The sequence below is a fragment of the Dryobates pubescens genome, chromosome 5 (genome assembly GCF_014839835.1).
Source record: "Dryobates pubescens isolate bDryPub1 chromosome 5, bDryPub1.pri, whole genome shotgun sequence".
NCBI lineage: Eukaryota > Metazoa > Chordata > Aves > Piciformes > Picidae > Dryobates > Dryobates pubescens.
In genome coordinates this window covers 28,862,734-29,006,912 of record NC_071616.1, presented here as the reverse complement: position 1 = coordinate 29,006,912, position 144,179 = coordinate 28,862,734, and the positions used below count along the sequence as shown (strand labels likewise).

Below are 144,179 nucleotides of genomic sequence, written 5' to 3'. Positions count from 1 at the left end.
TCCTCAGTACCTCTGCTCATAAGAATGATGTGATGCTTTATTCATGTTTTTATAGGGACTTTTGTGAAATAATTGCTGATGATAGTCTCCATACATGCACATTTTTTATCTCCAAATTGAAGAGTGTTAGCAGGAAAAATTGATTATGTGCCACCACTTATTAAAAATAAAACCAACCCAAATGTTTGTTGCAGTTCATTTACCCTTCATTTACGCTAGGAAGCTCAGGATTTGAAATGCCTTCTGGACACATCAGAGTGTATTCAAGAGAAAATACTCTTGGGGGGGGCAGGGATGGGGAATCACTTACATTGATTATTTTTTTGTCCATGATTCATTTCTTAGACTTTTGAATGTTCCATTTGCTTTCCACTCCAAATGTGTACTGTTTATTGTTACAAATTGGGTATTTGTATTGCCGTGTTGTGTGGAGGGCCTAATAAAAACTGAGGTCCCACTGTGCTGGAAGGTATGCCAAGCTCAGACTGCAGTACATGCTCTGGAAAATTTACAAGTTAACTGGAAGCTGCAATCATGCAAGGTACAGAAAGCTTCCTGCAAACTACTGAGAAAACTCAAACTACTTAATTTTTGGTGAGAGTGGGGAACCACACCACATGTTGCTGAAAGTACCTCTGAGTGCCTACTACAGAAATACATCAGCTGTTTTACTTGGAGAATGTGGTTCTGTTTTGTAGTAAGCAACATGTTTTTATTCCATGACCATTTTAAGTGTCACTTTCTAGCATTACAGATCAGATTCTGAAAGTCCAGTTTTTCCTGACTTCTTTTTGGTTTATTACTATGTGTATTTCAGTTCAATTTCATGGTGCTCAGGGCAGTAAATCATAGCTACAGAAAAGTGTAAAATAGTTCAAGTATTATCTGGTTATTGTTAACTAATCCACAACAGCTGAATCCTTAATGTCCGGAAAATACATTGGAGACTGATGTTTGTTATGCTAAAGAGGCATCATTTTTTATCAGTGATAATGATGAGAGTCTGCAAATATATAGATCTGGGCTATTATTAGCTCTTTGATTTTATTCTCTCTCTGATGTCTCTCTTACTATCTGAGCCTTTCTTGCTACCTAAACTTGCTTTAAAATTTAGGAGGAGAAGGTTATTTGCCATACTCATATACTCATTGCTCATTATATGTCATCTGACAGCACCTCAAAGAATAGTCTGAAGCTGTTTACTGGGTCCTGAAGAAGATTCTGTTATGTGTACAGTTTGTTTGTTGTTACTGATGGTAGTGATGTCACTGACACTTTTGATGAGGGTATAACCACCTGCCCTGTGGCTGCATTCCTTTCTAAGTGCTCTTTTTAATTTGCTGATGTAGAGAAATATGCCCAAACCCCACGATGATGATGATGTCAATTGTGTGCTTTGGCTGTAGATACCTGTACTGCTGGTCTTCTCCTACCGCTTAGAACTTTATCGAACAATGCCTTTTTTTAACCCCACGACCCATTTCTATGAACAATGGGGACAATGTAAGACGATTGCTGAATGAGCAATATACTGATCTCTTCTCACAGTGTGGTATGCCACTATTTCTACTTTGCTGTGAGTTTCAATCTCTCCTTTAAATGCAGAGTTATTCCTAATGCCCTCTCTGTAGCATCTGAATGCTTCGCAAACACTAATGAGTTTTCCAAAAAATCAGGTTTTATATCCACTCTGTAGATTACGTGAGGCACAGAATTATCCAGGTAGAGAATCTGCTTGTTGTGGAGGCTCAATTAAGGTACACAGGATTTTACAGGTACTTATCAGCACAGTAGCACTTGGTGCGTTCAGTGCACGTTTCCCATTCAGTTCAGTTGCAACTGTGAGTCTGCCCTCTTGCAAATTTGGCACCAAAATTTCAAGCCAAGCAGTCAGAACATGAAGGGCAAACATCTAACCACAACTTAGGAGAAGTTTAAGTGATCAGCTGATTATAACACTAATTTTTTTTTTTTTTTTTTGCAGAGGCAAGGTTGGATTCTCAGGGTAGCACTTAGCTATGTGATAGTCCTTTCTCTTCCTGGAATTTCTTGCCTCATGCCATCTGCAGCTTCCAAATTCTGCAGTATGCTGAGCAAAGGTAAACATAGGGAGTTTTTTGGTGTTTTTTGGTTGGTTTGGTCTTTTTTGGGGGGAGGGGTGTGTGTGTGTGTTGTGTTTTGTTTAAATGTATATCTCTGATTTATACCCAGAATGGGTCCTTTCTATGAGTTTCCTATTTCGTTAGACCCAGTTTGATCTGGATGTCATGAAGTGCAGTTTTCTGTCAGAACCTATATACAGCATTTGAAGTTACATAGCATCAACTGAATTAATAGCACTGACTGGAATTTGTCTATGTGCTTAATGTATATGGATAAACTGATTATTAAGTTCATGTTAGAAAGATGATGGTGGATGATCCATGGGAGAATACATTACACGAGAACAAATGACGTGCATTTAAAGCCTGTTCCTTATATTTGAGTTGCTGAACTGGCAATGTTCCTGTGATGTTGCTTGGTCAAAGGTTGATACATCTTGCAAAGTTTTTACTGCTACTTGCTCCACTGCCTTAATAAAGAAACCTGGATGATGAAGCTGTTGTCAAGCTGAGTAATGTCCAGACAAGACTGAGTGAGTTTGGTTTCTGAAAGGGTAGAATTAGAAATAATTTGAAGCAATCATTCATTGCCAGTGAAAGATCAATGCTAACAGCACCTTCAGATGCTGGAAGTTTTTGGAATGCCAAGTGAGAGCAATAGGGAGAGTAGCCAGTGTTCAGAGGGAGAGACAACCTGGAAGGGAACAGTCACCATGATGGAGATCTCCTAACTGCTTGAAAGAGAACCGAGCATTGTGAAGGATCGCTCTCAATCAGCAACATTTTCCTAGTGTCAAATCTGAATCTCCCTTACTGCAATATAAGTCCACTCCTTTTTGCTCTGTCATCAGCAGACACAGGGAATAGATTATTCTTAGTTTTTGCAACTACTTTCATAGGACAAGTCTGGACCTTCTCCTTCACTTCTCTGGTTAAACAATTCAAATTTCTTCAGTTTCCCTGTGGATGTGTTTTGTAGTTCTTGCTCATTCTCCTCATACTTATTTATTTTCTTTGTAGCTAGTTCACATCTTTCTTGCAGTACAGGTCCCAAACTGGAAGCCAAATTGCAGCACAGGTTTTACCAGTAGCATGTGTTGTGAGGGCCTCCTTCAAATGCTTCACAGATGATGCTGCTTTTGTACATCTCCCTTTTTCCACAGCAGTGTAATGCTGACCCAGGTTTACTTTGTCACTTAACAGATCTCTGACATTATCTTCCACAAGATATTTAAGCAATTTTTTTGTTATTTTGTGCTGTTATTCTGTGCACAGAACATTCTGCCCTGTGTTATTTGTCTGCACTTCTCCACTTTGGGTTACCTTGCAGCTGTGCCATTCATGTTTTTCTATGAAAGTTCTGATTTCCTAAGACTGCTTTTCCCCTTGGGCATATTTTCCTTAGCATCTGTGAGTTTGTTGAATTTCATAGAAAGCAGAGTTCATGGTCTTTATTTTACTGTTCTTCCTCACTCCTTTCATGAAAACAAAGAACAATGTTACTTCATTGTCTGAGGTACCTATCCTCTCTGTATCCTCAACCAGGTCTTCTCTACTGCTTGCAATCAAATGGAAGGCGAGCTCACTTCTGCTTTCAATCAAATGGAAGGTGAGCTCGCTTCTAAAACACCTTCCAAGAATTTGCTGGACAATCTGTTCTGTATAATTTTTTGCCTAATATATGTGCAGATGGCAAAATCACCATTACTTCCAATCCTGAGCTTTGGCTACACCTGCTAGCTGCTCTCAAGAAGTCTTGTCTGCATGATCTGCCCTATTTAATGTTGCTGTGACACCACTGTTGTGCATTTCCTTCTTTACCATTATCCATATGTTAATATTATGGCAACATGGATTATTCCACTCTTATGCTAATTCAGTTGTAACTGGGTCATTGTATTTAAGATTCCCAGCATTTCTTATTTCCTGTACTTCTTGCATGAATATACAGATACCTGAGATGTCCAGGGAGCTGGCTTGCTGTCCTTCATGAACTTCTAATGACCCTTATGCATACAAAGTAAATATACCATCCCCCCTTCTTGGCCAGGTGGACCGAATATCTACCCAGTAATTTGTACAACAGTGTTTCAGAGAACCCAGGCCTATCTGCTACTACCATTTCCATGCTCATTTACATGATGTGTCTCTCACTTTCTTGCACTTAATTCATAACTAGAAGAAGAAAAAAAAGAGTGCAAGCTAAATCCTCTGCTGCCTTGCCCTTGCTCTTTGCACCTTGCAGTTGCTTCTGATCTCTTCAGGCTCTCTCTCAGCAGTATTCTTTCCACTGACATGGATAGATGAACATTAAGAAATAATCAGCAAAGTGGCAGGGCTTCCTCATCTCTTTCCACTAGTCTGAATGCACCTTTCTTGGAAAGGGTGGGAGAGAGTATTGTATGGGTCTGGCCAGTTGAGGAGAAATTGACACTTTGTTTCCTCCATGGAGACTCTGTGTCTTAGGGTCTTTTGGGGAATGTGCCTTTCCTTCACCTTCAATAATAAATGCTTGTTTGCTGCCTGTCTCTTTGACTTCCAAAGCAGCCGATTTCTTGGAAGAGCACCTTTTTCACCTCCAGCTGGTAATGCTTCTGTAGTCTACTACAGCTGGCCAGATTTCCTTCTTTGCCTACTGACCTTAATAATGGGTTTGAGAATAAATAAATGAGAAGCCCCCGTCCTGAGGTATTCTCAGACTATGCATGAAGACTCAAGTCCTCTAAAGGAAAAAGCTATGAAGCATTGACTGAGGATTTTTTTTGCCTTAAAAGACCTCTGAAAGGTGCATGAGAGATCAGCATTGACTGCAGCATAGCTGGGACTGACCCATACTTTGCTGTGTGACAGTGGTGGTGCTGGTTTTTCCAGGGAGACCTGCAATTCCACATCAAGCCACATAGCATTTCAGGATAAATGAAGTGTTATTTACATGTTTCAGTTGATAAGTAATAGTTAATGAAAACCTATTACTCCTACTTTGAGAGCCAAGATGATGTTAAAGAGTGTTAGCAAAGTTTCATCCTGGGAGAGAAAAAGGAGGAAAAATGGATGTAAAATCACACAATCTACACGTGGAGTCTGATGAGTCATTCAAATGTAAACATGAGATCCGAGGAGGTCATGTATGAGTTTTTATGTACTGTAGTGGGGTCCTCTCATTTCCATGGGATAACTGCTGGGGATGAGGGACTGTACCCCCAAGTCATTACAACTGAGGATTAGAATTTGTTGCACTGGCTTCCATATATATAGAATGTGTAGTATGCATATATCCCATGCAAAGTATTCAAGGTAACAGAAGGTGTGAATAGCAATTACCTGAATCAGATGGCTGTCTTAAAAGCCCATTTTAAATGGGATTAGGTTTAGCTATGTCATATGTAGTCCTACATTGAGTGACAATTCAAGGGTCTTAGGATGCAGAGTACAGGTGCAGGTCTTAACCGATAAAGTCAACTTGGAATGCAATAAACTGTATTGGATATAATACCACAATGATTTAAATGAATTAATTTGTTGAAAGTCTGTTTTTAAGCTTTTGACTCTGACTTCTTTTTTTGCCTTGAAGTTAACATTCGTTCTACTCTGATCTTCATTTTCTCCTAAGCACTTTCATCTTGTGCCTCAGGCTATTCCATGTATGTGGGAGAAGATCTGTGCAAAATACTTTTTTGAAATTCCTCCTTAAAATTAACTTCTGCTATTAATATTATGACCAATGCTATGCTGCTACCACTTGCTGTGCTGTCTTTGGTGTTCACCTTATTATTCCTTGCTTTTCCCACTACATGTACAGTTATTTTTTGGCTCAAGTTCTGCCCATAAAAAATGAAGGAGCCTGATGTAACAGAAGGTCTTACCTTAGTATGATCATGTTTGCTTCTGCAGACTTTTGTAGCTGCCTGAGGGTGTGAAAGCAGAAGCTGCTTGTCAAAGTGGTGCCTCAGAGTCAAGATAGGCCTCTGAGACTTTGCTGGAACAGCGACTCCACCAATTCCTTTTATTATATTGGAGAAAAAAAGAAGGAAGTGGACCTAATGGAGTGGGTCCAAAGGAGGGTCATGAAGATGACTGGGGGGGCTGAAACACCTCTCCTATGAGGATAGGCTGAAGCAGCTGGGGTTGTTCAGCCTGGAGAAAACAAGGCTCTGGGGAGACCTAATAGCAGCCTTCCAGTTCCTGAAGGGAGCCTACAAGAAGGTTTGAGAGGGACTGTTTCCAAAGGCTTTTCCCACTACATGTAGACAGAATAAGTGGCAATGGTTTGAAATTAGAGAAGAGTAGATTTAGATTGGATGTTGGCAACAAATTCTTCCCCATGAGGGTGATGGTACACTGAAACAGGTTCTGGAGATATTCAAGGTCAGGCTCGACAAGACTCTAAGCAACCTGATCTAGTGGAGAATGTCCTTGCTGACTGCAGGGGGGTTGGACTAGATGACCTTGGGAAGTCCTTTGCAACCCAAACCATTCTGTGATTCTATGAACAAAAATGAATTGATGTCAGATCCTGATAATTTCCCTGGCTTGGTGCCTGATTCTCTCTGTACTTCCCAAAGAGTTGTTTTATTTGGCCCATTTAGTGTAGCCCATGCAGTAGTTTGTATATAGATATAAGGATAGTATACAGTCTTATGGCATAATATCCATTGGCAGTTCATACCCTGGTGAATTAAACTTTGTTCTGAAGCAGTGAGTCCAGGATTAGGCACAGTGAGTTAGTCTTTTCTGAGAGCAATGAAGCTAGTGCAGCCAAGCTGTTACATCCACACATCACTGCTTGGGGTTATTAACCTGACTCCAAGAGCAGTGCAGATATTTAGCAAGGTGTTGGACATTTCTTTGCTGTGCACCTTAGATTCCTACACACAGAATTCACTTTCAGTATGCAATTGTCTGTAAACAGACTTTGGACATAAAAATGATCATTGCAGGCAGGAGACAAGGATGTCAGAGGTCACCCACCGAAATGAATGACCTGGCTGTGGACTGGGCCCCAGCATTCTATCATTCACTAGAATTGAGCATGGCAATTACTTTGTGATGCCTACCCACAAGAGAAGGAAAAGCCTAAAGGTTATGCATTCTTGGGACCTGATGAAAAAAGAAACAGTAAGTGCAGCGATTTCAAAAGTAGGTATTTATCCAGCTTGCATGGATCAAGCTTGCTTTTGCAAGAATGCCTCCAGCTAATGACTGCCAGCCACTGAGATCAATTTTATGTCTTGTCCAAAATACAGTGTGTTGGACAATCATACCATGAACTGTCTCCTCCCTCTGTCTGGCTTGGCCCAGTGCCACTATCTTCAGTTGTACAGTGCCAGCTCATACCAGCTGGGACTCTAGACTATCATTTGCTATTCATCAGATTCCAAGAGAAAAATATAAATACTACTTAGCTCTCTTACTGCTCCCTACAAAAAAACAGAACAGAACAAAACAAAACAGAAACACCCCCCTCAACAACAATAACAACCAACCAAAAAAACTCACAATAACCAGCAACCCTAACCCCCCAAAACCCTAAAATAAACAACCCCCCAAACCCAACAACAACAGAATCAAACCCAAAACAACACCCCCACCCTCACCCCCCCCAGGAAAAAAACAAACCAAACCAAACAAAAATAAACCAAGACTGAGGATTCTCATTTTCATTTAAACAGAAAGGAACAGTCAGCTGCTCTTAATGTTAAAGTTTTGAAATGTTGGTGTCTCATGTAAAAGGGTGAAAAGGTAATGTTGTCTCATTTAATTCATAGGAATATTATCAGTGAATGGTGGATGTAGGATGAATCCCCCAAATTGAAATATAGGCTCTTTATGAAGGTAGAATAGTTCTCAGAGGAATTCATCCTTTCATTGCTTCTATCAGTGTTGGCAATATATCAATTATTTTTGTGATTGTAAACAAAGGCAGCAGCCAGTTTAGGTCTTTACCATATACAGAAATACCTGTTGAGAGAACTTGCAAAATGCTCAGCCTTTCTCACAACCAGTTGCTTTGCACTGGAACAGCTGTGGCCAGAAACAAAGCAGTGCCTTCTGCTATTACTCCTGCACTACCCAGGAAAATCCACATTCAGTCTCTGGTTGGTTAGACTGTCTGCCAGGTTCCCAGCATGTCCAAGAGCAGTCTTACAGGACCGTGCTGTTCAGAGGCTCAGACTATGAGGCAGGACTTTGCTGGCATTTAGCTGTGCCAGGATAGCTGGAGGAATCCTAGGTTAGAGTCACATCAAATAGTCTCTCTTTTCCATCTCTTCCACCAGCTGACTGTATCATTTGAACTTATGGAACCAAAATGTTGTGTATTGTGTACATCAGTCAAAACATAACAAAATTACTTTTGTCCCATGTTGCAAGCAAGATTAACATTGTTTTCCATGCTTGTTAGGTGGATAAAAATTTTGTCCATCATGAGAACAAAACCAGTGCAAGGTCACTGTACACCCAACCAGATGTAGGTAAGAGTCTCTGTGTTGTGCAATGATTTAGTGCCATCTACAGTGAGAAATGAGTCTTGAAGACCAAAAGCTATCAGAGGTTTAAATTGCATGAAAAGTAAAAGAGCATGCACATGAAATTACCTTATGAATTTGAAACAAATAAAGACATATTAAAAAGCCTTAAAAATAATTAAATTAGAAACATAGTATGCATTAAAATAGCAACAGAAGATTTAATGTTTAGTAAGGTTTGTGCTTTTGAATGTTTGATTCCACCAAAGATAAATGTATTCATATATGATGGGATATTTTTTCCCCCTCAGTTTGCTTATTTTTGCTGTTGTTGATCAAGTTGAGCTTGAATTAAATGACAAATTAAAATGTGGTGCCCTTAATAAGGTTTAAGCAACAGCATACCAAACCTTCTCTGGGTTCTCTGGCATCATTGGTACAACTTAACCTAGACTTCAGGAAGAGAGAATCAGGCCTGTTTAGTAAACTCCATTTTGTGGAGTTTTCCCTGTTAGTGCAGTCATTCAAAACCTAGGAGAATGTCACTGTTTAAGTGCTGTGCTCTTGACCACAACACTGAATTACAGAATCAAAGAATGTTGGGGGTTAGAAGGGACCTTCAGAGATAGAGTCCAACCCCACTGCCAAAGCACATTATTGTTATTATTAATCCCTTCAGCTTGTCCACCTGGGAAGTTCTCTCCATTTTTTCTTATGTGTTCTGCTAGGACAATGAATCAGAATGGTCCTTTTTTTTTTCCTACATGATGATGAACTGAATCATTCACTTCTTTCTTTATACAGTCTTGCAGCAAGAGGGCTGAACCTAGTTGCTCTTCAGCTTTTATGCATCATAAATACAATTTAGGATGGAGAATGAGAGTTTCTGACAATTGGACATGAACTCAGCCTAAAATCTTATACAGCTTGGCAGTCAGGCTCTGAATCATTGCAACAGCAGCTTCCCAGTTTCTGCATTACCTAAGTGCCCAGCTGTAACCTCCAACTGTGGAGTCTGAGAGACACTGATAGAGAATGACTTCTCCATTTCCATTAATGATATTTCTAAAATTAAATGGAATTGAGAATAAGAACTTAAACAGCAGGCTCTAACTCTCATTGCTCTCCTCTCCTTTTGTCTTTGTCTTCATCCTCAGTATTTGTAAGTATTTGCAATTAGATCCATCGTTTCTTATGTCAGTGATATTATAGTCACTGTTCTTAGGGCAATACACTGACAACATCAAGAACATATTTTCTTCTTCTGTATACATAACATGTGGTGTAGGCTTATTAAATGTTGAAGCAATACTTGCAGTAATTATAATGGACCAGCCTTTCTTTCTGGTAAATTCACAAATGATTGGAAATACCAGTTTTCCTGTATTGGCAGGGACATTGCTAGGTCCATGCAGAGAGCATACACCAGTCATGACAGCCTTGCTGATTTTTTGAGCCTGGCAGCAGCAAGACATGGATTAATTCCGTCAAGCATCAGTACTTAACCAAGACATCTTTGTTAAAACAGTCAGACTCTTAAAATCAGTACAGGAAGAAAGGCGTCTGTGTGGTAGGTTCACATCTTTGGTGCACATTGCTAGAAGGGAAGATCTATCACAGAAGTTCTTCACAGAAAGAGAGATTGGCCATTGGAATGGGCTGCCCAGGGGGGTGGTGGAGTCATCATCACTGGAAGTGTTTAAAAAGAGACTGGATGAGGCACTTAGTACCTTAGTTTAGTTGATTAGATAGTGTTGGATGATAAGTTGGACTTGATGATTTAAAAGGTCTTTTCCAACCTGGTTAACTCTGTATTTCTGTATGAAGGATGTATAATCACTTGTCACAATGTCCCTTTCCCAGGGATTCTACATTCTAAACAGCTTCTGCTCCACTGCCACCATTTTTGCACCCATCCCACAGCTGAGGGGCAAGACCCTCACCAGCCAAGATACCACACAGAGGAGCTCAGCCCCAGTAAGGAAGCCCAGCCAGCACCCATGGATGATATTATAATAGCAATCTATCTTGTTCCTAACAACTGGGGGGCCACCAGGCCCCCCGGCCTTTGTTGTCACCACCACCATCACCCAGTGTGCACCATGAGGACTCACCAGTGATGAGAGGAGGATCCCTCAGCCCAGATGGGCTCAGCTTAGGGCTTCTGCCTTTCCTGGGGGGGGATTAAAAAGGGGAGTGGGTGAGGAGGACCAAGTGGCCACACCTGGGATGGGAGGAGACTCAAACAGAGCCCAGGTGTTCTGGCATTTGAGGGGAAAAAGGGGAAGATGTGCCAGGTGAGGGACTTCTAGGGTGTCAGGTAATGATAGGACTAGGAGGAATGGAACAAAAAATAGAAATGTGTGGATTCAGGTTGGATATTAGGAAGAAATTCGTCACTATGAGAGTGGTGAGACACTGGAACTGGTTGCCCAGGGAGGTTGTAGAAGCCCCATTCCTGGGATTTTTTAAGGCCAGGCTGGATGTGGCTCTGGGCAACCTGATCTAGTGAGAGGTGTCCCTGCCCATGGCAGCGGGGTTGGAACTGGATGATCCTTGAGGTCCCTTCCAACCCTGACAATTCTATGATTCTAAGACAATGTTGCAGTTTAGGCTGTTTACAGGAAAAAACCCCAACTTGTCTCTTCCTCCATAAAACTGAGCAAGCAAATTTACTGAGATAACAAAACTGCAGAATTGGCAACCCAGAAGCCAGACAGGTCTGTTTATTCACCGATTCACGATTGGTTGTTTGTGTAGGCTACTAACTCTTTGCTCTTCACACCTTCCTAACATATTCTGCATGTTGTCAGGAAACCTCAGACTGAGGCTCTCACCACCACAACAGTGTTTCAGACTGTCTTGGAAATGAGCTTGGAGGATACACTCTGATGAGAAGTGTAGAGAAAGTTGCCATAGCTGTCTGCTTCAGGCTTTTCAGGAGAAAGCAGAGAAATTAATAAAATGACTGCAGATGTCTTATTGCTGTTGGTGAAAGCTGACTAGGAATAACCCAGCCTCAGTATGCAAATTTGAGTTGTCAAGTTAGCATGGTCCTGGGCTAGCAGTTCCGAAGCTTGTGCTTATTGCCACAGCACTGTAACACTCCATCATCCATCTAGCTGCGTGTGGAGGAGTGGACACCTCTCTCTCTGCATCTGCCCAGCAACTGCTGTTCTTAAATAATCTTCTGCCAGTGATGCTGATAACATTTCCCTGCCTTTGTTACCTTGTCACATATTCTGCTTTGATGCTGGGCCCAAGCAGGTGGCTTGACCTTACCTGATCCTGTGTCCCTGCTGTGGATGGCTGCTTTGCTAGCAGGCTGCTTCACAGCTTCTTTGTACACTCCAATTATCAGCACTTTGAGAAGAATGTTGAGGAAGGAGATGTTCTTGGGGGAGGTGGGGTGGGGTGGAAGCAGGGACAGGGAATTATTTTATTTGAGGTACTGGTTATTTACTGGTCAAATCATTTTGTGGATGAAAGTGGTAATTGAACTACAAGCATGGGCAAGTGGGAATTTCAGAGAATGTGTAATTAGGGGTGCAAATAATCTGTGTGGAGGACACGTTTATATTAATATAGGGAAAAACAAGACTGTTAAGGCTCTAGTGGATAGGAGGACAGTTTTCTCCATTTTGCCTCACAGCATCATCAGAGACAGACTCCTCCCATCTGCTGGGCTCAGGAGCATCACTCAGTGATCCCATGGGAGGTGGCTTCATCATCCCAAGGTGCTTCTTTCCCAGAGAGCTTGGATATACACATACTTCTGTTGGTGTTCACCCAAGGACAACACCTACCCAGAGTCTTTAGGTTGGTGTCAGTGCTTCTTGCACCCAACCAAAAAATGAAGGGATTTGACTGTCAAGGACTTCCTGTCTTTGCTGAAAAGAATTTAACATCCTACAGACTCTGAGCAGTAAAAAGAGCAAGAGACTGGGAAACTCCAGGCATCAGGAGTTACTGGCTGGTCAGGATATCCAAGTCATGGGCTCCCTTCACTGGGATAAAATGCTGGGCCCTGTAATGCACCATGGATCCCGACTCTTCCGCTTCAGGTGTGCTGGTTGGAATAGTTGCTGCATCCACAGCTCCCCACCTGAGCAAAAAGTAGGACTGGTGGTGAGTTGTATCTTTGTGCTCTCATTTTAACTCTCCTCACCCACAGCTTGGATGTAGCACCCAGTCTTTTCAAGACGAGCTTCCTCTTGTTATTCTTTCCCATATAGGCAATACAGGTTTTCTTTACCCTAGCTAGAACCCAGCTCTCTCCAGGAAACTGCCCTGCTTCTCCCACATGTTCTTCTCCTCCTTCCTTCTAGATGCAAAATTTGTTCTCCAAAGGAAGGGAATGCTCTCACAGCATCCTACAGAGACATTTGTCATAAATTTCCATTTTTGTGCAATGCCCTTTTAATGAGCTTTGATTATACTCCCCAGCATAACTAGTTTAATATGTCATTATAGAAGACACAGAACTAATTCTTTCAGCAGCAACTCTCTCTCCTATTATATCAACTCCCGGTGTCAGATACCCAAAGTTCTTGTGTATGATTAGTGGTGAGCTGCATTGCTGTAACTATTATGCAAATAATACTGCTTCTGTAAAGACTGTAATCATAAAAGCTCAAGAACTAGGCACAAAATGTACTGGCTATGTAGGAAAATAAGGAATTTACCATCTCCTTTAATGTGTCTGTCATGCTTTTAAATGTGTCTATGCATGGCATGGAGTAAAATAATGTTATTTTTCCAACTGCTGTGGACTATTAGTGTTTCTGGTCCAAACATGTAAAATAATATGCTGTGGATTATTTTCCCCTTCAAATCTGTTACATTTCTGGGATTGTAGCTGCAGAAGTTTAATAGTATCATGTAATTCAGTTGGCAATAGACTGCTTTCCTTGGGAGCATTCCAATTTGTTTAGTTTTATTTAACTTTATTTCCTTTAATTTAGGAGACAATCATTGGATTCTCAGCATTTTCACTGGCAGTTCTTGGACCGGCTGGATGGTTCCTGTGCCACCTTCCAGGCTATAAAAAGAAATAGAAAACATCCCTTCAAAACTGCGATCTGGAGGCTGCAATAACCTGCAATACTCCTAACTTGAACTCTCTTGAAAGGGAGAACACAGGGGCTTGAGGGCTAGTTATTAGAAAAAACCACAAACAAACAAAGAAAAAGACTGAAACATGCTTCTGCTTGGGGGAAAAAAAAAGTCTTAATAGAGACTTTTGACTAACTAAAGTCCCAGTTCACAACTAAAGTCCCAGTTCACACACTAGTACTGGTCCTGTAGCACAGGTCACAGGTCAGAAAGCTTTTGCAGATGTTGTAGAATTGAATCCAGATATAACATGGTTCAGTGATGCAAAATAGCAGTAGGTCTACTCTTCTGTCTTCTGTGGCTGTTGGACCAGTGTGCATGGATCAGTCATCAGGTACCATCAAAACCTTAAACTAAACAAATGGGAGAAAACACAGAGAAATTATTTAGTATCTCATTTATGCTAATCTCAGACAACAACTCTGAGAGCTTAAGATGGTTTTCTTAAAAGTTGAACCTTTAGGTATGTTCTTTTGGTGTGTTCCCCCAACCCCTCTACTTTTCCACCAGAAAAATGTTTTCTGCAGGTTGTGTGGTCAGATATTTAACTTTATTTTCAATTTTTAGATTAAAATTTGTGACATTTGAGAGCTTTTCCCACATTTGATATTTATGAGGAATGCTGTGGTAAATACTTTGAAGTCTAGAATATATCTAAAGTAAGTGCAATGAGTAATAATCGTTATGCCATGTTGTATGTTATAACGGAATGTCTTCTAATGGTTTCATGTTTGTCTTAAAAAACACACAGAATATTAACCTTTTATGATGCTTCAGTACTGGCAGAATATGATTTATAATTCCATTAAGTCGTTTATAGTATCTAATATAAAACCAGCTTCTGAAAGTAGAGCTATGAATGTGTCAAAGTGTATGTTTTTGCTGTACTCCTAAAGTATAATTTGCAAATAAATTTTCTCAGTTCCCTTCAGTCTGTTAATGCCAACTGGAGGTCTCAGAGTGAGAAGGGAGGAACCCTGAATACTTAAAGAAAGCAGCAGTGGTTTACTTAAAAAAAACCCAACCTTATAGCTTTGTCACTGAATTGAGTAGCCTGATCTGAGGCCCAGTTGTGTATATGGAATGCTTCCCACAGATTTTGAAAAGTTTTGGGTAGGTGCTTGTATTCCTGGTATCCAGAGAAAAACTCATGCCAGTAACTGAAATATGGCTGGGAGAATACTCTGTGATCAGGAGCATATCCACTGAAATCAGTAAGGCTGTTTTGGCAGCATGTTTTGTGAAAAAATATTTTAAACATCTCAGTGTGCCTACTTGTCCTGCATCTGATTTTGTCACCCATCTCTCACCTAGCTGTAACTAAATCAGAAAGAGATGCTGTTTCAGTCACTGTAGTTGTCCTTTTAAATTACAGTCACAAATAATGAGATTGCTTAGTTACGATGCAAACTCAGAGTATGTGATCTTAGCACTGAGAACTGCACTAGGTGAAAGGCAGTGAAAAAGTAATCCCGTGTTTATTATATAGCAATATAAATACATAGCAATATACATATCATTGTAGCAGTATCAGTCAGGGTTGGAAGGGACCACAAGGATCATCTAGTTCCAGCCCCCCTGCCATGGGCAGGAACACCTCACACTAGATCAGGCTGGCCAGAGCCTTATCCAGCCTGGTCTTAAACACCTCCAGGGATGGGGCCTCAACCACCTCCCTGGACAACCCATTCCAGGGCTTCACCACTCTCATGGTGAAGAACTTCCTCACATCCAGCCTGAATCTCCCCACCTCCAGCTTCATTCCATTCCCCCTAGTCCTATCACTACCTGACATCTTGAGAAGTCCCTCCCCAGCCTTCTTGTAGGCCCCCTTCAGATACTGGAAGGCCACAATTAGGTCACCTCGGAGCCTTCTCTTCTCCAGACTGAACAGCCCCAACTCCTTCAGTCTGTCTTCATAGGAGAGGTGCTCCAGCCCTCTGATCATCCTCGTGGCCCTTCTCTGGACACACTCCAGCACGTCCATATCCCTCTTGTAATAGGGGCTCCAGAACTGGAGGCAGTACTCCAGGTGGGGTCTCAGCAGAGCTGAGCAGAGGGGGAGAATCACCTCCCTTGACCTGCTGGCCACACTTCTCTTGATGCAGCCCAGGATCTGATTGGCTTTGATATAGGGATGTTTATACTGAAGCAAGGATAATTTTTAGAAACTATTTACTTAAAGGACTATTTAAAATGTAAGTTTTTGTGGCTTTCTGGTTGGGTTTGGGGGTTTTGTTTGCTTTGCTGTTGTGGTGTTCCCTCTCTCTTTTTCTTTTTTTAATTCCAGATTTGCAGTTCACTTCAAGCATATCTTCCTAAAAGTAAGAATTATTACATTTTATAGGTGTTTTAAAATACCACTGTTTCCATGTAGCCCTCTTTACTGATGGATTTCAAGTGGATCTTTAACCCTAAGACTGAAAGCTCCAGTGAATGTGGTGCATAGAAAACCAAGATGAGAATGCAGGAAGCCTGTTTATTGCAGGCACTTTTATTGCTGTTAGCATGGTATGAGTGAGCTAAATAAGCTTTACCAGCTGCACCAGGGGAGGTTCAGGCTAGATGTTAGGAAAAAGTTCTATACAGAAAGAGTGATTTCCCATTGGAATGGGTTGCCTGGGGAGGTGGTGGAGTCGCCATCATTGGAGGTTTTCAGGAGAAGACTTGATGGGGTGCTTGGTGCCGTGGGTTAGATGTTTGGGTGGTGTTGGATTGGTTGATGGGTTGGACGCGATGATCTTGAAGGTCTCTTCCAACCTGGTTTATTCTATGTATTCTATAAAAAGTTTTTATTCCCTGGCCTAAACCATCTAGAGTTTATCCAAGCTGAGATGATAAATGTATGCTGGTGGTGCCTGGGTCAAAACAGTCAGGGAGTTTTACATTTCAGTAGCAATGACCCTACCTGCAGCCTTCTAGGTACCACCATGCCAGAGCTCCCTGCTAATTCAGGGATCTCTGAGTGTTGCGGTGTTTTGCATACAAACATCAATGGAGTGCTTTGCAAAGAGAAACAGGAGCCATACCTTCCTGTAATTCTACAGGTGGAGAGGTCCAAACATGAAGTGTCTGCCCAAGAACAGGCAGCGGGTTAGGAGGAGGTGGAAACAGAATGTTGGAGGAAGGTTCTCTGATGTGTTTCATTGTACATCTGCATTAATGGTTTGCATCTCTTGCAGATGTGGCAAAGCTGGCTGTAAGCTGGCCACAGATGGTATAGCACAGATAGCTCATATGCCTAAGAACAACTGGCTGAAGTGTCCTTCCACAGGAACATAAGTAACAGCCATTTCAGTTCAACAGGTCTTGTGTTGAATTAAACTTGGGAATATTTACATGGCTTGTAATTATAGTTATGCGCTGCAGTACATATTCATATTAAAATACTCATTCCAGCTTTGAGTAAGTAGAAAGAAAAGTGTCCATGATGCCTTTCAGTCACTATATTTCCTCTTCTCAAGAATAGATAGACTTTATACTTTAAATTAAGAGATCCAGTAGTATTCAGCTTATTGTGCATACACACGCCAGGTCTGCAGACAGTAACTGGGGAATACTAAGCAATTGTCAGTAGGCTTAAATTTACTATAGATAAGGCAACATATCTCCTTGACAATCTGTAAGGATGTGCAGATGAGAAAAATATCCATGTTCCTGTGTAAATTGCAGAAGCCTTCCCACAGGCTGCACTAAGATTGCCCCAGTTGTCTGTCAATTTAGTTTACTTTGTGTTTAACACCAAGGCTTTAGTCTCTGATAACCCACATATCTCCTGGACAAAACAATTTGGAGGAAAGACTAGCTAGTTTACTGGATAGTAGGAAGGTAGAATTCAAACACATGAGTAAGGTCAGTCAGTTTTCGTTGTTACTGACTCAGTCTGCGCACCCTGGCATGGGTCACAAACATGGTATACATGCAGTAAAATGCTAAGGATGTTATCAGTGTTGAGTGTCACATGCTTTCTCCTCACTTCCTTCATGGAAGTGTCACTTCCTTCATGTTGAGTGTCACATGCTTTCTTCTCACTTCCTTCATGGAAGTGTCACTTCCTTCATGTTGAGTGTCACATGCTTTCTTCTCACTTCCTTCATGGAAATTCTCATGCCTTCTTTTGCTCTCTGTCCCTTTTTTTTTTCCCAGAAGAGGCCTTTCCCAAACATGTTTACTTCAGTGTATAAATACTAAAGCAAAATGAATGTTCTGCTCTGGGATTCTTGTCTTGCATGTTCATGACTTAGCCTTTAAGCCATGATTCTGAGACAGGTTTAAGAAAGCAGTTTTTTGACACCGGTAATTCTAATTCCTAAAACATTATTAATACAATGTGCTTTTACTGACCATGTAGGTAGGTGGTATAGTAAATTCTGCACAAGCCTGAGGCTAAAAATAAGAAAAAAATTCAGTTTATTCAAGGAAGACCTGATTCATTCAGGGTCACACTGGCTTTCACAAACATGTCATGGTAGCTGTCACAAACACTGTGCTTCTTAGAGCTAATAAAGCCAATCTCTGATTTTATAACTGTCCTAGTACATGCTTATCAGGTTTGTGCTAGTTCTTTATGCAGGTCACCATTTATTTCTCAAAACTCCACTGCTATGGCAACAAATTAAGTGTTCTGTTCACTTAGAGCCTAATGAGATTACACTAGAAGAGAAATTGAGGGCATTTATCAGAGGTTTTTTTTTTACAGTGACAGATACTGACAAATGTAATAATAAAGCTGACATCCACAGCATTAGTCAAAGTAATTTCCAGAATAAGAAGAAAATTACAGTTTGTAAATACAGCCAAATAGCCATTGTACTTCCTAATGATGTGTGTTTTGTTTTTCTGTTCCTGAAGTCTGATTATTCTAAATTGGGGAGAGAAAGAACAAGCATTAACACCACAAGCTGGCTACTCTGTTGGGAATCACAGTAATGAGACTCAGAGCTCTTTACTGCTTAGTCTCTCACTTTAAATTAACCCAAGATAGTGATGACTGAAATGCATTTTGTCATGTGCCACGTGGCATAAGTGATATGGGTTTGTAGCTTCAGCCAAACTTCTGATCACATCACAATCACTTCTGCCATGGCTGACAACTTAGAATCATAGAATAAAAGAAACATTAAGGTTGGAAAAGACCTTTAAGATCACTGAGTCCAACTGTAATCCAACTACCATGACCACAAAACTATTTCCTGAAGCGCCACATCTACAGGCTTCTTGAACACCTCCAGGGATGGTTAATCCACCACCTCCCTGGGCAGCCTGTTCCAACAACTCACCACTCTTTCAGCAAAGAAATCCTTCTGCTGTTCTGTTCTGTTCTGCTCTATTCTATTCTATTCTATTCTATTCTATTCTATTCTATTCTATTCTATTCTATTCTATTCTATTCTATTCTATTCCTATCCTATCCTATTTATTCCTATCCTCTATCCTACTATATTCTCACTTTCCTGCTCAGAATAGTTAAATGCCTGTCCCCCCACAGCAGGAGTTCTGTTTGATTTTTTTTCTGTTCTTACTGCTGTGTGGTAGTAACACCAAGGACAAGATGGGAAGTTTTCCCTGGATTTTTAAGTCTCAGCACAGAGAGTCTGAGTGGATAGCTCATCAGAAGCTTTATTTCCTTGCACAAGACTATAGCAGCTGTCAGTAATGTTGCATTATTTTTGTGCATATACATGATTTCCTGTGAGCAAAAAGAGGTGCCTTTCTTGACTCATGCCAGTTAACCCAGGTGCCTGAGCCCTGAGGAACAGCTCCAGAAATCATCCTGTGTGAACCAGAATACATGCTGTAGCCTATCTGAGTTGAGCCTAATGGTTCCATTTAATCCCACATAATATTTTTCCTCAAGCGATTATCTATTTCACCATCATTCTTGAGGATTAATGCTTACAGAGAGCAAACATTTAGGGACAAATTAAATTTAGTGGGGCCTAACTATTGCTGTCAAGTGAACATGTCTGAGCCTCAGGGAATCCATCTGCTGTTTGAATCTGACAGGATGGAGGTCAGTCCCTATACAGCAGCTGTTCAGAGGCTCCAGTCCTGTACCAGGCACCTTGAATCTGGGTTATTAGCCTGGTAAATACTCAGAGAGAACCATGTGGTCTGAAAAGTCTTGAGTGCCAGAGAAGCTTACCCTCTCCTGCTCCAGTTGATTTGTTATGTCTGGCTTTTTTTATTGGCATTACCACTGGCTCATCAGGCAGACTCTGCCCTCCCTTGCTTCTTTTGTTTCATGACAGAGCCATATAGGTCTGTAGTGATTAGAGTGAGAATTTGAGGTGTTCCAAATATTTCCCCACCTCTTCTGCAAGTTTTAATATCTGCATCACAATGCAAATTAATAATAACCTCCTGACAGATAATAAGTTTCAAAAAATGGAGACATTGGCTTAAAAAACCACCTGAAATTTGTCTTTGTATTGTGTGGTTTGATAAAACAAAGCATTTATGTCTTTGCCTCTCATTTAGGCATTGAAATCCCTATTTGTTTCATACACTCTTTATTTTGCATTCCCATCTCTGAATGTGTCAGGCAAGAACTGACTTCTATTTAAAATTCAAATACAGGTTTATGTAGTTACCTGACTCTGGAAGCTGAGCCTTTAAGGACACCACAAGAATATATCAAGAGCTGGTAACAGTGAACGTTTCTGTATGCAGATGCATACGTATATACCTGTAAATGGATACACAGACAGGGGTTTTTTTTATATACATGCATGTCTCTTCTCCCAGGCAGCCAGTACCAGAACAAGAGGACACAGTCTCAGGCTGCACTAGGGGAGGTTTAGGTTGGATGTTAGGAAGAAGTTCTATACAGAGAGAGTGATTGCCCATTGGAATGGGCTGCCCAGGGAGGTGGTGGAGTCACCATCATTGGGGATGTTCAGGAGGAGACTTGATGGGGTCCTTGGTGCCATGGGTTAGTTGTTTAGGTGGTGTTGGATTGGTTGATGGGTGGGACGCGATGATCTTGAAGGTCTCTTCCAACCTGGTTGTTGTTATTATTATTATTATTATTATTATTATTATTATTATTATTATTATTATTATTATTATTATTATTATATACTCACTTTAATTTATGAACAATTTAAGAACTTTTCTGTACATGATTCAAGGTAGGAGAGCTTAGGATTTAGTATTTTTCAGAAAGGATTACCTTTCTAAAAGTAGATTTGTTTATGCTTGGAGATTAAGACCAAATGAACAATAGTAGATTTTGTGCCTGCTCAGAGCTGACTACTTGAAAATGTAATTCAAAGTGACAACTGTTATATAAAAGGTGGGTTCAACTCTGGACAACTTCTTCTTATAGTACATTTCATAAATTTATTCTTGAATTATGTTGTAACTGCAATGCACACAGCAGAAAAAGTTTAGTTAAAAACCAGCAGAAGGCTCACAGTGTGCTTTCTACCAAACTTTATTTGCCTTACCCTGCAAAAGCCACAGGAAGGAAATACGATAATTGTCTCTTCAGACTATGGTTTATAATTAATTCCTCTGTAAGAGGGAGGTACATTTTATCTCTCTCTTGAGTATAGTTTTTCACCTTAATATCCAGACATTCAGATGACTGATTTTCAAGGATCACCTCCTTCAAGCTGCAGAATGGTCTCTCCCAATACGGAGGAAGCTAAGCACAGGTCACAGAAGGCTTGCATGGATGAACAAGGTGCCCCTGACAAACGTCAAAGATAAAAATGAAGCATACAAGAGGTGAAAACAGGAGCAGGTTACCTATGAAAAACACAGAAACACAGTCTGAGTGTGCAGGGATGGGGTTAAGAAAAGTAAGGCTCACCAGGAGTTGAATCTGTTGAGGGAACATGTAAAACATTGAGAAGGACTTTTATGGAAACAGCAGGGGCAAAAGGAAGGCTAAGGAAAATGTGGGTCCATTGCTGAATGGGGCAGGGGACCTGCTGATGAATGAAATCGTAAAAAGATGATTACTCAATATCTTCTTTACTTTGGGCTTTTTCTGTTAGGACCTGCTTTCAGGAATCCAAGGCCTCTAAGGCTACTGGGACATTCTGAAACAAGGAAGATGTAACTGTCAGTAGAGGATGATTGAGTAAGGGAACATTCAAGAAAACCAGACATACTGAAGTCAATGCAACGTGATAGGATGCACACATGTACTGAGGGAGCTGGCCGCTATCATTGTAAGGCTGGTTTTGATTCTTTAAAAGACCAAGGCAAGGAGAGAGCCCTGAGAAACAGAAGAGAGCAAATGTTGCTCCTATTTTTAATAAGGAAAAATAGGAGGGATGCAGGAAACTATTGGCCTTGCTCCCTGGGAAGGTTATGGAGTAAATAATCCTGGAAACCCAAATTAAAAAAAAAAACAAAAGGACAAGGAGATGATTTGGAGTAGTCAGCATAGTTTTACAAAGGGAAAATCATGCCTGACCAATCTAATAGACTTCTACACCAAAATGACTAGTTCAGTGGTGAGAGCAGAGCAGTGGATGTTTACTTTTACTTTAGCAAGACATTCAGTGTCTTCCAAAACACTGATGCTGACAAACAGATGGAGTAAGTTGACAATGAGGTGAATTAAAAGTGGCCAAACTGCCAGACTTCCACAAGTACACTCATTTTACACAGTCCAGTGTTTTGAGGAGAGTATGTTGCAACTGGCTTTTTATCTATAAACATTATGGCTCCCATGCATCAGCTGATGACATACTACTTTTTCCCCATACCTTTCTCAGAAATGTGAGGATCTGAAAAACTTTTTTTGGAAGGTTTGAAAGAAGCAGCCAATGATAAGGCCAAGTCAGGACATCTGGGAAGCTGCCAGGACACGCAGTGGTGCAATAATTTCTCTTACAGCAAACAAATTATATTGCTATTACTGTACTCCCACAACTGGTCTTTCCATCCCACATTAGTTGTGCCCTGATGGCACCTGAGGCAGTAACCATAGCTGGGAACTGGTGATGGGGAAGACACAGTCGGGACTAAGCTCAACACGAGTCCTGAGATACTTGGTGCACTATGGAAACAAGCAGGGAAACTCGGGCAGAGGCACCTGAGTACGTGCCAACTGGAGCCCAGCTGGTCGAGGGGAGTTGCAAGTAAAGCCTAAAACGGGAGAACGCAGACACAGCCTCATGAACAGCCAGAAACAGTAATGCTGCTGTCCTTGGCCTAGCTCAGTACTCCTTCTCTCTCAGCTGCTCTCAGAACAGGGCATGGGGCCGGGAGGTGCGCACCACCAGCCCCCGCAGCAATCCCAAACACCCTCGAAGCCCCGGGGGGCACTGCTGAGGGTTCACCAACATCTGCCGGCGCGGCAGCTCCCAGCCTAGCGCTGCCGCAGGCTCGGCGCTTCGGCAGGGTAACGTCCCCACCTGGGGCGGGTGCTTCAGGGATACCCTGGCGAAGACCGGACTCCTCCCGCCCCATCCCTTGCGAGGCTTCCCTTGCGAAGCTGGCCTCGCTTCGCAGCCGCCCCAGGCCCGGGCTGCTATCCGCGTTTCCCCTTTAAGAGCGCGTCCCCGCCCAGCCTCGCTCGCCTGCCGCTCCCTGGCCCGCAACCCTGCGGCAGCACCAGCGCCACCGGCACCGCTGCTAAGGCGAAGCGGTTGTCGCTGTTTTCGCCGGTGTCGGGGCAGACGCTCCTCGGCGGCTGAGGAGCAGCGCAGGCTGGCAGCATGTCCACTAAGGCGGAGCAGTGTGAGTGGCGGGGCCGGGCGTCGCGGGCCGGGACCTGTCCGAGGGGAGCAGGGGGCGGACGGCGCGGGGCAGCTGATGGCTCTGCCTTGCTGCCGGCTGTCACCCGCTCTGGAGAGGCAGCGCTGCCCGGCCTCCTCCCGCGTTGTGTAGCATCCGCATAGCAGCTAGTGCAAGGGGAGGGGGGGGCTGCCTTCATTCTGGCTCTTTCTGTCTCAGCCGCCGCGGAGTGCATGGTGGCAGTGGCCTTCAGAGCATCTCGTCTCCTTCTCCCCGCGCCTGGGTGGCGAGGTGGCCCTTCTGGGGAGGCGAGGTGTTTGTGCAAATGCAGCACTGGGAACCTGTGGGGAAGAAATGAGGCATCCTGGAATGAATGTTAAGATTGAGACCACCGGCTTGGCCCTGGGCCCCACGGTGGGAAGCGTTCAGCCTGCCTAGCGTGCCAGTGCTGTACGTGCCCTGTCCCAAAGGACGCAGCCACCTGAGAGGCTGGAGATCCAACTGTAGAGGCGGGAAGTGACCCATGCATTGCCATCTTGAAGGTGGTATTGCTTTGAAATAGAGTGAGAAAGGAGGTACGCTGTCATTTTTGTCTGTGCTGTTAACCTTCTGGGTGATACAGTCCTGCCTATGTGTAGGCTCCTGTAGCCCCCAAAGATGTCTGACAGAATCACACCAGCTGATGCCACCCCCTGCCCAGGGACTAGCATGCTTCCTTGCAGCATCAGGTGTTTTAACCACCATGTTGGCTAGATCCAATCTGAGCAAGATCAAGTGACATGCTGGTTGGGATGTTAGCAGATGGGCTATACAAGTGTTCCTCACTGTTATTAGTGCCGATAACAACTGGCGTGTCTGCGAGAGCTCAGATGGAGGCTTAAAGAAAAATACTAGGGTACCTGTGCTTGGTGCCCTAATCAAAGCTACTATTTCTCTTGATGCAGTTTCATGGTTGGTGTTGGGCAGTCTGTGTCTGCTAGGCTGGACTCACGTTGATCATGATGACATAATGTGATCTGACACCTCACATGCTGAGATTTGTTGTCCCCTTCCTCCAGGTCACTGGGAAAGGAACCTTATGTTTATATATGCCTGTGCTGAACTGATCTAAGGAAAAGAATACTTGTATTTTTTTAATTCCCCCCCTTTAGGGTTTATTGCTTATTTACAGTGATGATGATGTTGCTATTAAAATATGTCATGGATGATAATTTAGGGCACTTTTGGCTTCATAGAGACACAATGTCCTGACTGTGTAGCAGCCCCAAAGTGTGCAGAATCACAGAATCAAGCAGGCTGGAAAAGACCTCAGAGATCGTCAAGTCCAACCTATTACAGTGTTTGGATTTGTATCATTTTGTACTTTCTGCTTTCCCTGCCCCCCCATCTGAGTTCTGTATTTTTTTTCTTCTTTATTTTTATGTATAGATTATACTTGTTTAACACTAATGTGGAAGAATTTCTGCCACCTTTTGTCCCTTGGCAATGCCTTTGGCATTTTCTTCCTTTTTTATTCTGCCTTCTCTGTTCCTCCAGTTCTAATGCTTTTGGTTTGCTCTGTATGAACTTCTTTCATATTTTATCCTTGGCTGTTCTTGTTTTTCTTTTCATCCCCTTGTATTGGTCAAGACACTGCATCTTGGCTTGCCATGTCCCTGTTGCTCTTTAAGATTCACTTGGAGTCCAGGTTTCCAGATTTTTCCACCTCCTGATGTTCTTTTTCATGATACTCCAGGTAGAGTATTTGGTTAATGGACAGATCCTGTGCATTCTAACCTACAGAATGTATTTTGTTTACTAATGCTTCTCCCTTGACTAGTTCTTCTGCCATTACCAAATGTCTTTGTCTCTACGTAACTTCAAGATTTCCTCACCTGCCATTTTTAACAAATGATTGATGAACTCCAACAAAGATTGCACTGATGTCCGTACATCACTGCCAGGTGAACCTTCAAACCCCAGCTGTTGCTTCTACCCTCACTGACTTACAGGCAGGAGCCAGAATATCGTGGGAAGGAGTCAAGTCACACGTCATAATGAATCTCAGTTTACCAAGAGCAGCAGCAAAACACTACAAATGAGGAATCAGATTTACTGGAACAGAAGAGGTGCTGGTGTAAATACGTACCTGTGACTACCTCACAGGTCGTTGGCAAGTTGTGTGAACAATGGGCAAAATGGTAGCAATATGGGAAATCATCTTGAGAAGACTACCTTTCTTGTGACCGCATGCATCTTGTATCTTATACCAGTGGTATTGACAATGACTTTCATCATTTGAGTCATCATGGCATGCTTGAGATGTTCTGTTTTATTCAAAGAAAATTGGCTCCTATTCACCTTGAATAGCAGTAACTGGTGTTTAGTTGTGGTAAGTAATGTCCTGGGAATGCCTGATGCCCACACTGTTCTTCTCCAGGACAGTGCAGCAACCAGTACCATCTTTAATGACTCCTAATAGTCTTCCTATTGATTGAGTTAATTCTTACAAGGAGGCTGGAGAGTTTAGTTAGGCCTCTGCAGATCCTAGAGAGATACCCAACAAAGTATCCTGGAATAACTAACTTTTTTTTTCCCCCCCCTGTTAAGATTTTGTTTTGTGTAATAACCCTATGACAGTTACTAAGTACTTCCACAAGGTGACATCCCTTTTTAAAGAATATCTCTGAATACTCAGAAATTCAGAACACTGGGTTGTTCACACCCTTCTGTATCTTAGAAGCTGGCAGTTTTGTTCTGGAGCTGTCAGAATGTTGTGTTCTGGGAGGCCATGCTGAAATTGTCAGTATTCTCAGAAACAGAAGTGAGAGGTGAGGCTAAAACCTTTATCTTAAAGCTAATGTTAATATTTGGGCTTTATAAATAAGTTTTCTGTATTGTTATTTTGCCTGATACAATTGCCTGACAATACTGATTAACAGAAATAAAAAATATTTCCTTTATTTAAAAAGAGAGAAGTGATTTTTAGATACCCTATACACTATTGAAAGTAAGTAGCTGTAGAGAGCCAGACAGTTCTCCAAAATATATCTAGACCTGAATTCTGACATGATCTTTGGTGGTTTTTTTTATTAAATTCACTTCCAGTTCACAGCAAACCATGGCAGCCCCAGTAAACTGTGCATCTGCTGGGAGTTGTTCTTTGTTGGGTACTGTGAAATGTGGTCTGTTTTCTTTGCAAATATGGCTAGCTTCATACCTTTTTTTCCCTGGCAAGAGAAAATACATATATGAAGTAATTAATTTCTTAGTCTAACCTAATCTAGATTAGTTTTTGTAGGGGCCTTCATGACAGTTAAAAAAAAGAAAAGAAGTGTATGCATTTAAATACTCTGGTAAACTGATTTGCAAACCTGGGACTATGAGGGAGAAAGAATGAGGTACAGAACAAGGAAAGGAAAGCTGCTAAAATAAACTTCTGTAATCTGAACTGAAACATATAACGACCAAATCTTACTACCCCAGTGGTTTTGGGGGTGTGTAGGAAGCTCGCTATGACTGGTCTTGCAGAGATAAGGATAACCTCTTGCAAAGCACATTTCATGTGCCACAGGCTTCTGTGGTGGCCTGAAAGGCTCTGATCTTGCTCTTAGCTGTACTGAGGCAATCTGAGTCCCTGTGAAAAGTCTTCAGTTGTTTGGGGGACAGGAAAAATACTGATTGATTTTAATCATCCATTACTGTCCCCTTAAAATAAATTTGTGAAGTAAAGCACTTAAAATTGAGGAAATAAAAAGTCGTTGTCCTGGTTTTGCATCCTTAGTTTATTACTTTTGCATCCTTAATTTATTCCTTTTGCATATGCTTTATGACAGTGTTCCTAGCTGCATTTTCACTTGATGTTTTCCCATTTTCCCATAGACTCCAGCCCTATTTAGTCACCATGAGCTTTCTCTCTGATGAAGCAGAGTAATATTGTGAAGGAGACTTTTGTCTGTAGGAGCTTCACTTGCTGCAGAAAATGGGAGGTCCTGGTCAGTACAGCAGGAAATGGGAGAAAGGATGACGATGAAGGCAATTGGGTGCTGAAGACCGGTTATCATAATGAAATTAAAATAAATACTATTATTCATTTGATTATTTCAGTGTTCCTCATTCAACTGACAGGTGACTTGAAATTGTCAAACCTCATTGGTAATGCAGCTGTGATAGCCCAGTACATACTGCTATCTCTACTGGCAAAATGACTTGCAGTATCTCAAAGTGAGCCTCCAGCAGCAGTTCCAGGCTATTTGCTCTTGGTGTCTGTCCTTCACTCTTTCTATAATATGGATACAGTGTCATCCCTTCTCATTCAGATTGCTTTTCAGGGGTACAGGAAAAAGTCAGAATGCTCATGAAATGTTTAGATAGCACAGCAGCAACAGGCATAGCAACGCCTCTCAGGAAGTTAGCATCCTGCTGCTCAGCAGAGGAGTTAAATGGCATTTATTAAAAAATGAATACCACTGACAATGAGAATAAAACAAAGTATTGACTGATTGCTTATTTACAAAGTACAATTTGTCTTCCACACTGAGGGAGTCCTGTGGAGGAACAAGGTACAAATTAAGTAGTGAAACTACCATAATCCATATGCTCAAGGGCTGAAGTAATTCAGAAGCATCTCCCTTTTTAACTCACTATTACACACAGTCTTGAGGCATTTTAACCCAATAAAAAAAAAAGCTTTGCTTTCATTGAAGCTATGTCTGCGCTGAGTGGTGCTATGACAACTGCTGACTGGTCTAGCTGAAAGCACAGCTGAGCTGGTGCAGTCCTCTGCTACAGCCAGTGCACCCTGTTTCTCAGCAGAGTTGATGCATTTGTGCTTAGGTGTCTCTGCATGAGACTGTTGAGTGCCAAATAGGCAACATAAGTCAATACAGCTGTGGTGGGTGACCCCTTCTTTCAATACTGATCAAGGATCTCTGTTAAAAAATAACCCCACTATTGCTTCCAAAACAACAACAAAAAAATGGTTTTAGTAAAGGTGTAGAGCACCTACTGCCATTTGATCCCCCTCACCTTCTGAAGACTTGAATAATGTATAAAGTAAATGTATGGCCTACAGTAAATAATAAAGCTCTCTGCTGTCTTAGCTTATGTCTCTGCTGTGGCTGTAAAAAGTATTTATCTGTCTCACATGAACTTCCTGTGATCCGATGACTCATTTGTTATAAATGAATCTTGAGATGCTTAGAGACATAGAGGAAGTGCAAGGGTGGCTTTTTTGTTGTTTTACTGTTTTGTTGTTTAAATTTGTTAGCACTAATTTGGTCTAAGACAGATACAGGTATTCACTTCTGTGCTTTCCCCTTGGCACTCTTGCACTGGTATATTCCATTCAGTCAAAATAATAGTTTAGTTATTAAATGAATGAAAAAAATCAGGAATGGTAGGAACAGACATGATGCTATTAAAGTCTGCAAAAAATACCAACCACCAACTAAATGAAAGTTTCTTTGTTTGCTTTTTGTCTTTGATGTAGTTGCTTCCAAAATTCGTTATCTTCAGGAGTACCACAACCGGGTTCTCCACAATATTTACCCTGTGCCCTCTGGAACTGATATTGCAAACACTCTGAAATACTTTTCTCAGACCTTATTGAGGTAAGTTTTAACTAATGGTCTTGAAGAAAAAAAGAGCTAACTAATTGTAGGGGATGTTGATTGAATTTGAATTGGATGCAAGATTTAATAGGTCAATGCTCAGCCAAAAAGAGTCAGAGCATAATGTAAGAAAAGAATGGTATGAATTAATCTTTTCTGTGGCTGTTGCCCAATTTGCCCAGTTGAGCTGCTAGTGAGTGGCTGATTCTAAAATAAACTTGGTTGATTACGCATTTGCTTGGCCCGCCCAAGACTTAGGTGAATGCACAAACATGCTAAACTTGTGAAGAAAGGAGTTTGTGACCTATAGACTTTTAGATATGTATACTCATGACCTCCTTGACAGTCCTGGTGCCTTGGGATCCTAGTCCCATGAGCCAGATGAATAGAACTAGGTTCTTAACGTGCCATAGTTCTTCTGGCTGTTGCATTTGGGTTCTGGTTCAGTCCCTTGTAAAAATATGAGTAGTGACAAATTTTGTATATGGATCTGGATTTGGATGGCAACCACAGGTCAGGATTGTTCTGACCTGGAGTTTTGATGTAGTCTGATATTTAGTAATAATACATAGTACTAAATAGAATAGAATAGACTAGAATAGACTAGACTAGACTAGAATAGAATAGAACAATCATAAATACCATGCAATTACAGAATACATTTTTAATAGGAGATGCTGCCTGCTGTCTTGATAAAAAGATATGAAAATTATTGAGGTTTAATTAGAAATGACATACATTCCATGGTGCTACCTGGTGGATTCACATTTTAAAATAGTTTTAAAAATGGCTTTTGACAGTGAAAAGGTTATTTTTCTATGCCCAGGATTTGGCTGACACTAGTTTTCACAGCCAGAAAAATGCAGTTAAAGCTGCATTTCTATGTACAGCTTCCTGACTTATGCTTGGAACGACTGTCCCTGCTGCCAGAAGCTACTCTGGAAATACAGCTGTTTGCCTTATTTGATGAGGAAACACTAACAAAATACAATTAACTTGTACATTCGTACAGATACCCTGAAATCCATACAAGCTGAGAAACAAGAATTTGAACTTGAAAGAACAGCAGCATTTCATTCTAACATTCATTTAAAGTGCATGGAACATATCAAAATTCTCAACCCTGTTTATAAGAAGGAAAGATAGAAATATTATCAGTGGAAAACTTGCTCACTGTAACTTAAAAATCACTGTGAAATTTGTTTGCCTTATTATTTAGAGTGTTGATGAAACTTTTGTCAACCAGTAGTGCTTTTTAAAAGATTAATTAAATATTGTCTCATTTTATTGCAGCATTGGGAAAAGATGTTCAAAAAGTCACTAAAGATACCTCTGAAATGTATCTTTGTTCTCACATCAGGCTGTTTTAATAGATTATTTACACAACACACACTTAAATCATACATGTGTAAGATTCTGTATGACAAACCAGCCTCTGCTTAAATGATGTTGAAACTAGAAAGTTGGCCCTGATTCTGACCATTTTCTCTCTTAGCTGTAACTGCCAAGTGCTATAATGAGACTCGTTTCTTTTGGGGTACAAGTTCACTGGACAGGATAGAGGTATTCTGCTGCTTATAGAAAGAAAGTGTCTTTATAGTACTCTGTTCTCTTAATCTGTCTAAGCAGTATAGCTGACATCCTTTGTCACAAATTCTCCATGCTCAATGAACAGTGCTGTTTCTGGGCTTACTGAAAAAGATTTATACTTAGCAGCTATGAAAGCAGATCAAAAATCAGGACAGCAATTGCACAACTGAGCAACTCCATTTTTTTATTTCATGTTCAGAATGGGACTGAACCAAAATCTTGATGCTGATAATGCTGAACCCCATGAGGCAGAAGTGGTACTTGTACCTGATACGCAGGTCTACACAAATGGCTTTATCCTTGATGATCTGGGACTTGATCAGCCTCAGCTAAAAGGGCGCCAGAAATTGAAGCCAGGACTTGGGTCTGAGTTTACGTTGACTGAATTCAGATATTCAGGAAGGTCAAATCCATGTTCTAAATCCATGTAACTGGGGAATATAAACTATGGGACAAAGTCTGAGTGCTCTGGTTGAACCAGTATAAGTACATACATTTGCTGGTACTAAGAAAGAAGCTGGCTAAAAACCAAAACACACCCTGTATTTAGTGTGGCAGATGGAAAGAAGGAAAATCCCACCCACTGTGTGCAGATCTCCGCAAGATTTACCCTAAAACTAAACAGACAGGCTAAGAACCTTTCTGATGAGTGTGTTCAGAAATTTCTTTGAATATTTCACATGCTGAGACTTCTTTCTGCCTCCTACACTGAGACTCCATTGTGCGAGGATTAAACATCAGTGATGGAAGTACATGGTGGAAAATAATCTTTCTAGCTTGAGACAGAACATACGCAATGAATTTGGGCTGCTAAGAGAATGCTGATCAAACAGTAGCAAAAATGCCTGTTGATTTCTGGAGATTTTGAATCTGGTCTTCAGAATAGGATGCTTGTGATCATCTCCTATTTTAAAATAACTCTAAAAAAAAACCAAAATCCTGTTTTGATGTGTACTCTCTTTGCAGCTGGATTTTTTAGGACAAACAATTTTTGATGAACACATGTTGTCATAGGAATAATAGAGGAATAGCGATTAGTCAAAGAAATTCCATATGATGATTGGTGATTAATATACTTTTTACCCTTCCATGTTATGGACATGTTGACTGTTCTTTTCAGTGAGCTATGCCCACTGTTTTGGATCACATTCATACCTGGTATCATTCTGCTAGCTATAGTTGGATCTGACAAAGGATTAATTTGCTCCTTTGCTCTGCACATAGCTTCCATAAATTACACGTGCAGGGGTGGGGGGAACAGATGTGGAATGGCTGAAAAAAAAATCAGTTCCATATTTCTATGAACAAACATCACATAAAATCACCATACACAATGCATAGCACATTGATTCATTTAGTTCTTTAATTTTCTCTTTGGGCAAAAGCATTTCTTTACATTACAGCATGAATTTGTTTCATGCCCTGCTCATTTTCAGTGTTTTCTCCCTCATTTGAGGAACGATCAAAAGCTTAATAAGCATCTCACAGAATATCTTGTTCTTTCACATTTTCTTGGAGAAAATTCTCCATATGTATTTCTAAGTAAAATGTTTTACACAAAGAATAGTTGTAAATGTCTGGTACCTAATTAATGGCCAGGCTTGTTCTGGTGACATGCAATTACTTTGCAGGCATTTTAGGAAAACTTTCTGGAAGGCAGTAATTTTGGGACAGATTTGTGGCAAAGACGTAGAAATCTTGAAACAAGACCTGGTAGCTTTGTTGCTTTTTACAGAGCAAAGTTCAGTATGGAGTTAAAATCTGCTGATACTCCCAAGTATTTGAACAGAAATGAGAGCAAACTGCAATCGTTGTGTCTTGGTTCCAGATTTTCAGTTATGACTCTTTTGTTTATTGCTTTTAAAAGATGTGGATCTGGCAAAAGCCTGAGTTCTGCCCTCCCCGCTCCACCCCCTCACCCCCCACCCCTAATTTGGCATTGCTGTTCCTGAAGTGGAACAGAAGGATGCCCTGATCAAGACACAAGATGGTATGTTTTGGCCTCTAATCCATAGATGGGCCAGAGCTCCATATTAAGACAAGAAGATGCCTACAGAATTAGTTCTCCATCACTGACTCACACCTTCCAAAGCAAGGATTAATTAATACAGTAATGTCTTTTCTGGAAATAAGTGTGCTTGAAGTGGTATGTTGGCAAGTAAAGGGATGGTAGACAGGGAAGGAATATAATTTAGTAACTTCATGTGTCTAAACATGAGTTACAAAGTATGGCAAATGAACATCAAGCAAATTAAAAAAAAGAATCAGCACTCTGATAATTTGTATTTAAATTCATACTAGGTCTTAGGTGATTTTCTGATACAATTTTGTAACACTATCATGGCAGTCACTATGTTTCTTGTACTGGACATTGGGTAACAGAAACCAAAATAATCTGCCAAATATGTAAGGCACAATAAAAAAAAAAAGTAGGAAAAAAAGTATGTGGCTTCTTAAAACAGACAATGTCTGTCATCTCTGACTGCAAGTGTGATGTGAAATCACTTGGCATAGAACTGTTCTTGTAAAAATGTTTAATATGGCAAATGAATGATACCTCTTAGAAGCACCTTAGCAAGAGTTTAAGTGACTTGTGTAAATAATTGTTGAATTGACTCGTGAGGTAGGACCTATCTTTGCTAAGGTGAATATATGATGGGATTTCTATACTGCTAAAGAGGACAGAGGTTTCCAGAAGCACTCCCTCTTGATGTTAACTCTGCTTTGCATTATTTGGTGGAAATTTTAATGCCACCGACTCGTCTTTTTTAAGTTTTACCATGGACTCTGGGAACAGAGCTAAACCAACTGCTTTTGGAAATCCCTACCACTGAGGAGTGCAAAATGTGCTTCGAACAACCCAAAGCATTGCGTGTGGTTTGATGTATTTAAAAGTTGTATTATATTTCATAGGCACATATGGAGGTTACAAACAAACCCTATAACTGCCTGCTAACTAAAACATAACGCTGCTTAAGTGCCAGTTTATTTCTATTTGAAATAGTGGGCTTTGTTTTGATTTTTTTTTCTTTTTGGTTGGAAAAACTATGTTAGATGAACATGTTTACAACCATATGGACAACGTTTTTGAAACGACATAAGCTGGTGGACGTGTAGCCTCTATTTTGATTCCCACTAAATCTTTTTTTTTTTGTTGTTTGTTTTATTTTTTTAAATTATCTCTCCTTTAGTTTGTAGTGAGTTTTGTTGAATAATAACGTAAGTAATAGCAGGAATGTATGGCAACAGACTGTCTGATCTGCAGTTACGTAATTGGTCTTGCTTGCTTAGCCCTTAGATTTTTGAAGGTAACTATTTACCCAAGGAGTGTTTGTATTCATAAAGTAAAACGTTTCCTCCCTAAACATGGGCAAAATTAAAAGCACACATAAACAACCATTATCATTAGCTCACAAACATATGCTAAAGACCATCTACTATATATTATTTTACGACTTTTCCAAATGTAGTTTAGTTAACATTTTAGAAATATATTATTTCTAAATCCATGTGCCTGTTTAAACTTCATTATCTCAAATGATACTGAGTGAGTGGTCATGAAACAGTATCATAAAATACATACAGACATTATTTTAATGCAATAAACATGTGATTTTTAAGACTATCTTAACAAACACACATGTTTATTCTTTGCTAAAACATGTTTCTGCAAGTGCCACACCTATATTTTGCATGTTTTCAGTTGGTTCAAAATATTATAGGAGGGAAAATGTAACAGATACTTCAAAATCCTCAAAATCTCAGAGCAAGATACCAACCTGTTTTGACACAGCTATTTTTCCATAGCAAGCACTTTTAATTCTTAGAATTTTTCTTGACTGTGAAACATGGGTAGGGCACTGAAACATGCATTTTTATATTTTTGCTCCTTTTGAACCAGATAACACATGAGATGCAATGAAATTTTCCTACGTATCAATTTTTAATTCTCTGACCTTGACACGTGAAAGTTACTGTTTGCTAGATTTGTAGACGCGCTGGTTTTGGTAGTGATTGCATCTTATGTGGGATGTATCTGGTCTTTTATTATTTGTTTTATAGTGTCATTTCAATGTAATGTGCTGTTCTTTGTGTCTTTGTTGTCTCTTTTTTTTCTTTGTCCCCCCAACAGCATTTTATCCCGCACAGGGAAGAAGGAGAATCAAGATGCCTCCAATTTGACAGTGCCCATGACCATGTGTCTTTTTCCTGTGCCATTCCCACTCACCCCATCTCTAAGACCACAGGTCAGTTCCATCAACCCTACTGTTACTCGCTCCCTCCTTTACAGCGTCCTGCGAGATGCACCATCTGAACGTGGCCAGCAAAGTCGCGATGCTCAGTTATCAGACTACCCATCTTTGGACTATCAAGGACTTTACGTGACACTGGTGACACTGCTGGATCTAGTTCCCTTGCTACAACATGGTCAACATGGTAAGCAGGCCCTTGAACCCCTTCCAGTGTGCTGAACTTCAGTGCTGTGAATGGTGCATGAATGCAATAGAAGAGATGGGCCTAAACCAACCTGGATCTGGAATTCAAATCTTCTGCAATGTGTTTATATCAAAGTGTTTGGTTTGACTTTCTTAAATAAAAGATTTTTTTCTGCTAACTCTGGATTTGGGTTTTAATTCTGAGGTTGTCTGGTTTTTATTGATAAGCTTGTGGCATGTGACTAAAATACAATGGTATGTAACAATAATACAGATGGGTCTCGAAAACAAAAAGAGAATTTGAAGCTACTGGGATATCATCAGACCAGTTTTATTGGAGTGGATGTCTAAAAAAGGCACAGATTGCTTGCAAATGTATATCTGGTCTAAAAAGAATATGCAGATAGAGGGTTTTGGTGAAGGTCCATCTCTAAAGACAGCATAGTATACATTTAATTGAAGAAAAGACATGCTAAAGGTGTTTTGAGATGGCTTAAAAAAAATTCCTAGGTAAAGAGGTAGCCATATATCTCTCCAACTTACAGAAAAGTCATATTATGTTTTGAGTTAGGATTTTTTGTGACTGTATTGTATTTGTATTGTTTTCCTTCAAATTCTGTATGTGCCTGGATTGTTAGTCTGTTGCTTTCTATACTGGGATTTATGAGCCCAGTATTCTCCCTGTGTTACATAGAGAGGCAAACATTCATTTTCACCATGGTATCAGGCTGTACTATATACATAGTTCAGTATAGGAGATTCTTGTGATACACTGCTGAGATTCTCTATGGGAAAATTTGTTTCTATTAGATGCTGAATTCCTTTTGATTTGGCAGCAGTGTGTATTGAATCAAAGACTATGGCACTAGGAAATGGTATGATCTGGTGAAAGAGGGGCTCCTAGCAAATTATAGCAAGTTACCTTCAATTTCTAGAAACAGTAGAATTAATTTTGAAAACTATTTTTTCCTTAAATAGATAACACTGTGATAATTAACAACTGGTGGAGACCTGTAAAAAATAAATAACAGTAGCAAGCAAATGTAATTTATTTTTGTGACAGCACGATGGCTCTTCTGGCAGGGTTTTCCTGGCCTTAGTCAGGCTTTTGTTGCTGTGTCACTTGACATCCTAATAAACAATGTGGGACATCCGTCGCCCACTACAGTGAGGAAAACACTCCAGTGGTTCTTGTCAGCTGGAAGGGTATGCCAAGTGGGAATTTTACCAGAGTCTGTGCTGGGTGTAGTCTTAATAATTTATTTATTTTTTCCAAATGTGACTGATAGAAATGAGAGAGCATTTTGGTTTGCAGAGGTTATCAGATGGCAAGTACCATGTTCATTGTGTGAAAGATATCCAATTAAAAATAATTTTGGCAAATTACATTCTGCTTTGAAATGAGAGGAGAAACACAAAATACTTGTTTAAGCAGGGGAAATCAAAGACAGAGATAAAATGGGGGAAGTAATAGCCTGGGAACTGTACTGCAAGAGATCTGGATATTGCAATAGCTCAGAGGCAGACTCTAAGTCACTAATAAGTTAATAGCATTTTAGCAATACATGAAGAGGGGGTTTGTGTATGAGACACCCAGAGAATTGTGTTGATCATTCTAAGAGCCCTAGCCAAAGCCTCAGCTGGAGTAAAACTTTCAGATTTGTCCATTTATCTTTAAGAAAGACATGGAGCATTTGGAAGGATTCCAGGAAAAAGAAACAAAAGAATGATTTGAGGTCTAGAAAATGTGAACAATGAGGAATAACCAGAAAGAACTTGGTTTGTCTAGCAGAATGGAGGCATGATTATCATATACAAATATGTAAAAGTTGCTGTGGGGAGAAATAAACTAAACCAGATTACATGTGGTTACAGTTGATCAGGAATAAGAAGTTATAGCCTTAAACTTCAGCAATGGATGTATTTATTTATTTGTTTGAAAGCCTTTTTTATGATAATGATGATTAACATTAGGATGAGAGAGTGAACTGTCTTGCCAACTTCTAAGAATGGTTTACATAAATATCTTGCAGGAATAAATTGGTTGAGGCATGCCTGGGGCAAGAGGAGGTCACTTGCTAATTTTTATGGTTCTGTGTACAGAGAATTAAATGTTGCAACACAACTTGTTGGTTTGTTTCTCCCTCAGCTTAGCATCTAACTAAAATAAATGTGTGGTTTTTTCATCAAAACAGTCAGTGTTATTTGGGTAAGTACAACTGGTGCATTAGGTGGTCCTGAGCTCTGATCCAATCAGGTCTTGCAGAGTTCAGTGCTTAGTTGGTAAATAAGTATTGCAAGAGAGAAGCACTCTCTGGCATCGAGAGTTTGGTTAGATTTGCCAGAACAACTGAAACAGAATGCCAATTTTAATTCTTACTATGACTCATGATATTTACAGCTACAGATCTTTGAGAGCTTTAGAGAGGCAGTTGCACATATGAGACTGAAGGCCTGTGTAACGCACCTAAGGTTACAGAGTGAGTAACAAAAGGAATACCTTTAATGCAGGGGAAAGGCCTTCTGATGTTTTGGGATTATCACATAGGTTCATACTTTGGGTTCACTGAGTGCAGTAAGCTTTCTGGAGAGTTATTTGCCTCAGCTGATTTCCTCATTTGTAAGAAGGTATAAAGATTTCACAGTACCCAGATATACAATAATTTATCCCTTCTCTTTGGATCTTGAAATGTGTATTTCTTAAAGATCCTCTCCCAGGACTTACAATATAATTAGAATAAGTATGGAAAGTCTTGGTGATATTCCTTTCCTTTTAAGGCTTGCCCATTTTCTATCTCAATGGCTTCCCAGGACAAAAAGATCTGTAGTATTATCCCGTGTTATTTGAAAAGTACAGTGATGCTTCCTGTAGTCTTGATGTGGAGAGTACTTTGCAATTTTCTTGAGGGTAATTAAGATCAAAATCTTATTCTCTGGCTGAAAAAGAATAGAGTACTTTTTGCAATAGTGCCTTTGAGCACCAAAGCTCATACTGAATTCTGATTCTAATAACTTCTCTGCTTGGGTGCAGGCCATTTTATGTTAAATCACTGTATCAAATCACTGTATCTTAACATATTTTAATAAATTATTTTACTAGCTGTAGTATTCCTATTCCTTTCAAACTCATCCCTCTTTTTTAGGAGGGGTTTAAAAATGATGAGTGAATTCTCTTGTGGTGGTAGTGGTAACTCAGATTATTTTGAGGGGAAAAGGTGAATTTAAACACAATTTTTAGAAATAGTTCTGTAAATGAAAAAGTATATATATGTAATTATTTTTCCATGGTAATGATTCTGTATTTATTTCATTTTATTCAACAGATCTTGGGCAGTCAATTTTTTACACTACTACGTGCTTACTTCCTTTTCTCAATGATGATATTTTGAGTACTTTACCCTATACAATGATTTCAACACTAGCTACCTTTCCTCCATTTCTGCACAAGGATATTATAGAGTATCTCAGCACATCTTTTCTGCCTATGGCTATATGTAAGTAGAATTCATTCTAATATTGTTATGTCTCAGTAAACACAGTGAGTGCAGGAGTCAACATTTGATCTGTCATAGAATTGTAATGGGACATCAATCTACTGTATGTGTATATGTAAAATAGTGCCATAGGATTATTTTTCAAAGGAAAATAATTCTGTAATTTTTATTCATTTATTGTGTGAATTCTTCCTTCATTTAAAGGATGAAGTTTAACTTTTAAAGAAATACACTGTTTTCAGAGTTACAGAATTTTCAGTGCCAGCAGCAGGATTTTTGAATACAGAATCAGTGAGGAACGTGTTATTTTTGCATCTAAGCTATATCTGGATGCTCAATGTAATGATGTTGTGATGAATTTATTTGGTTTTTTGTTTGTTTGTTTGTTTGTGCTTTTTTTTCCTCTAGTTTCTTTGGGTTTTTTGGTTTTCTTTCCTTTCCTCTCAGCCTTATCTATAAGTTCTGTGCTTAACTGTGCCTGTAATGTTGCCTATCCATGAATATTAAGGCTGAATTTGACAGTGCCAACCTTTTTTTCTTTATGTATTTTTTATTTCCTCTCCTCGGGGGGTTTCACATGATTGCATAATTTTTGTAATCCATGCACAATGTGAATCCTGAAGTGTGTTCTGAATGTTTATCTGTGCACCTGATAAAAAGCTTGATGAGATTTCAGTAGTAGTGAGAAATGTAACCATGTTCTGCAGAGAGAATCGTTAGGGTCAATGTTAAAAGCCAGTTTTAATCAACAAGCCTTTTACTGTGTAGGTGATCAAACACTGGAAAAATTAGCAGGTGCTCAGGTACCAGCTCTACTTCACCCCTCTTTGAGCAAAGGGCTTGGACAAGATGGTCTTCAACGGTCCCTTATAACATCAACTATCCCATGATTCAGTGAGAATGACTCCTCCATATCTGTATTCCAGACCTTTATGGAAAACATGAACAACTTTTGTACAGAGATCAACGTTGATGTCATTTAAGCATGTAGAAGATGTAGAACATGGAAAGGAGCATGTTCCAGTATTTTGAGATTTTATGGAAATTTATTTCTGGCTCTGCTACTCAGAGATCTTGGAATCAAGGCCTTAAGTCTTCTGTACCTCAGTTTCCCCAAGTAAAACAGCCTCTTGTCATTTGCAATCATTACAATGCAATCATTTGCATCATTGAAATGATGTTTTCTATGTTACTTTTGACACGTGATAATGGTATACAAATGTGCAATAGGTTTTCTTTGGGTTAAGAACAGAATGTGGCATTAAACTCCTTTTTCTTCCATTATTGTTAACCTGTTAAAGAACAGCTGATGTAGGTGTCTTATCCTGTCCTGTCTGTCTACAGGTATGTAAATCTGTTCCCCAAAACAACTGGCTGATCCTAGTCCTTGGTTTACTTAAATAGATACTGTTCCCCAACTGCTCTTGGCAGAGGTTGCATCCATGTGGAGCATGGGAACAACCTTTGTCATGCTGTCTTTTACCTCAGACAGGTTAGATCTCTGTGTGAAACTAGTCTGCTGCTCTTTAAATTTGGCTTCTACTACTGTCCTAATTTTCTGTTGATGGCCACTTTTTAATTGCCAGTCACTGAGTATTTTGCAATTTAAATCCATATAAATAGACCTTGCTGTAATAATTTGGGAGCTCTTGCACATGTGGGTGAGATTCAGAGAAGAATGAATGAAGTGCAGTGCAGAGCAATGTAGTAATGTTGGTTCATGTGAAAAAGAACCAGGCAGAAGAAAGAATTTATCCATTTTCCTTTCTTCTTTTCTAGTTGAGTGCTCTTTTAATTTGTGTTCTTCTTTGTTTTTGTTTTTGTTTTGGTTTTTTTTTTTCCCACTGGAAGCTATATGCCCCTTTACAAGTCATTTGCAGAACATTTCATTCCCCTGGTGTTCAGCTCTGAATCAAATTGAAAGGGAGGATACAAGAGATTGTGTAAGAAGCTGGAAAACCAGATGGGAGGGATGAAAGCAACTGATAGCTACAGTTCTGTGCTTCTATCCCAAATGCTTGGTATTTGGGTCTTGTCAGTCAGGCTTGGGAAAATGCTGTGAATGAGGATGGGAAGATACTCTCCACATGTCTATGTAGGAAGTTACTTTCAAAGCCACATTGCCATATTATAGCTCAGCAAATATCTAGACTCTGCAGACTTTTCCCAAGTATACTGTTTAATAGTAACTACTTTATACACAGAGTCCAGAAGGAACTCTAACCACACTGTGTGTGAGAGGTCTACACTTCAGTACTACAGTTTGTCATTATATTAGCACCTCACATAACAAGGTGTGCTAGTTTAACACTGTCTTTCCCCTACAACACAGAAGTGAGGGAGAGTAACACACACAGAGAAAAACTGCATATTGAGATAAAGAGTTTAGAGTATAATATAAATGAGATAATATAATGCACAATTACCTTAGCCTAGTTGCAGAAAAAGCACAGCAGAAAGCCAGCAAACTAAAAACCCAAGCCAGGGAGCTACTCCTCCATCCCTCCCCGTCTGGCTGCCATTCCAGTGGAAGAGAACCCACACCCCACATGTGAAACCCAAAAGCAGCTGGAATGGTAATCTTCTCATGTTACAATCTGATCTTCAAGCCCCATAATACTTTGCTCCAGCCAGCACTTTCATTTTGAAGCTGGCATGAAGCACAATGGTTTTGAATAACAGCAGCAGATTTAGATGTAACCCATGGCACAAAGGGAACTAATTTTTCTGGTATGTAGCTGTAACTTGAACTCATATCATGTTCTCCCTGAGGAGTAGTCTGTGCTATACACTGACATCTTTCAGCTACTACCAGCCCCAACCTTTTATTATTACACCTCAACTTCAGGCCTTACTTTTTTTTTGTTGTTTCTTTACCCTCCACTTCTTCCTTACCTTTCCTACAATCCAAGCCCTAGGTGTGCTTGACTATACCAGTAACATAATTTTGGTGAGTCTGTGGGTTCTGGAGAGAGCCTGAGAAGATCACTGTCTGTGGTTAATGCAGCTTTGAGAATGCAGTCTTACTGATCTGGAAAATCAGATGTGTGCTCTGTGAAGCATTACCATATTCTTAGTAGTTTTCCTCTTCCAGTAGAAATGGAATTTCACCCTCTCCAATATAGAATGTTTCTAGTTTTGTATTTTTTTTAACAACATGATACCATAGTAATTCTATTGTTTCAATTGGAATCAGTTACATGCTGTTCTTGTTTAATTTTCCTTGTTGAACAATAGATTGTATTTTTTTTTTCTTTTTTCCCCCCTTTCTTTTAAGTGGGATCCTCAAAAAGAGAAGGTGTTCCAGCACATGTCAATCTGTCTGCATCGTCAATGCTAATGATTGCAATGCAGTACACATCAAACCCGGGTATGTGTAAATGTGCAGTATAGTATCAATCTCTCTAACACTATAAATTGTGAAGTACTGTCAAATGCAACCAGAAAAGCTCAATGATGGAAAAAATCTGTCTCACACAACACAGAATGAAAAATAAGTCATTTTAGTTAAAAGTGGAATCTCTGCTTGAAGCGGTCCTTATGTAGATAAGAGATCTCATTGTGATGAAGAAATGGGGTTTGGCCCAGTGTTGGAGACTGATTGCTTGACAGAAAATAGTGTTGATATGTAACATCAGTGTTGGAGCAAAATCACCACTAACATTGTCTGTAGAAATTCATAATAACCGTGTGTCTTATACTAGGATTCATATCCCACTAAGTTCACTTCTGATACTGTCTTTTAAAGAAGGCAGGGAATGCTGACTTGCAGGCTCAGCAGAACTATGATGAATTTCAATGTGAGTATCTAAACACAGGCCATTCTCTCTCACAAAGGTACAGAGTCCCAGTTAAATCAGTTGGATTTCTCAACCAAATGGATGCAAAATTTAACGTGAGGGAGTTGCTACATTGCATAATAGTCAACTATCTTCTAGTTTATGTAGATAGGTAGATGGGGTGTGTGTAGAGGAACCCCATGCTGCAGTGTGCACATGAGAAATACCACTTTGTGCTATTTTTGAAAGCCATTTTTTTCCCCCATGAAATGTTCTGTTTTCTTTATGAATTCCATTTTCCAGCCATTTGAGGAAAATGTTGCCCAGTGGATTTTGGGAAGTCAAACATGAAGTAGTTCATTTGGCTCTCATGTTTGTTTGATGCAGAGTGGCTCCTATAGCTTTTGATATACATGGAAATAATGTATAGTTACATGTGACTTCCATTGCTACCTCAAGATGAATGACAATATACTCATCAACAGCTTTACACTGTGCCAAGTGGGACAAAGTTTAAGTGAATTAGCAGGTACTCTAAAACTAGATGTGTTTGAAAAAGATCTCCATTCCTGTGTGAAAAGCTGTGCACTCTTAATACTAATTATCTTCCTGCATTGCTCAACAGAAACACCTTACTAGTATTTAATTTCTAATATTTTGTGATGACTCTCGAGACTTTTCAGCAAACCCTTGGAAATAAAAAGTAATTAAATGAGGTACAGAGTTTAGGTCAGACAAAGCCAAGACAATCAGCTAATTATGTCACTTCTGTAATTTGAGTTTCCATTTCAGTATAGTGTCTATAATGTCTTTTCTTTCTTAGTGTATCACTGCCAATTATTGGAATGCCTCATGAAATACAAGCAAGAAGTATGGAAAGTAAGTTTCTGATCATACATACTTTGTGGAAATGACTGTATTTGGATAGTAATGAATACCAGATGGCTTGAGAATTGAACTGTCTACCAAAAAGTTATAAATGGACTTTATATCCAATTCTTCTTCTGGATTCTGGAGAGGAAGGCCCTTCTGATTTTTAGTTTACAGAGACAGCTCTATATTTTGTAGACTAGAGCTCATTTTCCTAAATAGTATGTGGTCATGGCTCCAGTTAGGAGAATATTAAAAATGACTAATCTTCTCAGTTCATGTGGGACTGAAGTTTTGCACAGACTATTTCTGAGTACTGTCTTAGCCTGAATCTGATCTGGATCCAGTTATTCATCTACACCATGCCTCTTTACTTTGAGGCTTCATTTGCTATATTGGTCCTCTATGCAGAGTAGGTGGAAGCTTTTGTGCTGATCAAACTGAGAAGCCAGTTAGTCATCTAATCTATTTGTAAGAGCATACAAAGGATGTTTTAGTGGGGTATGGAATGTATATATTTTGTGTGTTCAGGTATCTTTGAACTCAAGTAATATGTATTGCATTGTGTTTTGTTACCCTGCAAAATAAACACTTTGTCTATGTCTTTCCTTAGGATTTGCTATATGTGATAGCCTATGGACCATCCCAAGTTAAACCTCCAGCGGTACAAATGCTATTTCACTACTGGCCAAATTTAAAGCCCCCTGGGGCAATCAGTGAGTACAGAGGACTACAGTACACAGGTCAGTGTAGCCGATTTTTGTATCTGCCAAAATCAATATGAAAGAAAATACCAGAAATGCATGAGTGTCGCATGAGTACAGTTCTACAATGTAATTTTGTTCAGTAAGGTGGGACTTTCATGAGTGTGTACAATATCCATTTCTCTGTATTTTCAAAAGATGCTATGAAAACTGTGATTGTGTCTAGTTAAGTATGTTGTGTTATTCCTGATACTTACTAAACCAGAACAGGAGAAGAAATAAATACAACGTTTCAAATTATCTGTGAAACTGCCTTCTTGGCCTCACATGAGTTCTGGCTTATGTTCCTTTCAATTATTGCTTTGGTTGCTTTTGTTGTGCCAGCTGCTATCACTGCTGCTGTTGCTAAGATGTTATCTGGTTGTTACTGTCAAAAAAAAAGTCAGGTGATGTCAGGTGCAGTCAATGCAATGGATAAGTTCTCAAGGTTGCCTGTAGGGTGGAATTGAGAGACAAAGTCATCAGTGCAGGTGGAACTGGGTAAGCAGATGGCAGAGTCCCCTGTCCACTAAACTCCCCAATAATACTGATGGGATTGTTCTTCTATGGTGGGGACTGTCCAGCAGAAATTAATGACTTGCCTTTTCTGCCTGCCTCCTTGAAATAATCTCTGTCATATAGGAAATATTTTGTCCAATTCTAAAATTTCTGCACCAGGATGCAAAATTTTACATAATAAAATGTGTGGGAAGAGACCTTGGAAGACCCCAGACCAATTGAAATACATTCTGAGTGCTACTTATACATGTTTGATCTGTTCTAAGGCCTTCCTTTAGAAGGCAAGACTGTAAACTAAGCATGATATTCTGACTAAACTATTATAGTCTTGGGTAGACTGGAATGATTTTTTAATATATGAATTTTCTGTAATTTGTACCCCAGAATGGGAATGAGTACTATCTTCAGTTGCATGGCATTTTGACCTGAGGGCATCCTGTATAGCATCTAAATGATGCCACTTGAACATACCTTTGTTATTTACCTCTTGTCATTCCATAGCTAAGTCTCCTTCTGTAGATGGAGTAGTTTTCCTTCATCATAGATGTGTTTTCATTTTGCCTGGAAATGTTACTGAATTCACTCAGCCAGTCCTACTGTCCCGCTCCTGGAGTGGAAGAATTAGTTGATTCAAATTGTTGGTGAGGTCAGGAATGATCTCCAACAGGGATGACAGCATCTTAATTTTTCCATTTCTTCACTGAGTTTATGGTTCATTTCATAATTATGTCCCAAAGAAGTCAGTAGCCATGTGTTTCCTAGGTTTTCTATTGTAATCATTAGGGGGCTCGAGGAATGGCTAGGTCTTCTATCATATTTGTATAGTACTTACTACAAACAAAAGGCTCTTTTTCTCAATTGATACCACTAGATACAAAGACTGTAAATATGTTTTCTTCCTTTATTAATCAGCTGTATTTTGGTTTTGCAGCCTGGAATCCTATTCATTGCCAGCACATTGAATGCCATAATGCAATTAACAAGCCAGCTGTGAAGGTACTGCTATTTCTTCAGAGGTCAAACTGAGCTATCTGGTGGATGGGAGGTTGCAATTTGATCCCTGCCATATGCTGTGGTTGTATGCAGGTGATCAAGAGCAAGAGCTAAAGGAACAGCAAAGCCTGTTGAGACCAAGGGGGCCAGAGCTTTGTGAATGTGTTCTTTGGCTGCCTAAACCAAGATGGGATGTTTTCTCCAACTGCTTTGGGCAAAGTCTTGGTATTAAACATGAGGATAGTTGCAGAGCACTTTATAAAATTCTAAGATGGCTCTTGGCTCATACATGTAAATATTTTCCTGAACACACACAGAGACACACACATATACATGTGCACAAATACAGTTATGTACAGCAAACCTTATGTCAATGACATAGGTTTATAGAATCATTAAGTTTGGAAAAAACCTCCAAGGTCATTGAGTTCAACTGTTAAGCTAACACTGCCAAGTTCACCATTAAACCATTTCCCTAAGGACTGCATCTACACTTCTTTTTTAACACTTCACTGGGCAGCCTGTTTTGATGCTTAACCATTCTTTCAGTGAGGAAATTTTTCCAGCTAAACTTCCCATGGTGCAATTTGAGGATGTTTCCTCTCATCCTATTGCTTGTTACCTGGGAGAGAAGACTGGCCTCCACCTAACATCTAACTTATTTCAGGTAGTTGTGGGGAGAGATAAAGTTCCCCCGAGCTTCCTCCTCTTCACCTTGGTATCTTAGTTGAGTTCATACAATACATTCTGACTGTGATCCTTTGCTTCAAATGTATCTTAAAGCAAATAGTAACAAAGCTTTACTTACCTCCTCTACAGCCCTCTTTGAGGGATGTAAATGGTGTCTTTCCTGTTTACAGGCAGAGTAACAAAGTAAAGCAGTTTGACCAGGGTCATAGAAAAAATTGATGGCAGTAGCAAGAGGAGCATCCCAATTCCAGAGCATACTACAGTTAGGTGTACTAGTTAATTATATTTATATTTAGCAAAATATGTATATACAACCAATTTTCTTGACATCAATTCATATACTAACATAGTTACAATAGCCAGACAGCTCTTCAGTGAGCCTTTCCCACAGACATGATACTAATATGGCATAATGGTGACACCTGTCTCACAGTGTGACCACTTTCCTGCCTGCTCCAATCATTTTCCTTTTCATGGGAAAAAAACATCTGGGTGGTGTTGCTTCATGTTGTAGTGATTTCTATATTCAGACTAATCACTGAGTAGAGGAAAATATCAATGAAATGTACAATTCTAAGCTTTATAGGTGAAATACCTGAATATTTTTGAATGATCTCTTAGCTTAACTTGACAGAACAAGTCTTGAGCAGCCATCACTCAGAAAAATGCATCCTGTTGTATCTTGGAAAGATGAATGTAAAAACCATAAAAAACACTGAAGGAGGCATTTGTGTTTATAAATAAGGTCTTGCACTTGAAGGGAGTAAGAAATGTTTTGATTTAAGCAGTTGAAATAGAATCATAGAATTGTTAGGGTTGGAAGGGACCTCAAGGATCATCTAGTTCCAGCCCCCCTGCCATGGGCAGGGACACCTCACACTAGATTAGGTTGCTCAGAGCCACATCCAGCCTGGCCTTAAAAACCTTCTGGGATGGGCCTTCTACCACCTCCATGGGCAACCTGTTCCAGTGTCTCACCACCCTCATGATGAAGAACTTCTTCCTAATATCCAATCTGAATCTACCCATTTCTATTTTTGTTCCATCCCTCCTAGTCATATCATTACCTGACATCCTAAAAAGTCCCTCTCCAGCCTTCTTGTAGGCCCCCTTAAGATACCAGAAGGCCACAATAAGGTCTCCCTAACAGCCTTCTCTTCTCCAGACTGAACAGTCCCAATTCCCTCAGTCTGTCCTCATAAGAGAGGTGCTCCAGCCCTCTGATCATCCTCGTGGCCCTTCTCTGGACACACTCCAGCACACCCAGATCCTTCCTGTAGTAGGGACTCCAGAACTGGATGCCATACTCCAGGTGGGGTCTCACCAGAGGGAGAGAATTGCTTCCCTCAACCTGCTGGCTATGCATGGTACTGTACATGCATGGTACTGTTCAGCTTTTCTTAAACAGTACAAACTAAAGAAATACCTAAAGAAATAGGTATGTAACTGGCTGCTAACTGTACTATTTTCTGTAACTGGCTAATGTGGATAGATAAAAGCTAATGCAAGACAGAATTTAGACCTATGTTGCCAAGGTAACTGTAAGTCCACAATCTTCATTCTCTCCCTGGAATTGTACTGTACAGTTAACAACTGTGATAAGTGAAAATTAGATGTTGCTGGAAGAGGTGTTAGTGAGAGAGAAAAATCTAGACATTTATACTACCTTTTCCTCAGCAATGGATCCTCTAAGTGACCATCTCTTTGGAAGGAAGAAATACAAAGGTCATAACTATGCAATGTAAATGTGTAACACAAAATTAACTTGCCTTTCAGAGAGTGACAATACTGGTATTGAAATATGTCCTGTTCTCTTCCCATAGGATCTTATTTTCAGAAATCCCTCTTTGTTAGAAATAATTTGAGGTCCTTTACTGCCAGAGGCCAAGTACAATCATTCATGTGTCAAAGCTATGCTATATTGTATGTCCTAGCATTAATGTGTTGAACTTTTTCAGGGAGTTTCAATGAACAGATGTGTTAATATTTTTTTTCTTCACTGTATTTCAGATGTGCATTGACCCATCCTTGTCTGTGGCTTTGGGTGATAAGCCACCTCCACTATATCTTTGTGAAGAATGCAGCCAGAGAATTGCAGGGTAGGTAAAATAAGAGCTGGAAAATGATTAGTGATAGTCAGATGCCAGTGTTCAGAACTCTCAAGTTATGCTTTATTTTAGTATGATTAGCATTTAATTTATATAGATAACCCTATTGAAATATATGGAGCACACTGTATGAATAAGCATTACAGAAATATGCCCCAAAAGATCATCATTTGGTTTAACTTAAACAGTAGTGAGTTTTAAGGGTAAGATCTCCAAATGGATAGATACTGTGGGATGCATTGACTGTGACAGAGGAACCTTGTAAACGTGCAAGCTTTTGCTTGTGAAATGTTTTTGTCCTCATCCTTTAGCTGTTATTAAAAACAGGGAATTACAATGAAAGCACTTGAGACTTCATTACTTTTCTGTAACATGTATTTCAGATTATTTTCTAGGCTATGTTGTGAAGCAGCAGAGTAAAAAATTGAAATAGGTCCAGGCTTCTCCAGTGCCTGGAACAAATATAGCTTGAGATAAATTAACCTCACATATTTAATTTTAATTTTTATTTTAAACTTTTCTAAGTTTATAATTTGGTCTGCATTACTTTACAAGATCTACAAATACTTGCTTATTGGGAGTTTCAATCATTAGTTCAAATGGACAGGTAGTTCGGAAGCTACTTATTCTTTTGTTTTGTTTTGTTTTGTTTTTGTCCCCAGTTTTACACTTTTATATCACACCAATTGTAGAAAAAGCAATTACACTTCACCTTAGATTTTTAAGTCATCCTTGATATAAAGCTGCAGGAAAAAGTAATTTAATTTGGAAGAAGCACAGCCTCTAAGGACACTCACAGAAAATGGTACTGATACATTTGGGCTTTTTTCCAATGTTCATCTGTTATTCTTCACTGTCACTTTTCAGCCATCAGACTTTCAGAGCACACACTATTTTAATTTGATAAATTTGTGCCTTAAAAGTAATATTTTGAAAGCCTTGACCAACATCAGCAAAGTGGTAATTTTCAATAAGACAGCTACAACAAAGGGGTGCTGTAAAGCAGCCTGCAATTTGTAAAACTGCATTTGTCAAGCAGCTTTGCAATCATATCAGTCCTACCACATTAATTGAGATAAATTTCCTCTGCACAAAAATAAATGCATATATAAATATAAACCAGAAAGCTAATTAGATATACAATTTTTATAGGGATCACAGTGAATGGTTGATTGATGTTCTTCTACCACAAGGTAAGAGGTATTTTAAGGGTAGGTACAAACTAATCATAATCGTACAACCCCATGCTTCCTGACATTTCTGCATATTATATTAACTGAAATGTTGCATTCTGTTCTAAAAGATTTTAAAAGAATGTGCTTAATACTGCTTAGTGTCCTTAAAATACTATGAGAAATTGACTAATCCTCTATTTGATATGGTATGCAACTCTTTATATGTGAGGAAACAGAGACAACTGAGCTTTCACATCTTGAAGAATCCTCATCTGGGGCCGAGTGTTTAAAATCTATCTGTGTCCCACACTGGTTGTCCAAAAAAGGAGAGAGTTCTTCTCGGTAACCTGAGTCTCATTTGAAAGCTCTTAAATCTTCTGAAAAATCTATTCTATGAGCAGAAGACTGTAAAGAATATCAGAAAATGATATAAAATATTTTTCTGTGGTCTAGTCATTGATTCAATCAGTGTCCTTTGGCCAGTGAGACAGCCTGGTGTTTTACTATCTACCAGAAAGCAGACAAAGCTTGTTGACAGATTAATCAGAATTTCTTGGGGTTTCAAGGCCCGTTACAGAGTCTCTAGAATAACCCTTTTTATGCCAGAACAAAGATACTCTTTCTATCTTTGTTCTGCAAATTGAAAATTCTCCTTTAGTTGAAATATAATCCAGATTAAGAATGTTTTATTCACTTCTTTTCACTCAGACACCTATATTTACTGAACTGGATATTGCCAGGGCAACCAACTGAATTAGCTGTTGCTTATAGGTTGAATCAGCAAACATTTTGTTAGGGAGTTATGGCCACAAACATAGCGTCTGCTTCTACATTTTTCATCCATTTTCACTAATCTTTCAACCTGTGGACTTTCACAGGTAGTGTGTACACATGGGTGTACTTTTACAGGTGTGTGCATGAGGCAGAAGCATGGGCAGAAGGTGAATAGGATGCAGAGCACACCACATTTAATGCACCGAGGCTGTTATTTCATTTCAGCGTAGAAATAGCCAATAGGAATAAGTATACACTGTCCTACCTCATGCAGTCCAACAAGCTTAGAGATTTCAGTAATACTTGGAAACACAAATTTAGCCTCAGAGACGTCCTTGCAGCAAGCCCATTTTCCCATGGCTGCCATATTAAAACAGAAGGATCATCATTCTGTGTTGATGTTGTGTATGCCTTCCCCTTACAGCTGAAATTTCTGCTATATGTCAGAAGAAGGTAAGATTCAGTCATTTGTGTGATGAGGCATGATTTGATGTTGTGTGTAGTGTCATTCCATTACTATGTGGTGCCTTCTTTTTTGTACCATTCCAAATTTTCACAGTTTCTCCATGAATGCATTTAATGGTGGATGGGAATGATTCAGCAGCAAGGTTTCTTTTTGTTAAAACTGCTTATGTTTGATTTCAGTTCTAGTTTTTTGTTGAATTAGTCAAGAAATTCAGTTATGCAGTTGAGCTCAGTTTTTATTGTATAACTCTGCTTATGAGGTGGATAAAGCAGTAGATAAATTTTAAATCAGAATGTTCATATCTTCTCATCTCCTTGAAGTCCTGAATTAATCTTAAATTGGACAAAATTCCTACTCTAAACTCCATATTTTTGAAACTATATGGACTGAAAGTCTTCAGTGCTTGACTGAAAAAATTGCTGACAAAAAGAATCTGCTTGCAAGACATACCAGTTAGTGTGTTCTAATAACATTTCAATAATGAGAATTACAGTGTATAACATATTCTAGATTGATTGTGGCATAGAAAGCTTTTATGTTGAGCCAGATTACCAGGTGGCAGAAATAAAGATAGCTGTATCTTGGAGGCTTGGATGTTTATCTGTGGTGTAGCAGATCCTTACACAGTGTAAACTGCTGTGACTCTTAACACGCTTAAGGATCACTACCTGTTGCTTGAAGCATAAGCAGGGGTTAGGAGAACTACTGTAAATTGTAGAGAGTGCTCTAGGCCAGAAAGTTGAGGCTGATGACTTAAGTGTTGGTTTGGTTTTCTCTAGGCCCAGCATTTAGGCCTGAGCTCATCTTTCTGGAAGTTCAGTGACACTTGGCATCAGGTGTTTGCAGGGAGTTGCACTTGGCTGTAGTGACTTTGGAAATGACCAATATTTAAGCCTGTTTGCTTGTGCTGGTTCTCATCCCTGTTTTTGGTTCCGCTTCCTGATACAAGTGGCCTGATACAATTTCTTTTGTTTTCCAGAACTGTAGTTCCCATGTCAGAAGAGCTGTTGTCACGTGCTTCTCGGCAGGCTGCTGTGGTCGCCACGGCAACAGGCCAGTGCGCTATTGCAAAAGATGCCATTCAAATCATCATAGCAGTGAAGTTGGGGCAGCTGCAGAAACCCACCTCTATCAGACCTCGCCACCCCCTATCAATACCCGGGAGTGTGGGGCAGAGGAACTTGTGTGTACTGTGGAAGCTGTGATCAGGTAATACAGCAGTTTGAGGCATCCGTATGTGAACTGGGATCAAGCTTTCATGGAAATCCTGCCTGCAAATCTCGTGCAAGTTGATTTTAGTTTCACCAGCATAAGTTCAGAGAAGAGGCGTTGAACTTCTGCTGCTTTAGGAGAGTACTATCAGCTGTGTTCTTGTTGAAGAAGTCAACCTTGAATCACAGAATTTGGTGTTATTTTATTACTGTTCTCAGGAAAAGTATGACATCAGAGGCCTTAACTTGTAGTTATTCTTGATCTGTATCACTGACCAAAAGCTTGTTTTATAGCTTGCTGAAGGAAGCAGAGTATCATGCTGAGCAGAGGGAGTACGAACTCAACCGCAGGAGACAGATGGGCCTCTCCTCATCCCATCACTCCCTGGACAACACAGACTTTGATAATAAAGATGATGACAAGCATGACCAGCGCCTCCTGAGCCAGTTTGGAATTTGGTTCTTGGTGAGAAATTCTTGCTCGTTTCTCTCACTCCTCTCAGTTGCCTCTCCTTTTCTTTCTGAAGCCAGTTTTGTCTCTTTTTTCCACTTCTTGGCTTCAGTTGGATACTGTTACTTATTAGCAAAAAGGAGTTCTGTGAAGCTGTCAGACACAAAGATTTCAGACCTAGTTTGAATGAAGCTGCTGACTACCTCCGAGTGTATGGAGTGAATAACAGGATTATTCACTCTCATTTTTTAAACTGGCTTTCTATGTGCTGCTCACAAGTGCCCCTTACTTACTACCAGTATTTTAACATTAAAAGATCAATCTTACACCTTCCATTTTTCAACATCACTCTAGAAGCTCAGCTTTCTCACCTTGGAAAAGGTTGGAGGAGTTGTAGCGGGCTGCTTTTCCTTTCTGCCTTCAGATTAGTCTGGCTGAATCAGTCCTAGTCATTGTACTCCAGCTAACTGACCCAGTGTGGGCTGACAGAATGAAGCCCTGCTGGTTCTCACCCTCACAGCAGCTAGCAGAGATTATTCCCAAATAGAAGGGCTGCTGCTGTTTAGTTCATGCAAGCTAGCCTAGAGCCTGATAGGTTCTCAGAAGCTGGATTCTGCAGTTTTTCTTAAGGAGAATTCTTTAGGCGCTTTCTGTTTCTTTTTCCAGTCTTCTTTCCTCTCCTAAACCTGCCAGTGGGAAGTGGGGAATAGTAGGACCCTTCATCCATCATCTGAACAGAGATAAAGATAGCTGTGTGGCAGGCTTAGAATCTGATAATGTTAATAAAGCTGCTCTGCTGTTGCAAGTGATTGCATGAGTAAACTTTATATTTTGGTATCTTGTGAGTTTGGTTGTTTAACATTGTTTTAGACTTAAAGCCCCCTTTTTTTTTAAACAAGAAAATAGTTAATTGTGCCACGTTAATCTATTCTGTTTCTGATATTTTGTAAAGACTGAAGGCCTATGTTTCTGAAGTTAGAATTGAGAATAGATAAGGTTTTGCTGCAGTGTACATGCCTCATCCATGACATTGAAAGCCTACCTTCTATGGTAGGGAGGAGGAACCCACTGACATAATTCTGTTCTTACAAAATCTTTTGATCTCTCTGTAGTGAGTATTGGCAGAGAGGACAGCACAGATTCTAAGAAATAGTGGGTTGCTATTTTCTTAAAATGAGTACTTTTCATGTAGAAACTGGACAGAGCTCAAGAGTTCCTGTTAAAATGCCTGCCAGCTGATAGTGCCTTTGAGTTAACAATTGACTGAGGCAAGCAACGGGAAGCAAACATCTTAACTTCAACCTGCAATGGAGTAAAACAATGAAGACTATGCTTTGAATTGGCAAGGGTGTTGTGAGCTGCCTCATCCCAAGAAAAAAGATAGAGGAAAAGCACTTGTAAGATGGGTGCTGTGCTTCTCTGGGAATCAGTGCTGTCAGCTGTTTGTCCAGTAATAATGTGAATGTTTCTCCTGTCTTTCTCCATTGCAAGGCAGCAGTCACTGGTTTCAGGTTGCCAGATGCTGAGAGTACAGTTTTCACTAGGAAGTAGCAATAGACATCTGATAGGTGGTTAAAGGAGCTTCCTAAGTCTCCATTCTTTGGACTCAGTGCAGAAACTTTACTTGAAACTTTGTGTCCTGTTCCCAGAAGATACCTACAACTTAAATAGAGAGTAATTAAGGGCTTAGCAGTGTGTGGTACAGACTTGGTCTCAGATTTGGGACAGTTTTCCAGTACAGTTTTAGAAAGAGAGACTTTAGAAAAGGAGAGAAGAATATGAATTATTATGTGGAAATACTTGAGAACTTAAAACTCATATTCCTACCCCAAATAAGGACAAACAAATCACTTAATATAAATAAGTAGCCATCTTCTTTCAGACATTTTTAATCTTTTCATTTGGTTTGTCTTTTTATCTTGCAACTTTACATACATGTGTGCATGTGTATCATGTATTTACCAGACATGACGTTACCTTTTTAAATAAAACCCAAAATGTTTCAGTTTGTTAAAGTTTCTGTATTGATATTTTCACTGTTGAAACTAGGAAACAAAACATTCAGTGCTTAGTTGTGGGGGTTTTTTTGTTTCACCAACTGTCCTGTGGCAAACTCTGCTTAAAACTTATCATCTCATTTGCCTTCTATGTAATCTGCATCCATGTATCATTGACAATACACAAAATAAAGTAGACAAACATTTTGCCACCTTTAATTCTAGAAATGAAGCTTGGTTTGTGTTTTTGTCTTCCAGGTTAGCCTTTGCACTCCCAGTGAGAATACTCCTACAGAGAGTTTAGCAAGGCTGGTTAGCATGGTATTCCAATGGTTCCACTCTACAGCTTACATGATGGATGATGAAGTTGGTAGCCTGGTTGAGAAGCTCAAACCCCAGTTTGTTACTAAATGGTTGAAGACTGTTTGTGATGTCCGGTTTGATGTCATGGTTATGTGCCTCCTTCCTAAACCAATGGAGTTTGCTAGGGTAAGAGTAATTTATCTGAAAGTTCCTTTATTTGTGAGAGAGAGTAAAGTCTTAAGTTTTTGCCTTGTCTAAGCAAAAGAAATCTCAGTGGTTGAAGGAGCAGTGAACTTAGCATTTTTAGTTTCGCTGAATTAGAGAGCAGAGTCTTTCTTTCTGTCCATTAATAGTGAAGCAGCACTTGCCACTTAACCTGGGTAGTGAAGACAGGCAACAGTCAGACATGTGAATATTCCTCTATAGAAAATGAGACATCAGAGTGAAAATAGGAACTTTATATTTGTGAAGGTATTTGAGACTTTTTCCTCTTTAGTCACTGCTAACTATACCAAATGCTTTCATTTTGCAACCCTTTTGTGTAAGATGTCCAGAGGATGTGTTTGTTTTGTTTCCTAAAGTTAAGTGGCTTAGATTAGGAAGGGCCATAAAGACTTGATGTATTACATCATCAGGGATGGATTTTTCATGACCTGTTATATAGAATCTGCTGTAATGTGCAGACCAGCATGTATATGTGTCTTTCACTGAACCATTGGTCTGAAGATAAACCTGGTTGTGGGAGGACTGGAAGGCAGCAGAGGAAATTTGAGAGGTGGATGGAATCACTGAATGTTAGAACTAAAGAAGATATTTGGGTTTTGATGCTAAAGGGGAAAGGAAGGACTGAACTGCATGCTATAATCTGTTATGGATAGTTTCCTTGTCTTGGATCCAATCCCTTTTTTGAGTATTATTACTGCCACTGCAGTACTTTAGATGGACAGCTTGCCAGATTTACAAGAGTTCACTCGAAACATGAAGGCAAACAGCTATGAAATTAGTGGTGATGAATGAAGAAAAAACAGTGTGTTGGCTGAGATTGTCAGTAGTTGCTGCCAAAACAGCAGGCATCCTTAGAGCCATTAGTCAGGGACAGCAGATGTGAGTTGAGTTCAGTTAGAATAATTAATCTCTGTAGGTCAGTTACTTAATTATTTCAAAGTGTATTTTTTTTTGCTTCCTTTGCTTAGAACCTTCTCTCAAAAAAACCCAAACCAAACAATCAAAAAAGAGCACCTGGTGCTTGCTGAGTGTTTAAAAATAAAGACCCAGCACTGTAACAAGTTGCCGAGAACAAATAATTGAAGTTACAACTTTGACCAAACAAATTTGTCTCTTGTTAAGGACTGTAAACAATGAGAGTTACTCTGCATCATGGCCTGGAAGTGAGCAAGCTTCACCTAAGCCTTGGTTAGTTATTTTTGTGTAATATGAATTAAATGAGAGAAGAAAAAAACAGTGCAAACTCAATAGCTGAATGCTAAATTTAGGCTGGAAAGCAGTGATGATCACTTCCCACAATTTTCTGACTGCAGCACACTGAGCAGATTTATGATGCTGGGGATGAGAAGTATTGTTCATCAGTATGATTGCTGGAAATACCCACAGGTTGGTGGATACTGGGACAAATCGTGTAGTGCTGTGACCCAGTTAAAAGAAGGGCTGAATCGAATCCTTTGTTTGATTCCGTACAATGTGATAAACCAGTCGGTGTGGGAGTGTATCATGCCAGAGTGGTTGGAAGCTATACGGACAGAAGTGCCTGAAAATCAACTGAAAGAGTTCCGGGAAGTGTTGAGGTATGTAGACATATGTGGGAACCATTCTGTTGTTGCATATGTTGATTGTTGAGGGGTTTAGCACAATAAGATGGTGAGTACAAATAAAAACCACTGTATGCAACAGTGAGCGAATGCTCCTGAGTTTTTTATAACTTAGATTTAGACTAAAGCGCTCAAGTGTTGGGAAAGTTTCCTTTTATGGCTCCTGATACCCTTGCATATGTGCCAGGACTCTACTACCTGCATTGCGACAGGTTGGACTCGATGATCCTCGAGGTCTCTTCCAGCCTTAGTTATACTGTGATACTGTGTGCTTTGCTGTGAACAAGGCACACCTTTTCCATGACTGCCAGGAACATGGTGAAAGTGGCATCTCTGGTGAGCTGTTAATGAGAAATGGTGGGGATTAGTAGAGCTGGCACTGAAAGAGTGATGATTTGTATTGATTTAGCTAATACGTTTCCCTGTTGACCAAAGAGAACACCAGAATAAGAATGGTGACTGTCTGAGTTGTATTTTTATGGATGGTGTATGCCTTTGGCAATAAAACTTCACGTTGCCTTTTAATCGATGAAGAGGCTCTGAAATTGACTGTAAGCTTATATTTGTTAGTATTAATGTAAACTCCTTAAGTAGATACATGTAATATTGAACAGGTGGTGAGATAAGATTTTTTCCAGTTTTTACAGTGGATGATGGAAAAGATTATTGCTATCAAATTAAACTGGGCATGGTGGGAGATGTGATAAAAATTCTTAAAGTGCATCACCAAATTCAGAGATGACCTTGTGCTGTCAGCACAGGTGATATCAGCAACCTGTGAAGGATGAGAATGCAGGTATGATGACAGAAGCATCATCAGTGCTGGCAGTGAGATTGCCCTTCTACCAGTTTTCTCTTATATCTCACACAGCGTATGCCATGGTTATTCAGTGATGATATATTCTTGTTCTAATTTTCAGCAAGATGTTTGACACTGAACTTTGCCCTCTCCCTTTCTCCATGGAGGAGATGTTTGGCTTCATTAGCTGTCGATTCACAGGGTATCCATCCTCTGTTCAAGAGCAAGCGTTGCTTTGGCTGCATGTAAGTGTCCTCTTTTGACAACTAGTGCTGAAGCAGCTTATGATTCTTGAAAAGAAAAAAAAAGAGGCATTAAAAATAGTGCCACTTTTTCAAGGATTGTATAACCTTTCTGCTCTTTGCTTAGCCTTAGTGCACAGATGGTTGGTAGGCAAACCTTGGGAAGCTTTATGTTACTAGCCCATTACGGACAATATAGTGAAAGCCTGGAAATTCCTATTATCTTTGAATGTCAGTTGTGTTTCCAGGGTCGTTCAGCTGTCTGACCTTTTGTCAGCAGTCGTTTTCAGTCTCCACAGAATTTGGTGTGTAGATTCCAATCTTAATTCCAGACTCCAGAAGCAGCTGTAGTTCTTGCATATGAAGAATTGGATTAGATGAGCTCTGTACTTATCAAGTTTTCTGCTGCTCTGTCCTTTTTGTTCTATATGTGTCCACAAAGCAGTCATTTGCCCAGTGTTCATAGTCAAAACCTACAGGGACAATCCTGTCAGCTGGGGACAGTGAATTCAAAAAGGTATAAAATCTTCCACAGCACCTCAGGATAATACCTGTATTCAGGGTAATACCTGTATTCTTTGTTACATGTTCCTTTTCTGCTGAGGGTTATTTTTTGGTTAAACATCTGCAAAGACCAATTTACCTGGTGATTCTAGCAATTTTCAGGTATTCAGAGTTTTCAAGTAAAATGTGATTTTAACTCTTTTATTTCCCTTGACCTAATACCAGTTAATGACAGATGCAAATGACCTTGTATTTGTCTGATTGTTGGTGACAAAACAGATGATGACTATTCCCTTAATTATTTGCAGATAATGATCCTGCCACTATTTGGACATTGGTAGGCTGCCATTCAACTGGATTCTTAGAATAACTCCAGGAATTCAGTTTTAAGTAACAATAAATACAACAAATAGTTATTAATCCAAGTATTGGTAATATTTCTGGTTTAGAGAAGTAGTTCTGTGGAACAGCCTCACATCCCTGTCTGTGCATAAAACTGATCTCAAGGAACATCAAGCAGATGGCAACAAGTATTTTGAATGTACCCTTTTTTGGTCAGTTCTGTTTTGCCCTGGTTATAACAGAAGTTGAAGTTTGCAGCTCACCTCCCTGAATCCCAGAATTAAAAGCATGGAACTTGCTGAACTGAGTATCATATGATTAAAGGTGCTTATAAAGTAAATGGCATTTTTGATCAAATTTGACATTCATGCTTTTTTATTTGTTGTCTTTCCTCAGGTTTTATCTGAACTAGATATTGTTGTTCCTCTTCAGTTACTCATCAGCATGTTTTCTGATGGAGTTAATTCTGTAAAAGAGTTAGCAAATCAAAGAAAATCAAGAGCCAGCGAACTAGCGGGAAATCTTGTGTCTCGGAGGGTAACTTATTTATGCTGCTTATTTATTACTGGTTTTTTTTTTTAATTAGGACAGTTTTCCTATTATAATGCATGAGAGGAATTAAAAAGTGATCTTTCAATATGGCAGCATTTGGTTGGAAACACTAATGACTATGAGAATAGAAGAAAATTGGCATGACTTCAATTAGTACCACTCTAACATATGATTAATGTAAAGCTAGTGCAGATAGGAACTGCAGAAAATCTGCAGGTTTTCCTTAATGAACTGATTTGTTTGGAACACTAGTAGAATCTTCTTAATATCTTTTCCAACCATTTTCATCCTCTGCACCTTCTATTAATAACCCTCAACAACAAGTTGTTATGGACAGTTGGTCACCCTGTGTGAGCTTTTGTATTCTAGTACAAATTTGCTGGGGCTAGGTATTTTTTGAAAGGGAGAAAAAGCAGACTTTATTTGTTTCTCTGAATTTTTTTCCCCATCCAAGAGATTAAAAAATTGATCTAAAGTTATCCATCAGTCTTATGGTCTGGAAGTAAACACGTACCAATCTGTAGGCACTACACATACTTGGACTTATGCAACTAACTTCCCAGTAGTCTTGGACAAAGTACTCCAAGGGCAGCAGAGCAAGAGGTCTTGAAAGGTGAGATCTTTAGATTTAAGGAACTACACTATCTAGGCCGCTGATGACTTCTTACATGTGGTCAGGCTGTCTTCTGATGTGGCTCTGCAGAGAGCACTCTCCCAGCTAGCCCATAATCACTTCTAAACTAAGCAGAAGAAACAGGCAAAACTACTGTTTGGGCTTTCAGACCTTAGCTGTCTTAAAAGTAGATCTCACTTGTCATCTGTCTATCTATCTCCCTGTAACACTTAGAGATTCTCAGGGTGTTTTAAGTGGCCTGCTCTGTTGTGGACATAAATCAATGCAGACATGCACATCTTTTTACTGTTCTGTCTAGTTAATTTCCAGCTACTTGTGTCCTTGGTGCAGCCTTAGTTACATGGTTCTCTTGAGGTAGCTTTGTTTACTAGCCTCCTCCTATTGAAGTTTGTGTTCCTGAATTATCAGCAGGTCATAGTAACCTGATGGCCAGTTCACTGCCTGCACTAATTTTCTGTTTGGTTGATGTTAAAATTCCTTGTTAGTAGGAATAACATAATGGATGTCAGCCACTTGCCTGAAGAGAATGTACACATCCCTGCAGAATATGATTCCTGTACATATATCATATTTTATCATTTAATGGCATTAAGAGACCTGCAGATTTTGCCAAAAAAGCTACAGAAGGAACAGTAAGGCTGTCATTGTTCTTGATGTTTTCTGCAGTTTCATACAGAATGAGGTTGCTCACATGCATAACAGTCATTTGGACATGTTGATTCTTTGTCTTCAGGTAAGCGTCGCTTCTGACCCTGGGCGCAGAGCTCAACATGGCATGCTGAGTCCTTTCCCAAGCCCCTTCCAGAGCCCATTTCGGAGTCCAATACGTAGTCCTTTTCACAGCCCTTTCAAGAACTTTGGACACCCCAGTGGAAAGACAATTGATTTTGACTGTGAAGATGATGAAATGAATCTTAATTGTTTCATTTTGATGTTTGATCTCATTTTGAAACAGGTACTTGCTGAATTAAAACAGCTACAGTGAGGGGACACTGAAGTTCTGTAGTCACTTTTGCCTCACCTTTAGTCCTGTGCTGAATTCCTTTCTGCTAAGGGACTGACACAAAGTGTAACTTTTAAATTCTTCTAAAGTGCTCATCTGCTTGTACACATACAGGAGTTATAGGTTCATGGTCAATGAAGAGAAGTTAAATACCTCTACATTCATCTTAGATGGCTCATACAAGTCAAAGAAACTGCTCCTTGTAGATTTGCTTATTTCTACAGTCTAGAAGCAGAGGTTTGTTTTTAAGCTTAGATTAGATGTGTAATACTTGGATAGCTAAATTTGTGTATTGTGAATCCAAGGCCAAGTGTTTTGGCTGTCTGCAGGTAAAATTCATGGGTACTGTGCTTGAAATTGTCTGTTTAGCTGTTTGAGCTTAGGCCTCAACACCAGTGGCAATTAAGAACTGAATTCCAGTTTGTTGAGATATTCTTCCTGGTGCTGTCATAAAACACTAGCAGAGATATAGGAAGAGACAGAATAGTTAGTGCTATGGCTTTTACAAAGATAATAAAACCTTACTCTTCTAATTCTTTTTCAGATGGAACTCCAGGATGATGGTGTCACTTTGGGCTTAGAGAACAGCATTTCAAAAGATATAATATCCATCATAAACAATGTTTTCCAGGCACCCTGGGGTGGGTCTCACACCTGTCAGAAAGATGAAAAAGTAGTTGAATGTGGTCTGTGTCAGTCTAGCATTCTGTGTTACCAGCTGGGTTTTGAGCTGCTGGAACAGCTTGCTCCAAAAGAAGAAATCAGGCTTGTGGTAAGTAGAACAGAAAAGGGTCTATATTACTGGTGTGCCGAAACTCCTCTTATTCATTAGCCTCATTACATTGTGCTGACCTTTGGCATGGAGGATTTGGGAGGTTAAAGCAAAATGCTGTTGAACTGTAAAATTTCTAAGTTTGAACTGATTCAAAGAACCCAGGGAAGATGACAATATTCATCCAGTATGAACTTTTCCCCATGAACATGGAAGTGCTGTTTCATTTTGGAAGGCATGCTCTTATGATACTGTGTCTTAAATAAAATATGAAGTGTTAATACTTTTCATCTTTTAAAAGCTAAGAGTGGCTATTTTGAAATTATCCAACACATACATGTACTCTTCAATCACTAGTCATCATTAAAGCCCTATATAGCTTTGTAGAACTGAAGCTGTGGTGGATTTATTTTAAGTTGTATGTCTGTTGTTCGTAACTATTCCATATGATAGTTCAGAAGACAGCATCACTCCCATTATTCTGAGTGCTCATTTTCTGTGCCATGGCAGTGACAGGGTCTTCATTAATTATAATTATTTTTTTTTTGTGTGTGGTGGGTGCAGTGATGCCTTTGAATTAGTAAAAGCTTCAGAATTCCATTTGGATGTATATCCTGATTGTAGGTGTTGTGCATGTGGTGTTCAGTAGCTTGTCCAAGAGGAGTGATCTCATGCCATTTCAGTTCAGATTGTCACCTCAAGCAAAAGTAGCAAGTGGTGCAGTCTTTTGAGTGCTGGGTCTTGGTGCCATTTCTAGGACCATTAATAATGCAATGGTCACAATGGGAATCTGTGATCCTGGTCATGGGCAGAAGTAACTGCAGTCTGCTGCTTCTTTTCAGTGTAAAAGTGATTGAGATAGGTCCTGCCTCTAAGCCTGCACCTCTACAGCAGTGTAGCAAACATGCCCTGCTCCTATCTTTCACTCCTTTGAGGGAAGGATGACAAGTTTGGTGAAATCACAGCTCTGTGATTGCGTCTACTTCAGCTCCAATATGGATGTGCTGTTTTTGTTAAGTAATATCACTTAAATCTGTTTTTGAAATGTAGTCTTCTTGTCTGTCTGCATTTGCTGATGCAGACTTTTAGATATGCAGGTGATTTGAGTGCACGAGTGCCTGTGGAAGTAGATGTGCAGCTTATTGCACCAAATATAACTTAAAGAGTAGGATATAACCTCATGTGTTTGGATAACATCAAGAAATGAATGTAACTTATTATATTCTTGAAGGAGCCCACAGATAACCTCGAGGATAGTCTCCTCTATACTAGACCTGAGTTTATTATAGGAACTGAAGGAGAAGAGGAAGACAAATTGGCACCAAAACATGGAGAAAACCCAGGAAATCACACAGAGACCACAGAAAATGCTGGTAGGTGGAGGATGACAGGGTTGAGTATTTCAGTAAGGCTTTAGACAAAATGCTTCTATTCATGCATAATACAAAGTTCTGAAGCAGTCAGAATGTCCAGCAATGCCCAGTCACTTTTTACTCATGCATTTAGTTCTTTAAACATATTAGTTAAATAGGAAGGGCTGTATTTATGTTAATAGTAAGTATGATTGTCTCTCTCTCAAAAAAAAAAAACAAAAGGTAGATGAGATCTTGGCTTTTTGAACACACAAAGTAATAAAAACATTACATACCAAATTCCTTGCTGTTGTATCTATACTGACTGCAGAATTACTGTAGATAGAATTATGTACCAGGGGAGATTTAGGCTGGATGTTTAGGAAGAAGTTCTTCATAGAAAGAGTGATTGGCCATTGGAATGGGCTGCCTAGGGAGGTGGTGGGGCCACCATCACTGGAGGTGTTTAGGAAGAGACTTGATGGGGTACTTGGTGCCATGGTTTAGTTGATTAGATGGTGTTGGATGATAGGTTGGACTCGATGATCTCAAAGGTCTCTTCCAACCTGGTTTATTCTATTCTATTCTATTCTATTCTATTCTATTCTATTCTATTCTATTCTATTCTATTCTATTCTCTGTCTTGTCTTTTTGACATTATTTAGTTTTGTTTTGAATCCACAAATGAGACAATTTTAACTTTTTATGTAACTTACATTTTTAACAGCAGTAAAGAATGACACAGAAAGAAAATTTTGTTATCAGCAACTTCCAGTTACCTTGAAGCTCATCTACACTATACTGCAGGTAACATTGATTGTTTGTTTAGTTTGAACTTTTGGTTAAGTGTTGTCATTGTGTTGAGAGGAGTATGTCTGCTTACACAGGAAATGTCAAGGTTTGAAGAACCAGACATTCTTTTTAACATGCTGAACTGTCTGAAGATCCTGTGTCTTCATGGGGAATGCCTGTACATAGCAAGAAAGGACCATCCACAATTTCTTGCTTATATTCAAGATCATATGCTGATTGCAAGGTAGGTTGTTAGAGCAGATTTTTGATTCATACTTTGCTGGTTCTTCAATGTTACATTTGTTGTTGGCATCAAAGAATTTGCAGGTGTAGTAGGAAAATTAACAAAGGGTGATAGAGAGGCATGGAAAGGTTAAGTAAATGTATAAAGGCACATTGCACAGGCTAACTAAGAAGTTGCAAATGAAACCAAAGTACCCTGCATTGTCTGTCATGGCTACTCTGTTGTGTGCCACTTGTTTTGCAGTGAGTCAGAGTTTCTTGTATTGAATTATAGCATTGTCATAGTGAATTGGATTGAAATCTGCATCTAACTTTACCAAGTCTGGTGCTAAACCATGTCCCTTAGCACCATATCTATGCATCTTGTAAACACCTCCAGAATGGGGATTCAGCCACTTCTCTGGAGTGCCTGTTCCAGTGTTTGATAACCCTTTCAGTGAAAAAAAAAATTCTAATATCTCAGTTAAACCTCCTTTGGTGCAACTTGAGGCCATTTCTTCTTGTCCTATCACTTGTTACTAAGGAGAAGAGACTAACCCTCACCTCCTTCCAGGTAGCTGTAGAGAGCAATAAAGTCTCCCCTCAGTCTGCTCTCTTCCAGACTAAACAACCCGGGTTCTATCAGCTGTTCCTTGTAAGACTTGTTCTCGAAACCCCTCACAAGCATTTCTCTGGACCTGTTCCAAGACATAAATGTCTTTCTTGTAGTGAGGGGTTCAAAACTGAAGACAGTATTCAAGGTATGGCCTCACTAGTGCTGAGTACAGGGAGAGACTCCTGATACATTAAGGTTTTAGCAGACTAGAGAATCTGACTTGAATCTAAATATGATCAAATTATGAACACCCAACATCCTAGCAGTTTGTTAATGGACACGTTTTGTGATGCCAAGACAGTTCATGTGGCTTATGTACTGAAGCTGGTCATGCTGGAACTACTCATTCATAGTGTAGATTATGTTTTGTGGCAGTTGTGCCTTGTATTAGGCAAATTCTGGTCAAATCTGAAGTGTTTAAATGTAAGGAGTATTTGAGCCTGGTTTTTTTCCTAGAAAAACTGCTGTAGTTACAGTTTTTCAAGTAGCTCTGTCCTGCTACCAGCAACTCTACTATTCACATACATGCCTGGGATGGCTCATAGAGCTTTCATGAAAAGTATATTCCTGCCAACAACACACTGTAGATACATAGAAGAAAGGATGTCAAGGGGATGTTTTTATAAGCAGACTTCATTTTTTTAAATCTTTCCAGCTTATGGGGAGTTGTGAAGTCTGAATTTTCTCAGCTTTCTTCCCTGGCAGTCCCGCTTCTTCTTCATGCACTTTCACTTCCCCATGGAGCTGACATTTTCTGGACAATAATAAACAGCAATTTCAACAGCAAAGATTGGAAGATGAGATTTGAAGCAGGTAGGCCTGAGAAATATACACTATTTTCTCTTCATTGCTTCACTGAAGAGGTAGAGCTTTTTTGGCTATAACTGAAGAGATCTTTAATAGTTGATTATTGTTTTGCTGCTTTGGGGAGTTCTGGTGCAAAACTATGGCACAACAATACAGTAAAATAGAGAACATGAGACATTTTGGATAAAGTAAGTCAAAATTAGGACACTTGCCACTTATTTTTGTTCTCAGTTTCTCAGATGTGCATATTTCTAAGAGAGGTATATTAATCAGGACATAAAGAAGCTATTGCCTAAATTAATATGCATATTTTCTCTTTCTGGGGGCATGGATGCTACAGTGGAGAAAGTGGCTGTGATGTGCAGATTTTTGGATATTCACTCTGTGACAAAAAACCACCTACTGAAGTACTCTTTGGCTCATGCATTCTGCTGTTTCCTGACTGCTGTGGAAGATGTTAACCCAGCAGTAGCGACAAGAGCTGGGCTATTACTTGACACCATTAAGAGGCCAGCTTTGCAGGTAAGTTCATTGTATGGGGGAAAAAAAGCCCAGCAACTTTAAAACAAGAATCTGGGTTTTCACCTGAAGTTCAGAGCTGTTCAGGCATACAGGATCATGGTCACTGCTAATACCTCTTTAGGCAAGGCTTATGGGTCTTGGTACTTGCCATATTCACAAAATAGCCAAGGGATGTGATCCTGCTCTAGCCTCAAGTTAGACTCATAAAATCATTTAGGATGGAATGTACTCCCAAGATCATCAAGTCCAACCATAAAAACTTGCTGAATGCAAGAGATTACTATTGCATTTGAGCTGCTGTTGGGGGAAGCTGTAAATGTTTTTAGTATTATTTTAAAATGTATTGACATTTTTCAATTTTAAAAAAGCCCAAGATTTGTGAATCTTATGACTCTGCTGAGCTGACACTGAGAAAATGTATTCAAGCAAAACCAAACATAGCCTTGTCTTTTCAAGATTTATTTAGGCATTTAATTGTAAGCATGTGGGAGACCCTGCCAGTCACAACTCTCGTGATTAAAACTATGAGGATAGGAAAGTGGATCAGAGCCTACATACACAAGCAAGGGGAAAAAAATTAGAAATCTCATAGTACACTATTCAGCTCTAGTTCCCTGAGCAGAAGATATATTTTTAAAAGTTCAATGCTACTGCCTATAAAAAGCTGTTAATTCTTGCCAGTTTTATTCCATACAGTGCTCTTTCAAAATAATTTCTGGAGAATTTGAATTCACTGAGTTCTCTGAGACTATTAGTAGTAGCCTGCACTTTCAAATTTAGCATGTGAGGTTTCTTCTCAAACATAAATGCCCACACTACCCCCAAAACTCTAGTACAGATAAAATACAGATGTATTTTGAGGCAAAGTGCTTCTGATACATTTCATCACATAATCTCTCTTTCTCTGTTTGGGCTTGGTGATCAATTCATTTTGCAATTAAGCACTTGATTCAGTTGACTAAAAACAAGCTTTTTCTCAGACAGGGGTGTGTGAAGAGAGTACTCTGAACCTGTATACCAAATGTACAAAAGGACAGAACTTAGCCTAGACCATTGTATTCCTCAAAATCTTAGCAAATTTTGCATTCTAAATATGATGTTAATTTCTTTCCTTATCTTACTTTTTCATTTATATCAGTAGCATTAGTTCTGATTTAAAGGGCTTGGTAGAGAAAAAGGAGCTGTACCTTTATCCTGTACTAATTAACAGGAAAAGTTGTAGAGGCTTCAGCCTGCCTTTAAAAAGTGCTTGAAGTTTTCACATCTCAGTTCTGTGTTTTGTTTGTTTGTTTTGTGCCTGTTTTTCCTCTGTAGGGTCTCTGCCTCTGCCTTGATTTCCAGTTTGACACGGTTGTTAAGGACAGGCCGACAATTCTTAGTAAGCTTTTGCTGCTTCATTTTCTAAAAGCGGATATTCCAGCTTTGAGCTGGGAGTTCTTTGTGAATCGCTTTGAGACCCTGTCTCTGGAAGCACAGCTTCATCTGGACTGCAACAAAGAATTCCCATTCCCAACAAGTAAGCAGAGTCCAAATCGATCTCATCACTTTTTGTCAGCTTCTGGAATTGGAGGTGCTTGCAAAGTCCTGAGAGCAGCAACAGTCTGAAAGATGTAGGTCTCACCTGTATAGATTCTCTGAAATTGGGTAATCTTTTGCACCAAGCGAATATTCAAAGTGAACAATTTTTGACTGCCCAGATAGAGATTAGGCTATATTCTGTTGCACCTTTGGGTGTTGTGTTTTACTCTCACTATGATGTGCTTGACAGCCTTGGTTGAAATGCAGTCTGGTTCTATGATCAGCTACAACCTGCATTAACCCACCTGTTCTTTTGTACATGTCCTTATGCTGTCAGCATTGCTGTTCTCAAAGGCCTAGGTCATGCCTGACCTTATGCAGTGGTCTGTATGAAGATAGCCCTAGGAGCTGTATGATCCTTGACAGACAAATGTAGAAGTCACAGCACAGAAGGTGCACAGACACTTAAAGCAGGCACTTAGTTAACTATTCCTGCAGTGACAAATATTTGTCTGTCCTGTTCATACCTGGTTTCTTGGTGAGATACCATGTCTCCTTCCATTCACACTTGTGTGTAATTGTTTAACATGCTGACTAATTGACAACTGCCTTACCTGAGTGGTGGCCCATGAGGCAGACCTATTTCCATCTGATTTCTTGAAAGAGGTGAGGATACAGCTGTTTGGATAGTGTGTGCTCCTTCAGTAGCCTAACACCTTCTCCTACACTTCTGTGGAGCCCAGTGCTGCATCTGTATAGAAAGTAGTTGGAACTACAAACATACTTTCTCTATATGTGAGTAGCAAGACCCAAAGCTAGGAACTGCTGCTGTGGCCTGAGCAGGGAATCTTGTCACCAGTTTCTTGCACCTCTGGCTGCAAATGTAAGGTCGTATCTTTAAACATGAGTGTTTTGAGTAATGTAAAAATTAAAATATGCAGAAGATATTTTTCAGGTTTCTTTTTAGCCTTCCTCTTTGCCTTTTCAAAGAAAATGAGCTAACCAGCTCTAATTGCTTAGATAATTAAACTCAAAGGGTTTGAATGCACCTATAGTGCATGGACATAGAAAACTATTGGTGCCCCCATTAAGACTTGCAATGATACTGCTGGTAACACAACTGTAAACGCTCACGGGTTGTTGGAGACACTGTCCAAATCCAGGATAATAGGTGTAGGCAGGACAGGAAGTTGGTGGGGCAAAAGTAGACCACATTTGGATATGAGTGCACTAAATGTGATCCATGTGTGTAAAATTTTTGCTATATTCCCTTAGGCTGAAATTCAGATTTTGGTCTCAAGGACCTGTTTTTGTCCACTGTCTAAAGGAAGAAGTAACAGCATGTGTTTTTTTAAACACAGTGCGCTGTTTGGGGGTGTATGGATTTCAGAGTGAGAGCATGCAAATAAGTGCCTTGCAGATGGACCCCTTGAGCCCATATGAAGCTTTCTTGACTTGAGTGGGACCTGGGGCCCAATTGCATTTGGCACTTGACAGCACTAGGGCTTTGCTGTGCTGCGGAAAGAATCCTAACTTGGTCAATTGCATTTGCAAAGCTATCACTGCTGTCCGGACGAATGTCGCCAACCTCAGTGATGCAGCAATGTGGAAGATCAAGAGGGCTCGTTTCGCACGGAATCGTCAGAAGAGTGTGCGCTCCCTGAGGGACAGTGTGAAGGGACCAGTGGAGTCAAAGAGAGCTCTTTCCCTTCCAGAAACCTTAACCACCAAAATTCGTTGAGTATCTATTTATATTTTCGTAACATGCTTGCATCTTCTCCCTTAGGATTGTGTCCTATTGATGGGTACACATTGGAATAATCAGTAATCAGCTGTGGTAGCAAGTTTAGGTTTCTGACTGGTTAGTGCATTATTCAGATAGTCTGTGCTGCATTTGTTTAAAATGCCAGAATGAAATGCTCCAAGACTAGTTTGTGGATAGATCTTAAATTTTATTTGTGGCTAATACACAGTAATTTTATCTGAAATAGATACAGTGTTTACAGAAAAATGTCTCTGTTACTAATTTATTTATTAAGTTATTAATTATAAATCAGCATATGCTAGACATCTTAAAAAGATCTGTTAATGTCTTAATTGAGCTTTGGGCTATCTTTAGAATTCCTTTGTTAAGAAAACAAGGTTCACGCAGCATATCCTTCCTGCCAGCTTGTATAAAAGACCTGAGGTGCTGGAAAACCATAGGCCTATATGAAGTGCTGTACAGATATCTTTCCCAGAAGGAATAAAGCTTATCCATTCTCATTTAGAGAATTTTACAAACATTTAAGTCGTTATATTCTAATTGGACCTCTTATGTTGCTCCTACCCATATAATAGGAACTGATAAAATGTTCATACCTGGATACTAGTGAACTGTTAAGTTAGAAGGTAATTTCTCCAAAACAAACACAGCCACATTTTGGGATGCTTCTTGGCCAATTTCTGATCTTGCGTAGGAGCCCCTGTGTGATGACTCTTGTACCAGCAAATCTGAATGATGGAGAAAACTAGAGGTATAGAATGTGGTTCGCTAAATCTGTAGTGCACCAAAGTGGCATGTTTCAAATGGTTACACTCACTGCCTGAGAACCATGCATGAGTAAATGAACGTAAATATGCTAGCACTGAATATATGCTTAAGTATAAGATGTCAGTATTGCCTTTTTAAACAGAGTTGCTTGTATTTTGTTTTGTTTTGTTTTGTTTTGTTTTGTTTTGTTTTCAAGCTGTGAGCTTGACTAGACATGAGCAGTCTGCTCCAGCACTTGGAGGGACACCAGAGCAAACACCAGGTGGGTTTGACAAGTGGGCTGTTTTTATGGAACTGGAGAAGGAAGGCACTGGCACTCATGAGATAGCTTACACAAGGTGGAAGTTATCCAAAAGGCACAGTGAATCACTTCTCAGCATGGTTCCAAAAGGTGTAAATTGATGTTTTGCTCTTGATCTGTACTTCAAGGCTGGGAGAGGGTTATTCAGAGGCAGTCAGCTATGCCGGAAGTGCCCAAACCTCCTGTGGCCCTCAGGAACAGGTTGGGTCTATGGGTCACCCATGTTCAGCTTGATTTTTGACTTTCAGGTTTTAGAGAAAAAAGAATGCTTTGTATTTTTGGTACTGTAAATTATGCTTGTTTTCTCTAAGTCCCTTATTTTATATTTATTGACATTTTGTGAAGGTGTCACTCTTCTCTCAGGCATTTGCACAATAGCTTCCTCAGCAGAGTCCTAGTTATCCCTAAGTAATTGTGACAACTGACAGTTCTTGCTCTGAGTCCTCTGTAGACTGACTATCTGGAAGTGAAAAAACTCCAGTTTGATTCTTTTCACATTCTTTCTTCAAGACTTGCAACATTTCCTGCAAACAAAAATTCATATTCTGAACAGGCAAGCTTACTTGGTGGTCAGCTGAAAGGAAAATAAATATCTTGCCTTGTGGGCAGTGACTAAGCTGTGAAATGGACTAGGAGACCTCTGAATTAGCAGCCCTGTCATACTAGCCCAGTGAAAGCTGGATATCCACCAGTTCTTTACAGAATATATGTGCAGGTTGTCAAAGGTTGCAGAAGGCACAAGGGAAATAGTGGTGCCATGAACAGATGTGTCAGCGAATGATTATTCTTATTTAACGACACCACTCATCTGCTGTGTCCTGGGGTTTTCTGGCTTGGGTAATTAATCACCTAAGGTTCAGATTAAGTTTCCACTTTATATATACACACACACACACACACACACACACATATATATATATATATATAAAGTTGTACCTAGTAACCACTGATATGAAGAAAAGTCTGATAATATGATTCAAAGTTACCACAGATACTTTGGAAGCTAGGAGACAAATAATCGTCCCTCTCTTTCTGCCCAGTATTTATTGTTTCTTTCCAACATTTCTTTTTTGAAGGTTTGATTCACAATTTTTTAATCTTTTCATTGACAGTCCTAAGCATACCTGATTTGTTCACATATCTGAAGTTGTTTTCTATAATGCATTTTTAATGTGGTTCTGGGAATGATACTTGCTGTGTTTTCTGATTCTCATTATTTCATAATTTAGAGTTTTCATTTTGTATCTGCAAATCTTGTTCCAGCAAAATTTTGGACAGAGAATTTCAATTTTAAAGGATGGTTTCTGTAAATTAAAAAAAATAAAATAATTGCATTGAAAACTATTTGGAGCAAACCCCCCTCATATAATAGGAAGTTAATGATTTCTTTGTACCAAAATGAGACTAATAAAGGAAAGTTAATCTCAATAGAAGTGACTCCTATTAGAAGTGGTTCTGAAAATTCCCCTCCATAGTTTCATTTTCACCTGTCATAGAATTAGCAAGGCTGTAATGTTTGCTGAGGAAAGATTGAAAACTATGCCAGATGAGAATTTGGTGGAAGTGGAATTTGATTCTCATTTAGTGCATAGATGTGAAGGAATAATGACTCTCATTTTGGCAGAAATGCACTGGGATGGGATGATAAGCAGCTCCATTAAACATGGGTGATGGAGTTCAGCATAGACAGCAGGTTTTTACTGTGCTATTGATCCTGAGGCAACAGAGGAGCAATGCCCTCAGAAATGTGTGCCTATCTCCTGTGAATTCCCCATAAGTAATTGAGTGGAGATGGAACAATGAACTCTGGAATAAAATTGATGTATTCTATATACTGGTTAAAGTCCTATCCAGTGTTTTATACCAACATCTCTCTTGTGTCAATAGGACAACCCTCCCCAGAGAATGATAATACAATAAAAGACCTACTGCCAGAGGATGCTGGGATTGATCACCAGACTGTCCACCAGCTCATTACTGTGCTAATGAAGTTCATGGCAAAGGATGAGAGTAGTGCTGAGTCGGACATCAGCAGTGCTAAAGCTTTCAACACAGTCAAGCGCCATCTGTATGTCCTGCTTGGTTATGATCAGCAGGAAGGATGCTTTATGATTGCACCACAAAAAATGCGTGTTTCAACCTGCTTTAATGCCTTTATTGCTGGAATAGCACAAGTAGGTGAAGGCATTTACTACTTTTTTTCATTGATTTCTCATTACTTGTTGTTGAAGTGGTGGTAGCACAGCCTTCTGTGTAGCAAACTAAGTGGCTGAGTGTGATAATCCTACTTCAAACTGCTTAACACCTCCTCACTTGGTGAAAGAATTTAGGAACAAGGATGGCTGCTTGTTCTTTACTATCAAAGGCTCTGCGTAGCCTAATCAAGTGCTTTCTGTAGGTTTTTGTCCTGCAGTTAAAAAGTTATATAGAAGTATGCTAATTTATAACCTCCTACTAGTATTCTAAACATGCTGCATCACTGGCAAAGAGATAAGGTTCTGTGTGCATGGAGGCGTGCAAATACTACTACTATATGAAAAACTAAAGACTGCTCCAACCCCCTTTGCCTTCTTTCCCTAGTCTTTGAATGCCTTACTTTCCTTATGTGATATTTATTCCTTTCCCCTTCAGGAACACCTGGGACTCATACACTTTGGCTTGTTTCTTTATGTGAATGGTCTGTAAAATCTTTGACATTCTTCATTTTGTGGAAGACTCCTTCTTCTTCTTCCTTAGAAGAAGGACTTTCTATTCACCCTTTCCTAGGGATTGGTGCCACCATGAACTTCTGTCTGTATTGCTATGATAAATGACTGAGCACATCCTTGCCTCATGCCTTCTTTCTTCATCTTGTAAGGAGGACTGTAATTTTCTACTTAACAAAGCTCTTCTAAGGCTCAAGTAATTCTTGGAGCAGCTGCTGATGCTGGGCTGAAAAACATTTCACAATTGCAGAGTACTCTTAATTGCCTTGAAACCTCATCACCATTTCCTCACTTTTTCCTCATCACAGTCTCTCATGAGGGATTACTTTAGGACAGAGAAAGGTCTGTAATTTCAGCTCTCCTCCTGCCCCAGCTTTTAAAATGCTCACTGTAACCTTCAGACGTTGCTCAAAGCTGTCTCAGCCACTTTCCTCTCTGCAGTACTTATCAGGATTCTCTGTTTTACACACTGGAACTCATGATTTTTGGAACTCAGTTGTAATGTAGATACATGGATAAACTTTGACCATTGTGGAGAAGTCAGGTATCTGTGTTTTAGTAGACCAAAAAATTAAAGGTGTTAATGCAAACTGGGTAGCTGCTCATGTATCCCAAGTCCATTGCCTTGGAACACCATTGCTGTATGTTGTTAATCATCTTTTTTTTTTTCTATCTGTGTTCCAAATTTGGGTTCCCAATTTTTGGAAATCAAAACTGACCCAAATTTTTGGAAGTACTACTTACTGCAACTCTAAATACCAACCCCTGCCTTTCCTCTTCATCCTTATGATAGCCTAATTTGCCATCTCTGTTTGAAAAGCTTTGTAGTTAAATCCTGACTCCCCTGATGTTAAATTAAATTTGAGAACTTAAGCAGGCCAGGATTTTTCTACATTTAACAGACAACAAAACAAATTTATTTGGGGGTGGGGGAATTTCTTTTTCTTAGTTGTAGGGCTGCTTCTGATTGGGAATCACCTCTGCTGCAAGGGAAATGCTGTTTTTAACCCAAAGATGCGTTTGCAGAGTGAAAACTCCGTATGGAGCTCCTAAGAGATCCTTTTAATTTACACTCCTTTCTTTAGTCATAAGCATTTGCTTTCCCCAGTCAGCTCCACAGAGGTTGGCATTGGGCTGACTTGCTGTGTCATTGATTCCAGGCTTGGTTAGAATGGTCAGTTTAAGGAAAACAAAGGAAAATCAAATGTCTCTTAGTATTGGGCATCATAAAATCTGGGTATTTGAAATTCGTGAAAGCATGAAATGCCTTCTTGGGCTGCCTAGCAGCAGAAGTGACCAGGTTCCAATGTTTGCAGTCACTGCGGTACTGCCCCACATGGTGGCAATGTTGTACAAGCTAGCCGATGTGAAGAAACAGCAGGGTTGGGCTCTGCTCAGCAACTCCAGCATCATTTATTCTGTGACAACTTGAAAAACAGGTCTCCTCAGCTTAAGACATGTCTGCGTTACAGTATGTGCTGTGTTAAGGCAAGGCTCCGTCTTCCTTCTACGGATGTTTTTCCTCAGCATGCTGTGCAACTGCATCACACTTGGAGGGACAGGACATTGAAGGCTAAAATCTTATTTGGTGATGACATATCATCTCTTCAGCAGGCAAACCCTTCATGGATAGGTGTGGGATTCATCTATTTAGCTCTATGCATGCAGCACAAAAGTTTTAGACAGCTGCACATCAAACTAGAGAATTTTACAGGAGAAAAGATTCTAATCACACAGAGAATCACACACACAGAATCAATCAGGTTGGAAAAGACCTCAGAGATCATCAAGTCCAACCTATTACCTAATACCTAACACCTCATGACAACTAAACCATGGCTTCACGTGCCACATCCAATCCTTTTTTTGAACACGTCCAGGGAGCTAATGTTGCCAGACTGATAAGATAATGAAAACCAGCCATGCAATTTCACTTGAAAACATGATTGTATTAGGGTAGTGGGAATATATGGCCACAGTGCACCTACCTGCCAGGATTCAATTGCATTCAGTTGCATCCTGTTTGTTAAACGTGGGATACACCTAATACGCTTTTGTCTGTTGAAGCATGGTCAACCTGTGCTATAATATGTCATAATACGTTTTATGAACTTGCCATGTGTCTTAAAATTTAGACTGTGCGGGATGAAAGGCTTTCAGAACATGTCTTCTTTTGTCTCATTTCACCTATCCAGCCAAAATGAGAATGTGGCAAGCTGACAGAAGGTTTCTAACGGATAATGAGACTTCCTTTAAAAATTTGTTTCTTTTCACTTAACTGTATTAGTAATGTTGCTTTTCAGCAACAGTGGATTTGATTTTTGGTGAGCTAACTCCTGTGCTAATACTCTTTTTAGGTGATGGACTATAATATCAACCTGGGAAAACACCTTCTTCCCTTGGTGGTGCAGGTACTGAAATATTGCAGCTGTCCTCAGCTAAGGCATTACTTTCAGCAACCTCCTCGCTGCTCGCTGTGGTCCCTCAAACCCCACATTCGGCAGATGTGGTTAAAGGCTTTACTTGTCATTCTTTACAAGGTGAGCAGTCTAAAAAAGATGCTGTCCACATTAAAATTTACTCTTCAATTTGAAATGTATTATAAGGAACACCGAACTGTACTGCAACTGAAAAAAACTCTAAAGAATATTTCTTTCTGGTTTCCTTACTGCATTTAATTTCAGCAGGTTGGATGAGGCTTGGATAAAGTCTTGGGCAATCTGGTCTGAGTGGAGGGTGTCCTTGCTCATGGCAAGGGGGTGGGAACTAGATAATCTTTAAGGTCCCTTCCAAGCCAAACCATTCTATGAATCTGTAAGTGGTCAGGCTTTCATCTGTGCTACTGACCTGTTAGTTCTGCAGTATATATAGCATTTCACATTGTTACCTGAGAAAGGAAAAGATGGATTTAAAAACAGGAAAATGCTGTATAAAGTTATAATGAGGAACACTTCTGATAGAATTATTATTTTTTTTAATAACAACTTTAACTGGGAGAGTGTCCAGTTAACAGCTTGTGTTCTTTAGAAAGTGTGATGTTTCTTAGAAAGCGTGGTTAAAATGTATTGTGCTTATACACTAATATGGAACTGTGAATACGTCTGATATACTTCACAAATTTCTTTCAGGTCCATAGGGCATAGGAGAGAGCGCAGACACTAGAAATGAATGATAACATGCTAACATTTGGAGATCAGTTCTGATGAGAGACCTTTGATGTTATTATAAGTAGATGGTTTTGCCATACCAAAATCAAGAAAATAATACATTAAATGTTACTAACTTGGATTTCTTTATGTATTTTGAATAATTCTGTGTGCAAAGCTGAAAACAGTCCTGCTTCTCATGATGTGTTTAAAAATGTACGATCAAAGGGAAGCAAAGGGCATCCAGCTCATAATTTTCTTATCATTTTTCCACCTAAGTGTTTCTCCCAGGAGAAAAGTTAGTTTCTAATCTGAAGTTCTTCTCTTTCACTGTGCAGTACCCCTACAGAGACTGTGAAATCAGCAAGATTGTACTTCACCTAATCCACATTACGGTCAATACCCTCAATGCTCAGTATCACAGCTGCAAGCCCCATGCAACTGCTGGTCCTTTGTATAGTGACAACAGTAACATAAGCCGATACAGTGAAAAGGAAAAAGGTACTTTTAACACTCTCACTTATTAGAGAATCATTCATTTAACTCTTTCAGTCTTGCAGATGTTTTAGAAATGGGTAAATATGGTCTGAATTTCAGAATATAATACTCAGAACTAAATCCAAGGTGTGACTTATTTGACCAGCTGTGGTCCTTTATAGTAAAATTCACAATTTCTCTGTAGGCTAAGCATAACACAGCAGTCTAGCATCTCTTGCAGGGAGTGTACCCTGGACTAAGTAGTTCAGTCACTATGCCTGGATAGTCCTTTGGCTTTTCTATGACAATCTTGACTGACCATGCCCCCACATAAGGTATGCAACCAGCCTGGCACCGCATTCTGATTTACTTCATAATAACATGGCAGAGTAGCAAATATTTGATGTTGAAAAGAGAAAATGGTTAATTCAATAGTTTGCTTTTCTCTGTAAAAGGAGCTGAAGTTGGCCACTTTACATACAGATGCATATGATGTGTATATCTAAAAGCAGGAGAGAATTAATCAACCCTTACTGTCCCCATCCAGTTGTTAAATCTGTATGTGCTTGCTAGCTGTGGCAAAAGTCCTGTGATGGTGTGAACTGGTTTAAGATTGGGGCTTGAAATAACATGATGCCAATGAGTGCAATTCCTTAAAACTGTGAAAATCTTCTGAAGAAGAATACAAGAAGCACTCTTTTTATGCATGTCAGTACCTTTTCCTCTTTTGCTGCTTGTTGCTTGTGAAAAGATACCTAATAGAACAAGGATGCATAATTTTGTTTGTACCAGAGCATCCTGTTACTCAGCTCTAGCAAATTAAAGCAACCTTAAAGTGGATGTAAATTATGTATTGCATATTCTCACTCACTTGGACATTTCGCATTGCTAGCAGAGAGCTAAGAAGGTTCAGATAACTGTAGACTTCGAACTTGTTTTTATTTTGAGTTGAGTTAATGACTTAATTCATAATGACTTAATGCTGAGGGTAGTCATAATAAATTTATAAAATGCACTCAATTTCTGGATTGATTCTGAGATATTTCTAAGACAAAGCAAGGTGCCTAAGTACCCATTTTGCTGTTCACAGAAAATGTCCAGTTAGATTTAGAAAACTCAGTGTTCCAATCTCATGACCAACATTGATTCCCTGGGTGGCTTGTGTCTCAATTCATCATTGTTTTCCTAAGTTTAAAGTAAGGAGAAAAATATTTACATGTTTTCCAAAGCTGGGCTTATCAGAGATAAAGTACCATAAGCGGGCACGTTTTGTTCTGTAAATGCTGAGTTAACTGTAGCGCTGATTCTCTTCCTTTGCTGAAGTGCTGCAGAAAAAGAGGTGGTAAATTTTTAAATTTTTTTAATTAATTTTTTTTTACACCTGCAAGAAGCAGCCAGTATAATTCCATAGGGACTTGGAAGTTGAAGTCTTTCAAAGGAAGACTTTTCTAAGGAAGCTTGTTTAGTATCTGGTCAGGTAATGTGTGTGGTGCTGTCATCATCAAAGGTAATTTTTAGATGACCACCAGACGAGGGTTTCATTTTGAGCAGCAAAAATACCTGTGCTAAAGATGGATCTTCTCACCTTTTCCATGTTTTTACTGTCTAAGTTTGTTGTGAGGATCATGACAAGTGTAGTGGCCTTTGCAGAAGTGATGTTAAATCTTGTGAAGAGAAGCGTTTTTTGCCAAGGGGAAGAAAGCTTTAGATACATAGGACATGACGTTAGAAGTGATATCCTAACTTACTGAGTCCTTGTAGAAATTCTTACTATGAGCTCTGAATTCATGGTATTAATAGGGTATCTTATTCCTGCTGCTTTTAGGCTGCAGTTCCACACATTCACACATTGTAGAAACTTTCCAGCAATTTCAAAGCTAAAAATATTAATGTCCAGTTTAAGTCATTGTGTTTTGACCATTCTAAGTCTCTGTCTTGCCTCTTCACTTCTAGACACCAAATGCATTTCCTTTACATGTTTGCTTACTAGAATAAACAAGGAACATTCTTTGGTCTTATTCTATTACTACTTCAAATTTCCCCAGATTATTCATTTCTTGCTTTTTCATTTTCTGATTTTCTATTTCATTTTTCCTATTTTGTTACTGACTTTTCAGGTTTTGTACTAATTTTGCATTTCTTCAATTTACTTCAACTTGCTCAAGTCGATGTTAAAATCTATTGAATTTCTTCCGTCTAAAGAATTTATCTTAGTAGTAGTAGAGAAGATCAGCTTAGAATGGTAAAAGCATGGTATACTTTTGTTGCATTGTAACTAATTTCTGATTTATCTTTGTCCTTTCTAACCTTTCTGACCAAAAATGGCAACGTTATACCTGAGATATAAATTTTCTTGCATCTGATGATTCTTCACTTTCCAATTCAAGTTTAATTGAAACTAGCTGAGGTTTTATACATAGAGAGCTTTTCATTCAAGGAATTGCACTCTCTGAAGACTAATAAAGCTTTTTCTTTCTCCAGCAGAGGAAGACAGTGTTTTTGATGAATCTGATATTCATGATACACCAACTGGACCTTGCAATAAAGAATCTCAAACTTTCTTTGCAAGACTGAAAAGAATTGGTGGCAGCAAAATGGTGAAATATCAACCAGTTGAGATGAATGCTCAGAGAAGTATGATTTATTTTGTCAATATAAACTCATAGAAATAGAATCTCCTACTCTTAGTTTCAAGCTACCACCTTTCTTTGTAACATTTATTACACTACCTCATTTGAATAGATCCACTCTGTCTGACTTTTGCGAGCAGGTACTTCTCATTTCCCTGAATTAATTCTCTTGCAGGAATCTCCAAGTAGGCATTCCAAAATAAAAAATACCTGAATTTTTAAGCTCTTTTGCATACAAAAATGTTTAAGAGGACTTGTTGCAATTTTGTTCTGATGAAGATTTTTAATCAATTTTATTTTTTTTTTCCCAGAAACTGGGTTTGTTTTTTTTTTTTTTATGAAATGGGCCTTCAGGGTGAGCAAATATGCAGTTACTGCTGAACTGTTATGGTTTTCCATTGGTAAAATGGGTAATTTGGTGGTTGTGAAAAATAGGAAGTATTTTGTTTGCAAATTTAAGTTTCTGAAATGAATACCCTAAAAAAGAAAAAGTGAAGAGATTTCCACCACCATCCCACCTACCCCTTTTTTCTTTCAGGTGTTCACACAGGGAGGGGAGTGATTTTGACTAGAGGAAACATCTATCCTAATTTAGCTCCCTGTGGTATTTTGCATCATGATTCATATGTGTAATATTTTGAAATATGGGGATAATAATGATCAGTAATGCCTGGTTTATGTGAAAATATGTCATTCACAATAACAACAGGGATAATTTCTTAAAATGTTCTCAATTGATGTGTTCATACAGCAAAACACCAATGTACTGGTAGTTGCAGCAAGTGTAATTGTGCTCTTTACTCCTCCCTATGACAATGAGGTATGGCTAGGTGGTGTGATAGTAGCTAGACTCTACTGGGTCACTGGGGAGAAAATTCTCTGAACATGTCTGATCTCAGGCCTGTGCAGTCACATCCTCATTGCTGTTGCTACCCTTGCTTCTTGAATTAAAATCACCCATTTTAAGCCCACTTTCTTGCAGTAAATAACATGTAGGTGTACTCTAATATACAGTGATGTCCAAATGATGTTCATAATGCTGTAGTCCAAAATTATTTTAAGACCTGTTCAGAATGGTCTGTGTAGTTTATCTCTTCTTTCATCTGTCACGCCTAATGCAGCCACCTCAAATATCTGTGGAAATTACTTGACTTTGCCATCTTCTTTTTAATGCATAAGGTTAAACAGTCTATCTTCAGGGTACATCTTCCAGGAAGAATACAATTTGGATAGAGTTTAGATGAACCCTATTTTCCAAATAGCAGGGGATTTTGTTGTTTTTTGTTGTGAAAATCTGTGTAATGTGGCTGTGGGGTTAAAACAAAATCTGGGCAATTCTGACTAATCCTGGGGTTGTGTTTGAAATGCCAGTCATGTTGAATTCTGAGATAATGAAGATATTTGCCAGAAGTCTCCAACTGAGGTAGTATTAGCTCTTTCTGTTTTAATCAGGTGAAATAGAGCTGGCTGAATATAGAGAGACGGGGGCCTTACAAGACAGCATTCTACGCTGTGTGAGAGAAGAAAGCATTCAGAAAAAAAAACTGCGCTCTCTAAAACAAAAATCTCTTGATATAGGGAACGCAGACTCCCTGTTGTTTTCATTAGATGAACATCGCAGGAAGTCCTGCATAGACCGGTGTGACTTAGAAAAACCACCTGCCCCTGCTGCTTATGCCATACACAGGCAGAGTGATTATGGAAGATCTCGGCAGAATTCTTCGACTAAAGCTGAAAATATAGAAACGCAAGAAAACCTTCCTCGTACAGAGAGTTTCCAGGAAACGAGAAGACCTGTCATACCAGAAGTTAGGCTAAACTGCATGGAAACATATGAAGTGAAAGTGGACTCTCCAGTTAAACCTGCTGGTCCCAGGGAAGATCTAGATCTCATAGATTTGTCGTCTGACTCAACATCAGGTCCTGAGAAGCATTCAGTACTCTCCACTTCAGACAGTGACTCTTTAGTCTTTGAACCACTTCCTCCCCTTAGAATAGTGGAGAGCGATGAAGAAGAAACAACAAACCAGGTGAATGATGAGGTCTCTGGCAAAACTACTGTGTCATCTCCCTCAACTCCTGTCAATGTCTCTGCACTCAGCCTCAGCACAACTCCGCTGGTCCAGTTCAGCATCGAAGATTGCTCCAAAGACTTTAGTTCTAAGGATACAAGCAACAATGCTTCAGCAGGAATAGATGAGATCCTTTCCACCTCTCCCAAAGATCAAAAGGACTCTCCAGAGTTAGTTAAGCCAGAAGAAGTTCAGGATATGTCCTGTGGGAATCCTCTAACATTGAAACAAAAAAGGGACCTGCTGCAGAAGTCATTTGCCCTTCCAGAAATGTCCCTTGATGATAACTCTGAGCTCATCATGGAGGAAACTAGGCCTAGTGGAGCAGTTCCGAGCCCAAATGTAAAAATGGTCCTAATTAAAGTCCCTGAAGATTCTGAAAACCAAACAGAAAATGATAAACTGGATACCAACGCAGAGTCTGACACTGAACAAAACATGGAGCACAAGCAAGAAGAAGAGACTGAGGAGTCAGAATTTAAGATTCAGATTGTTCCTCGCCAGAGGAAGCAGAGGAAGATTGCTGTCAGTGCTATTCAGAGAGAATACCTGGACATTTCCTTTAACATCCTTGACAAACTGGGAGAGCAGAAGGAGGCAGGTGAGCTCAATCATTGACCCAGTCAGCAGTCTTATTACTGTATGAAGGTTTTAGTAACAGAGCAGGATAAGGAGAGATGTGTGTATGTATAGAGAACTCGGTATATACAGCATCTGATGTGGTCGGAGCTAGCTGAATCCTTTCAGGTAGGTGTTTCTCACAAGGAATGTACTAACCATACAGATACTGTGCATGTGTGAGGGCCCATATGAAAAGGAAATAAATGGGTCTCATTGACAAAAACTTAGTAATTAAAAAAGGAAAGGATCTTTCAGGCCTCAGGGTCGGTGGGGTTTTTTTGTTCGTTGGTTTGGTGGTTTTTTTGGCCAGTGAAGTTAAAGAAAATATTTATGCATTTCTGAGCTCACTTCTTCTTCCTAAATTGCTTCAGAGGGAGCCATAATAAAATTTCGTATTACAACATTCCACTTTTACAAGGAGAAATTGTTCAGCATGACCATTGTTATGCTGTTCATTTTATGTTTCAGGTTTATCATCCTATTTATGATTCCAGTAAGCTGGAGAACCTCAGGAGTTTGTAAAAGCAAGAGTTGAGTGCTTTTGAATCTTTCACCTAGGTTCTTAGAGAAGAATAGTCATGAAAGAGTTATGCAATTAGACTTAAATGCTCTTTTTCACCAGTAGTAATGGCCAGTTTTCATATAGTAACTAACACTATCATTCTTGAAATAGCTTGGAAGGGCTGTTGGAGTTCTGAACCCCCATGTGGAATCTAGGATTATAGCATATATGGCAGTCATTTTGCTACATGCTTCCAAGTATGTCATCCAAGGAGAGCATAAAACATGCACAATAACTCATTAATTACTTGCATTACAGGTTGATACAGGCAGTTGTGGTAACTAGGTAGTCTGGTGACTTGAGTGGTTTAATGTATTTCTTCTGTTTTGCTTTGTTTAGCCTTATTGATTAGTTTATTTGAGAACATGTGTGTTGTTCGTCATTTAAGTAGAGTTAATATCATCATCATCATCATCATCATGGGCTAATTATAATTTCAAAGTCTTATTCAAGGTGTTTCAGTCTCAGGCTGCGCCAGGAGAGGTTTAGGCTGGATGAGAGAGTTATTGCCCATTGGAATGGGCTGCCTGGGGAGGTGGTGGAGTCACCATCATTGGAGGTGTTCAGGAGGAGACTTGATAGGGTGCTTGGTGCCATGGTTTAGTTGTTTAGGTGGGTTGGATTGGTTGATGGGTTGGACGTGATGACCTTGAAGGTCTCTTCCAACCTGGTCTGGTCTATTCTATTCTATTCTATTCTATTCTATTCTATTCTATTCTATTCTATTCTATTCTATTCTATTCTATTCCATGTATTTCTATTCTATTCTGTCCTATTCACTTCCATATGTATGATATAACTGATCTCTGAATTAAGTATCCAAATGGGTTGGTTCTTCAAGTGCACAATGCTGGGCTACAGAGTTTCCTCCCTGAGACTTTTACACAGATACATATTTGTCTTTATAAGCTGTGCTGAAACCAGCCATCAACACTTGAAAATGTCTTTGCTTTATTCTTCCCATAATGACAGTATCAGTTACTATAAGATAAAAACGTTAATTTTAATGGCTTCTTTGAAATGATAGCATCTTACTCTCTGAATCTTCAGGATCAACTGTTAGATCAGTGGCTTTTTAAATAAAAGTCTGTAACACGTTGGAGATGAGGCTTCTAAAAGATGCTAAGCTGGCACTTAAAATAGCTTTACATCAGTGGTTCTTCCTTCTTTTCCATGTTGGTGGTTCTGATAATCAGTCAGTGAGTGGGATTTATTAGTTCCAAGCTCTAAAAAGCATAAGTAGAAATTGGCTTTAAAAATTATCTTACGCAGTAGATCTCTGCGCTTCTATAAATTGCAGCTATAAATTACAACACACACGCTGAATCGTTTTGTAACTGCTGGGACTGCCAAATGGTGAATGGATGGCTGAAAAGATGTAGAAAAGGCATGCAGGGAGAAAGTAGATGGAAAATATGTATTGATTCTGAATAGTGAGAGTTTAAGCACAATTTTCACATGCAGATTCTGCTGCCAAAGGACTTTCAACATTGGAAATGCCAAGAGAGTCATCGTCTGCACCGACCCTTGAAGCAGGTGTCCCAGAGACAAGTGGTCATTCTTCTGTAACAAGTAAGTTTACCTTTGGTTTCAGTTTTAAATCTAAATTGGTGTATTTTTGTGTCAGATGGATATCATGTATAGTAAATACCTTTCCCCAAGTTTCATTGATTCTTGGAAGTACAGCTGTGTTGGATATCATTAAATTTTTTAAATCCCTGTTGATCAGGGATTTCAGCAGTTAGTGACTGCAAGACTTTCTTCTTGTAACATGGCAAATGTGATTTTCTTGAATTAGAGTAGGTAGGAGCAGTTTTTCACTAAAGCTAAATGTTTGTTGTCCAGTAAGAGAAAGCATTGTCAGCTGTCAGTGCACTGAAGCAGAGCATCAGAGTTCCATGTGGCTGTTACTGTGGTCTTCAGCACATTTCTTGCTGTACCTTAGGAAAAAAATCTGTTAGAATTTTGGTAAAATATCACTTCCCCAGCTGCGCACTGAAATGCAGTAACTATTTACCTGAGACTCCCATACCCATTTAAAAGCAAAGTGAACTAGGTTTGTTTGATTAGACATTGACATATGGCTCCACAGAGCAGACACGGATGATTTTGGAAGGCGGGGCGTGTCTTAGAATACTAAAAAAAAAAATCTATGGCAATATGTCCATCTAGGTAATATTAAGTAATACATTTGAAGGTTGACAAGGCAGAACTCTTGACTAGTGGAAAAGGGGGAGGAAATGATGACCTGCTTTGATACCAGTGAACTGCTAGATCAGCTCAACCGTCTTGCTAAACTGCAGTTTCTGAAATTCCTCCTCTGCTGATTTGATTGGAGGGGTTGTCTGGGCTGTTAAAGGAAAATGTTATTTTAGACATGCTAGATGAGTAGTCTAAATTAGAGGTTTCCTCTCCAGTTTTACTACAAGTGTCTCATGTCTTCTGCATCTTGTAGTCAGAGTACATTTTTTTTTGCCTCCTAATGATACAGATGTCACATACTAAGGGAGCTAAAGAAGTGCTTGTTAGGTCCTATCTCTTCCTGGTTTTGCTGAGTGCTAGGTGTTCCTGTAAATTACAATATATGAAATCAGGAATAGTATACATATACTGAGTCTACATTCCCTTGTAAATATTCCTTTCCACTTTGTGGTACCTCAGTTTCCAACTGCAAGAAGGGACATGTATTGTATCCCTTGTCCTTTTAGTCTGAAAGTTTTTTGACCTTCTACTACATGTCTTTGCAGTGGTTTGCATAATAAGCCCTGATCAGGACTGTGAGCACAAGGCATTTATGTAAGACAAATAGACAGTATTACTTGTACACCCAATGCCTAGCTATAGAAGTCATACATCACTAACTGTGACAGGAATATTTTGCTTTGGGATTGCTTAAGTAGAGAATTCCACAGCAACAGAGGGATGATTGACTGGATCACTAGCTAACATATGAAAGATTCATCAGCTACTATATGAAGGTTACTGATCTTCTTATGATTGTTAGGTTTCTTCTAGTCAGTCATAGACATGAAGTCATGTGCTGGTTGACAGAAATCAGCCTGGCTCCAACAGTGTTGAAAGGCTGACAGCTCTCAGGGTTTTCTGGCTTTTTAGAATTTTTTTTTCTTAACTTACCAATTTTTTGAGTCATGGCTGTCCTTGGGATATCAGGTAAATAACCCTGGAATTCCACACCAGCAATAGCCTGATTATGTGAAATGTGCATGAAATTTTTGTAATTACAATTGCAAAAGCTATTAAGAAAATTCAAAGAGATCATTTTCTGTATTTTGACAGCATCTGCATTCCAAGCAGTCTTGTCAGTTCCAATGTTAATTGCTGTTCTTTCATCAGAAAATTTTATGCTTGATAAAGTGATAGAGCATCTATTTAAAATCCTTGCCCTGGAAATGATGGAAATTCTATTTTTCTCCTAATTTGCTGTGAAAGGCAGATGCAATATAACTTTTAAAAGTGAAACATGGAATGGTCTCTTGGTCTAGTTTAATTACAGAAGTTCAGTTATACAAGGACTGCTTTGCAGCAATGCTGGAGAAGTTTGTACTTGGACCAAAAATAGAGTTCAAATGCACTCTGATATGTTGAAAGGATTATTATAAGGGAAAGCTTGGAATATTTCACCTAATAAAGTGTCAGTGTGCAGATTCCCATTGAAGTTGCTGTGTTTATTACTCAGGGCCTGTATCTGCTTTCACTGAATTTGAAACTCTGAGATAGAAACTTGAGTAGAGTGAGTTTTGGAGAAGGCACTCAACCCCTCAGAGCTTTCTTAAAGTTGTGGTTTATTCCACTGTACTTCATCACAGTTCATAATGTGAAATGCTGGGTTTATTTTCAGAGCTTAGTTGGGTATTGTTTGGAATTTTAGTACAGATCTGCCAGATATTGTGTTAGCGTTCTTTAACAATGTTGAATGAAGTTGCAGATGAAAACAATCTTTAGGAGAAGATCATGCTTTGCTGCCCTTGTTTTAAGGCCCTGTTGAGGAAGGCACTTAAACATATACCTAAGGAAACAGTTTAAAAGCTTTGCTGCATGGAAATGCATGCCACAGTCTCACATGCCTTGTTTAAGCAGGGTGTTAAAACTCTGTCTTCACATTGTGAACAATGATTTTGTTTTCAGTGGTAAAAATAAATTGCAAAGCTCAACTGTCAAAGAGGCTGTTATGCTTGTTCAAGTTGAATTTTCTTATGAAGAGAGAAAAAAGTAAGAAAATCAGGAGTTTTATATGATCCATTTCTTCCTCCTTTAATCCACAATTGTGGGGATTCCATTTAAAGAAGCATTTCCTGGATGAGGAAAAATCAATTGCTTGTTACTTGATAGGTCCATGTAAGAAGAGTAGCAGTGAAGTTACAAAAAGGACCCATCTTCGCTGTCATACTGTCTTCACATTTAGGAAGAATGTGCAGGTGTTGTATTTGAGTGGTGAGAATTTAGGAGGCCTGCTTTGTGTCACCCATGAAGGGAGATAGTGCCATGCAGTCCTAGTCACTGAATTTGTTTTCCTATGGGGAGCATGGACAGGGCAGTCCTTCCTACTATGCTGGGAGGAGACTTGCGTTTCCTTCCTCAGTACATTGTATCTAAGTGAGATTCAAGAATGCATTTATCACCTGTCGGATTGGGAATTTTGAGGTGGTATGAGACTTAACAGATACCAAGTGTTTTTAGGACCTTTTGTGATATTTGAAGGCAAAAAGGAATTGACAGCTGGCTCAGTGGATGACACCCTGAATTCAAGTTACTTGTGACTGATGTCATTGAGGCCAGAATTGTACCCTGTGTAGTTGGGTGAAAAGTACAATATTGACTTGAGCAAGATCCTTAGAGCAAGTGGTTATTGTCCTTTCAGTATTTATCTCATGCTGGCTTGTAAGATGAGGACATAAAAGTAGTTTTACCTGTTGTCTGAGCCCCTGAAATCCTTTTGCATTTCTGACTTGCAGCTCAGTTGAGACAAATGAAAAGAGGCTCTTTGGGAGCTCTGACAATGAACCAGCTAATGAAGAGGCAGCTGGAACACCAGTCTAGTGCTCCCCACAATATCAGCACTTGGGATACTGGTGAGCTGCATTTATTGTTCTTTATTTCTATTTCCTAAGCCAATTACTTTCTGTATCAATATATTTTTAAAAGTGAGTATTTCTATTCTACCATTGCAGAGGAGTAATCACTCTCAAGTCTAAAGTGAAACTTCGTAGTGAGTAACAGATTCTCACTTGATATGAATAGGAATAGTTACATATTTTAGGAGGTAGCCCCTCTGGTACAGTAGTGTCCCTACAGTGTTGCATGTTACTTGGATTTTTTCCTGGCCTCATTGAATGAAATAGAATTATCAGTGTTGATATCATTAGGCATAGGATTTCATCCCTGATGCATGGAATCATTTATTTGCCTGTATATTTACAATGGTGTTAATATACCAAGGGGCTGTCCCTTATGCAAACCAGTTTTATTTTCTTTAGAGAAGTTTGTACAGCTCATGCTGAACATTGGAAGGTTCTGTCTGCTCTCTGACCTGTTTTTTCTCCCTTTAAAATGAATGCAAAGCAATGAAAACTGAGTTAAGCACATAATTTCCTCATTACTCAGCTTTTCTGTTATGGCTGAATACATAGCAGATGTCATAGAATCAGAGAATTATTTTGGTTGGAAAAGACATTGAAGATCATCAAGTCCTCTAAACAATTCCAGTTTATCATAACTGCTAGATATTTTATTTGCCATCTTAGTGACATTCTGGAATCATACTTCTCAGGAATTTATCAGGAGATCCAGATGTGTCCAAGGAAAGGAATGCATAAAATGTTATGTGGAACTTATCATGCTGAATGAATGTTTTGCCACCACTTCTGGACAGATGAGTTAAAATTTTCACTTAATTCATTCTTCAGCATTGAGTTCCTTCAAACTAAATCATGTAGCTAAAGAATGGCCAAAGGTATAGTATGTAGTTCAGGATTATCCTTTCTGCTGCATAGTATGCTCATCATAAGATCTTTCAATCATAAAGGTCAGAATTTGTCAGTAACAACGTGGAGGGTTTTTTCCTTTCAGCAGGTAAGTTTATTTATTGAAGAGACTTAGCTGGTATCACTTAGTTTCTCAGGCAGGAGTTTAGAGATTAAAAGGTTACTGCTTTCATTCTGCAAGAAGTAGTTAGCCTGTATTCAAGGGGGAAAAAGTCAGTACTCAAAATCACTTGGGAACTTTGTCTCATTAATTGTGTTCCAAGTACGCTAATTTTCTCCAGAACTTCTGAGTTTTTGCACCAACATTCATGCAGCTAAAGGCCTCCAAGAATGGAGATACAAAGTAAGATATTCTTTCACAGAAAGCTTTACATCCTTCAGTCTCTTTTTCAACCACTAGCTTAGAAGGACAATTATTATTTGGACAGAAAACAAGGTTCTTTTTTTCAGGATGAATGTTCAGTGTGACCATTGGTCATTTCAATGTCACACCATGATGTTAAGACTGGTTATACTTGGGTATAAGAAATAGGAATTATTGTTGCTCCACATAAATATATGATGTGTGCTTGGTTTATGCATGCCTTTTTTGATTTGATTTTTTTTTTTTTTACATTAGTAGGTACCTGTCTCTTTTATTTCTTATTTCAAACTGGTCTTCTCCCAAGCTATCTATCTGTAAAATAAAATCATTTTGTGTCTAGCCTCCATCAGCACAAACTATATCTGACTTCTAGTCTCTTGCTATTTCTAAAGACTGTCTTCTTCTTTTTGTGACTCATAGATTCCATATCTTGTTGAATCTTTACAGCTAGCACTTCCTTTCTTGTTTAATGACACTCACTTTTCTAAAATGCCTTCTCTGCTGTTAGGTTAACTTTTTCCTTTTTCCTTTGTGGGCTTTTTTTTTCATCTTTCTTTTCCCCTCCCTCCCTTGCTATGCTATAAAAATAAATTACCTTTCCCCCCCTCCCCCTTTCAGAAGCTTTTGTATTTGTCCTTCTCTTGTTATAACTGTTTAAGCTGTGAGCTGTTGATAGATGCTGGATTCATAGTTCCAGAGACTGAAGTTCTGTATTTATTCACAGAGCAGGTACAGCATGGAAAGCGACTGTGCAATGTCCCTGTTTGCCTAAACCCTGATTTGGAGGGACCACCACTAAGAATCAGAGGTTAGTTCAGTGTCCATTTGACCAGATCTCTCTGCTAAGACTGCCAGGATGTTTTTTGGGTTTTTTTTGGTGTTTTGGGTTTGTTTGGGTTTTTTGTGCTAAATTTTGCATTCCATTCAGCTGTCTTAAAGCCCTGAACTGTCCTGCAAAATGTAAGCTATCAAAAATTATTAGGCAAGACATTTATTTCATGACACTGACAACCATTAAGAAGTACTGCCTTTTTGCTATTGCTTGTTTCAACTGTCAACCTCGACATCAAAGACTGTATGCACAATGTGGTTGAATCTCGTTTCTTTATGAGCTCTGCTCCTTCACAGCCAAAAGATATCCAGATATTCTTACAGCCTTGCAATAGGGCAGTGACCTATGTTTTTATCTAAATCACATTGTTTTCCTACTGTTTGGTGTGTGAGGGAGGACATTTTTATTTTGAGTCTTATTCCAACATTGTAACCTGCAATATGACAGCTTTTAGCATTTGGTGCTACAGTCATCTAGAGAGCATGACAATGAAGCATCCAAAGTCATGGTACAGGCATCTTAATTCATTTGGAGTGGAGGAATGGGCAGGGGAACTATCTAGAAATCTCTGAAAATCTACTACTATGGCTTGCATTCTGAATGGTGCCCTGTGTTATTGAAGAGTATTATGGACTTCCTGGAGTGTCTGCACACTTATGAAGACTGTACTCTGTATGTAAAAGAAATATTTCCTTCTATTCTTAGTACAATTGTTGTTTAAAATTTGTCTTATTATTGTGAAAAAACCCTCATCTCCCCACATATTTTGAGTTCAGAAATTGTGGGAGCTTCTTAGATTACTTTGCCTGAGTGCTGATACTGAATTTGCTTTTCATGCAGTAATTTGGCTTATTTAATCAGAAATTCTATCCAAAACTTCCTATTGAAGAAAGCAGCAATAAAGTTGCGAGTTCAACCACAGACTAAGTGATCCATTATCATCAAAAGGGTGTTAGTGGTCTCCTAAAAATTGGTTCACAAAATGAGCTTTTTGTAGAATGAGATGCCCTTGGGGACAGCTTACATACGTGATGATGATGTCTACCAGCTTTGCTTCCTGGATTTGCTATTGAAGCTCAGCTGTGTGGGAACAAGAGTAATGCTGCCACTGTCATGTCAGCAACATGTGGCAACCAAAAGAGCTGCTTTTCTTCAAGAATTAAATGTCTTAGAGACCTGGAGGATGAAACTGATAACAATATTTAAATGATCATCAACAAGACACCTCAGACAAATGACTTAACTCATACATCAGAGTAGCTTTGATCTAAGTTTCTCATGGCTCAGGAACGAGTCAGATTATTCATACTGAAGTTTTCTTAGCAACCAGACTAGCTGGATAGTTGCCTCCTCTGTATGCATTTTCTGCAAATGCTGTTGTCTACTTAATGAAAACTAAGGGTCTGAGGGAGGAGAACCACCATATTGGAGATGTTATCTGCTCTCCTGCTGTAATTCTGGAAAGCAGAACTCAGAGAAGCCAAGAGTTTGAATCTTCAGCCATACATAACTTTTCCCATAAAAAAAAGTGTCTGACAGAAATTAAGTGCAGAAAAAAATGCCAAAGGCAAAGGCAACCCTATATGGTCAAAGTGGCTATGCCCCTAATGGAACAACTGAGCTTCAAAGGATAAAGATGCTTGTGAAGACATTTCTAACCATCACCCCTCCAATGCTGTCAGTTTCTAAACTTCTTATCCATTATTTCCTAATTTCTTTCCATTGCCTCATTAGAGAGGCTATAGATTGATGACCTTTTATTGAGACATATGAACTTTCTTCCTTCTTCATGTCACCAAGAGCTATGGAAAGGTAATTCCCCAGAAATACAGGGAAAGATTGCAAATCTTTTGGTATCCAGTCTCGTAGTGACTGTAGAATCATCCTTTCTCCCTAAAAAATGATTAGATATAAGTTCTTTCTTCCTGGGATCTTTGTTCTTTACTTTCTCTTTTCCAAGAATTTTTTTGTTTTGTTTTTAATTGATAATTCTTGTTATTGGAAAAATCTGGCAAAAGCAAGGAATGTGCTATGTATCCTTTTGTAGACATACTTTATATCTTATTTCTATGCACAGTAAAGCCATTATGACTCTTCTTTAGAATTCTGCTCTTTGAGCAGTTTGCATTTCTATGTAGTGATTTTCTTTCACTTTTATTTGGTTTTGTTTGTTTTAATTATGATTTTTGTCCAATTGCCTTAAGGTGCCACAAAATCCAGCTTGCTGTCAGCACCCAGTATAGTCAGTATGTTTGTACCTGCACCAGAAGAATTTGCTGATGACCAGCCCGTTATGATGACTGACAAGTAAGTTCTTTTTCTGTTTCTTTCAAAGAACTGTTTGAACTTCAAATGGGTCAAGTAAAATATAGATACACTTTATGGAACTATAAAGTACATTCTATTATTAATCTCTGTGCTCAGTGTTTTAATTTTTTATTTGTTTTTTTTTTTTTTTTTACCCCACTGCCAGCAGAAGGTGCTTTTAGTGCAGTAGGACCTGTTTGAGTTTGCACAGGCGAAATGATGAGTCAGGCTAGTGTTTGTGTGTGGAGGGCACTTTCATTCTATTTTAAATGAAGGGTTCTTGTGATCCCATAAGAAACCACTTTTGTCTTATGGGAAAAAACAAACAAACCTCTTTTAAAAAATTCTTTTGGATTTCTGTTGAAATAGGTAACTGTTGGGGTGTAATCACGTGTACATAGCACTTTTAATGCTGGTATTCACTGATCCTGAAAACTTTTGCAAACCTTAATTGGTTGGCTAAAATGTCTCTAAAGGAAATGTTAAAAAAGCCTATGTCTATGTAGAAATAGAGCAGTCAGTAATGAGCCATGCATTGATTTGTTCAAAAATTGGGAAGAGGAACCATAACTTCTTGCTCAGTCTAGCAGATAGACATGCCAGGATGATTGTTGGAGAAATACAGCCATTATACAGGCTGTGACTGGAAGTGGACTTTATTGTGTGACAAAGTGAAGCATCCCAAGAGTTAGGCTTATCTTTGGCACTTCCTTTGGCCACTTCACCAAAGCTCTAGCACCACCTATTAACGTACAGAGCAACTGAACTTGACTTTCATTACTTTATCAGCGAATTTTCTTTCTGTTCAGTAACAAGGGTAAGAAAATCACTTGTACAAGCCCATTAAGTTAAAATATCACAATCTATTTGAATCATCAACAACTGATTGATCAAATTAAGCAAGCCTTCCTACTAGGCTGAGATAAGCCAGTTTCCCACATGGATGTGCCTTTCTTGCAGCTTGTGGCAGCCTGTCTCTTCTCTCCTAAATCTGACGTCCCTTTAATAATTAGAAATGATGGAGCCCTTTCAGAACTTTGTCAGTTGTCTTTGAGCATTTCAGGAAGTATAAGTGACCCTCTGGCAAATCAGTCCTGGGAGAGGACACTTCTCTGAAATCTAAAGTTCTGTGCCCCTGAGAGGTCCTTTCATTTCTTTTTTATTAGCTATAACTGCTGTGGGAACCAATCAGATCATTGTATCCTAATTGTTACTCATAATTCATGACTGGCAGGAAGGACAATATGAAATCGTTCCACCTCTTTAAAATCATCTATGAGTGTCAGTGTTTGTGTCTATGCTGCTAAACAGAAGAGTGCCAGGAACTTGAGTCCTTGCCTTGGCCCAAATTACACAAACCAGCTGGTGTTCACGTTGCTGTGGGCTGTTCTTCACTGCTGCAAATTTATCTTGGATAATGCAGACTGAAGCAGTCCGGTACAGTGAAGGAACTGGCTTACAATTGCCAATGAAGGACCCAAATCAAGGCCTGCCCTGTGGTCCTCTTTCATTTGTCAGTGAAGAAACAGTGCAGCTAGTGAGAAGCTTTATTAATGTTTGAAAACCACGGACCGTTATTAATTCTGTAAAAGATCATCATTGCATTGTCTAAATAAATTTCAAATAGAGTGTATGAAATAATAGTACTTTAAAAAGACATAACTAGACACTTAGGTATAGTAATGCTTTGTTTAAAATTTGTTAATGTTAGTTTTTAAAACTTTTCTTTGCAGGTGCCATGACTGTGGGGCTATTCTTGAAGAATATGATGAAGAAACACTAGGCCTGGCCATAGTTGTGCTCTCAACCTTCATTCACCTTAGTCCAGATTTGGCGGCTCCTCTGCTGCTGGACATCATGCAGTCTGTAGGAAGGTAAATATAGGACTTCTTGTCCTTGTGATTGAAAGAGTGTTGTGTCTGGAGTTGGGTTTACATAAGCTACTTAATGATGAAGTTATGCATTTTAGAAGTCACAAGTGAATAACATCTAGCTGCGCCTGCTTCTTAGTTACTGACCATTTTACCAGTTTCTTGTGTAACTTTTTCTACTGCCACTTTGATTTTGAGTGGCATCTTTTGATGTCCTCTTACCCCTAAAGGGAGGATCCAGCATGGGAATCTCCCTAGCTTGTCCCACTGTAAGCAGTGATGTAAAGAATGAAGTTTTTCTCCAGTAGTGTTATCTTCCTTGAGTGCCCTCTTTGTAACCTGAACAGCAATCGATGCAGCATACTCTGTGGTGCACTTCTTGATCTTATTTTATTTGAAGAAAAATTTGCTGTTAGTTTTCATTTGTTCTGCCAGTTGCTCCTAGAACTGCTTTTTGCCTACCACCTTCTGTTTTTTGTGCTGGGGTTTTTAGAATTTATGCTTTTTCCTGCTTTCATTTGAGACATGACTTCAGCTGTTTGAAAGAAACCTCCTTTTTTCTTCTGATGATTTCCCTCACCTTCCCTTTCTTTTGCTCTCTTGAAATCTTTTCTTAACCAGTGGAGGTACCTTGTCCCTGTGCTTCCAGTATAATGTTCTTGGACAGCTTCTGTGCTTCTTACAAAGACTGAATTATCCTGGCTACCCTTTTTGGGTGCTTTGACAGAATTTTTCACTTTTATGTGTTTCCTGCTTTAGAGGTTATGTGCAAATGCAGTCAGCTTTTCTGAACCTTGCTGCTCCTGGAGGACTGTTGACTCTTAGGCATGACCTTTCATTAGCATACCTGAAGCTCTTGAGTCTCTGCTAAGGTCTTAAACATTTGATGTTTGTTACTTTTCTCTTTTGACTTTTACCCATGTGTTTGGGGTAACTGAAGTAAACCGTAACTATTTTATTACTTGTCCATGCTGTCTCGACCACTTCTACAACTTCCTGCCTAAGAGGTGGGATGGCTGTTTCAGAATAAACTTCTGAGCAGTACTAGAAATGCAGAAATGATGCAGGGTTTTCCTTTCCCATGTTCTTTTCAGTGACTGAAGTTAAAATTACTTGACTGTGATTTCTGCAAGGGCACAGCTCTTCAGAACCCTGCTTCCCCTCTACCTCCCATTTCAATTTAAACACAGCAGCTATTCAAGTCCTCTATTAATTGCAAGGCTAGAGTTCCCTGCTGTCAATGCTAATGCCTCTGATGGAGGCAAAGTTTCTAACCTAGACAAATTCTGTCTGATTCTTGTAAATACATCAGTACTAGAGCAACAGAGAATAAATAATTTGGAAGGTAAATTAACAGGGGATGAAGGCCAAGGGGGCTACCTTTTTCTGTGAGGAAGCAATACGGTCTGTTTGGAGTGAGACAGCTGATTGTTTTAAGGCAGCAGATGGCATGCAGCATGGGGTATTCCTGGTAAATGTCCTGTGTTGTTGTTACAGGCTGTCATCTCTGACAACTACAATTTTCAGTCCCCTGCACCATCCAGCCTGAGATTACAGCACCGTTAAGTGTGTTGTATTCCCAACTTGTCATGCACCATTAGTGAAAGGGACCATCCATTTTGTTTTACACTGCTGCATTCAACTGAGCTGCCTCAGGGTCCTTTTTGGATTTTGCAGTGCTGGCTAGAGAAGAAGCTGTTTTCCAAGCAGAGACTGACAGAGGATTGAGAAACAGCTAAAACCAGCCTAAAATTGTCGTGAATCGAAGTAAATATTGAAAGCTGGATCATCACCAGATGTAAATTAGTGTAGGTCTGTGAGCTTTCCATGTAGACATATCAGCTTGTACCAGCTGAAATACTGATGCATGGCAGAAGTAAAAATTGCTTGGTATTTTGGATGTAAGAAATGCTTCCAGTGTGCATCTTTAGGATGTGTATTTAGTAGCTTTTGGTATCAGAGGTGTGTTGCTTTGATAACATAAGTCCTGATTCTATTTGTTTACATATTCTGGATATTAAAGGGTATGATTTTACTTTAAGATTGTTTTCAGTGTTTTCACTACTGAATGGCCAAATTTGAATTTCATGTCTACATTTAGTTACTAAAATAAATGACCTGATTTTTGAGTACCCAGTATTTCTCGTCTGACTTTGTGAGAGCTTACAGGTACTTAGTGTTTCTGAAATTAGGCCAGTTCTTTAGGTGCCAAATTCTGGAACTAAAACCCTCACTTCAGACTGCCAAGTGGAGAAATTTGGTTTAGTCTATCTTGCTGTGTTAATCAGAAGCAATTCAGCCAGTAGGCAAATTTTTTTCCCTCCAAATCCTTCTAGCATAGTAATTATCCATCATGTGCATGTAAGGCAGTAGCTTTACTGGGTCATCTTCATGCTCATAGAGGAAGGCAAGTAGACTTGTCTTTAGAGCTCTTAAGTATTTGTGAAATTGCAAGGCTGAATAGAGTTTATAAGTTGTGCAAACATTGTTTGACTGAATTTATGTGGTCTTCAGAAGACCTCTCTGGTGACATTATACACATTCTCTTAATTCATGTTTATTATTTTAAAAAAATTATACTTTATTGGCTTACTTAAAAATGAAACCTGGGAAAAGCATATGAGCTTCACTTTTTTTCCCCCATTTTTCTTGCAGGTTGGCATCAAGTACGAGTTTTTCTAATCAAGCAGAAAGGTATGGTGGCAAAGGATACATTAGCCAAAATGAAACAATCTAGAGCAATACCTTTCTTGGCCTGGAAACCAACTACATTTAATTTGTTAAACATTTATTTAAGGTTTGTGAGTTAGAGGAAAAACTTGTCCTCTTCCACTTCAAATATGTGTTCTGAATATGGATTCATATACATCTAACTTGAAAAAACTCACTCTAAGACATAATTGAAAGATTCCTACTGGTTACCACAATTTATCTTTTTCTAGCTTGTTCTGTGTTCAGTAATTCTCTTCATAAACTGCCTTCATACATTCAATCAAGTGAATCGTCCTTGGCCATGGAGAACCCTTGGCAGTGATATCTCATTATGTAAATCAGGTGTTGAATGGGATAAATTCATTTTGAGAGGATGTAAAACATGTTAAGATGTGTGGTTTGTGAGTAAATAGGTAATACTTTAGCTTTTAAAATCAAACCATTAATTATATGAGTAGATTAGGAAGTACTTCATCTCTTGAAGGAAACTGCAAAAAGCAAATTAGTATTATAATTGTGAGTGTTTACTTGTTTGTGTTTTATGGTAAAGCCAAGAACCACATTCTGTATCACTGATACACACAAGGTGAGAACAGGATTAAATTTCAAACTTGGATGACTCACAAATAAAAGTATGTGGAGAATCAGGAAAAATGCAACTATTTATTGAGATTTAAATACTTTCAGTATGTGCACTTAGTTTTTTCAGCTCTGCATAGTCAAGCTGAGGTGCTAAAATCAACATGTCAAACTGTTTTTGGAATTCGGATAGTTTTGCTTTTGACTGGCACACTCACAACTGAACATTTCCATAATTAAAAAGAACAGGATCTTTATTTTCTCCATGTAGTTAGCTTTAAGACATGTTTCACTTGCTGTGCAATTTCATTCCTCTTTGTTTTCCTTCCTTTCATTTCAGCATGATGATCCCTGGAAATGCTGCAGGTGTGGCCAAGCAGTTCCTCCGTTGTGTGTTCCATCAGCTGGCTCCCAATGGCATCTTCCCCCAGCTGTTCCAGAGCAATATTAAAGGTAATATGCAGTACCTGAAAGCATTTCTGACCCTCTCAGCTCCCTTTGTAGGACTCCAGTGCAAAAAATGTCATTCAAATTTCAGATGGAAGTTTTTTACGGACCTTGGCCACATCTCTTATGGACTTCAGTGAACTGAGTTCCATTGCTGCTCTGAGCCAGCTCTTAGAGGTATGTTGGAAACTTGCTGTGTTAGTGGTGCTAGTTTTGTTAGCGTTATCAAGCATATTGGTTCATTTCTCCTCATTCATAAAGACTTAGAACTTTGCATCACCAAAAGCTGTGAATTTTTGTTTTGTCTACCTGGAAGCAGAATTAGGCTCTCCTCACCGTTTTGCTTTGGGATTTGGCTCTCACTGTAGGTTTGTGGATTTCTTTTTGTTTGGTGATTGGTTTGTTTTGGGGAATTTTTTGAGTGTTTTTGGTTTGGTTTGTTTTGGCTTGGTTTTGTAGGTGTGTGATTTTTTGTTGTTGCGGGTTTTGGTGTTCTTTTGTTTGTATATTGTTTGCTTGCTTGTTTGTTTTTTTTTTCTTGTACCAGCTCCCAGAGCTATGTTACAAATCAGAAGTGTGGGCCATCCCCTACCCCAACACTGTTTCTGGTTTTCATAAGTATTTCTGCTCATCCATCTCAGTTCTTCCTCTCCTCTGTATCTGATGGCAGTTATTATTTATTGCTTGCCTTGCACTAACTGCCTTCTCTGTCCTTGGCTTGCTTGTGCTATAAATTTTCTCCTCCTGCTAGCCCAGTTACTTGCATGTATCCTGCTCTTCTAAGAACATGGTGGTTGCTTCATGCAAAGATTTTGACATCACTGCAAAATTGCTTATATCTTTCCAGGCCTGACCCTAGTACACAAGCCTGAAAATTAGACCTGGTCTGTGTCGTGTTTATAACTGTCCAAAGCAAAGCATATGCAATCCACTGACGAATATTTTATGAGGTCTGCTTTTTTTACTGTCATGCCAGTCTAAGAGCACCCTGCTTATAACGTTTTGGCTCAAAATCTTTTAGTCAGTAGTTTAAGAAGTTAAATATTTATATGGCTGGAAAGCTGTCTGGTGGAAAAGGACCTTGGGGTGTTGATCAACAGCCAGCACTGCGCCTAGATGTTCAAGAAGGTCAACAGCACCCTGGCATGTAGAAGAAACAGTGCGGCCAGCAGGAGTTTGGAAGTGATTTTCCGCCAGAACTTGTCACTGGTGGGGCTGCACCTTAAATACTGTGTTCAGTTTTGGCCCCCCCTCTACAAGAAGGACATTGAGGTGCTGGACTGTGTCCAAAGAAGGGCAATGAAGCTGGTTGAAGGGTCTAGAGAGCAAATCTAGTGAGGATCAGATGAGGTAACTCTGGTTGTTTAGTCTGGACAAAAGGAGACTGAGGGGAGACTATCACTCAACAACTACTGGAAAAGAGGTTGTAGCAAGATCAGGATTGGTCTCTTACCCCAAATAACAGGTGATAGGAGGACAAGAGGAAATGGTCTCAGGTTGTGCCAGGAGAGGTTCAGTTTGGATATTAAGAAAAAAATTCTTCACTAAAAGGGTTGTCAAGCATTGGAAGAGGCTGCCTAGAAAGTGGTGGACTCTCTGTCCCTGGAGAGATTTCAGAGATGTGCAGATGTGGTGCTTACAGACATGGTTTAATAGTGGACTTGTCAGGTTAATGGTTGGACTTGGTGGTCTTAATGATTCTACCTAAATGGTTCTATGATTCTATGAATTGACCTAGACTTAACTGTCACATACACAGTTCAGATTCCCTCCAGATTCTGTCATTAGCATTATAGAAGAGGTAAGTAGCATTTGGTGTGAACAAGTTAACCTCAGTGTTTCCAGATACTGTTCGAGAGAGTGTTTGTATAGGCCTGTGTTAGTTTACAGTTCTTGTTTTGTTTCCCAGGGCTTAAACAACAAAAAGAATTTACCAGCAGGGGGTGCAATGCTCCGCTGTTTGGAAAACATTGCTACCTTCATGGAAGCCTTGCCGATGGATTCACCCAGCAACCTCTGGACCACAATTAGCAATCAGTTTCAGACCTTCCTCACCAAGCTCCCTTGTGTTTTGCCACTTAAGGTATGATGTATGGACATCTGAAATGAGCTATACTGTCACTGGTCAGGATGTACCAAAATAGGGGAAAAGCGGTGGGTGGGAAATCAGAGTGGGTTGTTGCAAATATTTTCTAATGATTCAATTAATGTTTCCAGAGGCCTGGATTTATTATATATCTGATCCATCTCTTTAGTTATATTTTTTGTGGGTAACAGCTCTGACTAGAGTACTCTTCAGCTTTTTGTTTTGTTTGTTGGTTTGGTTTGGTTTGGTTTTTCCTTCCCCCCCCTTGTTTACACTTTCCATGACCTGTCTTGTCAGATTAGAATACTGCATTTGAGAGAATCAACATTTTGGCAATAAAAATCCATCTGATTTTAACAGTTAAAACAAACTAAAGCTCTCAAGAAGAGCATCACTGCCTAATTAATTTGCTGAAAGTACACAATAGGCAGGCAGAAAGAACTGAGACTAGTGGGAATTGAGCCTGGATTGTTTGGCTGACCAGATTGTTCAGGCTGTAATCGGAGTAGTGTTTCAGAAACTGAATCTGGACATTTTAGGCTCTAATCATTGAGTGTTCAGAGGAATCTTATCTCCTGTTGTGTATATTTCCAGATGTTTTTTCAGTAAACATAATAAAAACTTTTCTGTCTTTCCAGTAAGCACTGGATTCTGATGCCCTTATTTTGCCCTGTGGTGATATCTTCTACACAGAGCAGTGGTGCTCAGTATGAGCTGAGGGATCTGAAATCTAATTTTGTGACTTAAAAGATTGTCATTTAAACTGGTGTCACCACCAAGTCACATGAATGATATTAAACTCCTTGGCACAATAGTTGAGTCTCGGAACCTTTTCTACATTTTGGTAAACTGAGGCACTATCCTGCAGCACTTAACTAAGCCAAATAGTCAATTACCCTTCTTTTTTAATACTAGCCACCCCCAATACATTACATCTCATCTAACTGAAATAAATAAAAAGCAATTAATTGTTTCTTAATAGTTCCAACTGCATTTCTGCCATTCACAGGTGTTTAGATGGAGTGTTAACTCTGATTTCCCTTATATTCATTTGAGGTATCATTATCATTTTACAAGTAAAACAGTTTCTTGCCCCTGAACTTTCTATCTCCTGTTCTGTCCTCTGAGGTCATAAATGGCTCTGCTGTCCTCTGTTTGCAGCAGGGATGGGGCAATACAATGGGTAGACCCTGAGAAGTCCCATTCTCTGCTGCAACCTGTGTGATTTACTCAGAAGAAAAATCAATTACACCATAAGAAACAATTTTAGAGGGGCAACTGCAATAGCATTCTGATACTACGCAATGTGAGCAGCCCTGTCTGAGTGTGGGGAACCACAGAATATAACCCCCATAGAAACATAGATGGTTCATAGGTGTATAACTTCTGACCTGCTAACCCACTCTTCCTCAACCCCAGTCAGATTTTATTACAGTGGAAATCTATTTCTAGGAAAGTTTAGTCCTAAAGGGATGAAAGTTAACTTTTCTAAACTAGCCTTTTTATGAAAGTGTGATTGTTCGGGAATAAGCCATCTTAGGCAACGCAAGTGAAGATCAGTCATCAGGGATCATATTCAGATGTCTGTAACTCACTGCTGGCTGCTACCACTAAACCAAGAAGTGCACAGAAAGTTACTGACTTTGATTTTTCTTTTTTCTTTTTTTCCTTTTCTTTCCTGCCTTCGAATATTTTCACAGTGTTCTTTAGATTCTACCTTAAGAATCATGATATGCTTGTTGAAGATACCTACCACTAGTGCCACCAGGGTAAGTTCCAAGGAGGCAAAACTCTGTTGCCTCAGATTTAGCCAGCCTGCACTATTCTATGAATGTTTTCTTTTCTACTAGCCAGGAAAGTATTATATAATTGTGCAGTCTGCTACTTTGTGGAAAATTATAAGAGCTTTGGAATCTAGGTTATAGTAAAGTGTGGGTGGGATTACATTCCTCTGTGTGTATCAATGTGTATTTTCTTAAAGATTTCTGTTGTGGGCTGGGTGCTCCCCTCTCTTCTTTTTTTAAAATTTTTTCTTTATTTTTAAAAGAAAATACTAATAAGCTTCCTTAGAAGTTCTGCAGTACAATTCCATCGAGGTCAGTGAGGTTTCCTGCAGAAACACTAGAGAATCTCTTATATCACATAAGCCATGTGTCAGTGATGAAGCTAGTTTCTATTTTCTGGGGGATTTTTGCTTATATTTTCTCATACCAACATGAAGGCAAATGCTGGCTGAGAGAGCCATTTGACCAAAATGGTGTAAATCCCAGCAAGATAAGCCTCTGAGCTAAAAATGGTGCTGTTCCACTCAGGCATTTCAGAGTTGGAATGCTTTTTGTTTTGCTAAGCAGCCAGTTATTGATTTCTCTAAATCATGTCATTGCAGAGTCTTCTGGAGCCTTTTTCAAAGTTACTCAGCTTTGTAATTCAGAATGCTGTTTTCACACTGGCCTACCTGGTGGAACTGTGTGGTTTGTGCTACCGAGCCTTCACTAAGGTAACAATGAAACTGTATTTTCCTTTAGGGACAACTGCAAATGAAATTAACAAAGGAAGACTGTCAGAAACATTGCTCAGAAAAGTATTTTTCTCTTGTGGAGATGATGAGTGGTATTCATGCATGACTTAAAATGTCTGTAATGGTCATACCTTTCCTAATGCACAAGTTTAGCCACATAACTTGTGCAGTAAAAACTTTAATATTCCTGGTAGTGCCTTTTAAGAGCACAACTGTGAGGCAAGGCAACAAATAGTGAAGTGGAAGACTCCAAGCTAGGAGCTTCCCAGCTTAGGTCCCGTTTCATTCTCTATTAGCTATATCACTTTGTCATGCATGGCTGTAAGCTGTGTGGAAAAGAGAACACTATATGTGCACCTTTTAAGAAGTTTTTAAGATTCCTGGATGAATGTTCTGGTATATAAATGACAATCAGATATTATTCAGTTTTTGTAGCTGTTGGTGAGAAGTTGAATAACAAAATCCACAAAACCAATCAAACCTTTTGCCGAGATCCTATATGCTCTGTTACGTAGATTGTTAAGGTAGTGTGAGCAAGAATGTTGCTCCAGCCAGTAAGTGCACAAGTTTCCATCCTCTATACATCCATCAAAACAGTAATTAATCCTCAGGAAACATTCTCTCATAAGTAGATACATCATTTTCTGTATTGATGAGGTACAACTAGAACACATGTTGCTTCAGTCTTGATAAGACTTAAATATCACTACACGAACAGTGAAGAAGAAAGGAGAGAAGCACTGATGCTCTCACAGAACAACTGCACCACATGCAACAGTTTGAAGTATTAAATAGAAACTAACAATGTGTTTACTTAAAGCAAGCAAATGATACCTGTTTTGTCTCATTTGAAAGAGAAAAGTTTATGAAAGTTAAAAATAACAAGAGTACAAAACAGACTGTCCAGCTTTTGGAAGGCAAAGTAAGAAAAATGTTACCATAAAGTCCAATAATGTTGGTGTGGTTTTTTGTTTGTTTGTTTTGTTTTGTTTAAATTGAAACAAGTGAACAAACAAACAAAAAGCTCTCTTTAAAACAGAAGCAAAGACACTCCCCTTGCATTTGTACTCTGGTAAGACTATTTTATGTTTTGCCAGCTAAAGCCAATGGTGAAATACTGGAAATGTTTTCCTGCCCTCATGCTCCATAGTTTTTGGTTATTTCACAACATGTTAGTAAACCCATGGTATTAAAAAAGCCACATTTCTTGGATGCCTCCTGGTCCAACATCCTATTAATGTGCTGAGTACTTAATTGCACACAGGAAGCTTGGATTATAGTGCTTGGTAAAATCTCCTTGTTCATTTAGTTTGATGCATCCTCATCACCCAGAAATGGAACCATTAGTGAATGGTCTCCTGCAGTTTATGGCCACAAAATACTTAAATGAGTGGAACTCCACACTGTATTATCTTTGTTATAGAAAAAAGAAATCAGTTGTGAGATCTGTACTTCTTTACAGTGGAAATCACTGTACCCAAATAGAATGTTGTTTATGATGAGATACCATGTAGAAGTAAATGCCAGAAGGAATATAGATTGTAGACATTGAAACTATTCAGATTTAATTACTTGTTTTACAACTTTATATGTACTAGCTGGAACAAAACACCAACTTTCAGCTAAACTGTGGAGGATCCTTGTCTTTTCAAAGGCCAAGACACTCTGATATGCACTTTGTAGAGGTCTGTGCTGTACAACCACTCCAAATATTTTTTTATCTCTAACATCTTCCTAATACCCTGTGGCCAGAATGTCTCAATTCCTCTTGTCTTGGAGCCTGAAGACTCATGTCAATCTGATATTTCCTTGTCTGAATTTCTGTTCCAGGTCAACAATTTGATTTTTTTTCAGTGCCTTTGGAACTCTCAAGTATCTCTTGTGGAGTGTAATCTGCTTATCTTTAGTTTTCCTTTCAAGTACCATAAGGTCCTAAATGGACACTTTTTGGCTTTCTTATCTCTTAGAGCTGTAGAAACTTGAACCTAAACTTAGTATTTTGCTATCATTCTCTGATTAAGTAAATGTAGAATGACACTGAATTGGATGTGACGTGATTTTGCTATTATATTTCTTCTTTAAAGAAAAGTGAAGTGGCTGATCTTCAGTATATGTAATTACTGTAGTAGCAACAGAGAGAATGAATTTTGCATTATACCACTCCATTAAAGAACCAAATTTGTTATCTTTATTACTAAGTTGGAGCCCTGAGATACCACTAGAAACAAATAGGTTCACATTCTACACACAGACCTCTGGTAAGCCAAAGTCTGAAGGCTGCAAAGCATTTTTAATAGGGATACATAGACATTTGAGAGGGTTAGTTTGGCTAAACAGAGGTTAAAGGGGTTGTATTCTTGACTCTTTGGTACCAGGTTTACATGTCAGTCTCCTGGGCATTATTCTTATGCAACCAATACCCATTTACAACTCTGTGTCAGAATAAAATTCTTTATAAGTATGTGTACTCAATGTATATACTTATCACCAGCAGAATGATAGGAATAAGACTTTCATAGGAGGGGTACTGTAGGCTATTGACTTAAGTGTCATCACTCCTGATTTACAGTGCAGGAAGTAAGAGGTCAGATGTCAAAAAACATTTTGCTAGATTTTGCTTCATTTCTATGCTCTCTGTGCCTAATGCTTGACAAACATTATGAGTTCAGACTATGAGATAGGAGACTTCTTTGAGAGCAAAGGGAAACTAAGATTCATGAGGCCTGTGCTTCCCTTCCACTGTTCTAACAAAACAATTTAATATATCCCAATTATATCTTGTGTAGTATAGGTGTTAGTCTGTAAAATAGCTGAATGCATTTGAAAGAATTTCACTCCCCTCTTTCCTAGTACGTGCAGGCTACTGTACTGGGTTTCTGACTGGAAATTCTGTCTAGTATTTTGAGGGATGTGATTGTTAACTATTGATGAGCATGGCACTGCATTGTGCAAGTGCCTCCAGACTATGAAGGCATATGACAGTGGTGAATTCTGGCAAGTAATGAGGGTCTATTTGCACCTTGAATCTTGTGCACCTTTCTGGTTCTGCAGTCCCAATCAGAATATAGAAGAATCAGAGAAAGTTTAGATAATAGTAGCAAGACTGATCAGAAAGTGGGATGAATTCTGCGTACAGAGAAACTGTTAGGGCTATTCAATCAGAAAAAGTGATGGGAATGTGAGAGAGGTCTGTAAGGTCACAAATGACTCAGATGAAGATGGTTAATTTCATGCCTTCCCAGCAGGAGAACAAAAACATACTAAGTTTGTAGGAATCAATGTCAAACCAAGTAAAGAGAATTGGTTTTTCAATAGTGTACGACACCTTGCCAAGTACTGTGGGTGCTAAAAGTTGACATGGGTGCAAGAGGTCTGTGGACAATCCATATGTGGAAGAGAAATCCACTGGGAGTTATGAATTATACAGAAACCACCCTGATCTCAGAAGTTCCCTGAGCTGAAAATAGCTGATGGCTAGAGGAGTAGTAGAGGAAATTATACATGCTTGCCTTGTTTTTATTCTTCCTTTTGCGTCTGCTTATGTCCTTATTGGAGGTAAGTTACTGAGGACACTCATTCTGGTCTGACCTCTCCTGGATATTCTTATATTGTACTATTCTTATCAGAGCACCATTCATGCATGTGGGATGTATGACTTTTGAGTACTTGTCCCCTCAAGTAATGGTTTCATAATAGAGCTGAACTGATTCAATGTTTTCTGCTCCCATAAGGGAATGATTTTTTAAAAGTTGTTTCTATTTTTGTTTTGGATTGTTAGCTTCCTGTGAGTTTAGCTGCCAAGACTGCAGAGATGTAGTCAAACAAGGACCACTGCAGTTTGGGGCTCATTCTATCATCAAAATCTGCCTGCGCACTCCATGTAACTGAACATCAGCCTAGGAGCTTGAAATAAGGTTTCTTGATTCACAGACTGGTATCACAATGTTGTCACGACCCAGTATCTTGAGCCAGCCCTGGGCAGCAGGGAAGGTTGTGCTAAGATTCAAAAATTCCCTTGGAATAAATTAAAGCAAACTGGCACCAAGTGGCTTGATGAGATAGGTCTATTAGAGCCAATGTAAACTCGTGGTAATGGACTGGAGCAGGAGGAAAATGGGAAGAAAGAGGAGAGGAAACAATAAAGAGAGAGAAAAAAAGAGAGAGAGAGTTAAGATGAAGAAAAGAAAGATCCAGTGATGTCTTACAGGCATAGTCCAAGTTCTTCAGTGGTGGATGTACATGCCAGCAGGGTCTTCTGTGGTACCTGCAACACTTGGACTCCTAGAAGTTGTGGTCCTTTTATACCCTTTTGGTGGGCGTGTGGAGAGGGGGAAGAGGGCAGGGTGTGTGTGGTCTCTCCAAATCACAGAGGTGTGCATGAGTGAGGTGTGCACTCCAGTGCAATGTCTCCATTGGCCTTTTGGTGGCGCTATTACAGTGGTTTTTAAAGGGGGGGTTCCTGCCTCTGCAGAAATTAGCTCTTTCCATTGTTAAACCATCTGCAGACCTAGCAGCTCTCCTACTGAGCTATTAAGTGCTATCAAAGCCATCACCAGGTCTATTCAGACCAGGTATGTCATACGTTGTTTTGAGACAGTAGGAGTCATTGGGCTCTCACAAACGTTTGCCCATGAAAGACATACCATTCTGTTGTTTTGGCACTTTCTGTCAAATCAGGGGCTGATATTTAAAGTGTGTTTTCATTAAAAGGTACGTGGGTGCCGTGGGAGGCATGCTGTTGCTACAAATTTTGTTTGGCAGTATGCTATGCAGATACAATGTGGTGACATCAACTCTCTGGGGAGAAGTGCTGATGACTGGGTTTTTGGTCTGCTGTAGCTGAAGCTTCTCTTGCTTCCAGCTGTTCATCTGCTCCAAGTCTTTCCTTTTTAGCTGCATTTGCTACTGTGTGCAGCTGGAGGTGGCCCTCAAACTGATTGTCACTAACCAGACCTCACAGGACTTCTCAGAAGTAGAGGCAAACAGTATTATCCCGTTTTACAGGTGTCCAGAGGAACTGAGGCCCTGATGGAGTAAAACGTCCTGCAGGCTTAGCTTAGGTTAGCAGGCAAGCGTGTGAGATTTACAAGTTGGAGGGTCCTAGGGTTTAAATCTTAAGCACACTTTGGATATGTTCTCTTTATTAGACAACATTATTTCACATCTAGTGGTCATTTGAAAGTGAGCTCAGTGTAAGTCTTCCTGCTGATAAAACTTCTTGAGTTGCTGTGGTCAGTAGCAGGCTATGAATTTGTTCCACGTTTTTATCTTATCATTTAAAGTCAGAGAATGTCTTAAGTAAGATGTATAACAGGCTTATCTTATCTCTTGTACCTCCTCCCTATCTCAGCTCTACAAACCTATTTTTAGGCTTCTGTGTTCTAATCTCCACTCCCTATGTCTCAAAATGTTTCTGTTGTGGCAGCTGGAGCCAGGGTGGTTTTAACTGTGTAAGTGGAAAAGTACTGCTAGTCTAACAAATGCAAATAGAAGTCCAAGCTGCCATAGTGCAGGCACCCTTATTTTAATGGCAATGTATGATAAAATGTAGACCATTTCTGGGAGATACAGTGAGAGAATAATGCTAAATACTATTGCCAGTTTCACTCTCCTGTGTCAATCATTACTCCTTTCCCTTTTAGTTTATTTGGGACTACTTGGAGAAAGCTACATTACAAGCCTGGGCTTTATAACATCTTTTATAAAATCTATCTGTATTTCATGTGTGAAATATTAAATATTGGATACAGTGCCTGATACAATGTGAAAGGATAATCAGCCTCATTGATGTCTGTCAAGTCTGTTGGATTACAGAAATGATGAATGGTGTTTGCTTTTTTGTGTAAGAAAGAAACAAGTACACTTTGGTAAATTTTTATTCTCAAAAAAAAAATTACTAAAACTATCTTTATGGTTTAGTACTGTATGTCAGTGAAGCTCAGGACACTGATAATGCTGTGTTTTTCTGTTGTAGGAAAGGGACAAATTCTACTTGACACGCAGTGTCATACTGGAGTTACTGCAGGCGCTCAAGTTAAAGTCACCCTTACCAGACATGAATCTGCTGCTGTTGGTGCAGGTATAAGAGATACTCGTGTGATTCTGATACTGGTTTTGTCTCAACTCAAATTTTGGGGTGGGAAAAGCAAGTCCAACATGGTTGCAGAAAGTGCCAGCAGGCACCATAGCTGCATCCATTTAGACTCCCACACTAAAATTAAAGAAAATAAACTGGGGATCCACATTTTGCAGGATCATAACGAACCATACAGATCACTGCTGATGTATTGAAGATGATGGAATATATCTCACACTGCAAGTGGCCCATAAGTATCAACGAGCATGGTGCTACCTGATCTTCCTATTGTCCCATGAACAGTGAGCAGTTTGTGTGGGAAGAGGTGCTAATTCATCATGGGCCAGAGCTCAGTTTCTGCCTGTCTAGGCAGGCAGTAAGGTGTCCCCAGTCTCTGAAGGTTGTTCTCTTTTAGCATGGAATCCTCCAACAAAGAATACATAGACAATATGTCTGTTACTTTCATTCTGTGGATTGCTGAGGTAGCAGTTAAGCTAGATTTTCTTAATAGGAAAATCTGTAGAAGTGAGATACAAACTTGTGAAAAATCTTTCTGCCTCCAAAATGCACCTATGGCACTCTTTGGCACCACTGGCCCATCCCATTGTAATAAAAATGTATATTTTTTATTTTACAATTACTATTTCCTGGCAGTGGCATCTTCAAACACCACCACAACTTACAAAATCTGTTGACAGGTTCAGTTATTTGGTTGTGGGTTTTACACTGCACATATAAAGACAGTTACGTGATTTAAGCACAGATCTAACATTTACAATACAGCAATTCAAATTGGAAATACAAGTGCTGTGATCTGTTGTTTTCCCACAAATGGGATTCTGTGGCAGATTGGCTGGGTACTCACAACTTGCTCCTCTGTCCAGTATCTTCCTAGATGGTGTGGCTATGATTTGAGCAGTCCTTGGCTCGGAGAGGGCTAAGAGTCTTTCTCTTCTTGTGCCCAGTCATGGTCTGGAGCTTGCCCTTGGCTCAGACAGGACTAAGGGGCCTCTCTCTTGTGTGCTCCATCACTGGGCTGCAGCCTCTTCTGAGATTCGATTCCATTGGAGATTTCTTCCTTCTGCCTTGGTCCAGGTGCAATGCCTGGGTGAAGTTGTTGGTTCTGCTGCTACTCAGGCAGCATTTGGCTCTTGTCTCTTTGTGGTAAGCAGGCCCTCAGCTGCTACTCCAGCATTATTAGGCTCTTGTTGCTGTTTGGGTGAGGACAATGCAAGTTGCCTGACTTCTTGGCTGGTTTAAATATTGTCCCAAGACAATTAATGTCCTTACATAGAATCAATAAGGTTGGAAAAGACCTCAAGGATAATCAAGTCCAACCTGTCACGCAACACCTCATCACTACTAAACCATGGCTTCAAGTGCCATGTCCAATCCCTTTTTGAACACCTCCAGGGATGGTGACTCCACCACCTCCCTGGGCAGCCCATTCCAATGTGGTAACACAGAACCCTGATAACTGGACCTATAGGATGGGGCATATCCAAACTTGGCCAGGGGCACGCACAGTTCACAGCTGTGTCACAAAGTTAATCACATGTGGTACATGTTTACCTGGACCCCAGGAAGAGTCCAGGTTTGCACATTCACAGGTGCTTACAGTGTTAAATCACATGTGCTATACATTTATCTTGGCCATCTGCACCCCAGGGACTGTCCAGGTTAGCACATTAGCAGGTGCTTAGCCCATTGTCTGGGCTATGGCATGGCTGGGGGTTTGATCCTTCAGGACACCTGTATAAACATTTTATTGAAATCCATCAATTTTAAGCTCAGGTAGTGGACTCTTATTGATTGCAATGAGCTAACCATTATATGCATTCAGTAACTCTCAATGATAAGGAACAATTGTAACAGCACTCCTTAAGGTTCAAGCAAGATGTTAAAATTATGCAGCTCATTCATAGATCACTCTTTCCCCTCCCATTATGGGCTCAAAGCTTCATATAGCTTACTATGGGTTCATTTTCCTTTTACTATTGGTACATTACTCATTGTAAATATGTAGTTGCTAGTTGACAGAGAAGTAAGACTGACAAGTAAAATTATATAGCAGTTAGGATTACTCTGAAAACAATTATTATGCCATCAGTGTTAGGGAAAGGAGATGGAACGGGGAAGAATAGCACTTGGGATTTTCTCTTTCAAATGGTAAAGGGTTGTTTTTAAAAATCTAATTTAAAAGGGAGAAAATTGCCTTCTTTATTATTTTCCTTTTTAAGCCCAGACTTCTTTTGTCCTCCCAGGCAATACCATCAAATGACATAACAAGCACCAACCTCTTTCTGTCTTATGGACAAACTTCAGTGATGCAGCTTGGTACCATGCATGTCAGTGTCTGTGTTGAGCTGACTTTTCCTGGGTTATGAAATAAAGCAGTTTTTCTGCATTGCTCCACTGTATAGCTCAGTCCTATGACTACCCCAGAAGGTGGCAATCCCACAGTCTAGTCAGCTCTGAATTTCTCATTTGAGAATGCAAACATGCCATGTCAGCTTTGGCAGTGGGATTTAACTGGTAAACATTTGTGCTTCACATTGAGTCAATCACCTGATAGACACAGTAAGCAAAACTCTCTCTTACATTATCTTATGAAGATAAAATGGTAATTGCCTGAGTTTTTCTCCTAGCACTGTTCCTCTGTGCTGTATTCACGTTGGGATGTATTGGTATTCATACCTTACACAACAGGACTGAATGTGGATATAAATGTCTTTTATGATGCCTTGCTTTCAGCGGCTGATGAAGTGATTCATATTTCCTGCTATCCAAAGCAGCCAACTTCTGTTTTTATGCAGTCAGTGGTAAAGAATAGGGGTTGTATTCAGACCATCTGCCATAGATGCCTACTGGAGGCTTGATGACTACTTCTCCCATTGACTGTGCAAATTGGCAGTCCTCAGAAGTATGTGGTCTGAATCATTCAACAGCTTCTTGAATCCATAAATCTATAGCAGCACCAAATGGAAATGTTTTTTATTTCCAAGTCATGTCCCCATGGACATATTATCCTGTGTACAAGATTCTATACAGACACTGCACATAGGATACAGAGATTCAGTGAAAATGTTCAAGATAACAAAGGAGCTAGGAGCACTTTAATGACAGATCAGTTTTGGGCTGACTAATAAATTCCTAGGAATATGTACATTTGACATCCACATTCATCCAGATTGCATCTGGTGCCATCAGTGTCACTGACACCAGTGCTAAGATAACTATCCCAGGCTAGAATTGTTGCATGGGTGTCCTGGAGGATAAAGGATACAAAAAGTCTGTCTACCTCCTTTATTTGTCCTAGGAAATGAAAGACATCATGTACCTGCTGCTTCCATAGGTTTCCATAGGAACTGCTTCTTCACCTAGTGTTTTGTTTCCCTCCCAGTATTTCTCTCCTTCACATTTCACCAGCAGGCATCATCACTTCCATAGACTTCAAATTACATTAATGTCTCATTAGGATTTACTTATTCAGCCAGGCTCTAAGGTTCAGTATATGTGATCTATTTTGTTTTGGGGACTCCTATTTTGGGTAAGACCCTCAGGTAATGTAAATCGGTGTATATCTGGTGGTTCTGCTTAATATTTCTATGAAGATTTGACCTACTGATTACTGAATAGAAGGATTTAAAGTTACATATGTTTATAAGATTATTGACCTCCTAGTCAAAGTTTTAAAAATATAATATAGATAGATTATGGCATATAGGTAATTCACTCCATTGAGCACACATTCCCATTTAGACATTATTCTACAGCTGTATCTGGGCAGACAATGCTGGTAAGAGACATGGTGACTGCCCATTTCTCATCTTTTTGCAGCATGGGCGTATTTTTCTTTCCTTCTTTCTTTCTTTGCTTCTTTAATGGCTGGCATTAAATCTCTTGGCAGTGATATCTTAATGTATTACAGTATTCATAGAGGATGACAACATAAATATCAGTGAATTGGACTGGAACTGTAAGAAATTCTTCATGTTGAGTTTGGTTTCCCTGCCCTCTTGGCTGCACTGAGTTTTAGGAAGGATCCTTGGAACTGGCAGTCTGATGAGAAAGATAAGCCTAAAAGGGCCTAATTATTCACTAGAAAAAGAATGGAGTCTGTCAACTGTTTTTCACATATAAATTAATATTTGTTATTTAACACAAATTCCTCTGTGCAAAAGGTGTAGAAAGCTTATAGGAAGCCAGTAGAGACTGATTTTGCTGCTGCTTCTTATCATTCTTAAAAGAAAATAAATGAAATAAATTATGTTTGTCTTTGGCAAGATTTTTTGTTGACTTATGTGGTGAGTGCTGTAGCAGTACACTGAACTTGATGTAGGATGCTATATATATATATACTGCTCCCCCTCTACTCAGCCCTAGTTAGACCACATCTGGAATATTGTGTACAGTTCTGGGGTCCCCAGTTCAAGAAGGACTGGAGAGAGTTCAGTGGAGGGCTACACGAATGATTAATGGACTGGAGCATCTTTCTTGTGAGGAAAGACTGAGACACCTGGTTTTTAGTCTGGAGAACAGAAAGCTGAGAGAGGACATTATCAATGTCTACAAATATCTGAATGGTGGTTGTCAGGGAAATGGAACTAGTCTATTTTCAGTGATAGCAAGGATAGGACAAGGGGCAATGGACATAAACACAATCACAGGAAATTTGGTCTCAACATAAGAAACTGTGAAGGTGATGGAGCACTGGAACAGGCTGCACAGAGAGGTTGTAGAGTCTCCTTCTCTCGAGATCTTCAAAAACCCACCTGGACACATTTCTGTGTGACCTGCCCTGAGTGGTCCTGGTTTGCTGGGGGACTGGAATTGCCGATGCCTGGAGGTCCCTTCCAACCCTTGGCTTTCTGTGATGCTATGATCTACAAACTTGTTCATATAATTTCATTCTTGTAGAGCTTCAGTGAAAGTAGTGTAATACCACAATGAAAAGCATGGCATGCTGCCTTATCATCCTCTATCATGATTTACTCCATAATGAAAGAAGAGCATTTGATACATGCAAGGAATAGCAAAGATACATATTTTTGCTTATTAAGGAATGCCTGATTCATTATCTAGCATTCTGCAAATGGCTCCTGCGTAGCATATATGTGTTAGGCACATGAAAGCCTCATTTTGTTTTTTCTTTCTTTTGATAAAATTATCTTATTTTTAATGGTGAGATAACGATGTTGTTTGTAAAGAAAGAGAGGTCTGAAGGCAAATTGCCATGAAGAAAAGCAAGAAGAGCTCTGAACTGATTTTAATGAAATCATGAATAACTTCTTTGTATCTTTGGGGTTTCTTCAAAAATAATTAAAAAATAATTTGTCATTCGTTTCTTTGTAGTTTGTTTGTGCAGATGCTGGAACAAAACTGGCTGAGTCAACAATCTTGCATAAACAGATGATTGCCTCTATGCCTGGAGTAAGTACTAAATCAAACTCCATCACTTAGGTTTTGTTTAGATTTTTTAAAAAAATCTGTCTTATTCAGCTCATTTTGCTTCGTTGTAATGTTCTTTCCTTTTTCATTTCTCTTTTTGTTGGCAAGGTGTATTGCAGTCAGAGGTTGAGGTGCTTCTTTCTTTTTATTAATGTTGGAAAAGTTCTTCATTTTATGCTGTTTCCCATACTATCACTGATAATCTTTAGTCATGCAACTGGCTGGAGCCTGCACTCAGTAAGACTGTGTGGGGAACCAGCCTGCTGAACATCTCAAAAAATGGTAGCCGGGAGGAAAGCTGCAAGCTGTTGCCTCTGTCCTCACAAAAGATTATCTGGTTAAAGAAAGGATTTAATGTATAAGGCATTCCTCTATGTCCTGTTGATGACTGCAGCTGCATTACCAGTGCTCATGATTGCCTAGGTGATGAATATGCACCTGGTGAATGTGTGAGGAAGTTGCACAACTGGAGGTCTTGACTTGTTCCAAGACATGTCCCGAAAGAGATGAGTGAGGGTTAGGCCAGTCTGCTTCACGAGCTGAGGAAAATGTGTTGACCTATGTGTATCTCTTGTCAGCTTTAGAGATCACCTAGTAGGATCTTACCCATACATGTTCTGAAGTGTGTGATTTTTTTTTTTAATGCAAATCTTGAAAAATGCCTTTTGTCCCAAAAGAATATTTTAATTTATACTTGCTTTAAATAGATAGACTAGCAAGGCATGATAGGAAAGTGATCATTTCAGAAGAAATCATAGAGAATCAGGCTGCATGCAGCTTGAATGAAAAGGAATAGATGACTGGGGAGCAGTCTTTGGTAACTGAGTGTTATTTTCAGAGGCCTGAGTGTAGTCTGGTTTATAACTCTACTATTCAATATTTTAGACCTGGATGGAGGATATGCTGACAGTGCTGACAGTGACCTTGTTTTACTGTTTGTTTTCCTGTGAATGGAACTGACAGGCATGGCATTTGAAAAGCCAGAAGGTGGCATAGTTCAGCACCGTGTAGATTGCTATTAACATACAAAAATGAGAAATGCCCAGGTCAGTTTTGTAGAAATAGAATGCTAGCAGTTTTTCAAATTGCAGCCACTAAAACTCAGCTATGGCTTAATAATTTTGTGATCAGAACGGAATCTAGTTCATCGTATACTCAGATAGGGTAATCAGCTTCTGTGTTTTAAAGTGTAGGTAATTAAATAAAGGTCAAAGAAGAGTAGTTTTTCCCTGTGAACTTTACTACAATGTTTTGCCCTGAGACTGTGACTTTGGATATGGTAGCTTTTAGTGGCTTCAAAAAGATACCTAATGTAATCTTTTAACTTCTAAAGTTAAGCATTGCTTTTACTTGCCCCCTGAGAATGAGTTCTCTTTGAATTCAGCTAGCATTATCTTTGTTTCAGACTATTAACATGCAAAGAAAAGTTTATATGACACCTAGTGGGTCAGTCATATCACCTTCTGTAAGCTTCTCTCCAGGATTCTCTGGTCTATTTGAAGACGTTATTTAATCTGACAGCTCTGCTCCATTGATTGTTTTGCACACCTTGGGCACATCTTGTACTAGCCAAAAGCCAGATTCTCATTTCTCACTGTGCTCTAAGAAAAGGATTATGAAAATTTGTACCATGGAAATACAACACACAGCGTCCTTTTGTTTTCCCTTTGAGGTTCTTACTCTGGCACAAGTTGCTTCTCAGTGTTTACATCGTTATGGTCAAACTGGAGCAGTTCACGAAGGATTTAATTCATCCCTTTTAATCCTTTCCCCCCCTTTTGGAAAATTGCAACTAGCTTAAGTGCCATTAGAGTGCTGTATTTTGAGTGGTTTTGCTTCAGGAATGTCCCAGAAACACTTGTTAGTTAAAAAAACATAATAAAAATAATGTAACACTTTAATGTCAGTGGTGTTCATTTTAGTGATGTTTACACATAGAATACTTGAAGCCAGTCTTTTAAACTATCTTTTTCTGTCATGATTAACCAGTACATAGGGACATCTGTGCCTGTGACGGAATTTTGTTTTCTGGGATTGTAGCTGATTGGTTCCACTTGCTGAAATGCTCAGCTGCTTGGAGAACTGAGTTGTTAAATTCTAATGGACTCTTCAAGGCTTTGATTCTGGATCGCTGTAAATTTCAGGATATTCCTGAAAGTTTAATCAGTTAATCTTCTATTGCTGTCACAGATAAGAGGATTTTATGAAGCATGAAGAAGCTACAGGGACTGGGCTATGTTTTTCTACTATCATCAGATAAGAGGTCATATTACAGTGAGAAGAAAAACATCAAAGAATACCTATTCCTCATTAAAATAATCTTAACTATCAAGTAAAATGAAGAATTTGAGACAAATTGGTGAACAAGAAGCAAAGACAAAACCACAAACATATTCAAACCCTGGTATTTAAACTTTTTTCCTTTATGTTCTAGTGTGGAACAGCAGCAATGGAATGCATGAGGCAGTATGTTGGGGAAGTGCTGGATTTCATTGCAGATATGCATACCTTAACCAAATTAAAGGTTAGTTCTTGGCATACATTGATCTAAAGTGTATGTGCTTTTTTAACAAAAATATGTTTTCTGTAAAGAGCCTGCCTGTGACAAATAGTTGTAAGTCTTTGAGGACTAATAAGTGGTTTTTTTTCTTGCTTTAGAAAAACATGTTAGTACTATTATGGATTAGGCACTTCTGGGCGATCAGTAAAAAGCAGTGTTGAAATGTGGGCTGGTTCAAATATAGTGACCACAATAACAATGCAGGCTTGATTTTTCTGAAATGTTGATAAGCTAATGATAAGTTTTTCTGAAACCTTGGTGATAAGCTAATGTCATAGCAAAGTCACTGTGAGAAGTAGTCGTGTTCAATAGACCCCATGGAAACATAAAACTCCTTGCCTGTATAACTGATTACAGTCTTCTGGAACAATCCCCTGCCTCTTATATTCACAGACAGACACTTAAGTTCATTGGAAATTCAGAGGTTATTAAAATAGTAATAAAAAAAAGAAGTCCACTTCTTACCTCTCTAGTCCAAACTCCTTTTTGATTTTTATGCATTAGTTTGATACCAAATTCTGAGAGGGTCAATAAGAAAATACTTTTGTCAATGCGGTGTATTTTATTTAGAAAATCAATTTCATGCAAACACCCCAAGTAATAATTAGCTGTTAAAAACCTGGAATTTCTGTTCCATGGGGAAAGACAATATTTATTAAATTTCCTACAAAATGAAAATTTGTAAAGAGGTTTTATAAAAGAACTAAGTTATGCTTATATTGCTGCTTTTTCATAGGAAATAATAGAAATGTAATTGTTTCAATTGCTAGCAAAGTAGCATCTATTGTTAATAAAGGATTTTCAGCTAATATATCACTAATAGTCATAACGTTGTGGAGAGGACAGTATTTATTCTATGTACTATCACATTAGGTAGTTTCTTGTGTCATCTGAAGCTGAGTACTGAGTGAGCACTGATCTGGAGGTGAGGAAATGCTATACTGATTTATCAGGAAAAGAGACCATCAACACCCTTACATTAGCAGTTGCACTCTGTGCTCTTGGGCGTAGAAACAAATCAAAGACTTTGGTTAAAAACCTTCTCTAGAAGACAACATCTCAGAGGGGACATTATTGCACATTAGTAATACCACGAAGGAAGAAGAATCTCAACTAATGGAAACTCGTGTCTCTTGAAACTTGGAGTAGCCTTATTTTACTGGACAAAATTTCCCTCTTGTTAAGTTCTACCCTGTTGGCCATGCACCTTGAAACCCATCAAGTTTTTTACAAAAAATAGTAAGAGGAGCAGCATTTTGTGCTAGAGTAGGAGTAGAGTAGAAGTTTTTCACCCATTTCTCTCACAGTTCAGAATTGCTTTCAGAATAGGTGGGCAAATGAAGGAGAGAGATAGTTTGCCAGTTCCACAGAAAAACATGAACTTACCTGAAACCAGGAACAGGGAAAATGCTTGCAGGTAACCTCTCTCCTGTGTATAATGTTTCCATAGAAATTTCTGTGGTTTGCATTTTGTCCTTCTGCCTGTCTTATTTGAACTGTTGTCTGGTTTTTAGAAATGCTCTTGCAGGCCTAAGTCTGACAAGGTGACAATATCTTATGCTCAGTAGGTCTATTTTAAGTTTTTATTTTTTATACACAGATACAGGTAGGATATGAACTAAAACTTTAACCAGTTCTTGACTTCTGTGTTTTGAAATTAGACAAAAAGCTTCCCAACTGTGTAGTCTGGCCATTTAAAACAAAATCAGAACCAGGTGGTCTAAAATTGCATCTTGCTTTTATTTAGCCATGTAATATAGTAATCCCAGAACAAAGTTAACATAATAGAGAGTCAAAAACTTTGTCTGTCTTTGGAAAATTAAGTCAGTTCTTGTTTAACCAGACCACATAAACTTATTCTTTGGTTCTACCATATTTGGGAAAATATTTATAAGCATTTCTAAGTTTACAAGTAGCCAGAACTTTAAACAAATTCACCACATGTAAATTCAAATTCCTGTAAGCTCATTTAATATATTTACTTATGTTGCTTGAGTTTTATTAGCAAGAGATATTCTCAGGGAGTCCTAAAATTGTCCGGTTGTACAATTTCCTACTACAAGTATGCATTATCAACAGCATCTGAACTACCAAACAAAAACAAACAATACTGTGTGATTTATATGACAAATAGCAATCCCAACAGCAAAAGTTTCATCTTGGTTTTCAAATTTTGAAATTTCTACTCTGTGTGGAAATTCAGTGAACAGAGGTAGTTGTTGACTCAGTTCCAGTGTCTTATTTTGTGTGTCTGAGAACAGTGTCTTTGAAAGAGTTTGCTTACTTTCAGTCCTGCATATTAGCAACCACTGCATTATAAAAAGGGTATAAATGTTAATTCTCAAGAGAATCACATTCCAGTTTATTGTTTCTGTTCAGTTTATGATATTTTTTTCCCTTTGGGATAACTTTTTACTTGGTAAAGTTCAGCAAAGTTTTATTTAGGAAATTCCACCATTTTTTAAGCAGCACAGTGTGTCTGCCTGCATACCTGTCTATCCATTTTACCTGACTGTAACAAAGGCATTAGATATTCATTCTGGTACTTCCCTTGTTTTGTTGTTTTTCTTTCCCCCCCCCCCCCCTTTCTTTCTCATGAAAGACACTTTAAGCAAATTATTTTTGAGCATGTAAGTTACTGGGGTCAGATACTTACCTGCAATAAAATATTATCAGCCCACTGATTTTTATCCTGTTACAATAATTTAATAACTGATGGCCTGGATTTTCTTGTGCAAAGCATATGGCTCTCTTTTAAGAAAGTAAATGCAGTTGACATGTCCTGTTAGTCTAGGAACAGAAGGTAATCCAAAGTTAGCTTAATTAGAAGTATAGAATTATCCTGAAAAGCACCAATGAAGCATTCCATAGAGTTGACAAAGCAGGATAATAGCTTATCTTAGCTGGAACTAATATAGAGACTACAGAAGTTTAAAAAAATCTATTAAATCTATTTCTGAGTTTTGTTCTGTAGGTCTGTAGACAGTCAGAAACCCTGAGAAAGGAATTGAAGGAAAATAAAGTAGAATACACTGTTGCATGGAAGAACTTATTTCAAGTGAAATACTCTTTTGGGGTAGGAAATCAGATCTTTGTCTTGCAGAGCCATATGAAGACTTGTTCTCAGCCATTGCATGAAGATACATTTGGTGGACATCTGAAAGTTGGTTTGGCTCAAGTTGCTGCTATGGAAATCACACGGGGAAACCACAGAGACAACAAAGCTGTGATCCGCTATTTGCCTTGGCTTTACCATCCTCCTTCTGCAATGCAACAAGGGTGAGAATGCTTTTCCTCAAACAGGAATATTAAAATGAGTTTGAATCTTCACAAGATTCTGTGTTTGTTGCTAGATTCCATAGATAAGACCTGCAGTTGGGGATGGTGGGCTTGAGATGTTCATACAGCTGCTCAGAATCTCCCTGAGCCTTAACTGAGGAGTTCATCAATGTAATACTTAAGGTACATGCCAAAGGGACAGAGAAGGTAACTTCATCAGCTTGACTGGAGCTACCTTGGAAATTAACTTGATTCTTGATCTAGATACAGTCAGTGGAAAGGATGGGAGTATTAGAATTATAGAAAATATATTAGGAATTATGGTGTGTACAATGGAAAATGTCCTTTTGAATTTCGGAGTGCAAATAAGCAAGAACTGTAGGTGTAAACCAATAGATAGGGTGATAAAAATACTAAAGTTAGATGAGAGAAATTCTGCTCTTCCAGACATATTTTTCCTCCATTTTTACTGTGGGAAATCTCAATCTGCCAATATTTTGTTGTCAAAACGAAGGGACATACTGTCTGTCATCTTACAACTACTACTGAGATGTTTTGAGTGAAGGCCATTGGACTGTGTTTCAACAAACCTTTATCCTTGTCCCATCTTTGTTCCAGGCTGCCTGCCCCAGAGTTCTGGGGATTAAGGGGCTCTGTTTCCCGTCCTGTAGCTATATCTGCATGTACTTTCCTGTAGAGTAGATCTAGTTTTGGAAATATGGAGTCGTTATTTCCTTGTGCATTAGTTTCTTAAATGTAAAAATGAAAAATGGACTATGTGTTCTGAGTTGAAGGTAGTGAATTCCTTGAAGACCCTGTGGGAAGTTAAGAAAGAGCATCAAAGTCTATTTAAAAATGAATAAATTAGTGGAATGCCTCTTTGGTGCTGTGATTCCTTGTCAGTCAATGACATAAAATTAAAAATTAAAAACAGTAGTGAGAGAGTGGCCTGTGGGTAGTGGCTTATTGATCAAAACCCAATTCTTTTTTCCTTTGGCTATGAATTCAAATGATTATGTAATCTGAACTTGGTAGCAGCAAGAGGACAGACACGATGACTCCAGTAAAGCATTATTCCTTTTTTAGATTATGTAAGCATTTTGCTTTACAATTAGACATTACACCAGATGTGGGATGAATAAAGCATATTCCTTGCCCTCAAAAGTCCAAATGTCCAAGGAGAGGCTAAGGAAAAGAGAAAGTTAATTCTGCTTCTGGAAAAGTAGAACACAGTAAGTCATGGTGCCGGTTTCAGAGCTCACTGTGGAATGAAGGATCTCCTGCTATCACCATGTCAGCTGTGTTGCTGTCCTAGGACCTGAGAAGAGCATTTCCACTTGGGCAGCCCTTCCCATCTGATGATTTCTGTGTGAAAATTCACCCTGTGTGGAATGAGTGAATCTGAATGTTTTAGCTTTTTATAGAGATTGTTTCTTAGACTCATCGGATGTGTTCCGTTGGACTTGTTAATGATGTGTCAAGCCCACTAAGTTCTGCATGGTTTTAGTCTTTCTGTAAGATGTATTAATGATCTGTGCCTCCAGCACACTGAGACCACGTCTGCCTAGTGTGTGTAAGGAGACTCTGTATTTTGGGAAAAGAAGAAAAGTCAGCATCATTGTAAAATCCACTCTTTCTTGGCAGGCCCAAAGAGTTCATAGAATGTGTCTCTCACATTCGTTTGCTGTCCTGGCTGCTTCTGGGGTCTCTGACACACAATGTTGTCTGTCCAAATTCTCCATCATCTTGCATGCCTATTCCGCTGGATGCAGGTTCACAAATTGCTGACCACCTTATTGTTATTCTGATTGGGTTTCCAGAGCAATCAAAGGTAAGGAACTCTGTGTGGAGGTTTGTTACGTATTGGCATTATTATTACCAACACTTATTTGTTGGTAAGAAAAAAGGAGAGGTAAAACTGTATTAAAGCTAGGGGAAGAAGTCTCTGTAGTTTTTATTGCATAGCTCACTGTTCATGCATAGAAAACTGGTGATGAAATCACTGCAAGTAAGTTTGAGATTCAACCCTTTCAAAATACCAGAGTGAGGAAGGAAAAAATTCCAAATTAAAGTTTTAGCAGTGACCATCTCTGTAGCAAATCCCTCAGAACGTTATTTAATCTAGCTGCATAGTAGAATTGGATCATCTATTAATAATGTTATGATCAAAAGTTAATTACAAACAGTGATGGTTCAAGCACAACATTTTTTCTCAGGGTGCTCTGGGCAAGAAGAATTATTGCAAATCACAAGCCAGTTGTGACAGTAGTTTAACACAGATAAAGCAGCTCTCTATGACACCAACCAGGTTTTCATTAGCAACAGAAGCAGAATGATCACACATTCATCTTGTATGTAAAAACTCCTTTTCTTTTCATCCCTCCCCATACCTGGCCAAAACACTGATGATTCCCATTCATTTCTTTTGGCCTTTTTTTGGCTCTCTCAAATACCTTTCCAGTTACCAAGCAACGACTGCAATATTTGGTGCAGTCATAATGGCACAGATCATAAATCACTGTTGCATTTACAAACTGAGCAAGCATCAGTGACCAGAAGCATCTTTCTAGTAATGAAGCATATAAAGTCCAGCACTCCTGAAGGCTCGGATGCTGATACATAGCATGTATTAGCAAAGTATCGTGCTTGAGCGTCCAAAATGTCTTCTCTGTTAGCTTTTCAAAACTTACCTTGACTGTGAGCAGTCCTGTCCCAGCAAGGTAGAAATGGACAACAGGTGAACAGAACAAATGTAAGATGATGTGTTTTGTATGATAGCCTTTCTTTTAGGTAACCAGAATGTGAATGACATAGCCCAGCAGCATTTTTGAAATGGAGTCGTTAAGTGCCAGAGCCTCCAGGCCCTCTACAGATTGCGAAGGAGTTTTCCATCAAAAATGCCTCACAACTAGTCCTGAATAGCTGTTTTGTAAAACTATCCTTCTCTTTAAAGGGACTGACTTTAATGGCATACACTTCAGATTGCGTGGGAGTGTGTGTTTGCAAATGTGATTTTTAGTTAGTAAATACAAACCCAGTTTTTAAACATCAGGATGATGTTACCAAGTATGCTTGGCTTGCTAGTTCCTAATGGGGGGGAACGTGAGGGACAAGACTGCATAGTGGGCTGCATGATGGAGGAGTGCTGTGAGGAAAGCCTCTGCCCCATATCCCAATACACTCATTTAAAGGAACATTTTCTTGTATTTTCTGTTTCTACAGACATCTGTTCTGCACATGTGTTCCCTCTTCCATGCATTCATATTTGCTCAGCTCTGGACAGTGTATTGTGAACAAACAGCGGTGGCTCCAACAGTCCAGAATCAGAATGAATTTAGCTTTACAGCAATCCTTACGGCCCTGGAGTTCTGGAGCAGAGTAACACCTAGCATCTTACAGCTGATGGCACATAACAAAGTGGTGAGTGTATATGGCTGCTGTGTACAGCTTTAGTACAGATTAAACTCAGAGGGCTTGCCTTTGCTTTGGTGTTTCAGTGGAATGCATCAAACTCCAAACAACATCATGAAGCAACTTTGATGCTTTAGAGAAATAAAAGATAAAGCTAGTTAGTGGTGGTTAAACCTCACAGTGGGTCTGAAACAGAATCTAACCAGGACCTGTCTGAAAAGGAATCAAAAGCTGGAGCTGCTGATTGGTGGATTGAGGACCCCTGCATCAGGTGTCATGTATCTTCCTGATCTTTGCAGTGGTTCTAATGTTCTATCTGACTCTACCTTACAGGAGCAACTAAGTGTTGTAGGAAAATTACATGAATATCTGTTTGAATATTTTTTTACCACGTGATGGTGAAAAAAATGCACAAATGATGATACTTGATTACTTGTAGCCCATTAGCTACTCATCAAAAATAAAGCATATAAATATTTCTGGAATCAGTTTTGAGTCATGAATGACCTGAAGAAGCACCTCCAGAGATAAGGTTTGAAAAAGTAAACATTCACTTTGTCCAGAAATTGTTCAGACATTTTCTGGAAATAATCTTTGAGCACTTATTTATCTCAACTATCTATTCCACTGCTGCTGGAGCAACTTTGCACAATTACAACCAGCAGCCTTTTCATAGGTGCTACCATTGCTTCCTGTTGACTAATGACTCTCTTTGCCTACAGGCATAGGGTTGAGAGCTCATTTCTTATGAGCAAGATGTATTGTGTTTCCCACTTCCTCTATCATGACTTGTCAAAACTTTTTACCTATAGCCGAGATGGTAGCTTTAACTTAGCTAGTAGCTCTGGCTCTGGAGAATGTGATGCCAGCTTTGAGCAACAAAGATTCTTTATATGTGGCCCAGGCCTCTGGGTAAGGTACTCTTAAAGTTTGTAGGGTTTTGTTTTGCTTTTAAATGGAGACCTGCTGTGTATATGGAAATTATTTTGTGTAATTCCACTTTCCCCATGCTGAAACATCTTCCACCCCAGGTGGCTAAGGACCTTTGCCCTTTCAATTGTACTTGCATGGGTAGCATTTGGATGTCTTTGAACCAGTTACTATTCCCTTGTGCCTTGTCTATATCAGGCAAGGACCACCTAAAGCTGTCTTTAAAACTTATTTCAGCCTCTGATGTGCTGTTGTTGGGAACACTAGTTTATGAACCTCCATTTGGCTGAACAGGAAATACTTGTAACACTTCCAAATAACCAGTTAGTCAGACACAAAGGCTTCTTGTCAAGACTTAGGACAAGAATAAGACCTGGAAGTCCTAAGTACTGATCCTTATTCTGAAAGTATCTCATTTAGTGCAAATTATAAACTTTCTGCCTCAGCTTTTGCTCTGTGAAATGCAGATAATAATACTTGCCCATCTCACAGCAGTTTTGTGAGGTTAATTAGTGTACATAAAACATGAGTTTATTATTATATAGGGAAAGTTCCACATTGTTCAGACTGGCACTATAAATATTCCCTGCCAGCTCAGAGTATTTGTCTTGTACTTATGAATTTAAACAATGTAAACCATAAAATGCTGTCTACTGTGAAATCACTGATACTTGCTTCCGTCATAATTCATGGTACAAAATGGAAGAATTATGGCCTAGCTGCCAGTTCAGAACACTAAATTGTCTTTTGATGAGGGAGGAGGGAAAGGATGGTTTTGGTGGGTATGCTAATTTGCAAGGATTTGGTAAATACAAATACCAACTTCTGACACACTGGTTGATGAGAATTACACAGCAAAGGCATGTGGAAGGATTTATGATGTCTGAAAAGAACAAAGCTGAAGGCAATTTGTTTTGATATGTGACACGAATTAAAATACATCAAGCAATTTGAAATATTTAACAGATAGGTGTTGCTGCCTCAGAGGAAAACTATAAAACATTCTTTTATGTGTTCATTTAATCTTACCTGTCAGTGGTTAGTAAATGCACAGTTACTAATTCAGTTCGACTGCCAAGCAAATACAGAAAGATTCTTTTTAGGGACCATTGGTTTACCTTAAAAAAACTGTTATGCTGGACAGTGATTTGGTTTTATGCTTTATTTATTTATTACTTTTATTTTTAAAGATGGTTGAAATGGTGTGCCTGCATGTGATTAGTTTAATGGAAGCTTTACAGGAATGCAACTCTACTATCTTTGTAAAGGTAAGCATACCACACCTTGAATACTTAGTTAATGATATTGTCTGTCTATTGCATCACAGTGTCACAGTATCACCAAGGTTGGAAGAGACCTCAAAGATCATCAAGTCCAACCTGTCACCACAGACCTCATGACTAGACCATGGCACCAAGTGCCACATCCAATCCCCTCTTGAACACCTCCAGGGACGGTGACTCTACCACCTCCCTGGGCAGCACATTCCAATGACAAATGACTCTCTCGGTGAAGAACTTTCTCCTCACCTCGAGCCTAAACTTCCCCTGGTGCAGCTTGAGACTGTGTCCTCTTGTTCTGGTGCTGGTTGCTAGAGAGAAGAGACCAACCCCCTGGTTGCTATAGAGAAGAGACCAACCCCTACCTGGCTGCAACCACCTTTCAGATAGTTGTAGAGAGCAATGAGGTCTCCCCTGAGCCTCCTCCTCTCCAGGCTAAACAATCCCAGCTCCGTCAGCCTCTCCTCGCAGGGCTTCTGCTCAAGGCCTCTCACCAGCCTTGTTGCCCTTCTCTAGACATGTTCAAGTGTCTCAATGTCCTTCTTAAACTGGGCCCAGAACTGGACACAGTACTCAAGGTGTGGCCTAACCAGTGCTGAATATAGGGGCACAATGACTTCCCTGCTCCTGCTGGCCACACCATTCTTAATGCAGACCAGGATGCCATTGGTGTTGTTGGCCACCTGGGCACACTGCTGGCTCATGTTTAGGCAGCAGTCAATCAGTACCCCCAGGTCCCTTTCTGTTTGGCAGCTCTCTTCCCTTCCTACTCAGAGAAAGTGGAAGAAGAGGATGAATGCTAATGCAGAAATCAAGCCTATTAGAGCATAACAAAAAGTAAAATCTCAGGCCATAATCCCAAATCCTAGTTCAGATTAAAAAAAAAACACAAAAAAAAGAACTTCTGATCTACTTTTTCCTTCTGTTGTTGCAGTGGTCTTGTTCCTCTGCTAGGCTCAACTGGTGTTACTGACTTTGAGAACCTCTAAGCACTGTGTGAATTTTCAGCCATGATGTAACTTTTCATTGCTGTAGGTCCTTGGCAGATCACCTCAGTGTTCTGAGCCTCACATTTTTTTAGTTTGATAATAAAAATTCTGTGACAGAGTTGTTTTCTTGTTATCATATACCTGTGTATTAGGCTTACTCGAATATTATTTGATAGTGAAATCTTTTCTTTCCCCTAGGATGTGTTTACAGGGTATTCTTTGGTTAAAGAATCAAATCCTGCATGCTTCATCCATGTAAAACTCTTATTTTTACTTTTTATTTTCTTTTTCTTTAAATCTATGGCCAATCTCCTGTGGGTCACCACAGTATCTTTAGAACAGATTCCCAAAGGATTGGGGTAGTCTCACAAGTATAAATTATAAATTGACTTAACTAGGCTTTTTTGACGTGCAATACCAACAAACCAAGTACTTAAATGCACTTGAATCTAAGTGAAATATGTTGATTTATGTAGTTTTTCTGTTGCCATACAGGAAATGTCTGAATTTTTATTCCAGTCCTGGAGTAAAGCATGGTCAAGCAGGAACTGAAATTAAAAGGTGGTCTTGATGTCAGCTGGCATTAAAATATTCACACTCCTTGTATTTATTATATCAAGTAATTGACTTTATTTACTAGAGAAACTCTGTCACTATGGGATGTTAAAGTGATCATGGCTGTCCCTGGAACATACATGGGCTTCTCTTTTGGACAGTTCAAGATACCCAGAATTTCACAAGACTGAAAAATAGCTTTGTAGTTGTGAAAGAATTAGGCCTTTAGTGCCAAATCAGTTCAGATCGTTGCTTTCAGGGAGTTACATTTGAGAGTACATACCAAGGATATGCTAAATCAGGTTAAAAGGACATAGTTGCTACTACAAAATTAAGCTCATAAACCTGTGGAATTCAGAGTTAAAGGCTTTCTTACATGTTCTGTGGATGGGAGATGGAAGAGATGGATCTGGGTGACCAAATCCCCTTTGCTTAGCCCTGAAATGAAATCCTGCAGGAACAATATGTTATAGGATTTGCAGTCCCAGGTTGCTAATTTTTCTTTTTCAGAACTAACTAATTGTAAAAATATTTACTGTGGGTTTGAAAAGTAAGTGTCATGATTTGTGGAAAGATTTACTGTATGTTTGAAGTCCTTCAAAGAGGCAGAAGTGTAAAGTCTATTCACACAGGAACCAGTAAGTGAGTGGCATCACTACAGTTTAAAGAAGATCAACTTTGAGACTTTCCCTTTCTCCAGAGGCTGTGCAGAAAATCTGAACTTTGCTACTCCTACTTCACAAGTCTGCAAGGATGGCAGCTCTTTGAATATTAGTTGACTGGGCAATTTTTGGTAGCTTGTTTTACTCTAGACAATCTTATTGCCCTGCCTTTGATAATGAAACAATTTTATCTGGTGCTTTAATGTTGTGCCATTCTTTTTTTTAAAAAAAAATTATTTTGTTTTTGATACAAGCCTTTCAAACAAAGTTTAGTTTTCCTTGAAGGAAAGGACATAGTGTAGTGAGAGATATTTTTGTTTTAAATAGAACATTCTTAGCGCTATCTCAGTGATATATTCAGCGAAGTTTGTAATTCTCAGTGACTGCCTCTTGGAACTGAGGACTCTAGCTCTGATAAGTCCTGGCCATTTATCATATAATTATAACCATATTTAACTGCAGTGTCTTCTATTCCATCTAAGGAACCAGGTGCTGCAAACCCTTCATTTTGTAATGAAGTCATTGCATGGTTCAACACCCATAGGTGGTGGCGCATGTCACATGATGGCAGATGGTTTATGGGATAGCTGTCTTAGGTGACCAGATTTTGTATGACAAGTGAGGGGAAAATACATCCTAAAATGAGAGAGGAAGAGAAGACTTCAGGTCTCCACTGAAAGAAGAGCTTTCTTCATGCCTTCATCTCCTTATGTTGGTGCTGTGCTGTTCTTCCTCCTGGTACTCACATTGGTAGCATTGAGACATGTCTTGATTGCTTCCTATAGTCTTTGAGCCATTCTCTGTATTTTCAGAGGATGTTTTTTCAATCTGATGTTAAATTATCCTTACCAATCTGGTGAGGAAAGCAAAGTTCCTTTCCTGGGACAATATTTCAATAGTTAAACATTTGTTTTTAATTTCTGAGTTAGATCAATATCTATCTATCTATCTATCTATCTATCTATCTATCTATCTACATCTACAGAGATTCATACATACCCACATATACATTTAATTCATTATGTTTTCCTCTCAGGGGGAGAATTCTTCTTTAGGAGGGCTGAAATGATTGTTATACTTTCCTCCCATTTTTTGTGTCAAAGGAACTGGGCAACTAGTCATTGCAGGACAGCCACTGATGATGTAGGCCATCTGATTGTGAGACAGAGAGCTGTGATCAGCAGTCTGGGGAATTTGGGAGCCTACAGCAGAGAAGGGAGCAGCTCAACAAACCACTCTGGCTTTTCCAGAGACCCAAGGGCTTTAGGAAGCTCCAGCAGCTGCTGGGTAGAGTTACGTAGAACTGGTCTGGCAGCAGAGTTGGGGAGCCAGAGAAGGACATTGACCAACTTGTTCTCCAGCTTGGCTTCCATCAAAACTTGTACTGGAATAAATGTCATTCTGTAGAAAATATAAACTCAAAACAATTGTCAATCTGACAGCAGTCTGTTCTTCTAGCTGTTTTTTTCTAAGTAGCTTTATGTATTCTTCCTTTGTGAAGCAAAGTCTGGCTGGGGATTATGTGATAAACCTCAAGTGCTTCCATAAAAATGTCTTGTCTTGTTTATCTAACTGGAAGCTGTATGAGTAGAGGGTTTGCTTGCTTGTGCCTTCAGCAGATTGTTTTGTTTCCCTAAATGTGTCCTGACCTTGAAAGACAGAAGTGGCACTGGAAGACAATGATCTGTATATAACCTTAGACCTCTTCAGCATAGATATCTGTAGTTTCTGTGAGTGGAGATAAGCAGGTATTTTTAGACATGATTCATCTTGATCTATTTTTAGATACCTGCTTTAGGATGAGATGAAACGGATGTGGAACGTGCTTGATTCTCTTGCTTGACTGTAAAAGACATGCAGTGTATTGGTTCAGATGCTCAGGGGTACCCTGATTTTTCTGCCCAGCTTCCCTCCTTGTTCTGACATCACTCTAATCACCGCTGGCTAGCTCCATAGGAGCTTCATTAATGCTGGATGAAATTTTCAGTGACATTTTGCTCACGGTAGTGGGGCACAGAGCATGGCTTCTCAGTATGCTTACCTGTTCCCTCCTCTCCAAAAAACACATCAGGACTTGAGGTCATTGGATCTTATTAAGCACTTCATTAGCATGAGAGTCCACAGCACTTGCACTTCTGCTGCATCTGGCTGCATTCCAGCTGTTTTGGCTTTCATCTATCAGTAGATGTTGAGGTTTGAGTATGGTTCTTCATGCAGTAGACTAAGTAATCAGTCCTGACAGAGCTGCATATGATTCTCCAGCAAAACAGCACTGAAACAATTATCATTCCTTGCACAAGGGAAGCAGCACTTTATCTAATGCTGTCAATAGTGATTAGGTTTAACTTGCAGCTCTCAGTAGCATAATTGGCAAATTGCAAATTTTAATGCCATTTGGAGGAACATTTTAGAACAATAACCTCAGTGGTTAAATTAATATTGGACAACATGAATACTTTTGCTAGAAATGCCTCTGTCTTCCATAAGCTTGTCATATTATACTTACTCAGAAAGAAACGTTCTCTTTCCCCTATGCTCAGCACTGGTTAGACCACACCTTGAGTCCAGCTCTGGGCCCCTCAGTTTCAGAAGGACATCAAGATACTTAAATGTGTCCAGAGAAGGGCAACAAGGCTGGTGAGAGGTCTTGAGCACAAGCCCTATGAGGAGAGGTTGAGGGAGCTGGGTTGTTTAGCCTCGAGAAGAGGAGGCTCAGGGGAGACCTTACTGCTCTCTACAACTACCTGAAAGGAGGTTGTAGACAGGGGGAGGTTGGTGATTCTGTGATTCTGTGGTGGAGTCACCATCACTGGAGGTGTTCAGAAAAAGATTGGATGTGGCACTTGGAGCCATGGTTTAGTTGTCAGGTGGTGTTAGGTGATAGGTTGGACTTGATGATCTCTGAGGTCTTTTCCAACCTGGTCGATTCTGTGATTCTGAAGAGCAGGAGATTGAAACGTGTCAATCTAATCAAGAGTGACAGATTCACAGACCTCCTCACCTTGTTGTGCTGAATGGATAGAGTTTTCATTTATGCTCCCAAGTCTAAGGGTCACCTTCTTCAATAAAACATTGATGTGATTACTGCCTTATAAAATGCTGGTTACTATTTAAATAATCTAGGCAATTGTTAGGAACTTCTACTGCATGTTTTTGTTCAGTTCCTGATGTGTATCTCACTACACAGAATGTTTACTATTTTTATTTCATTGTTACTCATACAGAAGCACTTTCAGAAAGAAAATAAGTTGTTTCCCTTCATAACATTCTATTCTGTACTCTCATCATTGCCTTAAACCAGGATATCAATAATTGCTACCGGTGATTCATCAGGCTGCACATAAAGGAAGCTGGCTTCCTTAGCTCTGAGAGTTACCTGCCCCAAAGCATAAGAATCATTTAAAACTAACCACCTTTTCAGATTTGTGGCTGAGGATATGTCCTTTGTAACAGCTAAGTGTGTTAGATGGAACATGTTTACAGTCACTTGTATGATAATATACCTTTCTTCTTGCAGCTCATACCAATGTGGTTGCCAATGATACAGTCAAATCTAAAGGTAAGTTGCTTCTAACACCTTATCCTGCTATTCCTAGTGTTAAACATTTCTGTAAACTCTATAAATAAGATCACTAGATGCAAATTTGCTGAAAATAGATAATTTTAGTGTATCCAGACACACTGGACAGCTCAGCACTGAAGGCCCCAAGTAAGAGCATACACAGAGCATCATCAAGCTAAGATACTTGCCCTGTAATCAGTACTGCTCTCCCTTTCCCTTCTGAAATGCTTTCCTCTAACCAGGTTCTGTGGCAGGGCCTTTCCTCCCTGTTTACTGAGACTCATTGCTCCCTGAGCTGTGGTTTCCTTGATGTTTTAGGCATGAGAGTCTTCAGACAAATCAGATTTGAGACTCTTGACTCATGAGATGGATTTGGGTTCTATAGCAGTTGTTGTGGGCTGCCATCTGGCCCTGTTTGTAGGAGAACGCCAGGTGGATCAGTGCAGTTTGCTAGTCAAGATAGTTTTGGTGATGAAAATTAAAGTGTTGGTCTCAGTATGGAGTTGTTTCTGTAAACACACTTGCCTTTCAGGGAGCACTACAATGCAGGATGTGAAAGAGCCAAATGTGACATTGGGGCAGTGGGGAAGCTCTCCCTGGCCAGCATTCAGTACCTTTCACAGCGCGGTATTAATATATGCATTAAAGGAAAGATACTGAAGGTTTTGCATTATTTCAACAGCACTTATCTGCTGGACTCCAGCTACGCCTCCAAGCCATCCAGAGCAATGTCAACCATCACAGCCTAAGGATGTTGCAAGGGTCAGGACAAATGAACAATATCTCATCTGTGCTCCGCAAATGGCTACAGTGTACCCAATTTAAAATGGCTCAAGTGGAAATTCAGTCTTCAGAAGCTGCGTCTCAGTTTTATCCTTTATGATTCATGTAATTTGTTCCAAATGTTCATTTTTAGCCTAGCAATAACAGGGTTAGTGCTGTAAAAGACCTTTTGTATAAATCAGTATACAGAGTATATACTGTATCTATACTTTTTAGCCTAGGACAGATTGTGGGAAAGCTTATAGTGGGTGCAGCTAAGGGCCTGATCCTGCCAGTCTATAATTGTGCTTACTCAGGATCAACAGGTTCTCAAGTTTGCTTTCCTGAACATATAGCTGCAGGATTTGACTCAAATCTACCACATTGTACATATCTCTCTGATCATTGAAATATCTTGTTCTTAAATGTTTCTTTACATTATTTTTGGAGCCAAAACAAAAATCACTTTTCTTTAACTTCTGTTTGTTTTTTTTTAAAGTAGAATTGTGAGTGTTCACAAACATATGGAAGTGCTACATTGCTATTTTTTGACAATAACAAGAGAAAACAGGATTTTTAGGGACCTTTGTAGGAGGTTTTTTTTTTTGGGGAAAGTGTCTTTTTCTTTTTTCTTTTCCAGATTCACAGGTGGCAATGCAATAAACCTGTCACTATAAAACAGTTATGTACTAATGAAGCTTGTTGTCATCATCTTCTGGGAAAACAGCAGCTTGTAAGGAGAGCTATTATAAAGTGCACTTAGAAATTAGGTTATTAAACTGTGCCAATTCATTGTCTTTTTCTTCAGTACTGTTTTCCAAAATTGCCAAGTCTGATTTATGTTTTTTTGAATTATTGCCTTTACCTTATTGATTCTGTGCTACTCTTCTTTGTAGTTTTCATAGAATCCTCTTTAATTTTGTGATTCCTGTATTGTATTCTTCCATCAGTACTTGTATACAGTGCAATTAAAAACAAATATCCCAGGCATACCCTTATTGATGTCAAGAGAAATTATGCTGCAGACTTCCAGGAGGCACATGATTGGACTTGAATTTTGCATAATGGTATTTGCAAACCACAGCATTTGCATATATTGTATTAAACATGATCTTTAATAACAGGTGGATTTTAGTATCATTAAGGGACTTGGCCAAAGCCCATTGGATTTTAAGAAAGCTCAATTAATTCAGTGGATTTTACATAAAATCTTGAGAGCACCATATTTTGCCATCTCTTGTAATGAATACTTAAATCTGTAAGATCACAGTTTTGTTTTCTGAATTTATTCCTGTAATGCACTGATTAGAAGAGTATTAAGCACACATTTAAGTTGTGTATTACAATGTTATTAAATTCCTGGTCTTTATTACCACTCAGAATCGATGTCCTTCCTCCCTGATTGCATGGAAGTGGAAAGGCATACATGTAAAAGCTCTGCCTGTCTACATTCCAATGCATTTGACAATGTAAAAATGAGAATGTTTGCAGATAGACCATTGAAGTCTCATTATGTTTTAAAATAAGCCCCCAAATCTGAAAAAAAACCAACCCAACACAAACCAAGCAAACACCAGCAAAGCATGTGATGGCTTGCTTCTTAGTTATACTGTGTGATACCGTAAAGATACCCCTCTCCATGTTCTCAGTGGAGAGAAACTGATCTGGCTTTCCTTCCCTCTCAGATTCACACATTAGTAGAGTCTAAGATTAAGCTGGATTGGTCTATCCAACAACAAATCTGAAATTCATCATAAGCTATTTAACTGAAACTAATTTTGCTTGTATTTGCTTGAGGTGAATGACTTGCATTTTGAGTTTCTGGAAAACATTTCTGTCTTGATGTGAAGATTATTAAGAGATCCACCAGATGATAATTTACCAGTGTTTCAGGCACTGATTTTTGTCATGCTGAACTGAGATTGTGCAGACCTTCATGCAGTGATAAGGGAGGGCTTCTTTCCAAATTTTCATGGTAGTTAGAGTGAGAAACAGCATTGTCTTTCTCCAATTTTTGACTGGCCATGAGGAAGAAAGAACGAATGACAGAGAAATGGTTATACATGTTCCCATCTCTCATTTTTCCCAGGTTCAGATCCTGCTGGGCTTTAGCTTTTGTAACTTTATCCCTGAATGGCTGGACTGTGTCTCTGTATTCCTCCCAGGGTACCCATCCTTGTTTCCATCCTCTGTATGCTTCCTGTCTGAGTCTCCACAGGTCTGGCTTTTTTTGCCTGGCTTTTAACTCTTTAGGATGGACTGCTCTTGAGCTTGGAGAAGGTGATTCTTGAATATTAACAAACTTTCTTAGGTCCTTCTTTTCTCCCAGGGACTTATACCATTGAAGTCTTCTGAGCAGATCTTTGAAGATTGCAATTCCTGCTCTTATGGAGTTTAGGGCTTTGAGTTTGCCAAGGCAGCCTTTGATCTTCACATTCCCAACAAACCCCTTATTGTCGGTGATTATGAGGTCCAACAAAGGCACTTCTTCCATTGGCTCCTCTATCACTTAAGTGAGGAAATTGTCATCTATGCACTCCAGGAACATCCTGGATGCTTATGCCCTGTGGTGTTGTCTCTCCAGTAGATAATGAAGTGGTTGAAGTCCTCCATGAGGACCAGGACCTGTGAATATGAGGATGCTCCCACCTGTCTGTAGAGGGCCTCATCTGCTTGTTCCTTCTGATTAAGTGGCCTGTAGCAGACACCCACTACAATGTCACCCTTAGCTGTCTTCTCTTTAATCCTTACCTATAAGCTCTCAGTTGGCTCTCTTTCAGCACTCCAGTCGTGAGAACCATCCCACTGTGCCTTTGTGATCCCAAAGAGGCTGGGGTTTAATCCCCATACTGTGTGCAGCAATGTACAGGTACTTTAGAGAGGCCCTCCCCACCTGCAGCACACTGATTTCCCAGAAAGGTTTTTGAGGATTTTTCCATAATGGTGCCCTGTAGGCACTTTCTTGCTGCTATGCAAAGTGATGGTGTTGATCCTGGGTTTTTTTGTTTTGTTTTGTTTTTTGCAACTTTTTTGTTGATTTTGTGATTCCTTCCTATCACATCATCCCAGGCTCTTTGTTCATCAAATCTGTTACTGCCTAACAGGAGTACAGTTCAAAACTAAGTAGCAGGCAGTTGTAACTTTGGACTTCAGGCAAAAAGGAGCTGTGAACAGTGTTTTCAGTGGAGGACTGACTCCTTCTATGCTTGGGCTGTGTCTTCTTCATGCTTGTGTCTACAACCACATAAATAGAGCCCAGGTTCACTTACTGTGAGATCTGGGGTCACCCTAGTGAAATTGGAGTGCTATTGGGCCTATGAAAGTGGGACACATAGGAGAGAGAGATTTTTGTGGTTTGATCTGCTGTTATCTGGGGAACCCAAAAGACAACTGAAAAACAGAGAGGGTGGGAATGTGGGTGTGAGGTGAGTGAACTCAGATGGGTGTAATGGGAATTGTGGAAACTTAAAGGATGAAGACAGATAATTTGCTGGGAAGAGCAGAGTTTGTTTATAAAAATAATTTCTGGAAAGCAGAAGCTGTGATTGGGCATCTCACTCAGTAGATAATGAATGCAGGCAACATGGCACAAGCACTTTTTGCCTAGCAAAATCTCCTCTTCAAAGTATCTAGTATTCAGATTGATGAAAGACAAGAAGATGAAAATACAGTGATGGGTCAGTATTAGAATTAAATACAAGCCAAAACTGGGACTGTTGAATCCAGGTCTGTAACTAAACACTTTTAAGACTTCTGTGGAAATTTAGATTTGATTTCAGCTCAGGGTTTAGCAAAAAGTGCTGGTCACAAAATCTACATCTGAATATAGGGTATAGATCTATCAGAGATTATAATTAATATGGTACCTATAGAGCTGTTATCCATAGGCAACTTCAGGCTGAAAATACAGTTTGAGAAGCTGCTTTAGCCTAGAGAATGCAGCCTGGAGGATGGTATGACCAATGCTTAGGGGTATGTCGACTAATAAATAACATGGGGCTTGGCTACATGTGCATGGTTTAACGCCTTATGAAAATCTCTAAGTGCATTCTAGGCATCTTCAGAAGAGAAGAAATCTGCATTAATTGTTTTTTAAAAGCATTGTGATATATATCTTTACAGGGCCTGAGGTCAGTATACAACTCAAATGAGTCACTCACATTATCTCTCTGAAATAGCCCAGAGCATCAATTCTTTATATTCTGCAGAAAGATTAGGAAGTAAACAACATTTGGTGTTCCCTGAAGATCCTACCAAATAGCAGAGGCTAAGCTTCCAGCTCTGCCATGCTTCCAGCACAGCTGTGTCTCTGGGGATGTGTCCCCAGGGGTAGAACCCATCCTCTGTCTGATCATAGAGAGCTGCTGTTTAGGAGCAGCATTTAGTCATCTGTTGCAATAAGCTGCTTAAATCAACGCCTGTTACCAGGCTTGACCTAGTAAAAGAATCAATTTACTGTGTGCTGAACTGTGAAATTTTCAGCAGCATGGGGGGCTTTGGATGAAGCGACAGTTAAAACCCCACACTGACTGTGGTGCCTCGTACCACTGAATTACGTAACTTGGTGTCCTGAAAACAAGGTTCACATCTATGCTGGGCACCTCAGAGTGCTTTCCTGCTGCCTACTGAGAAAGCTACACACAGGATCACAGAAACAAAAGGCTTCTGCAGCACGTCAGTTACTATCCATGTACACGCCTTATCCTGCACGTAACATTTCTGTAACATCTCATTAAAGTTGTGGCAGGTCAGAGGCCCTAAAAACACACAGTCAGTGTTCTGGCTCTGTTTTGTTGTGCTATGACAACAGCTGACGTGCTCTAGGCCTGATGAATGTTATGGGCCCAAAGATCTCTCTGAACTCTGGCCTGCACAGCCTCCTTTCAAGCGTGATGAAGATTACCAGAGCCCAGGGCTGTTTAGTCTTTGCTAGCATGTCCTGGAAAAGAGCGCTGCAGGAAAGGTTCCTGTGCTGTTCTGCTGCACGCAGCTCTGGCAGAGTCTTGTGCACTGTTTTTCTTGTTGCATCTTAACGTGACTCTTCACCAGGGCCCAGGACTGTATTCTTTCAGCGGGATCTGAATCTTGATCTCAAAAGAGCTGTTCAGTCACTGATGCAGGTCTTTGTCTTAAGAGTTGCCCAAAATCAAACAGAAGCAACAGCGTTGCAGTTAGCTTAAAGCTGACACACTGTTTATTTGGCTTGATGCAAATGTGAAAGGAAGGGCTCTGAATTCTTCTGCTGATTTATAACTCTGAGTGATTCCATCCACTTCTGCCTCTCCCTGCTGAGCATCATTTCAGCTGGAGGCTGAGCATCAAAGTATGGCAGTGAGAAAAACAATTGGAGGGAACGTGTCCTAATGCCTCTCCAACTGCAGAAGGATCAGGCAGAGAACCTGAATCTACCCTTGTTCTTACTGATGTGGAGCCAGGGGTCATCACTGGAAGTGCCTCAGGTGATATAACAGACAGCCACATCATGATGAGGCCTGGCCTGTCTGACAAGTTGCTGTGGTGCCTAAATCCTGCAGCTAAGGAAGCTTTCAGCTATCTCTGTGTGTAATTTGTGCATTGTAACTTGTGTGCAAGGGGCGAGAGGTGGTGAAGAGCAGGCAGTGCTTGGGAAGGATGGCTGGTTTCTCATGCAAAGTTATGAAGCATTAACTGGGAAAAGCAGAACCTGTGACATTCACTAGAAGTCTACATCATGAGTTGGGGGTTGGACTAGATGACCTTTGGAGGTCCCTTCCAATCCAAACCAATCTATGATTCCGTAATTCTATTAATTGCTTTCCAGTATTTTCCTGGATTTGATGGATACCACGGGGCCACCAGCTGACTGTTGAGCTGCCTTCTGTGCAGCAGCCCAGGTAACCCACTCTGACACTGCATTTAACCAGCTCCCCATCAAACCTGACAAGCCATGACTGTGATCCAGGCTCTAAGTTTGACAGACATAACATAATGCTAGGTCAGTTTTCTTGATGTGTAATTGAGAAGCTGGATGACATAATGGTTACACCTGATTTACTGTTTTCAGTCCTTTCAAAAAGGTACCTGTGAAACTTCACACACAGACACAAATTTTTGTAGCTAATAGTTTCTTTACACAGGTCAGCTTTTCTGGTAGCTCCACGGGTGTCATATGAAGGCAAACTGATTGTAGTTAAGTCCTTACAAAAGTTTTTCTAAATCTATGAATCTTTGCTCTGCAGGAAAGTGTCAGTAAAACAGAATATAAAGGACCATCGTTAAATACAGGATTTGTTAAAACTGTTACCTGTTTTGCACTGCTGAGGAAATCCTTTACACATGGTATTGATCAGTGAGATCCAAAGCAAGGGCACACTGATAGAAATGTACTGAAATCTAGAGAGAGACACAATTTACACCTGTCAAGGATCAAAGCTCAGAAGGAACAAGGATTGATATTGTGGAGCAACTGAGCATTACAGCAATATGTTTCTGGTGCCAGTTGGTTGCAGGAAGGAGTCAGATTTAACTGCTAAACTGATGCACCCATAGTTTGATCTTATTCCTCCAGATACGTTTACTCAACACCAGGTTTTGCCATCATTGCACAATCAAGCCAACAATGGAGGTTTTCTTTGTTACCAGGTGAGTGGCATGTTTGTTCTCCTGTGTTCATCTCACCTTTTCAGTTTGCATACACACCTCAGAGCTCAGCATTTTCCTAAATCATCTCAGTGCTCCAGTAGCTGCAGCCCTACTTTGGCTCAGGAGATCCTATTAACTCTATCTGACCAAAGAGTTTTTCAGCCATTCAGTAACATGTAAAATACTACTATTCATATTTTCCTCCCAGTAATCACCATTCTGAAGACACCAAGCCACCTCAAATATCAGATGCTCATCTGTTCTAAGCATGTATAATTCAATAACAACGCTCCAGACATGTTTCTAAGCTTTCCTAGGAAGAGTGAGGGGCAGATTATTTTACCAACTGAATTTTTTAGGCCAGCTTTCAAATTTAAAACAATTTATTTCCTTTTCCTTGCACCAGACCCCTATGTAAGTTCTAATATCAATGCCTGAATCCCAGTCAGAACTTACGTAGCTTATCTCTAATGATAAAAGCTGTACAGGTCATCAAGAAAATATGCTTTCTGCTGATTTTATGAAAATCAAACCTATGCTCCCCCAGAATTTATAAACAAAACCTTCCATGTATTGATTGCCTTCTTTGTAACCTTTTCAGCAGCAATATTTATGTTTCATTGCAACTGCTTTCATATTTTTTAACGTTTCTGTCACAATGAATTGCAACTGATTCACCTAATGTGTACTAATTTGCAAATTAATCCCATTAATTGAATTAGTCTTAACTGATCTGCATTGTCCAATTATTCATCTGACTCACCCATTCACACGCAGAAGAAGTAGCCTCAGTGGGTTATTGTTCTGTTCCTTTTGAATCACAAAACAGCTGCTAGCTTTCCCCAGCTGTGAGGCTGAGATCAAACATTAGGGCTGCTAAAGATGCTTTGCTTCAAATGAGGGTATTAGAAATAGGGAATTTAATAATGTAAGATCAAGTGTCACAAAACAGAGCAAAATGACATGACTAGGAAGTTAAATCCAAAGCAGCATTTCAAGGCTCTTGGTCCCAGCTCAAGAGTGTTTTCCTGTGTACTGTGACATCTTTTCCTGGGCTTCATAGTGAGTGTGTGCTAGTTAGAAGGTGCAAAGGAGAGGGGAGTAAATAACTGGTTCCCACTATGGCCTCCATTGATGGACTAGCCCCAAGTGTGATATAATGCTACTCCTTCATCACTCAGCAAAGCAAGAGGTGGTTTGGTGAGACTTTAGTCTCGCTTACCTCTTCATGAATGCACAGGGTATGGCCTATAGAGACCCAAGGAGGAGCTGTTCCTTGTTGGTATGTGTGGGAGAGGCCACACTTACATGCTTTGGGATCTGCAGGTAGACTTGTGCCAGTCTGAGGTTTCCCTGACCAACTTTTCCAGCTTTTGTTTTACTGATGAAGCTGGATCTTAAATTTTAGCCAGAGGTTGGTTTTCAGGGAAGTGAGAGCAGCCGTGGGTCTTTACTGCCCTTTTTGTTTAGGGAGATGGACTTGAAGGTCTCACTGGAAGAATTGTGTGGGACTGGGCTTTTTCATTCCCTGTTCAGCATCTTGGCAAGTAGAATCTGTATGTTTGGACAGCTCTAACCTGTAGCAAAAGATGTGGTGATGAGCTTCACTTGCAACTCACTTTTTCTAGTAAAAGTTTGGGGGATTAGGAAATGAACTGTGGATGTTGGGACATTTACATCTCTTGCACCTAATTTTATTGCTCAACATGAGTGTGATTTCTGCTGGTGCCTACAGGTGAGGGAAACAGAGGCACCTCAAATACATCTGTGTAGCTTAGATATAAAGCTAGCAGGGTGCTTTGTTTTGGCTCCAGTGCAAAAGGAACAGGTGATCTTATAGTCACAGACAACATGAAGAATCCTGGCATTATCAAAGAAAAAAACCCTAGATGTGATTTAAGTTAATATCTCTTGGCCAACAGCATCTTACCCAAGCTCTCCTGTGATTCTGAAATGGACAAAAGTCTTACACATCCTCCTTAGTCCACTGTTACTAATCTCAGTAAAATATTAATTCTTAATGCTGTCATATAAAAAGCTGAAAGTACCAGTGAAGCATATTGGCTTTTTAAAAGTGAAAAGTGAGTCTCAGGGGAGTCTGGATAGCTTGGAGGGTTGCATAATACACTGATGAATCCATCAGCCACTGCTGTCTTCAGAAAATAATGGTAGCTTATGATTGTAAGTGATGCTTACTCTCAGGGAATAAAAATCCTGACCCTTGGAGGTTTCTGTGCATTCATCTCAAAGGGAGCAGCCACTTGAACATCACTGCAGTTCTGGGCTAAAGGCCTTCAATTACTGCTTGATACTTAAGTGTTGTGGGTTTCTTTTTTTTTGTTTTAGAGGGTGCCCTACTGCTGATAATCTCCCTGTAGGAGCCTTACTAGAGATGTATAGCACTTTAAGAACTGCATGAGGGAAAATATGTTTCCATCGAGAGGACCGATTTCTTTTTTTCAAGGTAAAAAGAATATTTCCAATTCAAAGACTGCTTCTCTGCCTCAGTATGCCTAAGCAACAAGATCAACATAGCTAGGAAAAATTGCAAGGGTGGTCCCCAAAGTCTCTTTGTAAGTACCTTCCTTTTTGTGCTCTGAATACTGCAGAAGCAGTTAAGCTTCTCAGAATGACTTTTTAATTAAAGCAACAAAATGCAGCACTTACCACAAAACTGAAGTGGCCTCCACTTTGTCTTCCAAATAGAAATTATGATTTTAGCGTCTTTATTGCCACTTCTACTAAACATGAATCAAGAAGCAATCAAGTCTGAAGGACCATAGGAATCTCAGATTAATACAATCAGTCTGACAGTAGGGAGTCTTCTTTTTTTTTTTTCTTTAATATATATAAAAATAGCAAATAGCAACTCCAAGTAGGTCCTCTCTTTATTTCTTTCTTTACTGCCACTTGTTTCACACCATTAAATGCTTTGCAAGAAAGGTGCAGAACTGCAGCTTTTATAGGTAAACATTAGATGAATGTACCTGTCAGATTACAAATGGAATCCTATATCACTTTGCTCATTTTGTTTTGTTTTTCCCATCCTAAATGAAATTACAGAGAATTAAATTTTTGAAGCATGACCATTGCACAGAGAATTATTCAGCTAAGAGCTGGCCACCTGCACGGGGTTCTCTCCTCCCTCTCCTTAAGCTTGTTAGTCATTGTCTCTGTTACTAATTAGGTTTTCTGACCTAAACTTATTTTGCAGATGATGGATTTTAAAGAATATTGTAAAGGACAGGACATCAAGGTCAATATCTGAAGCTGGTAGTAACCTTCAGAGAGTTTCTGCTCTGCAATAGCCCAGGAAAGGGAGAAGCTGCGTGCTAAGCAGACACTCTAGTTGGTCATTTTTGTTGTGAGTTTTCACTCTTACCCTTACAGCACAGCATGCAGCAAATAGTAATGTTGATAGTGACACCATAGCTATGAAAGTTAAAAGCCTTACTCATTAAAGAAGCACCTGGTATGTGTGATGTCTGGAAAATGCTTGCAAGGTGGATAAACAATATATTTTCTTGCAATCTAAGGACAAACTGACAAGGAGACAAGGAGAAGGAAGCATTATAAGCATTTTAAACATTGACTGCTTTGTTTCTGACTGTGAATTCTGAAAGGGAGCTTTACAAGGCTGAAGTGAAAGCCATAATTGGATCCAGGGCTAATTCTGCCAACAGCATGGTGCAGTTGCAGCCTAATCTTTCATATCTATAAAATGGAAAATTCCACTTCAGACCAGTTCTGGTGCTAGATCTACTTTAAATAGCTCTTTTCTCCTCCAATAAGCCTAATGGCTTCATTACAGTCCCTTGTGATATAAGGCACTGCTTGGAGCAAATACGGTGACTGGAGTATGGTCCTCCACTGGTTTCATGGTTCAGGAAACCTTCTCAGGAACAGATTTTCACCACCTGGCCTACAAGGACTAGAAACCATAAGGAGGAGTATTTTCTGAGAATGAACTCATGATGAAAATAGAAGGTCTTTATGATTAAAAAAACAAATTAAAAACCAAAATCCAAACACCTGCTGAACACACACAGAGTGCTTTCAGAGGACTTGAATCTTGTAAACAATAGCATCCCTGTAGCTACAAGGACACTGGCTGGAACCATGATCTCCATCTCCTGGGGACATCTGCAGAATTGCCTTTCTGCAATGGTGAACATTGTCTTAGGTGTGCTGGGGTGGGGTCATTTCCCCCTCCTATGTGGGGGGAAAAAAAGTGAGTTCATTTGATAGAGGACACCTGTGGCTATCAGTAGTACTGCTCCAGCAGGGCAGTTTTAGACTAAAGGGTACTCTTGTTATTCCCTCCCACAGACTGGAGCTGTTTATTTGAGTAATCTGGCCAGTTCTCTTCCATGACTGATACAGTGGTGTTGACTTGTTCTGAAGTCTGGCAGCATTCCTTGACTTTCACGGTACTGTTCCTTTTGCCATGGGAATGGCATACACTTGTGGGAAACATACACTTAAATTGTGATAAGCCCTGAGGAGGTCAGGCAGTTGAACTCGATGATTGTTGTTTATCTCTCCAACTAAACATTTCTATTCTATTCTATTCTATTCCGTTCCATTCCATTCCTGATCCAGGGTGCCATATCCAAGGCTGGGAATCTGATGCCTTTATCCCTGGAGGCTTTTCTTTCAGTGTCAGCTGCTGTCACAAAGAAACACAAAAAAGCTCTTGGCCAGATCTGCAAAGACTTATTTAAAACTTCCTATGAGATGTGGCAAATTTGTGCTAGAGTCTTAGGATTTTCCTAAGAAATCCAGTAAGTCATAATTGTTATGACTCATTCATATACAAAGCTTTACCCTGGATGAGAATCTGAAACAAACTTGGAATCAGCATTCCACTGGTTTACCAAGTATTCCAGTAAATTGTGTAGTACTGACAGAACAAAGCAGATATTCCTGGTTGTTATTGCTCCAACCTTCCTTGAGATAGCTGGGTATTTATATACACAAAATCTCATTTTCTCACGCTAGGATTAAGTGAAGGGAATCACCAATTTCAATGAGTCTTGCATTGGTAATAATTCAGGTCTCCCCAGCAGGCTGATTAGGTTCACTGGATAAGACAGCTGTAGGATATCCTGTGGCTGGAGAGGACAATTATTTGCAGAAACATTGAATCTGGGAAATGTCATCAGTGGGTGAGATGGAAAAGATGTGTCTGAAATCTTAAAAGCTAATGGTGGGATAGGCTGCTTGCAACAAAAGAAAGTAGAAGACTAGTGGTAATTTTTGCTAGGTTTATTCCAAGTCATTGCTCTTTATTGGATTAGCTAAACTAAAATCCCATCTAAATTAATGCTTAGGAACAAAACATTTGGAATAAAAGAAACAGTATTTAGGTAATCAAATTTGTTTGTCATCAGATTATCTGATCTTCTTTGCCATCACAAAGGGTCATAATTTCAAATGTATGCATTTTGATACTACTTTAAATTCCATCATACACAGGTCTAAGTGTCCCTGAAGTACTGAAACAACCATTTTATGTTTTTGTGAGGCAAACAAAATCTGAGACTTGTATAGATCTGCTGAGTAAAATACACATAGGAAAACAAAAGCTTTATTTAATCCATGGTATTCATTAAGTGAGATACAGTGATTGTGTTGACTTGAGTAATTACCTGAAACAAAATGAGCCTCCTTGAGGTCTCTTCCAACCTTGGTGATACTGTGACACTGTGGATGTGGAGAAGAGAGATCTGACTTCCCTCCTCTCAGTCCCAGAGTGGGATCAATTTTACACAAAATGTCTGTGTCTCAGCTCCTTCAATCATTCTGTGAGGGAAGTGAAACCAACCTCCTTGAGAGCAATTTTTTGAAAATGAGGTTTGCATTCGTGAAGCCTTCTGAGAAAGGTAAAAGCAACTTGCCCACCCCCATTGTCTCTGTGTAAGGATCTTCTGTGCACAAAATATGAAGAGCAGATTCAAAAGGAAATTGAAGAGCCCAAGAGATGGAGATCTGAGGTAGCTATGGGGTCTCCACAGACCAGTGAAAGAACCTCCACATAGACCTATAAGAAAAAAAAAGAAGAAAAGGAAAAAAAAAAAAGCCAAACTCAAAGTTTGCTTGACAAATCTTAGTAAATTCCAGCTCTCAAGGAGGTGAAATTACCCACTCAACAAACATTTCAGATACAGCTTTTTTCTAGATGTGATACCTGGTTTTGAGGT

General features: G+C 39.4%; 1 protein-coding gene across 2 annotated transcripts; it reads left to right on the top strand.

Annotated features, from left to right (window-relative positions):
* Nucleotides 1–23,252: 23,252 nt before the first annotated feature.
* On the top strand, nucleotides 23,253–131,844 carry UNC79 (unc-79 homolog, NALCN channel complex subunit). 2 transcript variants are annotated; one of them, XM_054161893.1, is made up of 52 exons: nucleotides 23,253–23,383; nucleotides 28,851–28,971; nucleotides 34,694–34,998; nucleotides 38,321–38,491; nucleotides 41,769–41,861; nucleotides 43,094–43,149; nucleotides 43,754–43,883; nucleotides 45,334–45,398; nucleotides 48,096–48,184; nucleotides 49,346–49,386; nucleotides 50,567–50,595; nucleotides 51,588–51,817; nucleotides 52,114–52,285; nucleotides 54,526–54,756; nucleotides 56,182–56,372; nucleotides 57,317–57,440; nucleotides 58,680–58,820; nucleotides 60,203–60,424; nucleotides 61,017–61,244; nucleotides 62,476–62,617; nucleotides 63,324–63,403; nucleotides 63,484–63,632; nucleotides 64,882–65,039; nucleotides 65,374–65,555; nucleotides 66,870–67,071; nucleotides 68,630–68,809; nucleotides 69,803–69,868; nucleotides 71,795–72,081; nucleotides 74,970–75,152; nucleotides 76,097–76,259; nucleotides 78,720–78,869; nucleotides 80,318–81,538; nucleotides 83,585–83,692; nucleotides 87,094–87,210; nucleotides 89,211–89,294; nucleotides 91,523–91,625; nucleotides 93,359–93,499; nucleotides 96,152–96,190; nucleotides 97,128–97,240; nucleotides 97,326–97,411; nucleotides 99,144–99,317; nucleotides 101,021–101,089; nucleotides 101,707–101,817; nucleotides 107,813–107,917; nucleotides 113,270–113,347; nucleotides 115,800–115,889; nucleotides 119,029–119,204; nucleotides 120,849–121,035; nucleotides 122,427–122,624; nucleotides 124,736–124,813; nucleotides 130,549–130,590; nucleotides 131,276–131,844. In XM_054161893.1, the coding sequence occupies exons 1-52, from the start codon at nucleotides 23,362–23,364 to the stop codon at nucleotides 131,474–131,476; spliced, it is 8,124 nt and encodes a 2,707-aa protein (XP_054017868.1). In that variant the 5' UTR covers nucleotides 23,253–23,361; the 3' UTR covers nucleotides 131,477–131,844. The 2 variants fall into 2 exon arrangements, with proteins under 2 accessions (XP_054017868.1, XP_054017867.1); XM_054161892.1 differs by lacking the exon at nucleotides 23,253–23,383 and having other exon boundaries at nucleotides 28,838–28,971; nucleotides 78,717–78,869.
* The last annotated feature ends 12,335 nt before the right edge of the window (nucleotides 131,845–144,179 follow it).

Excerpts from the sequence above, each read along its gene's own strand:
- UNC79 (XM_054161893.1), top strand. The coding sequence starts at position 23,362 with ATGTCCACTAAGGCGGAGCAGT. Across the intron at positions 91,626-93,358 it reads CCCGTTATGATGACTGACAA|GTGCCATGACTGTGGGGCTA; the intron begins GTAAGTTCTTTT and ends TTTTCTTTGCAG. Across the intron at positions 99,318-101,020 it reads CTTGTGTTTTGCCACTTAAG|TGTTCTTTAGATTCTACCTT; the intron begins GTATGATGTATG and ends ATATTTTCACAG.